Genomic DNA, 144,179 nt, shown 5'->3' on the forward strand with positions numbered 1-144,179 from the left:
AATCATCTATTACTCTTTGCTTTGAACTGACCATGCCTTAGTAGCATGATTGTCACCATCATATTAAAGTATTATATTTTTTGTGCATCTAATGTCTCCAATTTTGTGTTTATGAATACACCACATTATTTTGATCACATATCCTATTTGTACTTGCATGATCAAATGAATAACGTGCTGATTAAACGTGGTCCCTAGCTGTCCATTCTCAATTCAACTTTAAAGATCTAGTCTTCATCTAAATGAGTTGTCTTGCTCAGCTCTTTACATCTCTGGGAATCTTTCCCCATCTTTGTGGCATGCTTGCTGTACAAGCCATGGAAATATCAATCAACAATCTTTCATGAAAATAAGGACCTAAATCTATTTTGGCAGCCTCCTAAATCATGGTTGGCATGCAGCAGAGAGGAGTATGTGTTCAAAGCATGATCGGGTATATACATATCTGTGGCAATTAAGTTCAAATTGCATTGAACTGTTAAAGCCTCTTAACATTTATGTGCTTTAATATACAAGTCAAAATTAGCATACTGTAAATCTACTGTTAAAACAGCTTAGTTGTCTTCAACATCTAAGAAATAATCTTGTAAAATAAATTGTTAGATTTCTTATGAATATCATCTTTTGTAAACTTTGTTCTTGCCAGAGGTATAGTGCAATACCTCTCACGAACTGTCAAAGAGGCTGCATTCATCTTTGCAATGTGGGAAGAAAAACTACTTCAAACTGAGTGCGTGTTGTGAAAAAAGAAGAAAATATACGCAAACAAATCCAAGGCCTCTATTTCAAATGTGCCATTATGTATGAAAATGAAAGCAAATAAACAGGAGAAGTGAATATATCAATGCCTGTCCTGCTTTGGTGAACAAAAAAGTGAACAATAGCGGTGACAGATAAACAGCGCAGAATCTTACACTGAAATATATTTCTAATTTTATGTCCCAACACAACAGACAATAGTGAGTGAGGCCTCACTTTGCACTGCGTCCGTGTTGCTGTGGCAACAGCATTTGACAGACACTTGTCAAAAGCAAATGTTCGATATCTCCCTCAGAGTTGAAGGGTCTGTCGCTTTGATCCCTGAGCACACACGAGGTCAATAGTTAAAATTCGCTTGAAAACAAGAGAAAGTGTTTGGATTTAAAAAAAAAAAAAGCTCGGAGAAATCTTCGGGCATCAATAATGCTGCCTGCTTAACAGTTCCATCCCGTGCCTACCTGTCCATCCTGTGTCTTCCTCTCAGCCATTTGTTTCCCTTTTCAAAGGATCCACGGTGCTCTTGCCGAGATGCCGCTGAGTGCGCTCATTTGCATTTAACAAGAGATCAAGAGTAAGTGGCAGACACCTCTTGAAATTCATCTAATTTGCTCCATAAAACTATTGCAACCGTGTAATACATCCCATATTTCCATTGTAATATGAAGAGCTGTCTAAGATCGCTACATGAACTAATTCAGTACATTTCATTTCACATAATCAGTGAAATCATTTGATTATTGATCCCTCTGATGAATGTGCATCAGAGGAGGAATAAATTAAGTAGCTGCCCAATAAATTACCTTTTCCAGCAGTTAACTTTAAAGGCATTTTCAATCAAAGTCTAATGTCGTTTGTGGCATGATGAGGCAGCGTCTGGAAGGCAATTCAAATCAATACTAGCTGTTATACTATGTTAGGGCACTATTGCCTCCACAGTCCAAGTGTAATGATTGTTTTCTTTATTCTTTTTACTATAATTGATTCATTTGCTGATAAAACTATTGTCTTTTTATTACATATTGGATATCAGCCAAGCATGTCATCTCCAGATATTAGCAAGGTTCCTACAGCTTCAGATAAATGCCAAGTAAAACCTGTTGACTGTTCCACGTTTTATTTACTGATTCAATTTTCAGTTGTGCCACTTGTGAATCTGCATTTTGAAGTTGTAATCAATCACAGGACTTCCTGATGCAGATGGTCTGCTGCCTGTCATCCTGCAAAAATTCATTGAAGTAGTCATATGGTTAGGACTGTGACAGTATGGATTTTTTCTTACCTCAGTGACAAAGCAGCATATTCCTGTGGGATGACAGTTTACCGCGACTACTTTAATATTTGGGTTAAAAAAAAGTCTATTGAGGTTACTGGCACAGCCGTAGCATAGCTCCTTTAAGGAATAGGGCAGTGCATACGTGTGTGCTGTATGAGGGGCAACCAGTGAGCTATCACTATAAAGGTACTGATTAGGAACTAGGGTTATTAGTATACACCAGTGACACATTATAGTGTTGTGACATAATGAACTTGTATTTGTTTGCACAGACAAATTATTTGGTTTTCATTAGAAGTCTAATTCTTTACATATTTTCACATCACTTGGATCTTTGGTTGAGAGCGCTGAGATCTGTCCAAGCAGCGAGTCCCATCTGCAGCTCATATTAGAACACAGCTCCCAACCTGTCAGTACTGCTGACAGCTGCAGCGGCAATTAGCCCAAAAGTCTGAATTAGGTTTTTGGATGTGATATCATCAAGCTAAAACATTGGAAAGAAGTGAATAAACATCATATTAACTTGACTTGTCCTATGATTTGTCTTATCTAACAGGTTCTATGTAGAGCTGGGAAAGTATTCCTAAGTGAATTTTCAAAAAGTTAACTAGAGCAAATAGAAATCATTACATGTATCCATCAATTAGCGTAAAAGGCAAAAAGGGAATAAAAGGCACAACAAGATAATTAAATAATTAAGCAGCTCTAAATCAATAATTTTACAATAACAATGGGTTAAATGATGCTTGTAGTGAAGAACCCACAGGGAATAACCACCTGACACTGCAATTTCCCTCTGTTTTGCTATTGCATTTTTCACCCCATTGTTTTGGTTTTCCAGCCTGCAACTTTAATGTTTTGTTTCATGCTCACTGCACTCACAGTGTCATTTTTGGCTGCAGCAGGCAGCTGATTTTAGTGCAAAAGCTCTAAAAGCCCACTGCTCAGCACCAAACAGTATGCAGTGTTCACTGGTGGACATAATTTAGCATCTAATGAGGCAGACTTTTCCCACACAGGTTACTGGAGACCAAAAACAGAGCTAATATTGGACTTACCTGTCTCATGTGACCAGACACATGACTCCAAGAGGATGCTAATGTTGCTACATATTTGAATTATGTTTATGTAAACAAATTTGCCTTATCAGCTTAAAGGGTCAATTTTGTCTTTATATCTTGTTTCTACAGCCTCTAAGTGGCAAAAAGGGTTGTTTTGCAGATTTAAGTAAGCTCAACTAGATCATATGACGAGGTAATAAGTGGTCACACCATTAGCATTAGCATTAGCTTGGTTTGGTATCAGCCATGTTAATCAGTGTTGTGAGGTGCGGCTTATGACTGACATACTGTCCAATGTTCATGAACAATAAATACACCAGAGCAACTGACCAGCTGTGAACGACAGTTTAGCCTATTTAAGCTCTTTTTTGCACTGCCATGTTTCTATGGTGGCCCACAACAGACAAGTGAAACACTGGCTCTTGAGAGAACCTTTTGTGCTGTCTTGCGATATTTGCAGCCACCGTAGGTTCTACACTCTTGCAACATGGCACCCTCCATGGAGGAGGACCTGCGTCCTCTAGATATAAATTATGTACATTATCTACAATTATTTTTAAATGATTATACACTAATGAAAACATACTCATGAATATTATATTCCATTTCTGCCATATTCTGAAAATAGTTCCCTGTAAATCTTACACGCTGGACCTTTAAATTAGCTCAGTACAGTCGCATTACACAATACAACATGCAAACCAATAGATCTATATACGATATACTTTAAATAAATTAAGCAACAACAAAAAAATTCTTCATGAAAAGCATGATATCTGTGGGAGCAGGTCAAGCTCAAACCCTTCAGCGTATCTGGGGATGGTCAGTTTCCTCTGGGATACACTCATTCTGGGCTGGACATTTACATCCAGATGGTCAGGTCTTACAGCCATCTGTGGCTGCATGAACCAAACATAAAAAAAACACAAAACCATTTTATGATCACTGACCCTGTGCCTAACATACAGTACTTTAGGAGAAATGTTATTCTGGGACATTTGGAAGGTACCCACTGGTTTAATGTGTTCTGTCATTGTGCAACAAATGTTATAGCTGACTGTTTTAAGCTATAATGTAGAAGCAATTCTGAATGTAGTCATCAGATAAAACATATTCAACAACCTTCTTGTTTTATTTCTCAATGCCAAGCACAATGAAAATAAATTGAAGCCTGAAAAACAGCTCAAGAGGCAATCCAAACAGTGGTGCATTAACATGAATATCAAACAATCTTCTGTTTTGATGAAACAAACTGAAAAACAATCAAAACCTTTTTTTTTCAGTCTCCGAGTGATTATGGAGAAACTACTCAATATGCACCAGAGTTAAGAGCAGGGTCAACTGGCAGCTGATTTCTGTCTATGTTAAATGCAAATCTATTTTTTGTATTCTATAATAATAAAAACTCAATCTTGTAAATACTCATGAATGATTATGGAATAAAAACCATCAAGCAGACCCATTGTGTTCAGTTGAAATAGCTTGAAATTCACTAACACACAATTCGACAACACGATCATGTACTAGTTTCCAGAATTCACAGGGTTTGACGTGTGTGCGTGTGTGTGTGTGTGTGCGCGTGTGCGTGGGGGTGGGGGTAGTAAAGGGGGGTTAATCACCCTTGTGAAAAAAGGAAAACCTACAAACAAAAGCGTTCAAAGGCCCTTTCATATGTTTTCCATTGAATTTTGGTGAATATTCTGTCACCGTGCTTTTGAAGTGATTGCTGAGCATACAGTTCAGAGAAACGCTCATTTGGGCCACTGCCTCCCCAGTCTTTGTTGTCATCTTCATTGTGCTTTGCTGACCCTGTGCTTTTCTAAAGAGCAACATCCCACACCTCCGATTAATGCCTCATTAGGCCTGATACTGGCTGTGAGCAGGGGCGGCGAGTGCGTCTCACGTCTATTTAGGCACAACTCCCACACCCAAACTTTCAGCACCGAGGAGAAATTATTAAGAAGCCCCGAACCTGGGTACTGTTTGACTCCCCCTTTCTCACACCCTCCACTTTGTAGCGGGGCCAGAGTGCACCTTTGGGTCTTTTTATTTGTCGAGGCTTATCCTCGATCTCTTCATGTGATTGTCTAACAATTCTATACTGCTTTCAATCACGTCAGCCTCAATGAAAAAACAAATTGACTCCTACGTGACAAGTAAATGTGAGGTTTAACTTGGTGTATTATTCCGTGGCCATTAACATGCACAAAATATAGTGTAAACTCTGCTGAATAGGAAAATCTGCCATTGTGCAGAATAATCGTTTCTCAATGCAGGATGCTCGTAGGGATCACTACTTTGTTTCTTCTTCTTTGTTGTTGTTGTTCACTTGTATATTAAAAAAATGTCCACTGAAAACCTTGTATCTCCATTTTGTTTGGAATAAAATGAATGAAATGTTCCTTTAAGGGTTTACAAAATTCTCCTACTATTAAAAGTTAAATAAACCATGTAAAATCCAAAGAGGATGACCTGATAAATGTGTTGAAACAAAGCTGAAATCAGGGCTGATCTTCACAAGACAGTGACAAGGAAAAAATAATTAATACACTAATGTCTAGATGAAAATTGGGTTTTAAAGACATTTGAAAATTTGACATTGACTTTTTTTTTTAATTCTCTGCGCATAGTCAGCAACTCATTTGCACCCACCCCTCATTTTTCTCTTCACTTTCTATAACAACATGATTTTCTGCAAGAAGACCCCGAAGTCTTTTCAGTTCATTCAAGTCAATTCGTACATAGTAGAAGCAGTAACTGTGGTATGATATGTTTTGTTAGAATTTTGTGAAAACACATTCAGTTTTCAGCGTGTGTGGCCACACACAACTATCAAGGTATCCCTTTTTAATTGTAAAAGTCAATTTCTAATTTATTCTCCTTTTCTGTGCGCTTTGCTCTTTGGTGATTTATCATTACCCTTTTCTTTTTCCAAGCTCTCTGTCTTGTGTATTATTATGCTGTTTGATTGTGTGTATCAGTTTCATTTTTTAATAAACCAGAACAGAGTTCTCATTTATTCATCTCCCATGCTCCTCTGTTGTTGTGCGAATAGCTCAGAGAAACGGCTCTACCAAGAAAATATTCCTTTCTTACTTTCCAGATGATCTTTGAGAAGTCTCATTTAGTGGCATTACAAGTTAGTACAGCCCAATTTTCTGCTTGATCTGTGGGGAAAACTCAGTACGAGGACTGTACTGGTGTCTGCTGAAGGTGTGCAAGCATGTACGACAGTGAGTAATGAGTGCTGGTGAAAAACTGTCAATATGATAAAAACAAAAGTCTCAATTTGTATTATTACAGTGGATGTAACTGCGAGCTACACTAAAGTGTTATTTTCAGAAAATTGCACTGTGGGTTTGGTCACACTCCCCATCAAGTTAACAGAGAAGAGGAGAAGAGCAAATAAAATCTGCAATGAACTGACAACAACAGATTTACACACTGCTCGATACCATATATTATCTCCACTGATGTATATTGATTGGGCTGTGACAGGTGATTGGTTGGAGCAGCCATGTTGTTGTGTTGAGAGATGGCTGGCCTCAGCTTATGCAGCCGTCCTCAGGAGGACCATCTGCAGCCCGCAAACACACAAACTATCTGCTCCCTACATGTGCAGAGCTGGGAGAGCAGCACACACCATCACACAGGTTTTAATCATCAGCGCTGTGTTGTTTGGAAGTATGGTTGGCAATATGTTATTATCAGCTTCAAAAAGTATTGTCAAGAGATGCTATCTTCTTTAAATGGGTGATTAAAGAAGCAGTTCCCCCCAATATTAAAAATGCATATTTTTCATCTTACCTGTAGTGCTATTAATATGTCTAGATTGTTTTTATGTGGATTGAATTTGGGAGACGTCGGCTGTAGAGGTGTCTGCATTCTCTTGAATATAATGGGACTAGATGGAGTTATAGTGCTCCAAATGAATAAAGAAAGAAAAAAGAAAACAAAAGAAATATGAAAAAACCCCAGCAATGTCTATTTCCAGAAATCATGACAGGGTTCAGGCCTTTAAACACCAACAACAATGTGAATAAACATTAACAGCATGCAATTTGAAATAAATCAGAGGTGAATTTCAAAGTGCAAAATAAATGCTTATGCTTCTAAAAAAATTGTTCCAAGGCAGAAAAGATAGCGTATTTATGTAATGTAAGTATGTAAGTAAGATATGTATTACATAATCGTAAAGAATTCCTGCTGGGTGCATTTGGTTCATTCATATTTTTCCATGTGGAGGGAAGAATCCCACAAAAAATTTGAGTAAAATAAAGAAATGAATGAATTCAAAATACTGCTCTTGAAATAATTCACACACAAATGCAGCACCTTTGAAGGATCCTTTTAAGTAGCATGAACAGCATGTGTCATACCCTGTCATGGGGTGAAAACAAACTGTAGTGCTGGGCCAGTCAATACGTATACGTCTGTTGCAAACACTTAGTAACTGGTTAGCTAATGATGTTACTGAGAAAATGACATGTGCGCCAGTTGTTCCTCTAAGTTGAAGAAAAGACTCACTCACTCTACTGTGAAAAAATACGGCCATAAGACAGTTTAACAATCAGTCACTTGAAATTCCACTGAGAGAAGATAGTAAACTGAACTGACCTGGCTTCTAGTAATGAACCTTGCACTACAGGCCAGACAAAAATATGTATTTTTGATTTTGGTGGGAAATGTCCCTTTAAGAAAATAATCTTTATCACCGAAAACTGGGTACATTTCATAACTGCTGCTGCCATGGAAACAAGTCCAACAGAGTGTTTAGACCTCAAAGCAAACTTTTACATATTTGTGACTCATGTTAACAAGCTAAAGGTTGGGTTGATGATTAACTAAAGGAGGAAGCTGAATTTGTTTTGTATGAAGCTCAACATTCATCACAACAACACGTAACCAGTTGGCTGGTTACTCAACTGCTCTGTCATACTGCTCTCCTCCACTCAACATTTTGAGCAATAAATCTGCAAAAAAAAAGCTAAGAACAATGAATCCTAACAAGTGTTTTAAAGCAGCATACAACATCCAACAACCTCTGCACGAGCTTAACATCCAGCACGGTGCTGTTTGCAGGGGAAATGCTTGAGCAGTGCCAATCACCAGCAACTCTGGAGCATGTTAGAAAGGATTACAGAAGTCAAATGGCCTTTTCTCCCATTGTGACTGTTAAACTGATCTTGACAGCCAGTCATAGACGTTGAATCTGTGCTGCCTTCACCGCCCACCAAATCTATAAACTAAAGGAGGAAAATCTTTGAGGTGTTCGACTGAAAGTAGGGGCCCTGAATTTCCCCCTAATCCCGTACCCCCCCCCCTCCTATTCATAAGAATCATAAAAGCCATGCCTCAGTACTGCACTGCATTATCCCCTTCTTTTTTTTAGCCGTGGTGGTCATTTGTCGTGTGATTAGCGATGAAAAAACGAGCCGAATGTGAATTAAAGAGAAATAACAGCGTGGTGAATGACCTGGATGTCGGTCAGAGGGAGGAAGAGGGGGCCGGGTCTGTTCCAGGCAACCATGCTCACCAGGACCCAGACAATGGACCCCATCGGCCCTGATGCAGCTTGACAAGTGAATGACATGCTGAATGGTTGCCATGGGAACAAATGTGTTGAATTTTATGCATGCATATTCTGTTTTGATTTTTCCCCCTCCCCCCCCTCGTTCTTTTTTTCATGGCTGAGGAGATTTGACTAATGGTGTGCTGACTCTAAACAGGGCGCTGGATGGGGCTGCACAGGGAGCCCCTTTCTCCACAGCTCCACCGGACATTGTAGCCCAGCTTAATGTTAACGCCTCGGAGAGTATTAGCTTAGCGCAGCTAGAGCTCGGGAGGAGATGAGTCTGTGTGAATAGACAGCAGCACTTTAGCTCCAAGAGGAAGGGGGTTTCCAGTGCTAATGATCTGATGACAAATTCTCCAGTCCACTTTGTTGGAACTCATACCCTGTGGATCGCAGTGGATTTTTGCCACAAACAGCTGGGATGCCGCATGCATCATGAACAGCACTGTTGGGACTTTGTTAAACATTTAATCTATATGAAATATTGTGTTGTTCAACACACCTGCTAGTGCAGGTGTTGACTTTTCAGCCAGCACTTGTATGTTATTTTGCAAAGTCATCTTTTAGGAAATTTCAGCGCTGTATTTAAAGGAGAAACATGTAAGACCCCTGTGTTTAAAAATGAGTACTGCAGTCCAAAACAGTGAAATGGAGCCATAGATGGTATGTAAAATAGGTTGAAGCCCTATATAATTTACATTCTATGGATGGAGCGAGTTATTCCCCCACCTCCCCTCCTCCCAAGACACAAAGCTCAGGCAGGTTGCCTGCAGGCTGCAGGGCACTGAACATAAGTGCAAGATGAGCACAACATTATGTACATTATACATTACATACATACATAATTATATACTTTGACAATGTGAAAGACATTGATTCCTCCACTGTAATTTGATCCACTTTTTCTAGCTGTCAGTTGTCTGTCAATGTAAAGCTAAGACTGCTATGCTGAAAACTAAAACTACTCTGGAAATAAACACTCTAGAGTTCAGTGACTGCCTGCCAGATTTCATGAACACACTGCTCAATTTAACCATTAAATCTCTACACCTTCTAAAAGATTTTTAAGGATTTCTTATGACGCATGAACAGACATTTACTTGTTTAGTGAAAAGACAACATTCATTTTAATTCTGATACACATAAACCAAGCAGACAAAAACAGTTATTCTGGACCGGAATGGAAATTTCCAATGGAGAACATGCTTTCTTAATCTCTAAAGACATGGTGCGGTTTATGATTTCGTACAGCAAATATATTACATATTTCTCCTTTAATACAAATTAGGCACCGCTGTTGTGTTTTTGTACTGTATTTCCTGGGGCTCAGCAGCGAGGTTCCAGAAGTGAAAATCCCATTCATATTCTGAATAGAGGATTTTGATTATTAGCCATAATGTCGTAACCATCCAGCAATGCTGTATTTCCCTTTAGAAACTACAAGTTTTAAGAAAAACATGTTATTATTCATAATGTCATGTGTGTCAGAAGAAGTGAAAATCACTACCAGTCAGGCCATATACTGGAGTATGGTGTTTATGAGGACCAGCTTGTGGGTTCTGTCAGTATGAAAGACAGGACATAACAGGGCTGTGGTGAGTTTTGCAGGCTGGCTGGTTAGGTAGCTAACATACATACAACAAACATAATAATTATGAGTTTATGCCACAGTGGATACAATATAAACACAACACAAACTGAAATATATAACAACTCTGTTATTAACAATATAAACACTACAAAATGACAAAGGTTGAATTCATGAAAAAGCGGTGGTTTGTGGGATGCGCAGTTACACTTTGACATTTTTTTTTTTCCATTATCCAGACTATTTTCCGAATCAAATTTTTTATGGTCCTGATTCATCTGGTATTGGTTGGATTGTTTTCAAGCATAAAACTCTTCACATGAGGACTTTCACAGTTCTGAAATGAAAAGTGGAGTGTGTGAAAGGAAAATTTGCTTCTAGAATTAAAAAATGGGGTGGTCACTGTTGAGCTCTACTGAGTGCAGTGAACTCTTACTTTGTAATTTTAATTTTAATGGTGCTTCTGTTGTTGATGCTCATTTTTTCCCCACTGCTCTTTCATGATAAATACAACTTCTCATACTAACACAGTTCTTCTTCTGTTGTGTTTGCATAAAACTTAAGACACATTGCTTCCAGTGCACCAAACTTTTCCCCCCATAAAATGTCCCATAAAGCACTAAGTATACACAAGAGTAAATGTAAAACTTTACAGGTCCAGTGTGTAAGATTTACAGGGGTTTATAGGTGGAATAAGGCTGAAATAAAATATCATACTCATATGTATGTTTTCATTAGTGTACAATCAGCTGAAGATAATTAGTGTTACCTTAGAATCAGCCGTTTATAACTGCAGAGGACGGCAATCCTCTTCCACAGAGTCTGCCATGTTGCTCCTCCACGTGTAGCCCCGAATGGACAAACTTAACACTGGCTCTAGATGAGGCATTTAACGTTCAGCGAGTTTTGTGTTCTCCTACATGTTTGAAAGTGGAGAGTGACACAAGGTGTTTGCAATATGAAAACTTAACAATTTAAAAAAAAAATAAGGCCAGTGTTGTATTTGTTGCATTTTAATATATTGTGATTTTGTATGGGTGCTACCTTGGCCAGGTCTCTCTTGTAAAGCAGAATTTTGATCTTGATGGGACTTCCTGGTATAAATAAAGACAAAACAACTAAAATAAAAGCAAACAAAACTCATAAATAAAACATGTATTAGTCTATTTCTTATTATCTTCCTACCCTGTCTGTAGCACAATCCTATTGGTTTTTAATGAAAACAGTTCAAAACAGGCAAAAATTACCAAACTACCTAAAACACCTGGGCACTGTAGTTTGTCACACACATTCCTCAAACAGGAGTAGATTTAGATTTATTTATTGGGGACTATAATTGGTGACCATATTTATCACAACGATGATGTATACATAATACAAATGTTAATTGTTGATTTTGGTCTTTTTATAAAATTTTGTGAGAATAAGAAAAGTATAGAATCAGTCACTTATGTGTTAAAGATTGAGCAATACTGCATGGGAAGAGACATCTAACCTTCTTTTATTGAATGTTAAAGACCATTACAGCTTAAGTAAACTGAATAAACTCCTGATTTCCATCAGTAAGTGCTGAAGTATTTTGCATGAAATAAGAATGAACACACACGCGTTTTCTGAAATCAGGCCCGCTATTGTGTTGAAAATGATAGCTCCTGTGTAATCTTGTGCTGTACTTGTGGAAGTGTTGAAACCCCAGAGTGTGGATGTTGGTTAATATGTAATGTATTGTGCAGCCTGTTATCAGGAGCCAGATAACCTATCTTAATGCTGTGATATTTTTAGCCTCTGAGTTTGGTTTGTTTCCATTTTGCATCTCAGCACAAGGACAGCAGCTGAGTTTAGTGAATAAGAAGGTGTGTAGGGTTTGCAGAAAAGCAGAGATCCCCTGCCTGCCCTGACTGCGGGTTAACTCATCCTGAGAACAGATTATATGCTGTGTCGGCCCTCACAAAACCCCATTGATGAGAGGGGAGAATCATCACAATCTTCAACAATACTTCGATCAGACACCTAACACAATGAAACTGAGCATGTGAGGAAAATAGCCCCGCGATGAAACTGACATCAGAAACATTTTTCCCCCCTGCACCAATTTATCATTTTCACTCCCGGATAATAGAAAGCAATTTTCCAACCCATGATTACACTTCCCAAGAAACCATATTCCATGTAAGGTAAGACATGCTCTGTGGACAGGATGAATATCTAAAGTGCCAATCATGGAGTGTATACACTCAAAAGCCAATAATGCAAAAGGATACATGACAGTGCATCCTCTATCTCCACTGAGAAGGGAATAAATATTCTGTATCAGCAGCGAGAGTACACATATCACAACATGGCAGTGACCTGTGGAAAATACATTTCTATTGTTGCAGCGCACACTCCTCGCCACATTATGTTCAGCCCACTTCACAGACAGAGCTACAACAAGATCATTTCAGCATGCTTCAACAGCCGAAACTACACTCATTTACATGTTCAGTGTTTCAATCTAAGACCATCATTTGAAAAATATGACATCAGCTCTAATCTGTTATTAAATGTGTTTACAGACAAAATAGCAGCATTAGGATCTGTAACAATTAATGTCTTTTTAGATGTTGATAACTGAACATCAGGCAGCCACTTTATTATCTATAGGGCAGAACAATTTGTTGTTTTGACAAAAGCACTACTTGAAAGAATGCAGTTTATTGCAAAAGTAGCATCTGAATAACTTGGTGACGTCTTAACACAGTGCAGGATGCTGTTGTCAGACATTATGTAGCATCAGTTTGTATAACTGGCCAACATCTATTATCAATAAATTCAACAGCACTTTTGAACATCATGATTATTATTTGAATATCACTGCATTATGTGAAGAATATTGTGAAGTAATTCTAAGTAGGCATCACTATGGTTAGGATATTATTAATATGATACTGCTTATTGATACAGATACTTACAGATACTCTTATTGATATGACTAATTTAATGCAAAAAATAAAGTCAGTACATGAAAATACAGAAAAGATGCAACAGACTGGGATAACTGATAACTGGGGTAAGCGCTGTGGTCGTCTCTCTACAGTTGAACATATTAATAACCATAAGTAAAATGAGTTATCTCTGGTTGTCCAGACTGCTCAAGTTGAAACTTAGACTATCTAACAGTTAGTGATTCATGCTATGTTACCTTTAGACTACTGAGCAAACCGAAACCAACTCAACTCCACTGTCATATATGGCTGTAAATAAACTTTGCGACAGCTCCGCAACATTCTGTAGTTTTTTCCTGTCATTTCCCCTCATTTAGCAATGATCAGTTAGTTGGACTTCAGTGTCTGACTTCCGCTGGTCACTGATGATGCTGTGGCCGCTGCTTGAATGACACTATGAGATTATTTATGAACAAGTGGAATTAGTAGTGCTTAAAAATGATGCTAACAGTATCCTGAGTTAGTAACTGCAGATGTTTTTTTTTTGTTTCTATAATATATGTTATCTTGACTTGACAAGGCTGTGACAGTTGCATTTTTAGTTCAGCTAACTCCATTAGCATTAACATTAAGCTAGCTGCAGCAGCTGCTTTGCCAAAGCTGTCAAACACTGCAGGGCTTCATGAGGTTAAGGTGTTACTTTACATGCAACTACTTTTTTTTCTTTTCTTTTTTTTTACATTTAGCTTAAATTTAGTTAGATTTAGTAAAGTAAGCCCACACTTTTGAATGTTTAGCCATGTTAGCCATGACTGTAGAGCACAGAATGTCATTTACACAACATTTGCAGCTTTGTCATCATTAGGAGACAGGTAGGAATTTAGAAAATGACCGCGACTTTGGAGTAAATTACTGTAAAAATACTGACAGCAGCACTGTTTAGCCAGAAGCTCATAAATATTTCAGTACTGACCAATCAGGGATTAGTACCAATTTAGTACAGGCTCTCATTACCCATCTCTAATGTTATGTATGTAATATCTTAATAAATATAAGCTAATTTGTTTTTAAGTTTATGGTTCATATCTTGTTTAAGACTATGTAGACCACAAATACAGGCTTGAAGTTCCATTTATAGAAAATAATATACTACATGTTAATAATAATAACAATTTTGTCCAATATTGGTCGGAAAAATCAGAATTAGATATTTTCCTCAAATCATTCAGCCCTATTTTCAACCAAAATCAATATTTATTTAGCATTTAGCACAGTTATAACCCTTCAGATGCAAAAACAGTCTGCATGAAATAGATATTAGAATTAACCTACTCAGGGTTTCTTTGAAACAGCAATAATGATGTGCTTTCAGGCTTAGCAATTTCATACAATAGGTCAGTTTTGTTGTGCTTCACTGAAGCCCCATAAGATTTGCTGTTTAAATTTAGTTGCTGCGTATTTTGGTACATTTCAGCAAACAAACACTATTTATAACCTTATTCATTACAGCTGTGTGTTGTATTTATACGGACAGAGAGGAAGATAGAGGGAAAGAGAGATAGATAGAGAGAAATATGGGGGGAGGGGGAGGGGGAGGAGAGAACACGCCACTGAATGTCCCAAGCCATTAGAACAAGGGATATTTCTGGTTGACTGAGCAATTCATTCTCAACATGTCACATTGAATTTCTTCCATTATAAAACACTGCTGCCTTCTCCACTCCAAAGGCAGATTGCCTGCACCTATTTCACCCAGTGAAATATTGCTTCTCCCCTCAAACAATCTTTTTCATCCCAAAGTTGTGAAAAAAATTCTGAAACAGTGATTAGTCCATGCTCACGGTGCACAGGATATACTCAGGGTTTTTGCACTTTTGCCTGCTGCTAAAGCTCATACTTTATGATTCAACATTTGTGTCTTCAATACACTTATGGATATAAAGCGGGCACATCATCATCAATTCTGATGTGCCCCCATGTTCACTGTTGTATGCTCCCTGCATTTGCCATTTCATTTTAGGTGTTATTGATGTGATATTGGACATCGCAGAGACAACAAGAATCAATTTGTTACTGTCAGCCTATATGGGCCTTTGGTGCTGAAGTCAGTGTTTTACACTAAATCTATCTGGTGACATGCAATGTAAAGATGAGGACGGAGTCTTTTGGCTGAGCCAGTTGTGTGATCTCTCATCCTCAGCTGCATCTTGTGCTTAGCTCCAGCACTTCACAAAGCCCTGATACAGGGAGCCTGACTTTGCTCTGTGCCTCCGACAGTTCTGACAGACCAGCAACAGAGATTGATGTTGCCCAGATAGAAAATAGAGGAAGAATGGCAATTATGTCAGGCTAGGAGAAACATGTGTCTGCGCACTGCAATACAAAAGGCTCTTGCTGCATTGTTATCGTTCTCAATAACCCAAGGTGTGTTTGGGAGTAAATGGATTGTCTGCAGAGAGCATTTCATCCTTTATATCCCCTCCTTCTCTTCTCTTCTCTTCTCTTCTCTTCTCTTCTCTTCTCTTCTCTTCTCTTCTCTTCTCTTCTCTTCTCTTCTCTTCTCCTCTTCTCTTCTCTTCTGTTTTTCTTGTCTTGTCTTCTGTCTTGCAGACAATGCCGCTTTTTTGATTGCTTTTTAATGCCTTTTATTTCACATATAGAAAATTACATTTTCTGATTCAATTCTGTGCACCTATATAACCCAGTTACATAAGTTACATATATGATTTATATATATACACTCAACAAAAACACTTGTTTTTGCTAGCATTGTACATGAGCTGAAGTGAAATATCTAACACTTCCTCTGCTTTACAAATTTCTTGAAAGTCCATGTTCTTCAGCGCTCCTCCTTTGTCAAGACAATCCATCCACCTGACAGGTGGCATATAAAGAAGTTGACTGAACAACATGATTATTACACAGGTGTGCCCTGGACTAGTCACAATAAAAGGACACTCTAAAATGTGCAGCTTGATCTCGAAATGATTTAATTTATTAGGCAGAATTTTTTTTCCCAGGACAGCAAAGTCACGACCCACCCTACTCTGCCTCTGATTGGCTTACCCTGATATTCTTAAGGTCTGTTCACACCAGATGGAGGTTGTGACGGTGCATAGATTTACTTTCCTGTGTCAGGCGATGAATACATAGAATGTGAATATTCGTGTCGGACCTAATGTGAAAGGTAGGCCTAAGTAAAATGGCCATAGTTCAGTGCCTCTTTAATGATTTTTACAAGATAGAACACATTTACACATTTTAGAGTCTTTTATTGTGACCAGCTCAAGTCACACCTGTGCATAATAATGCTGTTTAATCAGCGTCTCTATATGTCACACCTGTCAGATGGATAGATCATCTTGGCAAAGAAGAAGTAAACAAGAACATGGAGTTCAGCAAATTTGTGGACAAAATTTGAGAGAAATAAACCTTTTGTGTGCACAGAAGAAGTCATATATTTTACTTCAACTTGTGAAAAATGGGAGCAAAACCAAAAAGTGTTGCATTTATATTTTTTGCATTTTCATGTCAAAATATATATTCTTGCTATTTGAACTGCGCTGAATATCATGAGCTGCAGGCAGGCTTGAAGCATGCAAGCACAATTAAACTAACTGCTCTTTCATAATCAGTCACATGCAGACTTTGTGGTCAACATGCTTCATATAGAAAACTATCTTAAAGCTATCATTATTGCAAATCCAAATTCCACCACGCAAGAACACGTATTGGATGAGCTCCAGGTTCCGCTCTCTTTAAGTCCTACTTCACATTCCAAAGAAAGGTGCAGCTTTATGTATAAGAACCTTCTCCAATATATACTGTATACTGATTTCATTTAGCAGCACTGTGCAGCTATTCATGCTTCAGAAAACACAACCATTTATGAAGAATTTAACGACACAGTCCAGTGCTTGTCCAATCGAATAGAGTTGGAAGGGATGAGAGAGTTTGTCAGGGCCCTGGTGAGTCTACACTAATGGAAATGACAGTTTTGGAGAGAGACAGTAGAAGGGTCATGGCTCAGATCCAGCCACCCCTCTGTTTCTCTCCTGTCCAAACTGGCTGCCCTCCTGAGCCTCGTCTCGCACAACTTAATACGGCGCTCCAGTGAAAACACTGCATTTGTCCTGACATAATTACACTGTGGAAATCAATTACACTGGAAAAATATCAGTGGTGGAAATCATTAAATTGGTTGTCACACGGCACTATCAGCAATTAGTTTTGACTAGTTAACTGACTGACTGCTCCCATTTATTTAAATGATGGTCTGAAGTTGTATGCTGTTTGCTTTAGTTTACATTAGCAAATGGCTTACTTTGAAAGGTTGCATGACATGTCATTTATTTGATGGCAGTGTATTTCTTTTTCCCCCCTCTCTGCATGGCAGTTTAGGAAGCAAGACGCTGTGAGAATTGAGCATGGAGGATTTGGATTGAAATTAACTGCTTGCTACAAATCAAAGATGTGTCACTCAAGCGCGGACAGCGCCTAGTTAATTTATGAGCACAGAGATGAGCCTCTTTCTCTTCCAGACTCATCTATATCAGCAAATGGCACATTTATATTCTGCAGAATATGAGGTTACATTTTGTTTTACACCTGTGTTGACATTTAATTCAAAAGACAACGGCCAAGAGGGCAAGGCTATTCTCAGACCCATTTTAATGTATTTCAACATTCAGCCATCATAAAAACGAGCCCCGATTTTATTGTGATAATGGAAAAGTAGACTGGAAAAGTGGATTTGGAATTGGTTTGCACATAATATCTTGTGCTATAAAAATGAGATTTGCAGCCATAGGGGAAAACAAATCAAGATCCTTTCTTCAGTTATTGGACCATGGAAGAGAAAATGCAGTTATTTTAATGTAGCTGGAAAATGATGCCGTGTTCATAGTGCCCATGCACTGTGTCCGTCTTGGTGCTCAGAGCATGGGGTGATTGTCAGGCAATAAACATGCATCTGTGAAAAAACAGTTTATGGAGAAATTGAGAAAATCAAAAAGCAAAAACATAAAATTGTAAAAGAAACAAAAAATGTGAAATCAAAAATAGAAGTGTGAAATAGAAAGAAAAACACCAAAAATATTGCCTAAGTTCACCTGACAGGAGAAACAATATATGTGCGTACCCAAATTAATTGGTATCTTCAAACCTGAGCAGACTAGTAGACTGCTGCAGGTTCAAGCCTGTAGTACCTCTATTTGTATGCAACGGGCAATATGTAGATTTAGATTTGTGTCTCAAGGCAAACAACCCTCAAGCAGCACAGTATTTCATTTCATGCTGAGCATTCAGTTGCAGTGCAGCATAAATATTCATGAAGATTCTTCCAAACCCATGATATAAACATAAGAATATGGCCAGTGACAGGCATTGGAGAGTGGTCACATTGGATCAAATAGAATAACCTGTCTTTGATGCTGCAGAGGTATCAGCATTATTACTGTGATTAGAGGACATGCATGAGACAGAATAGGACTTGTTAAAACACTTCACCCTCTGTAGCTCTTTCCTTAAGAGTCAGTTTTGCCATAAGCAAAGTAGAGTTCAAATGGGCTTGGATGATTAGAGGTGTCTGTAGTAACGTGGCCAAACCAGTCATGATCTGAGGTCAGTATCAATTGACTGGGGCTGTCAAACTTCTGCAAAAGACAGGTTCATGCATTCTGTATTTCTGAAAGTGAAGACCACTATTCCCATTACACCGTCTGTTCTATTTATGTGGCCACAGCGATGTAGTAATTACTAGTAAACTACCACTTGGCTGCACTTAGTCACAGTGGTGCTTTGATTGAAATGCTAATGTCAGAACATGCTCGCAGTAACAATGCTAACATGTTGATGCTAAACAGTTGTCATAATGTTGCCATGTTTAGATTAGCATGTTAGCATGACAACATTTGCTATTTAGCAGTGAACACAAAGTACAACTTTGGGAAAGTTATATTTATTCATAAACCAAACATAAAATGGATGGATGGTTTAATTAAAATTATGATAAATTGCATTTTAATAGCATCTTTCTAGTCTTCCAATCACTTAAAGTGCCAGTGTGCTCACCATGAGCTTACCTATGCAAAGCCATTCACACACCAATGGCATAGCCCTCTGGGGCAATTTGGGGTTCAGTGTTTTGCCCAAGAACACTTTAAAATGTAAGACTGGAGGAGCCAGGGATTGAACCATGGACTCTCTGATTACATGACCCACTTTACCTCCTGAGCCACAGCTACCTGATGATGGTGACTGATGGAAATCAAGTGATCACCAAAGTCATTACAATTCATCCTGAAGGAGACATGAATGCGTGTTCCAAAATGCCTTCCAATAGATGTTGAGATATTTCACTTAAAACCTCCTGGTGGCGCTAGAAAAAAAAGTCAGGGGATCACCAAAGTCATTACAAGTCATTGTCTGGGAATTAATGTTCAAAATTTGGTGCCAATTAATCTCATAGGTCTAGAGATATTTCACTGGATAAGTGAAAATATTAACCTGTTGGTGGTGCTAGAGGAAAAGTCCCCAAATTCTTCAGTCATCAGGTTCATCCTATCCATGGCAGCCTGGTGACACTGTAGTTAACACTGGGAGATCACCAAGGTCAGTAGGATTCATCCTCTGGGGTTCATGAATGTTTGCACAATGCTTCATTTCAGTGCAATCCAGAGTGGTTGTTGAGACATTTCAATCTGAACCAAAATGGTGGAGATAAAACTGGATCAGAATTTCTATCCCTCGACCCATGTTGCCAACATGGCTAAAAAATCCAGGGCTCCATTAGAACCTCTCTTAAAAAGAGTGAGTTCTGTCATCAAGTATTTATCGACAGGAGAGAGGACACCATACGTATTGAGAGATTCTGCACCTCATGGTTAAGGCCAATGCCAAAACTCAGTGCTAATGCAGTTTGTGTCCTGTTGAAGACCTGGAATCAACTTTGTCTTTTTAATAACTGAAACCGCAATCTTCTCCTAACATTGATTATTTCTTATTTGCCTGACATTTGCCTTCTTTGCTGTGATTGTAGAGAGTGAGAAGAGTAAACGCCGGCTCTGTTTGTAAAAAACATTTTTTCACTGAACTTATCCAATATTGACTGTTTTCAGTATGGTGAACTGGAGCTTGAGTTCAGAAACTGTGGCTTTGCATGTCATGTCAGACCAAAGGTGGGACAGTGTCAGACACATCAACCATGCTGAGAGGGAATCTAACATTTTCATGTAAAAAATAAAATCACATGTTCACATCTCTATGTTCTGCTCTCTGGTTGATTCAGTATCATCTAAGGATGATAACAATTAATCATCATTAGGACAGATTATTTTTATGAGCATGTTATCTGATATATGTGTGTAATATGTAAGCCTTTATGTCTTTGTATGTTTCAGAGGCTGTGTAATGCTGTCAGAGAATATGCAATCTGTTGTTAGGGGAGATAAAGCTGTAATTGATGATGAAAAAAACTCATTTGGTATTGTTTGGTATAAGCAAATTTTATGTTTTTTAAATGATGATTAATTGATCAATTTGCAACCTAAGTGGCAACAATAGACTATAGTTGTTTCTGAGCCACATTCCTTTTCTTTGTGGTATTTTCATGCACATTCTGTCCAAATCTGCATAGCCTCTGGTTCGCAATTTTCCTCGTTGGGCGTAGGGGCAGCAAAGACGGTGACAGTTAACCTGCATTTGACCTACATGTGCACAGTTAGATTGACATCAAACAGCCCTGTAATGACAGCCTTTCCTTCCTTCTTCACAGTCATTTGGTAAAATTTTAGAAGAGTCTGCCCTGCAGTGGTTTGACTTTTGAAAACTAGAGCCAATCAGAATATGGGGAATGGTCTCATGGTGTGGGGCATGGGACAAGGGATAAAAATGCTTTGCAGTCCCACATAAATTGGGACACCTGGTCACCCTACATGTCATCCCTCTTTTCTCTTCTCACTTGCTTCCTGTCACTTTTCTACTGGCAAAGCCAAAAAAGCCAAAAAAAATTATTCACTCTGCAAAAAGCACTTCCTGCAATGGAGGAAGTCTGTCTGACATTACAAAGCATTTTGCTTCAGGATAGTAAAAATATACCTTTGATGTTTTTGATGTTCCTGTTCACACTCATAATGCCCCAGAATCTGCTAATGGTACAGTAACAGGTCCAGCTCAAGTAGAAACAAGTGTTATTTTGTGCACTCCAAGATTCATGTGGACAATATTAAATAAATAATCAGAAAAGAATCAGAACCAGATAAAAACCTTAAGAACTGTAATCAAGAAGACTGAGCATTGGAATCAGGATTGATTAAAATGCAACCTACGATAATGTACCTTGATTTGATTTAATGGAAAAATCCTACAGCAATATATGAGCAAAATTCAGTGTACAAATCCTATTTGTCATTTCACATTATGTAGACTGCGTATTGAATCACACTGCATGCATTAACATGCCTGTCATTTTTTTATTCACTGCCTACCTTCACCGTGTTTTGACACTCACACTGTGCTGAGAATAGGTTATAATCTTTGTGACTGTGTTTTCTTTGTATGATAAGGTGACAATTACAGTGTGATCACTGTAATTTACATGTGAAGCAAAACAAAGACCTGCTTCTTCTCTGCTAAGACTGCGAGACAAACAGAAAAGAAGTTTGCCCTGACATGTTACTGAATAACTGAGTGCATTCTGCAAGAGCCCAGAACTATTAATCATCATATACTGGACGTTCATTACAAAAAAACTCATTATGCTGGACCATTTAGAATATGCACAGTGCTATGGGGCACATTTATAATATTTTTCATGAGCAAACCTTTCTGGAGTAACAGATGTTCTGTCAGAACACAAAGTAATTAATATTTTTTTTTGGCATACTGTTTGCATTGAAGTAAATATTTTAAAAGGCTGCAACACATTGAGGTTTGACTGCACATGTTTTCATTTAAGCCATGAAATGATGGTTAGGTAATTTTACCATTTAAAATGACTAAAACATGATTGAAGACCCAACAATATGTATTGAGAGTCATGAAATCGAAATCTACATCACACTCCACACTGCTGTTAACTGGTAACCATTTCATCCATAATGTCAGTTACTACTAAAATCATGTCTGATTACTGCACTTTGAAAAATTCACAGTAAATGCTGTCCAGCATCAACCAAAGTTAGCAACAGTCTTCCATAAGCAGGCACACGGGTGCAAGATGCAACGCAGTGCCAGTTCTCCTGTGCGTTTGTATTTTAGCATTTAGTGGTGAGGAAAACTTTATCAAAAACTTGATCGAAGATGGTCACCCTGTCTGCAGAACATGAAGAAAGAAAATTGCTGAAAGTAATTTCTGTGACTGCCAACAACTATTTTACAGTGAATGTAAGATAACTTTAGAGGTGAAATATGTAAAACCCTAGTGTTCAAAAAGGGGTACTACAGTGGACTAACTAATTTGGTGAACATTTGACATAGTTCAGTATAACTTTGATCTCCATGTAAAGTAAATAAATGTGACATGTGTAGAATCACACAGGCCAAAAAAAAAAAAACAGATGTGCAATATAACAGAAATTTCAAAGGAGAACATGCTGGTATGTTTGTTCAATCTCTTGTGACATATCATGGTCATTTTATGATTTAATACAGTAAATATATATTTCTCTTTAAGTTAACTGTATTCTCAATGCATGGTGGGTATATTCTGTATGGGGGAAACTATGGCTTAAATGTAAACTTGACTTTTCAGCATCACCTAAAACATGTTGTGTTGGCTGTCTGCAGACTCTATGCATTCACTGCACATGATAACATGTTATGTAATCTGGTTACCCAACATATGTATATACTGGGTTTATTTAAAATGCAGCAGTTGTCAAACTGGTTGTAAAAGTGTTGCAACAGGAGAAACACTTCAGACTGCTATGTAAGATGCTCAGTTTATGTCAACTGATGGCCTCAGTTACTGAGTTAATGTTAAAGCACATTTGATATGGTTTTCTTACTGGTTTTCCATAAAGTAGTGGCAATGTTATTATTTAAATGTTTATGCAAATAAAAAGTACACAAAGCTGCTAATCTTATTGGTTTACTGATATAAAACTGAAATGATTTAGTTTGTGTCTACTAGTAGTTTTCAGCACATTTAACAGCATGATAATACTGATAATCAGGATAGTTGTGGTCATAGTGATACAAAGATTTTCATACTGTTTCATTATTGACATAATAATGAAGTACATAACTGCAAATTTAAAGGGTCAGTTCACCCAGATCATAAAAATAAAGTTTATACATATACTTTCAAAACGTGAAAAACACAAATGGCCCTATCTAGAGCCTATGTCTGGTTTGTCTATTCTGGGCTACTGTAGAATCATTGCAGTCAAACATGGCTGACTATGTGGAAGAGGACCCACACCCTGTGTAGATAAAAACAACTCATTCAAAGGTAACAAATGAAAACATACTTATGAATATATTCCATTTCTGCTATATTCTGCCAATAAATCCCCATAAGTCATACATGCTGGTCCTTTAAGGAGATTCTGTTGTGATGCTTACTGCATTATTGGAAAACTCAACAGCAACACATCCTCCCTATCTTCAAAAATAGTTCCTAATGAAATCTGCTGACAGTGAGGAAGATGCAAATTCAGGCAGCTCATCTATGTGCTGTAGCTGCTCAGCATGAAGAGCCATTTATGCCTTTATGCAGCGTTAAATCAGCAAGTCAGTAAATTGAGAGAAGCATAGACTTTATCCTGTGCAAATGCATCACACAAAATACAGATGAGGTGTCCAAGTCACTGTAGTTCATTATGAGTAGTAACCAGTTTATTTTATTCATAATAAAGTTGGATTTTGGTTATCCATGAAAATTAGATCTCTGTGCAGTTTTTATGACTGTCTTCTAATTAAGTAATATTTTGCAAGTCATAGTGTAATGAAAGAGTGCACGAAGTGTGATTCACATTTATGCATTTACTTACTTACTATTAGCAAGTCCTTTACTCATTTATTAAGCCACTGTGCCAGGATGAGGTCTTGTTTCGATGCTGCTCTTTTCTTACCCTCTTTACAGAGTAGTGTTGTGGATAAATGTAAAGAAATAACACATAAAAAACTCAAAAAACCTGAGGAAATCTGAAAATATTAAAAGAAAACTGAAGCATATAATGTAATTACTTCCCGGATTTAAGGGGATGTCAATCAAGGGCGTATCTTGGAATCGCTTAATGGGATATTGAAATATCCTCTTCCAGCATGTGGCACTGAAGGCAAGCTCTAATTAGTATGAATGACGAGTGCTAAGATGACTAATGCTGCTGAGGACAGGTTTTAATTGAGAATAATATAATGAAGTGTCCTGCAGATTTGTCAGTATGCAGTCCTTGTTCCTTATTGGTCCACACAGGCCTAAGACTTGTAATAAAATAGCCAGCGGTATGTCCAGCAATAAAAAGGGTGGTTTTTTTTTTCTTAGTGTACAGGTGTCATTCATTACTGTTTCATTCGGGACACAAGCAAATCATTTAATTGTGTGTGCAACTCTTGAGGAGGGTAACCAAATTCAATTTAGAAACTAAACTGTCTTTGCTTATTAGTATGTTTCAATTCAGCACACCATAAGAATACTGAGTAGAAACAGAGGAACTACAATTCAGAACATCCTACTGTTAATGTTTTACAAATAGCAGTTGGCACAGTTTCCCTACCAGCATTCTCTGACTACAATAATATGTCCATGATTTCAAAGCAAACAGTAGCTTGGGGCATTAATTGTATTACACACGTTTATGTGAAAATGAAGCACAGATATGATTCAACAGTGAGAAAGTTACTGCAAGTCCAGTAGGAATAAAAATAAGCTTGTTTACCTTTAATGTCTAATCTCCCTCATTATTACTGAGAAGTGTAATATAGGCAATGGGCCCCAAGGGCTCAACATAAAATGCAAACCAAGAGGTTGTTGGAAGAAAGGAATAAGAGGGTGGAGGCTAAAACCACTGCAGAGTGAGTTATTACAAGATGCTTGCTGCTGTATGTAGCATGCAGCAGATTCAAGAATAAGTGATGAAGCCAAAAGGACACCCGATGCCATGCCTGATACCTGATTGAGCCATTCTGAGCTAGACTTAATTTGCTGTCTACTTTTCTTCTTTTAAAATAGTGAAAGTGAAATTTTGGCCACACAACCATCAGTGACAGCACAGCATTAGTTGGACTAATATTAGCGTCTGGGATCATGAAGTCAGACATTGCTAAGTTTTCATCAGACACAGTGCAGTGGGCCAGTTTCCTGTTAGCCGGTTAGTAACAATTTCCAGTAATATACTTTAGAGTTTTTTTGTCCACTTTAGTCATGTGTTACAATAAAAACACATTTTGTTCTGTCATCATCACCCATTAGAAACAGCAGTATTGCCCATATCGCAGCACAGCTGTTGACTGCTGTTTAACATATAATGAGCCACAAAAAAATCTCAAATCTTGTTCAGCTGTCTGACAACAGAAAACTTTTGACCCCAAAGCACAGAGATGCCGATTCACATGGGACTAATATTATCACAAGACTGCTGTGTTTGGTGGAAGATGGTTGATAATTTGCAGTGGAATTTTTACTGTGTTGAGGAGTGCTGTGAAAATTGACCAGATCATAAAGCTGCAGGCGGTAAAACCAAAACAACGTACTGAAAGATGCTAAACCAGATGGGAGCAACAGTTATCCCAGTTATACTAAATCTCTGTAGGTTTGTCACTAAGAGCGACATATTTCACTTTAAGCATAGCCATTTTATACATCACAATATAAAGTATTTATTAGCGCAATACAACATATGTGAAGTGTACACAATGGGTCTAATTCGGCCTGCTGTTGCCTGAACAATTTGATTGATCGGCATTTGTTTCATTCCTGTGAACTAATCAAGAATATCATTCAGCTTACAACCATTTAAAATGTAAGTTTTGTAAGTGAATGTCTTTTACCATAAAAACTACACTGTGTGTTAGACCTTATCTTTAAGCAAATCCCTCCGAACAAATAGCAGAGCTCCTCTTCATGATCATGTTGTAGCCATTATCATTATTTAAGGAATCTACCCATGAGGGTAACAGAAGGATGAAGATGATGTGTAATGACTTAAGGCCTAAAACACATTTTCTACAGACACATCTTCTCTGAGCTACTAAACAGATTATCACAGCTGAAACACCATTGATTAGGTTTTATTGCTTTTTTTTCCCCTTTCAGCCTCACAGCTTTTAAGATTTTTAATAAAATGTGGATAATAACTGAAGAGCATAATTATTATCATATTTTATACGGGACATATATTGTATTCAGAACAGTGATGGAAGTTGTGTAATGGCTTGCTGTGAGGTTTGGAGTGTGTTATCCCCTTATGTTTTCAGTGTCTAGCTGCAGGCCCCTGTCTATCTCTGAGAGGGTGTCAGACTTAAATTTGTCAGTGATGAGTGTGTGCCTGTGTGTGTGTGTGTGTGTGCTCACGTGTGTGTGTGTGTGTGTGTTTTAAGTCTCAGTGGAGTGGCTGTTCACTAACACTCCACAGAAACAGCCGTGCAGTTTTGTAACTATGCCCGTTTTTACTCCTCTAATGGCTTGTATGATGTTTGTCTGAGAAGAAAACACTTCATGCTCTGAATTCAGCAACATTTTTTTTTTCTCCACCTTGGTTGTGTCATGCCTCTTGAAAGAAAACCTGTCCATTCCTTCTTTAATAAAAAATAACTATAGCCTTCACAAGGAATAGACAGGAGCAATGTTTTTCTATGCAGCAAAACATTGTAGTGGTAGTTAATTAACCCTTGTACATGGTTCACTGAGTAACGATAATAAGCAAATTTGCAAGGCCACTACAAGTCAAGGTAAAATTAGAACTCCTAATGTTGTCAGTGTTGTTCAGATTTCTGATATACGAACTAAAACATAAAGTAAAAGTGACAGAAGCAGATGAGAAGCCAGTTCAGTGTCATTTACACTGATCAGAGTATTTGTCAACACTATTCATGTTCATGTCAAATTCATGTTTACACAATATTACTGGCATGCTTGTGTTCAGCGAAGCACAGCCTTAAACTTGCTTTGTTTAACAGTTTTAATCGTTTAAGCCATTAATGGTTCGACTGCTGTCATTGTTTATCCAACTGAAACCTCAGCTGCTCACAATACGAACAGTTTAAGAATATCTAACTTCCACTCGAACTGCTAATGAAACTTTAAAGACCCATTTCAAAACTGCCATTCATCTCCAAAATTCTTGAAAAAAAAATCAAACAGTATTTTTACTTCAAACTTTTGCCACAGACATTATAGAGACAGCACTAGTAAGAATGATAAATGAGATCCTCATGCCAATGGCAAACACACTGTCCTCGTCCTGCTGGACTGCATTCAGGAACCACTGATGACTCTATTTTAGTCGATCGTCTTAATAAATGGGTCGGCGTCTCAGGCTCTGCTCTCAACTGGCTCTCGTTCTATTTGACAAACAGAAAATTTCAGGTCGTCACACACAACTTTGTTTCCTCAGCCGCCCTTTCCTCGGTGGGACACCACAAGGTTCAATCCTCGGCTCCATCCTCTTCTCACTTTACACGCTACCTGTAGGTAACATGGTCAGTCAGTTCGGCTGTATCTCTCACTACCGCTCTGCTGATGACATGCAGCTGTTCAGTCAAAATAAAACACAGGTCAAAACACAGGTTTTCTCCTTATTGCTCAAAAAACATTTGCAAGCATTCTGGACACCAAGCTGTCTTACACTGTCATGCTGTCCACAAGTAATCTAGAACTACAAATCCATACCCTAATTTGCTAATGGCTAGACTCCTGTAACACTCTCTTCTCTTGTCTTAACCAAGCAGCCCTGTCCTGTTGGCAACTCGCACAAAGTGGTGCAGCCAGGCTGCCTACCGCAACTAGCTGCAGATCCCACATCACACCAGTCCTCATATCCCTTCACTGGCTCCCAGGTCAGATCCTACGTATCACTTACAAGGCCTCCCCACACATTTCCAAACCTTTGCGCCCTGATTCCACCTCCAGGCCGCTCAGGTTATCAAACCGACGTGCATTTGACTAACATTTGAACTGCCTTCAGCCTTAACTGACGAACTCATTTCTACCCTTAGCCCACGCTGCCATTTTAGTGGATGCTGCTGCTTACGTGCCGCTTACATGCTGTATGTTCAACTGACAGTGGTGTTTGGCTACTTCTAGCGGTTACACAGGTGAATTTCAATAGACGTTTCTCACAGCAGCCATTTTGACAGGAAACAGAAGGGTAAACACAGGTGGCAGCAATTATACTAATTAAGGTTCCATTCTATTCAGGTTAAACAGAGCAAATGGAAACGGGACGTCAGTTAGTATCATTAGTGATACTGGTATTTCATACCAATATGACTGCCAGGAAAAAGTGTCTTTTGCCTTCATTTTTTAGTGTTCAGCTGACATTTCACCTACTTTCATCTCTTATTATTCAACTGACATTTCAGTTTGCTTTCAGAGGTTACATGTCAAATTCATTTCAATCGTTTTCATTTCTTATTGTTCAACTGACATTTCAACTGCTGTCTTTTCAAAATTTTGTTGAGTTGCGTACCTACAAATGTTTCTAAGAATGTTTGAAATTAGAGATATCCACAGTTTGTTAAAGGTAGCGGTGTGTTTCCTGCTAGCAGACAGTGAGGAGGGAGGTCAGCGAAGGTGACTAAATGAAACGATAATAAGTCTTAACACATTACCTCGTCCATGAGCATGATTTCTGACTGAGTCATGTCAGATTTTCATCAGCTATGTTGGTTTTGTTTAAAAGTGAAGAAAAGAGACTCCTAGCAGCAGAACGTACATATCCTGCATTTAACAGAATTTCACTTTTGCTTCATTTTAGTGATTTTTTGGCTTGGAAAACAAAATTATTGCACAATAACCCACTGTTTATGTACTAATCAGTTCTTTTTTATATCATGCTACTGACAAGTGAATTCTATTTGATCTATGCATGTCCCTGTGTCGTTAAGTGTCTGCCTGTAAATTAAACACAACATTTAGCTGTATCATGCATATTTCTCCATGGTTGATGGTGATAGTAATCATAACAGCTCTGAGCATAACAAGCACCTGATTATCAAATCAAACATTATTTGAACAGACAAATGTGAGATGTCAAATTAGATTTTTACACTTTACAAAACTGTCTTCAGTAGAATTTCAGTGACAAACATCACACTGCCGTTTTTTGTGAAGATACCGCACACTGACAGCATCACACACTTAATATGAAGGGGCTCGTACAGTAAATAAAGATTATTAGGTTAATTAATTATTTTGCATTTATTACTCTTTTGTACCTCCATATAATTACTCTGCGCCGCTTTTATTGAATCTGAGCAGGAGCCAGCAGAAGATAATTTGTTTTCACGTTACCAAATGGTTCCAGTGTTGCCAGGCTGAGAGGAAATGACATATGGTAGAAAAGCATAATTCATCTGGCTGAGACACTGATACCCAACCATCAGAAAAGAAATTAATTCCGCTCCCCAGCTGCACAGCCAAACAACATTAAAAACAGGAATAAATAACAACAGCAGCCGACATACACACACCACACTCGTGTCGTATTGAAAACCAAACATCCAATAACCAGGCTGAATTGGGACTGTAGAGGAGCTTGCTTATCAGATATGTGGTGTGTGGGAGACTGCGTGGGGTTTTTTATGTGTCTGTATGTGCAAGAGTGAATGAGATTTGATTGGGTGGGCGTATCAGTGTGTGTAGTATGTGAAGGCATTGCTTCGTTATGCATGCAAGAGCTACTATCAAACAGGAACATGACGAAAAATGGTTTGCATATGCATCAATGTGTCCATAATTACAAAGTAGATTTCTTGGCGACTATCATGGATTGTTGACCATCTCTAAGCAAGCACTGGAGAGCGTTCAAATGAGGATTATCTCCTCCAGCACAGCACAGCAGAGTTTAGCACTGTATGTCATTGATTAAGCTTGCGTATATTACATGCCAGCACACATCCCACTTGCATAGTGTTCTCTTCTGTCTCATAACAAGTGCTTAAATGCACCCTCATCTAGGAAAGAGCAACATCCATACTATCTGGAAAAGTAAAACAATATTATATACACTCTATGTTATTGTCTTTATATTCACTTTTATAGTGTAGTCAGTTACTGAACACAAATTGCAATTGCAAAATGGCAATTTTTGAAATTAGTAACATAATCCATTGGATTCAAAAAATGTGATCTTATCTGAATACATTTGGATTCCCTCAAAATCAAACAATTAAAAAAAATGAAATATTGCATCACATACTGAAAAAAAGAAGATGCAGCCACAAAAAATGTTCCAATAATCTTTTACACATTTTTCAAGTGTAATATGGGCTTATTATAGTTAATTATTTTTTGTAATCTGCTTACATGTAATTCGTTACCACCCATCCCTGTTTATAAACATCAATTAAAGCAGACTGTAAGGATAAATACCTATTTAGTATTCAATCTATAGTTGAAGGAGTGGTTGCTCCACTGCAACCCCAAACACAGAATCTACTCAAGTGCATGATGACCAGAGCATTATTATCATTACATTGTAAGTGAATCGGCTGTTTACAAGTTTCTGTCAAAGTAAAAACCCACTGCTCTGAAAATACACACTCTGGAGTTGGAGTGCAGTGACTGTCTGCCAGGCTCAGTGTAACCGTTATAAATATCTACTCCTTCTAAAAGAATAATAATGATTTCTTACCACTCATAAATAAACACTTATTCATTCAGCGAACATTCTGCATTAATTTTAACTCCAATAAATAAGAAACAAGCAAACAATTCATTCTGGGCCAGAATGGAAATTTCTATGGAGAACATGCTGGCTGCGGCTTTGTTGTTGGAGAAGCCAGTATTTCAACTTAGCATGTTTCCTCGATCACTGGTCACATATTATGGTCATTTTATGATTTAGTGCAGTAAATAATTAGATATTTCTTCTGTAAGTATTAAGGAAATCACTGTGATTACCTTTAACTGTATCTGATTGAAAAGTATCTGTTATTTTAAACACTAGGACTCCCAACTGACAATGAATAAGAGATGACGCTGAAGCTGTAACATCAAATACTATGACAGATTATTAAATGGGAGAATGGTTATGATAAAAACCGAAAATAGCATCTTGGGATATAGAAAAAACACATTTTGACATATTTCAAAGCAGAGCTTAAATGGTAAATAAAGAAAATCTGACATTTGCAGACAAATATGACATAACAACAAAGCTTTGCTTTTGTACTCTCATGGCCGATAGCATTGATTTTCATGTTTATTCTGACCTGTTCTTTCCACTCTGGAGAGCTGAATGTGACAGGTGAATGAAAAGACTCTTTCTGTGTGCTTACCGCTCAACCAAGAGTATAGTGAGCATTATTTATTTCACCTCTTTATTTGTGGATTTACGGTCTCTGAACATTTTAAATTGACAGTTTGAGTTAGAAATTCATAATTCATATGGTTATAATAATTATAAAAATAGGCCTTTTTCATTACAGACATTTTGACATGTCGTAGCAAGAAAATAACAGGTGTAATTAATGGCATTAATTATGGCTATGTTCCATTCAGGTGTGCATGTTCCAAAGTGTTGGCACTGTGCGTGCTGTCTAATTGACATGCCTTACTGGGACACTTTATTGTAACACGGCCATCATCAGTGTTATTAATTACACCTGGGCTTTTCCCACTATGCCGAGTCAAAATGTCTGCAGTGAAAAAGGCTGTGCCATATATAGGTTTTGGATGGATTATCATTTTAATGTTCCACTAATGAAGTATTCATCTCGTCTGATATTCACACAATATAGCAAATGTCTTAATTACAACACAGTATAAACAGATATGCCATTTAATTTTAGCACAATTTCTATTAAAAAGTAACTTCCTGTTTCTTGGCTCTATTTCATTAAAAGTCTTCAGTAACTAGTAAGACATTAAACATAACACCATGTCGAAATTTTTCTACTGCACCCAGTTCTACTTACAGGGCTTTGCTTTCTATTTCGTAGTGACTTTCTTTTAACTCATACCTTTCAATTGTTTCAGCAGTAAACAATAAACTATTTTTACTTTTTTCCCCTCACATACAGTGCAGCTACCTATAAACCCGATCAGACATCTTACTGTAGGTGGGCTTCTATGGATCCCTGGTGTACATCTATTCTCCCCCAGTGCTGTGAAGTACTTCTCAAAAATAATACATCTGATCTGGTTGTCTGGAAATAACGGTTTTGCAGCAAGTACTAAAAGTAACACTTGCACAATCTTTTCTTCTTTCTGACTCAGAAGCTGAGAAGAAAACCGAGAAGAGTGTTGAGAGAATAGTACACAGATTGCATGCACATGGGACACATTTACAGTCAAACAACAAGAGTGGTGAATCGCATAGTTGTGTCAGGTGGCCAGGGATGCAGAAGTGCTATTCTCTATTTCCACAGAACCATTAGTTGGATTGTATGAAACCTGCCTGCTTGAATCATCACTACAACAATCAGCTGCAATAATAATGAAGTTCAGTTTCATTGATAAAAAATAAAAAATGTGATAAATTACGATGAGTGATTATGATCAGTTCTTGCTGCAGGTGTCAGTCAGGTAAGTCAGTTCTAAACGCAAAGCTCCAGTCAAAACCTGCGTGAATACAATACATCATGTCTGTGCAAGTGAGAGGTGGATAATGAAAACTATTTCAGCACCACGTTTCCTACATAACCAAGTACTTTGTTTGCCTGAAGTAAGTAATACATTAATAACAGGGCTGTCGAATCAGAAAACACTCACGTGTCCATTTTCTAAATGTCATGGGTTGTTTTGTGAGACACTGACAAACTCATTTTTGCATGAGTTCTCATTTAAAACGTGTTGTCACCTCATGAAATTTGAAAAAATACTTTCAAATATGACAGTTGAGATAACAACAGTAGGGTTTATTGTTTTCTCAGTAGCACCACCACCTCCGCCCTTCCCATTAGCTCTCGTACTTTCATGTATTTTTTCCCCTCATTTTTTCATAATTACCAAATAGACTGTTATTGTTGCCTCTGACCATTATTTTTATATGGGGTCTGAAGCAGGGCTGCAGCCAGGGCAAATTCCTAACTGATGTCTGTTTCATGGAGACGTTAAATTATTACATTTCAAATCCCTGCAATCTGAGCACAAGTTTGCCACAACTTCAAATTTTGAGCAATCTGTATTTCAAAAGAAGAGATTAATAAAGTGTATCTAGATGATTACATTGTCCTATAGTGTAGAAAAAAGAGCAGTGTGACTGAATGTAGCCTATATAAGGACTAGTTTAAGTGCAGATACCGTAAATAAAAGTTTAGCGGATATCGAGGCTAGATGGTGAGGTCAAATGGAAGACAGGACCTTGTTGAAGAACAAAATAAGATAGCAAGCAATTATCACACAGCATTAGCCAGACAAATGATAAAAACATACACAACTGATTAGCAATGATGCTGGTTTTACTAGCAACAGGGACACGTCCAGCCAGAGGCAAGCTTCAAAAATTCAGGAAAACAGTTCTGGACAGAAAGAAATACATGGATAGGAAGTGGAAAAGGCTATGGAGGTCTTTACTTTGAGAACCTCGTCTACAATCTGTGAACCCACTGGCTATCATCTGATGATGATTTAACCATAAAGGGCAATGGCCAATGTTTTTGGGGCTTCTGGTGTAGCAGGAGGACATCCAGGTAACTGTTAACAGATATCTGGTCAAAGACTATGGTAGAAAAGCATAATTTATCTAGACCTCCTCTGTGCACCTGTCATTGTTTACAGTCTGACGAGCAACTTTAGATGCAGGAATGGAGTTGGAGGCTAATCTCTATAAACAAATACCTGCATATAAAAATCGATTTAAAAAAGCCAATAAAAAGCTAAATTGTTGTCAGATGATGGCCAATGGGTTTGGAGACTGAATTCTGACCACTGCACTCTGCCTCCTTTGCTCCCCACATGGACTGTTTACCTGCATGCTACAAAGCACAAACGTGATTAGTCAATACTGCTCAGACAAATAGAAAACGTTTTCCACACCAAAATGTTGTTTCTTGTCTACAGATTCTGCACTTACATGCAGATATGTTTAAATAGAGCTTAATTCATCTATGGTGTTGTTCTGAAACTTAAAGTGAGAGAACATTAGGCTAATTTAAGCGGTGGTGCAAAGATGTGAACACTTGTGAGTTTGGCTTGAGGTGAAGATGCAAGAGGAAAGAAGTTGTTGGAGCTTTATGACGATTCATGAGCGTGCAAGCCGAGATGGACTGGAGGAAAACAACAGTCCATTGATATAGTTTGTTTTTGTTACACTTCAACTTAGTTATATGAAAAAACAACCTCAAGAAAAATGTAGTGAGCCAGTTTCCGCCATTAATGGGTGATCTGCAGTGTTGGGCAAGTTACTTAGGAAATGTAAAAAGTTACCTTTTACTTATTACTCTGTCAAAAAGTAATAATATGAGTTTTTTCTACACCTTAAACCCTGTATCAAAAGTAATAAGTTACATTGCTTGTTATATTACCATACTACTTTTGAGTTGAAGTGCTGATCCAGATCTATGAAAGCTTTTGTTGTTACCTGTCCAGATGCTGACGATGGTGGAAACAAAACTGATCTCTCTGAGTTTGTCCTTCAAATTAGAATCCATCACCACATATTGTGAAATAAATTCACATGATGACACTATGTCCATCTGTGGAAAGTATGCCTCTCTCCCACATCCTCCATCCTTCATTTAGCCATTTGGCTAACAGCTAAATTAGCATTAGCATTTGGCACTGCACTGCTGCTAACTGTGTTGTAGCTGTCAGTAGCTAGTTAGCCCAGTTAGTGGTCCTTTAGACTGGGACACAGCCTCAGAGACTAATGGACACTGGTTTGATGACTGGGAATACAGTAACATTAACATGATGGGATGATAAAGACACAAAGGGTTCAGGTGTGGTCAGCAGGCGTGAAGTGGTCGAGGAGTGACTTTGTAACTTAGCGAGTGAATTTGTAAGTATACATCATCCATGGTGTCGATATGGCTGCAAGTGAATGGCATGACGAGGCTTTAGAAAACTTGGATTATACTAGACAAGCAGTATTGATTTTCACCATTCAATTAAATTGTCTTTTGCGATTCTGCAACGCTGTTTTCCTGTGAAATGCCAGCAGCGTTTTGTGGACTAAAAAACTAAACCCAACCTTTATTTGGCATGAGGGTGAGTAGATGTTGACTGAATTTTCATTTTTGGGTTAACTGTCCCTTTAATTAATAGCATAAACATGCAAACACTAGTTCACTATTAGCTTTAACTAACATTAGGAAAATCTTTAGCCAGGGGCAGCCCTAATGATGTCATTACCCGTCCATGACATCCCATGAGCATCAATTTAAACTTCCTACTAAGGCAAAAAATAGTAAAGAATCATGTGGTAATAAAGGATTTATGTGGGCAAATATAATAAAACACATACATAACGTGCAAAAAGGCTCGTAATTGTAATTAATTATCATATGCCAACATATCACATGAACTTAAATGCAGTGTTTTCATGGGAGTGGCTTAGTGTGTTTGGGGAGTGGCTGGCTTGTTCACACATTTTGCCTTGTTCATCACTACGACAGGCAGGCAGGCAGAGCCGAAGGCTGGACTCGTATACTCAGTGTACTACATCACATTCACTAATTGCACCATCTGTGGAGAGTTGTTGTTTTGCTTGTTTTACAAACCCTCCAATCGCTGCGTTTAGCAGATGGGCGCGTGCGGCCAGCTTTAGACTCAAATTGCTTCACCAACAACTAGTTTTCTAAGTTGGAGACATAAACTTCTGAGAGACGCGGCGGTGGACACGGACACATTTTCTGAGTGCGCGGATTGTTTTGACGCGCGGACTAAGTTGGCGCGTATCAATACCACTTTATTACAGTTTTCATTTTTTGGCGTCGGTGCACGTGAAGGGGTAGGAAGAGGAGGTGGACCCACGCTCAGTCGCCGGTCTCGTGTCTCCTTCTTTGTATACAGCAGCAGCAGCAGCAGCAGCTGTGTGTAAATGCATGGACACACAACGTCTCCTCTGTGAGGGACAGCTTCTCCAACCTTCATGTAGGCTTCTTCCTCAGAAATGAAGCGGCTGAACCAGGCGTAGAAGAGGAATATCCAAAACTTTAGCCGAACGCAGCGCAGTGTCTCATTGAGCTGCCCAACAAAGCTTGGGTCAGTTTCACCGCCTCTCTGTCTCCGTCTCTCTCTGTGTGCGCTTGGATTGTAAACGGCAGAAACAAATTGATCTCCGTGCAGAGCAGGCTACAGCTACAGCTGCGCGGCTCCTTCTCTCACACACCATGGATGTAAGGTTTTATCCGTCTGCTGGTGGGAATTCTATTCCAGGAGAGCCACCCAACCTGGATTTTGCCCACTGTTTGGGCTACTACAACTTCAACAAGGTAAAGAGAAAGAAAGCCCGTGTGTTTCGTGCTGTAGTTTTGTGTTGTGCGAGCACGCTGCTGGTGCTGCCGTAACTCCGGGCTCATCCAGCTTTAATGGAAGAAAATCTGCCCGAAATGAAGTTGCATTAAAACTAATTACACGCTAATTCTCTTAGTTGTCTCTCTCAGACGTAAACCTGTAAACTCTTTGCTGCCTTTCTGGAGGAGCTCAATTAATACCCCCCCCCCTCCCTCTTGCCACAAACTTTGTTGTTGTTGTGTATTAGTAATGGAAATAAGAGCATGAGACAGGTGTAGTAGCACAGTGTTACTTTTGTCCGCCACGCTGCACTGCTAAACTCTTACCAGAGGGATGTGAGCCTCAGTCATGGGCGCTGTTGGCTGAACAGTTACATGTTCCTAAACATCAGGGATGGATCATTGCATCAGCAGCACCCTACATTACAGTGTATGCATTAGGATGTAGTGATAATAAGATCTTGCGTGTATCTGCTGGACTGCGATCCTGTTTCATGACCCATCACATGCATGATTTCTGCAAACCATTCACACTCATTAGAACTTTTAAACTTCATGTCTAGAAAACATACAGAGAGCACACTTTTCATCTGTTCAGTGTAGGGCTGGAGCAAATTATTATTTTCAGTTGATTAATCTGTTGATTATTTACTTGATTAATTGTTTACTTGCTTGGTCCATAAGATGTCTGAAAATGGTGAAAAATGTTGATCAGTGTCTTGTGTCTTTGCCCACAATCCAAAGACATTCAGTTTACTGTCATAAAGGAGTAAAGAAAGCAGAAAATATTCACATTTAAGCTGGAATCAGAGCATTTTGACATTGTTTTCCCAGAAAATGACCTGATTATTCAATTATCAAAATAGTTAGATTAATTTAATAGCTGACAACTAATCGATTAATCGTCAGCTCTTCAACAAACCATTCTCACCCGTAACAACCTTTCAACTTCACAGATAGAATCACACAGACACAGAAAGCACACTTTTTATGTTCAGTCTGAATACATTTATTGTCAGCCCTGCACTGCGTTGTGCGTTTATCTTTAACATGGCATCAGTAAACACTCAAACTGCCACGCTAACAGAGGCAGCCACATGATGTACAGCATTTCCTCTAGGTTAGATAGCCTATTTTCTGCTTTGTTTACAAGTTGTTTTATTCACTTGGCTACATCTGTGTTTCTGTGAGCTGTGAATAAGAGCATTGCTGAGGTATGACAAGTTTATTAGCTCTCAAACAAGAGGCAGAGGTTATGTAAAACACAGATGATAGTTTGTGATATTTTGTCAGTGATGTAACACTTGAACTATTCAGCCCCGTTATCCATCAGCAGCTTGACTCCCTCGCACCCCAACTAGAAGGAACATCACTATGACAGACTGATGACACAACTGCAGCATGCTGTTTTTATAAAGTTTAAACAATGGTGCCCCCTACATCCCCCCACCCCTCCTCACACAGACACACACACACACACACACCACCCCCTCCCAAATTATTCAGCCCTATAGTGTAGCTCTGTTTGCCCTTGCGATCTGATGCTGCTCAAAACAGTTACCAGGTTTGTCTCACTGTTTCATCAGCTCTTTGTCATGTGGCCAAGTTGTCATATGTGCCCAATTTCATCATGTCTTCATCAGCCTTGAGAAATTTTAACTACATTGCTTTGAATTGGTGTAAGAGTTTGAGTGCGATTTTATTCCTGCTCATAAATTCCCCAGGTCAAGTGAAATTTTCCATCTGTAACAGTAATTGGCCACAATGCAAAAGGAGGCAGTGAGAGGGAGGGTGTTGAGAAGGTGCTTATCCAGTATCTCCACCAGTTATATTGGAGAGACAGAGAGAAGGAGAGTACAAAGCATGCATTTCATGCTAATTACAATGCCTTTCCATGGCGAACAAATGGGCTCTTTTGCATGCATCTTTCAAATAATCCTCCAATTTATTTGAATCAGCTCGCTGAAAGGTAGCACAATGCAGAGCGGTTTGTCATCCAAAAGATGTGGCGTGCTCACAAGTCACACAGAACTGAAGCATTACTTCTTTAATCTATTTATAAGCTGTCACAGCACCTTTTGCAAACAGCAAAAACTTTCACGAGATTCACAGTTTTGATTTGAAAACAGGCAATACCCCTCTCAAAACGCTGGCACAGGAAATGTTCAATTTTAATGACAACAGAGACAGAATGGCCCAGAGGCACTTTGACACATCAGAGATTCTTTTAAATTTACAGAAAAATCCAAACGAGTGGCACAAACTTAATTAGGTGCTGCAGTCATGACTAATGAAGCTGCCTGTTTTTTGGCACTGAGATGAAGGAGAAACAGCGGTGCTGAAGAGAAACATGCCACAACTTCACACAGCTGAATAATGCTTGTAAAATAAATTTAGCAAGAGAAATCACTCTGGTAGAATTAAACCCAGATCCTATAACAAAACTCTCCTTGAAGCAAATGTAAAGGTTTATTTCTGTGAGTGTTCAGGTGGGTGACAGGGCTGTCACAGCAGGGTCCGCTTTTCTTAAACTACCTTGACTTAAGGTTGAACACGGATCAGCTAAGCTCAAGGGCATACCCGCCAAGGCCCCCGCTTTTACTGATTGGTTGTTACTTCAAGTTGTTTTGTTTTCAATTTATCTCTGATAATGACTCTTAGTTTTACTGGCTCTTGTGTTAAAAAACACCTGGTTGTAGTCAGTAAAATGTCTAAGAGCTGCCTTTTAAAGTTTGGCAAACTTTTTAAATGAATACATGTGCTTATATGTATTTACGCATTCTCATTTGTCCAATTTATTATTTTGGTGGTGTCAGTGATGCGAGACAGTTAAAGTTATGTGGTTTTTCTGGGCAAGTTCTTCAGTCATGCACAGCATCAACCAAAGACAAGCAGCAGTTTGGATTTGACTGGTTTTGGTATTTGTAAAAGTCAAATGTGATTGACTTTAATGGTTTCATGAAAGGGACCCACTGTTATTCCCACATTTATGACCATCTGGTCTATTTTTTTTTTTTCTTAAGGTTTAATAATGTTTCAGATACAGTATCCATTTAGTGTGGGCTTTCATTACCTCCAGGCACAGAGAGGCTGAAATTACCAACAGATGTTAATACAAACTCTTCACCTGCACTGGTGCTAACACTTGAGGTTTGTTTGCAAAACTAATACCAGCACCACTGAGACATCATAATTCTTTGTAGCTGGGCACTAACCATACATCTGAATATTGTAATGGCACTATTGCAGAACAATATAGACAAACATATGGACAAATGGCATGTTTTATGTGGAGAAATTGAAGCTAAAATCATCCTGTGTGACCTACTGTGTTATTGTTTGTGTTAAGTGCTGAAAGGGGACGTACGACTTTGGTGCTTAGTAAAATAATTTGGCAGGCATGAACGAATTATTATCAACTTTCAAAAAACAGCGTCTTTTGACTCAAGGGTTCAGTGTATAATATAGCAGGAGTGGAATATGATATAAATAAGAATTGTCATATTTCTGTTGCCATCATATCTACCGAGGGCATGGGTTCTCTTTTACAGAGGCTGCCATGTTGAAGCTCCTTGTTTCTACAGTAGCCCAGAATGGACAACCCCAAACACTGGCTCTAGATGCAGTCTTTGGTATTTTTGCAAGTTTCGCAGCCACTATAGTTCCTCTTACATGCTGGAAGGGGAGGGTGAGGCTTGCAGCATTCACTTAGCTGTAATCTGCAAAGTCAGCTGTAGATTCTACACACTAGTTCTTTAAAGTTATAATCCTTCCAATTTTTTATTACCATTTTTTATTTTTTGTACAATAGCCATTCAGTATATTTACATTCTGTAATTACCTCTCTATATAGATACTAGTGTTTAGCCGTAGCGGTGGAGCCATCATTCCTGAACTGGATTCAATATGTGTATATTAAAAAACAATAAACAAAACGATAGAACAATAACAATAAAAAAAAAATCCGAACAAACAAAAACAAACAAGTCAAGTCAGCCTGTCATTTTTGCCATTTTCTTTTTCATCAGCAATGTGCAGGGGACAGACTGCAGAGCACTAACCCTTCAGCAAGGAAACCAGCTTTGCTGTGCCGTGCTGTTGTGGTGAACTACTTGCGCCATGTTAACCATGGAATCAAATTGTGGTTGTAATTATTGACTGACATCTTTATGAAAACAGGGTTTAATAGTTTGGTTGGGTGCCTTGTAAACAAGTAACATCAGTGGCTCCTCTGTTGTATTTCTGCAGATGTAGTTGCTCAAGGTGTGTTTGGTGTCATATTACACCACACTTGCTGTTACCACAGTAACCATGGTTGTTACCAAATCAACCAGGTCTAAATTTGAAGGATTACAACTTTAAGCACTTCATAATATGACAAATCCTCTGTTTATTCTCATTCTACTGAAACTGAACATAGATAAAACACTCCTGAGAATTAATTTACTATTTATCATTTATCATCCACTCACCTATGATATGAAAGACTAACTGCACTGTAAAAACAATGATGAGGAAGTTGTTCAGACTGAAGATTTGACATGATAATGTAGGGCTGCAGCTGCAATTATCAGAGGATTTTATTGTTGCCTGTAAAATGCTCCGTAGGAGAAACAGAGGCCTGCTCATGGTTCATTTGGGCCCCACTGACCCATGCATATGCAAGAAAACTAAAAGCGACAAAGATTTAAAGAGCTGAGAGAAAAAACATTTAGTGAATTACTTTTACAGCAACAAACCTTGCAGAGCAGTAACCTCATCTTGTGTCCAAACCGCAGTGGACCAGGCCTCTTTTGTCTTTGCTGTCCTCTCTGCTTCATCAGGAAGGAAGGGGTTAATACTCTGCTCAACCAGGGGGCCTTGTGCATCTCTCCAGTGTACACAGCTGGTGCCATTTCATCACACACATTCTAAACATATCCAAACACAGCTTTAAATGTGTGTGTGTGCGCGCTGATGGTGTGTGTGTGTGTCTCTGTGCGTGTGTGTGTGTGTGTCTGTTGGGGGGGTGGGGTGTAACCTCAGAGGCTGTCTGCTTTGTCAAACTCAGCAGTTGATGGATATGACTTCAAGGTGCATGTTAAATGTTTAAATGTCCACGACGTGAATAGCTGATGTGTTTTGCTGAGTCTTTTAATTGTAGCTTGTCAGGAGATGTAGTTCAACAGATTTATTAAACACCTAATTTTCCCACTGAGATTAGAGGGTGTTATTTTTAGTCCGCCTGCTCGAAGACGCGCTGTACTTTGGAGTTCCTGCCTCTAAGAATGACTGCTCTGTCTGACAGACTGCACTACACATACTGTATGTCTACACAGGGCAGATGTTAACATTTTGTTAATGCACAGCTCTCCACTTCCTGCATGATGTCTTATCACTCATTACTGCTGAACAAAGCCGATGAAACTTGCAATGATCCTACACTGATGTTGTTGCGATAGAGATATATTGTGTAAACTCTAAAAATGTTCATGAAAACTGACTTTTAAAAGGGTTCATAGTGATTGCCTGATTGTCTAATTCCTGTGGCACCACATTATTGCAGCTGTCACTCGCTTCAATTTGTTGATCATGTTGAGATTTTGACATATGGCATGTACAATGCAAAAAAACCATACAGGACTTGATGCAATCAACACATCTTGTGCCATGAACTAATTATATATATATATACACATAATAGTTTATTCAAGTCAAATAAAGTTAAAGAACACTCAAGAACTACATGAGTTCTTCTAGCCTGAAGTCTTTGGACCTGAAATGTTGAGTTGAATGAATGTACTGTACAGAGTTCAGTCAACTCATTAAATTAAGTTTGTAAAGAAGCATGATCAGCATATTTAGTAGACTTCCCAACATGCATTGTTTGATTATCCAAGCTCTCCTGAGACCCTTGTTTTTAGTAGTTGTAGTTTACAGTGTATGTAGACACACACGCACCACTTAAATCTTCTTATATTTGTTTCTCTTCAAGTTCATCTTGTTTTAGCAGTATAATCTGATGATCTGGACCACCAGTCGTAACCTGTGGGAAACATAAGCCCAGGTTGTATGCTTATGTTTATGAGGTGGATGTGACAAAGGCTTGAAATCTTAGACAGACATGGACCATTAGCCAGATCAGCACTCATGAAGACCTTCTGTAATGCTGCCATCACTGCTCATAAATCCATTTCATTACATCTGCACGTACATTACTCAGCGTGGTTCATTTAGGCAGATGTCACACTCTAAAGTTGTTTCTCAACTTGTGGGTTGTGGACCCACCGGGTGTCACAGGTCCTTTCCAACATGGGTCTAGACAGAGAACAGCTTGCTGCACAACTAACGATTATTTTCATTATTGATAAGAGCGTCATGATTCTCCCAATCAATGATTCAACTAAATTTCTGATTTACATTTACATGTTTTTTAGTACTGAGAGTACCTATAGAGTCTTGACTTGTACAGATCAACACATCATTAGTTTTATGCCCCAACAACTATTTACATTTTTTATTTAAAACGATACGCCACATGGTATCAAGTGTGTAACGTGTCTCATGTATCAGGTTTATATGGTCAAATTTCAATAATTTGTTTAAAGTCTAATAATACTTGGAGAACTGATGGATTTTCGATTTAGAATTGAATCTCCCCTTAAAAAATTGTGATACCCCGAATGATCAAATAATCTCACAATTAATTTTATAACATTTTATAACAATTGACGTCTTCAGATTCCTTTGGTCCAACCAACAGTCCAAAATGAGCTAATCAGTTAAGTGACTAATAGTTGCAGCTCTATTGGCCTTAAGTTTGAGATCTCAAGATGATGGAGCTCCAATGTAAAATCAGTCAAGAATCCATGCTTACATGTTCAAAATATTTCCACGGTAGGCCTACAATGTGTGTATGATTTCATGTTCTTCCTTGAGGATTAACCCTGGCAGTGTTAGTCCCCACTGAACAAAAACAACCTTCTCTTTCTGGACTATTTGTAGCTACATGGCTGTTTGAAAAACATCTTTCAGTGTTACAAAGAGGATGAATCCACAAGAGAGCCACATTTGTTATTGGATTTTGATCATGTACACAACATCACTACACCATCCATCAAACCATGAAAGTGCCTGAGGAAAAATTGTTTATTTTGACATCCAAAGTCATGAAAGAGGAGTTTTTTTCTTAGTTGTAGTGCTTAAAGTGTTGTCTGGTTATTTAAATGTGCTGTAAAGGAACATTAATTCTGTTTCTGATCGCTTTAAAAACTATTTTATTGCTAATTACTGATCATCAGACACACAGCAGAGAGTTTAGATGCAGTGCAGTACAATACTCAGATGAAAATCGCTCCTTGCTTCATTATTACTTTTCTCCAAAATATGACATTATTTGATGCATCATTACAGTGCAAATGAAACATGACGCAGTTATAAGTCAAGTGTTTCATTTCTTTTGAAGGTGGCTGAACCATCCATAGCATAAAAGAAAAACCCACACTCACGTCTTGTGCAACACAACACAAACCTATTTAAACTGAAGTGTTTTTTGTGAGTGGATACAGAAATCTACAAAAGCGAAGCCCACTCCAAAAACATCTATAAGTCATAGTTCCACACAGAGACAGAATGCATCTATGGAAAAATTGTTAACCTTACCTGCAGCTCCGTATAAAAGATATCTTAATATAAGACTGAGAACATCTTGACTCGAGTATCAAAAGCATTTACTAGAGTTTTGTTAAATCGTATACGTGTCACGGACATGAACAATATAAAGCTGCTGTTTTGGTTAGTTTGTCAGTGTGAGGCCACAGGTAAAATTAACCTCCTGTCGGAGTTACAAGGAGTTTTCTCATGTATTTGTGAACACTGTGCCCCTTTGAATCAAAGCAGAGCCCCCCACAAGAGATATTTTTCCACCATGATGAACTGTTTTAATCTGGTTTTGGCTCACTACATCTTTGACAGCCTCAACCTTGCTGACTTATTAAAAGGAAGGGAAAAACTCCCCGTGCCCCAGAAAACTGCTTTTACCGTGAATTAAGCAGTTTTCAAAAGGACCAGTCAATCACTTCTGCTTGGCTGATTCAATAAGTGTTGTGTCCCTTTAGTGGTTAGCCTCACTGTTAAGACACATTCATTTTTAAAGCTTTCCAGAGAGGCAGCCGTTCCATGTTTCATAGATCTAATGTCCAATTCTCTTAATGGGCTCAGAGGCTGTATCAAAACATTCTGCTGTTTTCCTTTTAACTTCACTTGCTCGAGTTAAACCCCCTCTCCTAAGCTCTTTTCAAGGAGCAGAGGCCACTGACGAATGTCCCCCAACTTACACAGTTGTGGGTAATATTTTCTAGGCTGGACTAGTTGAATTCATTGCTGCTATCTCTGTATTTGACTTCTTTCCTCCAGCTGTTCCTGGTGTTTATTTTTAAGTCAGCTTCCATACATAGAATATCACATTTTCAAAATGCATATATTGTCCCTGTAACACATAAATTAGTCCCATCAGATCAACAAGAATAATTATTTACGCATAGGATTTCTATTTATATTCCAATTAACCTGTGACCATTCTAGCTAAAGCAGCTCATAGAAAATATTAGTCACTGCTCCGCGTTGTTCATGTATCAGGTTGAATGTGAATTTCTTTCTCATTAGACGTGTAAGGCTGCAGGTGTGTGTAGTATTACATGTTATGCAGTGTGATTAATCCACCCCTTTTTCACCCACCCCCCTCCCTACAACACACATTCCCATAATGCAGCGTGTTACCAGGTTGCACTAGAAGGCCTGACAATAGTAGCAGGTGTGCAAATATCCCTCAGACCCGTTGGGCAGAGAGCTTAAACAATGTGGGTAAATAAAACTTTTATTTGAATGGTCAAATAGATGGCATGTTGGAGCAAACTGATGCAGAGTTCAAGAAAGACTAGTTTTAAATATAACCTGTTAATAATTGTAATTTTCTATGTGCTTTAATTAGCCAGGAAGGTCCCATTGAGATGCTAGAGCTGTTCTTTCAGGGAGTCCTGGTCAAGACGGCAGCATGCAGTTTCACATAAAAGACAATTACATGGAAAATATTAAAATATACAGGCGATCACAGGTCAAGGATGATGCAGCATGTGGCATCACTTTAAAATACAGTATTTTCAAAAGGATTCAAAGACATTTATTATCATTATACAACACAGGGTTACAGTTCCTTCATAATACACACAAAATACAACATGGATGATGGATTAAATTCAGAGCGGAATATGACAATATAAAACAAAATAAATACATAGATGCTGGGTCTGAAATCACATAATATGCACTACATGCCCAAACTGTTCCCTGTTCAAGATACTTTTCGGACACACGTAACATAACGTCACTTCCTGAGAGCCTTGTCGCTGGTTGGAGACGTGTAACCATGGTAACTCATGCCAACAATGGCTTAATTAAAAAGAAATGTAACTATATTGTGCCTAGCAAAGCTGGTGCATTCAGTTGTGGTCATGCTTACAGTGTTTATTTGAACACTCGGCTCATGTTGTGTTCACGACACTGTGAACTGAAGTTATGTGTGAGCTTCACTATTTATGTGTTGTAATTACATTTTAACGCAGCAGGTCAAACCTTACTCGTCTTCAGATTTAAGTGTCATTGAATATATACAGCTGCCTTGATTGCAGTTTGTCTGTTATGTTGTTGCTGTTGTCATCACTACTGCATTGGATTGTGGGATATATAAAATGTCAATTGATTGTATACTGAAATATTTCCCCTAGAAATAGTTTGGACCTTGCACGCTGTTCATTTCATACTAAAGTTTGGACATACTAAAAAGTCTTACTGTTTTAGCATATGAAATACTAAGTTAGTTTGAAAAATAATAAGGTCAACAAGTTCTGTTAATGCTAGTACATACTTAGTATCTTCTATATAGAAGAACACTCCTCAAATGTAAAGTCTGTTTGTGGCAGTTGGATACAGTTAATGTCTATCTGAGCAGTTACTGCCATAGCAATAATACTGCAGCCTATAAACCTACTTCACCCTCTAAATGGGCTTTAATAGTCTCCTAGAATTGGAAAACTGCCATCTCACCCCGCCACAGTTTGATTGGATCTTTTATATACATGCATTAGACCGACAAGAATATCCTCTGGCATGAATACTTTGTTTTCTGCCATAATTCATGTTGAATGATTTGAATGATATCTAGATCTCAATACAGAGCACTGATGGAGGATTGTCTTGCTGTACCATGATGAATGAGGCAGCTGTTCTTAGAAGAATATGTTGCCCTTTATATCTTCCCTGTACTTGGTTCATCAGAAATGTCTTTGTATTCATCTTAGAGATCAAGTTAATGTATGAAGGCTGTTCTGCACAGCAATTAAACAGCAATCACTCTTTATTGATTTGTTTTTCTTAATATTTCTGCCTCGCTCTTCCTGATTCACTAATCTATTGTCAGTATTTACTATTTTTACAACCTTTTTACAATTTCTTACCGTAAAAGAACTTTTGTACTTTTGCAGACTGTGTAAACCAGACTTAAAGCTTGAGACAGGATGTAATATTTTTTCAATAGTGATCTAATATAACAATCTTCCCTTAACTCTTAACCAAGAGCTTTGAGTTGCCTAAAACATAACCATAAAAATGTTTTATTTTAATGCTTTAGTTGCCAGGACTGTAGGGAAGACAAATCAAAGATATTCTGCAGAGAACGCAATTATAGAAAACACTGTTGACTCATTACATCACTCTTACATCATTCTTTTGGCTGTAATTACCCGACAGTCGTCTTCAATTGAACGAGCAAAGCTCTCAACATGTTACTGAAATATCGCTGCTTTGAGGATTCTTTATGTCAGATTTGCAGTTAGATGAAAATTATGCAGTATTCATGAATCTGTCTCGTTTTTTTTTTAAGTTACATGATCAAAAGGAACAATGGACACGGCCGCAGTAAAAGCTCCAGCCACACAATGCAGGTCCAGTCCCTGAAACCTCGGCCGGGATCATGAATGGGGTCCATGAAATTCTTGAGCCGACTTCTGATATTTTGGGGAGTTGAAGTTGAGGCTCATTCACAGCATGTCCTTGTTTATTGTGATGTGTGTGTTTCTGCTGGCTCGTGGACTCTCACATGCGGTCATAGTGTGGTATGGCAGGAGTAGAAACAAGATCAAGGTCTGTGAGGCCTCAGCATTGGCAGGTTTTTCCCTCCCTGGACTGCCACTGACTGACGATTCTTTCAAATGACATTCCCTCCAAGGAAACTGATCTGGTTCCTCATCTTCAGGGTTCTGACTCGCAGTGTAACTTTTCAAATACCTGCACAGCCGAGGGAAAGGGATCTCTCTTCTTTTTTTAAATAGGCTCCGCTACATTTGTGTCTCTCCTGCTGATAAACAAGAAGAGAAGCTGAATGATTACACTGTTTCAAAGGCATTACAGGCAGCTGATTAAAGTGTTAGGTCGGAGTTAGCCAAGGTTAACCGTCCATAATGAAACACTTTGAAAATAATGATACGCTGCATGGTTTTATGAGGGCTTGTGGCTGCTCAGCTCAGCAGTGGTGACCTTCACCAGTTCCACGAGCTAACCGTAGCGATCCCGCAGCACCCCCGCGGTTTCGAGACTCCATTAGCTTCTGATATGCATCTAGGAGAGCAGACCTCGTACAGTGCCTGTCTCTGTGACCATCCGCGTGTCACTGAGGTGGCTGAGCATCTTCGCTTTCAACTCTCATCATGAGATATGTCTTCAGCTACTGCTTTGATTTGTCAGTGTGGATATGTGGCACAGCAGGCCAAGATAAAGTTGTCAGGAAAGAGTGATTTTACATCATGTTTCATTAGCCAATCAGCTGACACTCATCTAGAGAAACTTAAATGAAAAAAAAGTGAAAGAAACTTCTGACAGTCATGGGCTATTGTGATTTTGATACCAGATTGCGTATAGAAAGTATTGTCTGCATAATATTACAACACTTGTGAGTATTTGTCATCTGTTATCGCAGGGCAGGTGGTCTGTTATTAAAAACAGCTGCATATTGTACACCTGGGTAGTCTGGATTATACTCTTGCCAATACTTAAAGTTTCATATTGAAAACTGGCTGCTGTTCATGCGATATACGGTTCCTGAATAAATAATGCGTATCTAAAAAGAGAAGCAACAATATTATCTTTGGCTGAGAAGTATTTTATACTTTTAGGATGTTATAGTGGGATATGCTGTATGTTCATCTATGTGAAAGGTGTTCAGCCTTTTATTATCTTATTTTATCGGGCCTGTAATGTTCAGTGTTTTTGTCACCACCATACAGCATTTTTCATTAATATGAAGTTTTTCCTCTTAACTTGAAGTGCTTCTCCTTTCCTTCTTTAATAAAATGAAATGGAAGTACCAAACCATGACTTAAGCATGAGCAAAAAATGTCAAGAATTATCTTTGACAATGAATGTCTGATTAAGGGTCATGTACTTCAAAACTAAGATAATGCAGCAGTCAGAAGCATTCCTTTCATAAATATACAGTAAAAATGATCAAATAATATAATATATAGCCATATAATATCATGGCAGATTTTGTCACAGTCTGTTATGGTATCGAGAGTTTTCTTATTTTGATACTGTGATATTCAGTATATTGTCACGTTCCTACTAAGAAGCTGTGTTAATAAGATTGAGAGGCATATTGATAATCGTCAAATGTGTAAATTTCTGCTTTATTAATTCTGTTAAACTGCCACAGTGTTTTCTAATAATGATCAATTTAAGAGCCAGTAACCTGTCTTTGAATACAATCGTTATTGAAATGAGATTCAATAGTGTTCTGCAAATTAGTGCTGTATTTTAACTAATTTGCTGATTTGTGCTGTTTGCTGCTGTATGGCAGATGCATGTGTGCACAAATAGATGTATCATCCTGTTGGTGTGCTGAGCACACCGAGGCAAATTTCTCTTAGCTTTTATTGATTTAATAGTGAATTGTCACCAAATTTAGCTTAACAACATATAGATCTATCAACATCTACCCAGCTTACAGTAAGATTCCTCATTCTTGACATAGTCACTGCTTTATCTTTGATTATTGTGAGGCAGGGATGAACTGTTAAGAGACAGCTCATCTTCAGCTTCACTATTAGTATTGATATTTTCAGAATAATACATTCCTAACAGGAACTAATTAACAAATAAGAATTACTGCCCGGCTCTTTAATTCATCACCACAGTCTCTCATAACAGGCAAGCTTCAAGCAGGAACAACAAAGTAGTACATAAATCAAAGTAGTTTCCTTTGCCAAGCCACAACCCCCTGGGAGGTACCTTGGTGCTTAATTAAAATCCAGAAGGATCATGTTTTAAGTGTAGGTGAGCGAGCACTGAATAACAATGACAAATCATGCCCCAGAGCATTAGTGGTGTGTTTTGGAAAAGAATAACAGCATCTCTCTTTTTGTCTGTACAATATAAATGAGATTTAATGTGAAAGAAAGCTGTTTGCAGTGCATTGTGCCACAAGGACTGTAGTAAATATAGCCCTTCCTGGCTGCAGAACCTGCCAAAGCCAGCATTGACATATTAATCTCTTAATTACCCATACAGGATTATAATGAAACAGCTCATTATTAGACATTATTTGATGGCTTCCCCCTTTCAGTTTACTGTTTATTATCCTTTTTAAGCCTTGCAATCCCTCACTTGTATGTGCCAGCTACGACTGTAACCATTCTGTCAAATGTGACTCATCAATATATATCTGAGAAGTGTCTCGGGTCTAACAGGACTTGTGAAATGAAGGCAGTAATTATTATATTACTACAACCTATAATTCCAGAGAGATTTTCACTGAAATGTTACCTCAGCTATTTAAAGAAATCCTTTGTAACTTCTGTTAAACAGCAACACTTGTGGCAACTAGTGAAAATTACAAATCAGTGGTAAATGTTAAAATTTAGTATAATATTAGCAGGAGGGAAGAGTCATAAATTCAGCATTATGACTTAGTAATGTAAGTGAAATAACATTATCTATCAAAATCTCACAAACATCAGCCACCACAAGCTACTGGTCATATCAAACCAGACTGTTTCAGCTAAACCCGAGTGTATTAATTGTGCGAAGATATTTAACTTTTGATTTGTAAGATGGAGAATGTGGTATTTCATATTCTGATATTCCACAGTCTCACTTTAAAATTAGTTAGCTAGTACAAAATAAATGAGCTTTTAGATAGGGACTGACCAATACTGGATTTTTGGGGCAGATACATATACTAGGAAGTGTAAAAATTACTATATTGATATGTCGGCTGATCTTTATTTATATATATATAATCCAAAATGATCTTGCCACTGAAGCAATAAACTATCAAACTTTGGTATTTTTAACAATTATAAATGACTATTAATTAAAATAAAAAACATAAATAGAACAATAAAGAAAAAGGTTCAAGCATATGTAAAATGCTGCCCATAAAAAAGAGGAACTAAATATATTTAAAATTATATTTATCTGACAACATATATGCTGATACTGATATAGATGGGTATAGCTGTGTTTGATCAAAAATGGGCCAATAATATCGGTGAGCCGATACATTGGGTAAACTCTACTTAAGATAATGGGTTGCTCTGGTTGGCAAAATAACAAGTATAGTAATAACAAGTTCCCCCCCAAAGACATCAAGAAGATGACAAATTATGAAATCCATGTAATATTTTGGAGTACCTACAGTAGATATAATTTTTACAAGACATTTTCATCAACATTCTCTATATTGTGTGAATCCCATAGTGGTAGTCTTTTGGACGACTGTTGTCCCTAATCATTAAGTTTCTAGATCTGACATTTCTGCGGTGACCAGGCCAACTAACACTGACTGGTCTCTGGGCTGCAACCAGAGATACTTTGGTAATTCATCAGAGGAAACATGGTGTGGAATCAAATTTTCTAGGGACGGCAATTGCAATATAAACTGCCCTACATACTGCTGTTTCTGCAAGCGTCATAATTCTGATGTGCACTGGCTCTTAGGAGCGGCTAAAAAAAGAAAAGTACATTAAAAAAGAGGTAATGTGTGTAGTTATCAGCAGAAAAAAACCTCTCCCAAGTCAAATCCGCTCAATTACAGAGCTCTGGAGAGCTATCCCCAAGCAACCCTTCCATTGGCTAATCAGTCACAGCAAATTGCGGTGGTGAATATTTCAGACTCGACAGATTTGAATAAAGACATCATGATTATTTCACTGTTGTACAGTACCCTCGAATAATTTCAGAGGCCTTCAGCCAGAGCCGGCATACGCTGCATAACTCCTGATTTAAGAAGGGGAGAAAAGTCGAGGGAGAAAAGCAAACACAAGCACTGTCAGTCAATGTGGCAAGCTAATTGGGTCGATCTCTTTAGTGAAGATGAATGAAGAGATTAACTCTCCCTATGTGTCCAGTGAATCTCCCCCTCTGGCTCCAGGTAAATTAGCTGATGACAAGTTGACAGTGGGAATTCTGTTTCTCACCCTGACTTAAACCTGCGCTCAGTATCTCCAGCATGGCGCCCCCTGTTGAAATGTCTGATTTTGTCATTACAGGCTTTGTTTATATATTGATTAATTGGATTAGTGACATTTGTCTTTGAGGCTTTATTAACTGAATACACCTGGCAGACAGGGGAAACCTTTTCACGTGAGGCTGTAAAAGCTTAGTTGTGTTAGTTGCATGTTATCTACATTTTCTTGTTCCTGATGGCTGCATCTAAACAACAGTATGCCAGGAGATTTGGGCAACAGTATCACACGCTCCGATGAGCTCTGCAAACTATATACACTGGCAGAGAATGGGAGAAGCGGGTTAAACATGAGCCTAATGAAGACAAATGAAGAGTGATGGGAGAACATGTGCAGGGGAAGGTGCGAGTACAGAGCAGACTGTGCCCTGCTCTCATTTATTTTGGTGTAGAAACTCACAGCATGGTCCTAAAATAGAGGTCAAGGCTCAAATACAGAAAATGTCAGTGACCTCCTTTTCTTTTAACCGCCTGCACTGGAGAGATGGGATAAAAGTGCTCAGATGGAGCTGTGGTCAAAGGAGGAAATCAATACAACTGGGGGGGTAACAAATACAATGTATACGATTATTTTCAATTGTAAAAAGAGACCGATTCTTTCGATTTAATCTGTTTTTAAAGGAGAAATCTTTAAATCATAAAATGATTACGATATATCATCAGAGATAAAAGAAGCTTGCTAAGCTGAAATACTTCTCTAACAACACTACGGCTACAGTGTCCTTTGAAATTATTATTCCGGTCAGTGTTATTGTTTTCACGTTAATTCAAGTTCATGTTCAAATTAACTCTTGTCTCTTTATGAGTCCTAAGAAATCATTTATAATCTTTTTATAGGAGTACATGCCTGTAACGGTTAAATTTAGCAATATGTTAAATGGAGTCTGGTAGGCAGTTGGTGAACTCCAACGCCAGAGTGTATATTTTTGAAAGAGTGGAATTTCAAATGTTGCACTGGTCTTGCATTCCTGCAGTGTTCCTGCAGCCAGCCTGAGTTTCCTTGAGTCTGGGGAAGATGGTATATTAAATATGATTTCAACCTATTTAATATACCGTCTATGGCTCCAACTTGCTATCTGGACTGCAGTACTCATTTTTTGATGTTATATCCTGCTCCTTTCACTGTAGTGTATATACAAGATTTGTGTGTAAGAATTGTGTGACAGCAGGATTTTCATTAGTTTGACTAATGACATGACTAGGGAAATTCATCTTAGAAGAAATGGTTGCGTTTGATTGGTGACACACTGACAAATGTCATCAACAGAAGAGATTTTTGCATAGAGCTTTATACTTTCTTTCCCACGTGTAAACACTTTGCTAACTTACCTTGTTCTCTTAAAAAAAGCACCGCTTCAATAGACGGCAGACCTCCAGGTCTGCGTGCGCCTTTGATCTCCAACCTGTCATTTTACACAGAGGAAAGGAATCATTTTTTCATTATGACTAAAAGATGTGTAGTGTGTCTTTGTTCCCAATCTCTTGAAATGTCAGTGCAATGATATGGAATCAAAGTTGAAGCTTAGTGTTTGTAATTATTCAAAGCTGGTATCTTAATCTGGCAATGCTTTTGAAGTAGGAAATGCTAAAGTGACATTTTGAGTTTAAATACTGTTAAAAACATTAGTGAAGCACTTAGCCTGATGGTTGCTGTCACAAGAAAAACAATGTCTGCAACTCAACAGCCGTCAGGTTTGCTAATGATGTCCTGGTGTGCTGTCAATCTACCAGATGAATGGACAATAGTATGCCAAGGAGAAAATGCTTGAAATAGCTAATTGCTTCTAAGAGCCCGCTCAACCATTCTTTAACTACTATGTGTTCACAGATGTCTTTTCCAGCTGCTGTTTCATTATGGAACTAAAAGACATTACTGAGGCAATGCACTGGCTTTCTTTATGAGCCTTTGTTGTTGCACATCAAGTCATAATGATTATAGATACATTATTGCAACCACAGGGGGAGGGGAAAGAAGAAATGGCACGTGCAGGAAAAGCACAACATCTATATGTGTGCATTTTCATTATTCACCTAATATGCCCCAGTCGTTCCGTTAATCTCTGCCAACTTGTTGATTGTCAGTTTGGAGACACATTTCTGGAGAGGAGCCCGAGAGTATTTGCAGCCGGACCTCTGTCAGTAGCGCCAAGCAACACAGCCACAAATTGGAATGTGGTACAGCTCTGGGAAAGCAGCCAAGATTTAAATTAGACAATAACCTCTGCTCTCTCTATATTGCCTCTCTTTTCCAGCTGCAGGCCTAGCCATTTGTTTAATACAGTCAGCCCTGTAGTATATAATAGACTGATATATGAGTCACCGCTCAGCAGTTTGTGTTTTTCAGATTTATAGAGATTGAACAACTGGTCGGTTTGTGCTTACTGTTGGCTTACGGTTAAGAATAACAGAAAAGACACAGGTTGCACACCGACTTAGAAAGCGTTGTCACAGTAAACACAGGAAGGTTTTTCAAATCTGTAACTGGACTCAGTAAGTAACTGGAAGAGATGAGGAAACAAAATTGAAATGGCTGTTTTTTTTTTGTTTTTTTTTTTATAAAAGTTTCTTGAGAAGTTTTGATAGTTTCATCTTAATTTCATTCATTTTTTTTAAATGTAATAGCGCCTAAAAAGAATATCTTTCATTTAGCAGACATTTGTTCCCCCAGGAAGTTGCAAAGTTGCGATTGCAACAGTTAATGCAAAGTCAACCAGTTCCTTTCGATTCTGCACAACCTTGCAATTTTGTCCAATCACTGCCACTTTTCTGCAAATATGGCCAATAATCATAGCTTTCTGCAAATTCCACCAATCATAGTGGTCCACTGCGCAAATGTCATACATGTACTGTACATCCAGTGATGACAGAATGTGTTTTTTTTATCACAGGTACAAAAAACAACACAAGGTTTGTCATTGTTGTTGACATTTGAACTCCTGAGTTCCCCCCATGTTCACTTCTTCATTTACAAAGAAAGCATATTTCACTAGAATTTGTGTAATCTGAGCCTTTTTGGGAGGGTTTCTTAAAACACTCAGAACATAGTATTTTTTATTAATTACCCCCCCCCAAAAAAAAATAAAGATCATTGGAATTTCATTGCAAAAAAACGCCTAAAAACATTGCCCGCATCACAGTTTTTGAGAAAAGCTGCCATGAAATCTGGCATTTTAGGCAGCCAACAATCCCAGAAAAAGCTTGTGAAATTGTAGAGGGACCGATTAGTATCAGATATCACTGAACTTGAAAATAAATGGAATAAAAGCAAGCAATCCACTAGGCCAAGTTGTCCAAAAGGATTCTTTAAACAAAAGTGGCCTTTACTGCTTTCAGTATCTTGATGTCGTTGCTTTCAATACTTTGATTTAAATGCATGTTATCTTCCCAGTTCCAAAACCAAAATATTTCCCTTCTCTGCCATTACTAGATAAGGCATAGAGAATTGTGTTGAGTCCATCACTAAAAGCTCTTGACTGTGCACATTCCCAAAGCCGGTTATAATGAGTGTATTAGCCAGTAACGGCGCACAGGGAATAGAAAAATGCATCTGTGCTGCTAGAGCAATAAGAGAGGACTCAACTCCCAGAAGCTTTCAATGGAGCTTTATGTGAATCCAAGTACCAGAGCTCATAGCCGACCGACCAACCAAGAGAAGCAGTACAAGCATCACCATTAGCGCCACCAAAAACAAACCCATTTCCAGTGTCAGAAAGCTGTTATTCTCCTGTATGACATTTAACCGTGTCGTTTTTAGTTATTAGCTTCCTTAACCCTGCTGCAACCTCATGGTCTGTAGGGGGAGAACAGCAGAGCAGAGTAAGCTTGCTTAAAATCCACACCTCTGATACCATCTTGAGTTGGAGTTGCTTCAAAGCTGCGGAGAGTAAACAGCCTTGAGACATGGCTTAGCAGTAAAAGCAAGACAACACCAGCAAGCCAAGCCTTTCTCATGTTGCTTCCTCAAGAGCTGTGTGTCCATGCAACAGCAGCCATTGTGAGAAAGCTACACCATGTTTCTGAGGCCCTCTCCATCGCCTAAGCTCCTTTGTGGGCTGTGGGCCAATGGCTTTGCACCCCGCCAGATCAAAGATGGAACCCCATTTAGCTTGCGCTTTCTTTTAGGATTTGCTCTCGAGAGTACAGAACAGACTCAACAGCTAGGAAAGAAACGGGATGTTGGATGTTGACCTGCGTAGTATTGAGACTTCAGGGCTCAGGCTACGGGTCCATTATGACAAATGCTGAGACCATCTTTGTTTTGGCAGCATTTGCAAGTGTTAGGCCTTAGAGAAAACATAGCTACGGTGAACCTCAGTGTATTTTAGCTCCATTGTGTAACGTGGTTGGATGTGGCTACAGAATTATGGTGTTAATGTGTTACTGTATGTCACTATGTTTACTCTTAAAATCAACATTTAAGTATGAAACCTGATGACAGAGAAGCTTTGGGATCGCCGTATTGGTCTGTTGGTCTGTCAGTCAGTCCCCCACTCTGGTCCAGGCTGAAATGGCTCTGTTGGATAGATTGCCATGAAATTTTGTGCAGACATTTTACAGTGCTCAGTGTTTAGTGCTTAGTGTTGGTGGTTACCTGACTTTCATCTACCTCCAACACAAGGTTAACTTTTGTGGTTGTGAGTAGAGCTGCATGATATGGTAAAAGAAAATCATATTTCGAAGTTTGATTCACAATTAGTGGTAAAGGTCATTTTTGCATCACTTCATTTCATTGAAAAAAAAAATCAAAATCGTGGTAATGCTAAGTAGTTGTTGTGTAGCCATAGTTTTGAGTGAAATGTACTTAAGTAATCCTGTTATCTTTAATCTAGCACCATCAACTCAAAGTTTTGATTTGTCTAATACTTTGATTTATGACAAAATTCCTAAATAACCCAAGACATTTCCATTAGCCACAGCTGTACTTTGTGTTTAGTGCTAATTATTAAATGTTAGCAAGCCAGTATGCTAAATTAAGATTGTAAAAGACTAGTACTGTAAAAATGACCTGCTAAGAATCCGTGTATATTTCTGTGATGAGCATGTTAGCATGATTGCACTAGTATTTAGTTCAAAGCACAGATGTGCCTCAATGAGCTGCTAACCTGGCTGTAATTGTGCTTATAAATAATATGTACCTTTTGCTACTAGGGGTCTCGCTCACATTAAGACAGTGTGGGATCATGGGTGCTGCTGTCTTCATTTTATCAAATTAAACAAATACTTATGAATCATGTTCATGGATGAAGTGATACAAAGTTTTATTTTTGTCACATTGATTTGTGTCAAGTTTACCAACTTCCTCCCTCATTCTCAAATGTATCCACTGTGTCCTGCATTTTCCCGTAAGTAACAGCAGCTAGCAGCCACTAGGAAACACATCTATTCACTGAATAGATTACAGATTTCTCTCGGTTTGACCATTGTTAATAAGATTTGAGATAATGTAAGTACACAGCTCAACAAAATATAAAACAGGTCTAGTGTTTTTACACATCTTAACAGAGAAATGTGACACATTATACCTTTAAATTGGGAAAGCCTTTATTAAATTAAAATGTATTGCTTAAGGTCCAAACATGTCTTTGGTATTGTGTTCTCACTCATTCAATGCAACAGCCAAAGTTATATTATATTACAAAGTAACATTAGTGTGGTCAAACAAGGGTGATATTGTGTTTAAATTTTATAGCATGTTTTAACTTGTTGCAAAAGATGAGTGGATTCCGACAATACATTGTGTGCCAAGTTTACTTTTCTGTGATTGACAGCTTTTCTGCCTGAACCAACGCACTGATGCGGTAAACTCAAATAATCTCAGTCTCAGACTACTTTAAAAGAAATGCAAAGATATTACAAATGCTGTTTCACCCTGGTCTGTTTGTGTCTCCATGTTATCACTCTTGTACACTGCATCTGTGCTGAATATAAATGTAGCCCCAAGGAATATGCTGAACGCACCAACTATAGCTCGCCTTTTACTGTCTTTCAACACTGCCATAATGACTGGGAAGCTTGAAAAAACATAATACATATTTGCTGAGCTGTGAAATCGCTTAAAGTTTTTCCTTTATTTTGATAGTTAAGCTTGTCATTTTGGTTGGATATGCAAACTTAGTTTTATGCCCCGTGACAGAGTTTGAGGAACAGTGGCTCGGCTTTTGGGTTTGCTCGTGGCAGCCTCAATCTATAATGTCTTACTCTTACTGTCTTACTGTCTTAATCTATAATGTTTCCCCATGGAAACATCATACATGTCTCTATGAACCGTCTAGTGGTTTTATTGTAGTTTTTTTTTTTTTTTTTTTTTTTTTTGGTCACAAGTTGTGAAAAGACCACAAGGTTATCATTATCAGTCACATTTATCAATGGTCTCTTTTATAATTTCAAATTTTGTGCTATTTTGACTGAGGCTGAGCTCCAAAATGATTGTGCCTCTTGTGGGATACCCCAAGGGTGCACTTCTCCCTATAAATAAGGCATATTTTGTTAGATTTTTTGTAATCTTGGACCTTTCTGGTAAGGTTACTTAAAACTCTCAAAACAAGAGTGTCAATAAGTTTACTTTATTTTATTTTTAATGAATTGAATTGATTTAGGTATCAACAATCCCAAGAAAGCCCACAAAATCCTGGAGGGACTGAACACGGTGCTTTGTGGCAGGTTAGATATCTCTGCAAGGGTTTACACTGTTCCTCCAGGTCTTTGTTTACTAAAGCACGCTGTGATGACACTAGTTCAGGCCACAGTGGTCAGCGTGGTGTGAGAGAGGAGATAATCAGCGCACAGCCTGAACAAAACTGTCATCAGCTTGATTCAGATCCCAGATAAGACCTGGACTTTTTCTCACGCTGGATCCTCTGCACTGCTGTGGTGGTACTCACACTGAGAGGCAGAGGAAGAGTGAGATGCTTACAATGAACTTCCCCTCAATTCTATCTTATGCAGTTGAGGACTCGCAGTCCTAATGGTGGAAGACAGTGCTGGGCTAGGGGAGTAATGATTTTAGCTTTAAACTGAATTACCGATCGATTCGGCCTGCAGATCAGAACACAGGTTGCAAGCCGACTGTGTGGACATGCTGTGTTGTGGAGTCGCTTTACAAATTGACTGCTGCACACATAGGAGGAAATATATCTATATATGTCAGCTCGGCGCTGCTTGCATGGCGGCCTGCTGGGTGTGAATAGGCCTTGTGATAACTGGAGAGGCAGCTGCAGAGTGTTTATGCTGAATTGGGTTGTAAATGAGCATGTTTTCGTTGAGGAGGACCTTGGAAATCAGAAGATAACTTTTCCAGAGACTATGATAGGGCCGGACCAGGATTTCGGGAAAGGAAACAGTGCTTTTGAGTCTCCAAAACCCCCCTTCACTGAACGAGAGGCTTGAACCTGGTGGTAGGCCGAGCGTTAGAGGAAATTGCATAAAATAATACATAGCAAATTACCGCGGGTTTCTCTAGATTGGAGGTTGAGCTTTAACCGTGGTGTTTTTGCTGTCTTTTATGGAGACCACTGGAGAACATATTAGCACAAGTGTCATGTTCCAGAGAACACATGCTAGGCTGTGATTACTGAGCTCAAGCTGAACTGTAAAATCGCTTGTCAGCAGTTGATGTGTTTCTGGAAAAGCCTGGGCTCTTGATTGAATTAGTTTGGTGGTTTTCAGTGGAGAGAAAGAATGTGTCCAATTTGGTTACCTGCTGACAGACGGCGCGGATATTGTGACTTTTTGATCGTGCTGTAAAATCGAGCAACAGTCTGTTAAAGGTGGGTTGAAAATGCAGGTTTAATTTTTTATGTTATGTTAATTCTTATGCTAAATGCAATGACACCTTGCACTTTCCCGGTCATGCTTAATCATTTAATTGACCAAGCAGAATTCATTGCTCAGATGAGAAGGTATACGTTAGTGCATGTTTATTTTCCATTTGTATGCATGCAGAGATGCAGCTGTGCTATCAGAGGCTCTTCAGGCGTGTATTCTGTGGATCTTGGTTGTCCGGTTCATGTTTGCTGATAGGATCTGTGTGGTTACTCCATCATATGGGGGGTGAGATGGGGTCATGTTGGTGCAATATTGTGTTCGCCCTGAGGTTGAAATAATTTTGTTTGCCATAATAGCTGTAAAACACCTTATTTCCCACTGGACATTCTTTCATACAAATATTCCTGTGCTGGGATTTAAGAGGTGCAGAAAAAAAAATCAAGCATCAAAATTATACTGGCTTCAGTCAGAAAAAAAAAAAAAATGGGCAGCATGCAAGCTGATGTTTGTTTTTTAAAATCTGATTGTAACTGTTTTGTCTGATAATGAAAAACTGAAGCTTTCGCAACAATTTAGTTTGGAATAACCTTGAAGCATAGAATACAAAGAAATGCAGTGCTGTGACAGAAAAACCTAGAATTTCACATTCATCCCATTCACTGTGAGGCTGCTTGGTTCTCTGTCTGCCTGCAATCATGCAGACAGTGGAGTCTTTTCACGTTAGGATCAGGGTCCATGTAAGCTCTTAATTCTCTCCTGTTAAACAGTTATTGAAGAAATGTGCTGGTGGTGCAGAAGGAGAAATAAAAACACTGAGTGCCCAGTGTTTGCTCTGCCATGTAGCCATGTCTGGCTCTCAGAGCGACTCATATTACAGAGCACCTTTAACCATGAATCCACTCTGTTAATAAAAGCCTCCTACCCACAGCTATTTTAAATCACTCTTTTCTATGGCTTCCATTTGGGTCCCTTCTAGAAGTACATGGCTGTGCTTTGGAAATGTGAAGAAGTGAGATGCTGGTTTCTTGGATGCATGTAACATCAGTCCCTGAGCTGTTGCTGTAGTGCTGTACATGTCAGACATTTAAGGACATTTATTGTTTTATTTTGCTAAAATCAAGTGATTTCACTCCTCAGATTTCCCCAACTTTTCATTTGTGGTACGTCTCTGATTCCCATTGCTCTTATGTGCACACACATGGTTTGTTTGGCCCCTCACATGGCCGCCCCAGCTCTCGTCTAGCTCGTCACATCATTTTAATTACAGAGCCTTCATTGTCTGCGCTGACCCATTTTAGTGCGATCCCTTACCGTCAGCTGCGTGGTCCCTCCAATCACACTTAATTTCATCTGGCATTTGACTCAATCGGCACTGCCGCAAACATGAGCGCCCAGTACCCCTCCCCAACCCCCCCCCCCCCCCCCCCCAAAAAAAAAATGAATTGGGAATAACAATAATAATCTCCAGTCCCTGCTTCGGTTGTCCACCGAGGCCTCCAGCCCGAGCTGCGCCGCCACATGGTCCAGCTTTTAATGGTGAAGATTGATACCGGTGGCTGGGGACATTTCTTGGGATGTTAGTCACAGTTCTCGGAGGAGATGTGAAACTGCTCTTAAAGGGCTCTGGAAACACAATAAAACATGACTCACAGAGACAGAGCCCAGGGAGTTTCACACCACTAATTAGCACTTCGACTTAACTTGATTTTGTTTTCACTAATGAAGCTAATGTCCGTGCCTACGGTATGTAATCCAGCCGTACCTCTCAGTGTAGTGTTTCAGTGTGGTGTTTGTATTAATAACACATAGCTTTTTGGTTTATAAGCGCTATAAGCATGCTTGTGATGCTTGTCATCCACATTAACCAACGATGTGGAACATGGAAAGTAATTGCGTTGAAAATGTGCGACTGTGGAGTTTGCACAGACACATAGCTACTCTGCTTACACACACTTCTCAGCTTGTTTTCTTCCACGCAACAGGCAGAAAAGTATACAAGCATCTATATTAGAAGGAGCATACACATTTCAGATCTGTCTATATTCCTCTGGGATCCTCTGTGAACTATTTACAACAATTGTCTGCTCACTTGAAAACCTTATTCACATCCAGAGAGAGACAGAGATAGAAAAAACAGAGACAGCAGTGCACGAAGCCCTATCTCTCCCCACAATCAGAACAATGTTCCTAGTGCTTGAATAGAAAAGGATATCTCTTAGACTTCAATTTGTTATCTAAAAGAAGAAGGGGGGACGGAGTAACACTTCCGAGATAAGCCCAGCGTAAGGTTAATTACCAGCCGAGTGGCTGACGTAACCCAGCCATGTCATGTCCCAAAGTTACACACAGCTGGGAAATGAAGGGATGCTAGCTATTGACAGATGTTCCTCATTCGAGGTGTGTGCGTGTCTTTATACGTTTGTGTGTGCATTTGTGCAAACATGTAAACCCCCAGCGCTCGAGTCAGATATAGTTTAGTGGGGCAGCTCCAGGTAAGATGGCACCGGAGGCCCTGACTGAACAAACCACCTGCTTCAGCAACTGCCAGCAGGGCTTGTGGCTCTCCCTTCTCATTGGTGCGTAACACTGTTAACATTGCTGCTGATTCCCCACTCGCTCTCCAGGGCATAGACTAATTAATGGATACCATTCGCAGTTGATTAGCAGCAGTTCTTTCGGTAATTACATTCGCATACTAACCACTCAGAAGAAAAGGAGAAGGGAAAAAAAACACAAAGGGCTAGAAAATATATTAATGCACTTCTCAGTTCGCTCTGATCTTAATTTGTTTCCACTATTGTTTGGCTTCTGCTTAGATAAGAAGCCATTTCATTTTTTTTCTCCTTCTCTCTCCATCTATTGGAGTTCTTCTCATAATGTTTTAAGAGAGTGACTTTGTAATAAACACACAAAAGAGATTACTGCAGAGCTTTGTTGAAAGTGTGTTCTCAGTGGAACCTCATGAAGACGCGAACGCGCTGTGATTCTTTCTCCTCCCGTGCCGTGTAGGCTGGGTTTTTGCACTCCTCACTCACAGAGAGGTGCATTGTGCTCCTGGGCCCAGCTGCTAGCCCATAATTCTTCATTCTATGCCCCATTGTTCCTACCTGTCAGCATGGTTGTGTCTCCAAAGAAAGGAAGTGGCTGCCATTTTGCCAGCAGGCTATGTGTGGGTTGTGGGGGGGCGGGGTATGTTGTGAAAACATGTTATTTCTTACAAAAAGTACAGGGTTTTAATAGCTTATCACTGTCTTAATGTGTCTTTACGGTGTGGTTTTATCACCACTGCTTACTATGTTATTACCTCTGATATCAACTCTGATATTAGATGGTAAATGCTGGAGTAGAATACACTTTTATTTTTAAAATAAGATGGCTCCAAAGTGCTTTTTTAAAAATAAAAAAAATCAGTTTCTTTATAAGAAAGGGTGGATGTCAGACTCCTCGTGGAGACAAATAAATTGTAAAACCCAGCTCCCATCAACCAAAAATGTCCTCCACCCATATTAAAAACACTCTCCACCTCCTTATTTCCCCTCAGTATCACTTCTCTCCCTTAGATTATTTGAAGTTAATAACCTGCCACTGCATCTTGATACTTGGCTTTGTGATGCAAACATGTCCTTAATTGCCATCCCATAAGAGCTGAATAGCCAGACCAGATTCTCATTACCCTGGTTTGAATTGGCCTGGGCCTCTCACATGCCTCTCGTCATGTCACAATAATGGCAGAGTGGCAGAATGCGCCCGTACACGTAGAGAAAGGGGTTAACTCAGTGTGTAAACATTTGGAGCCAAGTGTGACAATCTGTTTGAGTGACAGGTGTCCATTATGAAAGGGGAGAGAGCTCGAGTTGCACTGGATATTATCTGGACACTGGTAGGCTTATTGTGCTTTTTTTTTGTCTCCATTTGCAGTTCCAGAACAACAACAACTACATGAACATGGCGGAGGCAAATGGTGCCCTGCTCGCTGCTGGTGATGTGAGTATACTTTACTTCTTTCCATATTAAATTTCACTTTTGAACATGGGAAATTATACTAATGCAAACGCACTTCCCATTAAAATGCAACCAAATACAATGGAGTAAATATGACTTTCTTGTTAGGTTTGTCTTCCAAATCAACACTGTAACAATACTTGGGTGTTGATTCAAAATATATTGCAATTCTTGAATATTGCAATTCTATTGCAATTCAATATTAGAGCTGTGATGGTATGTATTTTTTCTTACTGTGGTGACAAAGCAACATATTTGCGAGGGATTATGTGACCTAAGCAGGAAAGGCTAACATTAAGCTAATGCTAACACTAGCGTTCTACTTTTACAACGTTAGTTGTGGTGTGATTGTATCCTTCCAGCCAGCCTTGACCTGCCGTCTTTTTAGTGGCTTTGTAAAATAAATCCTTAATGGTAAATCCAACACTGAATGTCTGCTGTGATAATTTGTCCCTTCTCCTGTGTTGAAAAGAGTTGATGTTGGTAGCTGCCTATTGGTAATCCCAAGGTGCCTTGGGTTGAGTCAGTCCACCTATCAGAGGCCGTGTTCCTGACTTGTATATTAATAGATTCATACAGTGAATCTTAAAAAAATAAGGGCACACCATGGAAAAAGTTGAACACTTTTAGAGCATGTATATCATGATTCATATTGCATGTCAGTCAGTATTTTTGAGTTTTATTTCAGCAGCATCATAGCCATACTGTATATAAAAGTAGCAGATAAAATACTTTTTGAAATAAACTGCTACATGTAGCTGCTCCTGGTCAAAAATTTTAATAAAACAAGATGTCAGAAAATAGTAGAATTTTTTATTTTTTTTATTTTGTTAGGCCCTTTCATAGGTGTCCTGTATATAAATGATATTGCTCTTTTTAAAATATTTTTCTGTGGCTCATGATTCACCTAAGGGAAATGTAGATTGGTAAAGTTGGCAACAGTTAAAGTCAGAATCATAAAGTATAAGCACTATATTTCACACAGTAAAGCCCTCTAAAACATCCATAATGAATAATTCCAGTTTGAATGTCTCCATCTTTGTCATAGGCAACATTATTATTGCCTGAAATGCTGCCTGTCCTGAGACCCACACAAGACAATAAGCTTACAGAAAGATGAACTTGGCTCAGCCTATATTGCCTTATAGTAACTTCTGAGGGCTGACGCTGATGTGATCTGACTGCCTTGACTGCACTCTGCAAGATAAAGTGATATCCCAGAAAGCTGAGGATATAAACACCTGTTTTCTTCCTCTTTTCAAAGATATAATGAAGGAGCCCAAAGAGATTCTATACTTCTGTCACTCCCAGAGCAACTCTATCTGCTGGCACTTACAAAAAGTGAAATGTCACCAACAATCTGAGTCTGCAGAGCTGCTGAAAAAACTCTGTGTACTGTACCGTTGCATTAAAAGAAAGAAGGGACTAGTTGTTTCTCTGGAGGTATATAACCGCCACTCTGAGCCATAGTAGTCCTAACAGTGTGCTAAATTTACCCGTTCTATTCCCCCTCCACCCACTCCGCTGCCCTGTCATTAGAGACAAGTGCACCAAAAATACCCATCATCCTCTGTGGTTCAAACGGGCCAATCTCATCCAGTTTAGCAGGGGAGATTGATCTGGCTTCAAAACCCACAGAAAAGCAACACTACACAGCTCTAAAATAAAGAGATACACGTCATCGTTAACCTCATTGTTTTCATTCGCCTCACGTGGGCATTTGCAATGCAACTGTGACACACAAGCTCAGGCAGCTCCACAGAGGTGTTGTGAGTATGTGACCTCATGTTCATAAAGTGGCAGCTTCACAGAGTGTTATGGAAGAAGTTTAATTTTCCCCTACATTTACGCTGAGTGGGCGCATCCTCTGTATCCACTGGCTGCTGAGGCCCACTGCAGCGGGGACCACGCCGGCACAAGCTGCTTGGAGAGCGTTCAGCCCCCAGCTGTGAGGGCCCACTATGACAGTCAGGGAAAAGGGGGGGATGGGTTTGGTGGTGGGGGTGCCCCTTGAAAAAAAAAAAACAGCTCAGCTCATTTGCATTTTATCAAAAGGAACAACTGTTTCCAGTGTTAGGGCACAGATGGTATTGTGCTTAGGAGAGAGGAGGAGAAGCAGAAGAAGTAGTCTTAAGCATAGATTTTTCTTTTCAAGCAGTGGAGTGTCCAACGTATTGTTTGTTGCAACCTGAAGTAAAGTAAGATAAATACAATTTCCACTCAAAGTTGTGATGTTTCACTGTACTATCCGCACTGTAATGCTATATTAATCTACTTAATGTGTCTAACGTGAGCTGAGGGTACAGTGGAAGGGCTCCATGATGAACAGCTAACTTTGCTAACCTTTGGTTAGCTGTTGTTTTCAAATCAAACTAGACGGATATTGCATAAAAATACTGTATGCACCCTTTATGTAGGCTTATTTTGTGAAGATTTACTTCTGCTTTCCACATGGCTAAGCCTCTTTCACAGATTAAGTCTGGAAAGACTATGATTTGAGTTTTTAATTGGACTCATGTATAAAAGGTCCATGTAGACATGTCCAAGTGTCCAAAGCTATAAAGCCAGTTTGCATATGCATTGTCACACATTAATTCTCTATTTAAACCTTAAAATGCATCTCTCAGAGACACATCACTTATTGTAACATTGTTTCCCTGCAATAGTGTTGTCACCATCAGACAGAATCAGGTGTTATGGTGATTAGCTGCAGGGGTCGTGTGATGGTGGGGTGGGGGGTTGGGATTGTGATTAGAATAAAACAACTAAAAAAACTCTGATTCATCTTCATCTTTTTTTTTTTTTTGGCTACCAGTGTTACCTCTCCTCATTCAGTCTTCTACCATAGATCCACTCTCTCTTACTTAAAATAATTGACACTATCCAAAGGAATCTTCTTGGTAACTGAAGACATATTACATCTGTAGAGTAATAATCGTTTAGTCCATGAACTCAGGATCTCTGGATCAGTGACATGTCAGGCTCATCAGTTTACATTATTGGCCACCTTGAGTCGCGTTTTCCCAAAAGTTGAGTCTGTTTCAACTTTTCTGCCACAGGACACTACATTTTTTTGGGGGGGCATTCTCTGTGGGTGAGAAATCATGAAGTATTTGAATGAAATAATTTGGACTAACTTCCATGCTGATAAAGTCCTAAGATAAAGTCTGTGAACTTGTCATACAGCAATTTTGCTAACATCTGCCAACGTTAGCAACCATAAGCCACCAATAAAAGGTGAGTCTGTAGCAGCAAAACCTCAAATGTTTTATTGTTTATGAAATAAACTTTTCATCTATAAGAGGAAGTGTGTCTTATTCCTTTCTTCAAAAGTAAGAATAATAATTTTTCATTTTAGTATAAAGTATTATATTTTCTTGTCTTGGTGAGATTTTTTTTACCACTTGTTGTCAGGGCTATGACTGTTAGGTCAAAGCAGATGGTTGTTGTTCACAGTGTTTGTGCTATAAGCATTACCACAGATGCCCTTAAGCTAAATATAAACCTGTTTACATTCAGCTACTGCACAATACAAAGTCTATAAAAAATGTGTACAGTGTGTATTGTGCATGAGGCAGATTGTTTCTACATTAGAAGAGCAGACCCGTGTTTTCTGTTTGGATGGCCGATGTATCATTTACCTTATGCACTTAGAGGATGAGATAAGATGACCTTGGTGTGCCTGGTAAAGCATACATCCTAGCAGGGAAAGCTTGACTGCTTCCCTCAGGGAAGAGGATACTGTATACTGAGATTGTGTTCCACTCAGATGTATCACTTTACTTTCTCAATCAAATTAGAGACCTGTAATGAACTATAAATATGTAGAAATGGACTACAAATGATCCAAATTTGAAATAATGTTGATTAGGGGTGCCATGGTTGATGTTGTCATTTGAGTAGCTGCACTCTGCCTGTCTAGATATTTGAAACTGGATCCTTGATCCTGCCTCTATTGATTCTGAGGCCTATTATATGCAGTAATTGCATGCTGCTGCCTTTAACAAGTCTTGGTTATTGCATCTGTGAATTGCATTACTACATTTATTGAAGGACTGGGAATATTGCCTGAAAAGCTTTTTCTTGCTCTTTGTCATGATATTGAAAGAGCACCATGGCAGCACACGGATAAAACACTGTAAGAGAAAATTCACTGATGCACATCTCCTAGCCGGCTACCTGTATGTTTCTATTGTTGTAAACATTGCTTAATCTGTTATATAGGATTAAAACAATGTATACATGCTTTATATAAAGTAACATTTATCGTTAAATGCAATATTGTATAGACCCTTTGCACTAAAGTCAGTTTTAGTTATGCTAATTGTCTGGCTCTAGGGTTAGGGTCCACCACTTTGATCCAGACTGAAATATCTCAACTATTGGATGACAATTTTGCACAGACATTAATGTCTCCAGAGGAGGAAGCCTACTGACTTCATCCACTGACTTTTCTCCTAGTGCCACATTGAGGTTGGCAATTTTGGTTTTCAGTGACATCATGTTTTGACAATTAAATTTACCATGAAATTTGGTACCGAATATTTAATCCCAGACTCATGACTTTGGTCATACCCTGACTTTTCATCTAGTGCTTCAATCCAGGATATTTCAGATTCATTTTCACTTATCCCCTTGTCGCAACATCTGCTGGATGGATTGGCACAACATTTTGTGCAGACATTTATGGTTCCCAGGTGATGTATGACTTTGGTGATTCCTCCAGCAACACCATGAAGTTCGCTTTTGTGGTTTAAAGTGAAATGTTTCAACTGTTGGTTGGATTGTACAGACATGTTCATGACTTGACTGTCTGTCTGGTTAACTTTGATGCTGACCATGACTGAATTAATAAGTAATAATAACTTTGATGATGCCCTGACTTTTCATCAAATCAATATTTTAATTTCTCCACTATTTTGGTTTAGGATTAAAAACCTAAAAACTACTGACATTCCCATAAGGATCAGCTGTACTCCTTTTAGTGCTAATTATTAAGATTTCTAACACATTAACTAACTAACTAGCACTGCTGTACCTAAGTACAATCTCACAGAGCCGCTTGTGTGGCTGTGTGTTGTTTTTTCAGGCAGAATATAGTAACTCTTGAGAAAAATTTGCAGTACAGTACAGTTTGGTCCAAGTTTACCACCTCCAGTAGGCACTGAGGGTGAGAGATTTCCCACACACCTGCTCAGGATGATCATGTTGAGTACATCAGGCCTCTCTCTTACAAGCTCTGCTCTGCCCTTATAACACTGGACCCTGTGGCTGCCAGTGGAAGGACATACACACACACACACACACACACACACACTACTCCCTCTTTCTGTTGTGCCCAGCCTTGCCCACCCTTTAACATCTACATGCCTGCACATCCCAAGCCAGCATCTGGCTTGGCACTTGGCTCTGCTGAGCCTTTCAGAACAATTTAAATGGATAATCAGGCTGGTGATGCAAAGAAAGTGGATTGTGCATCTCTTAATCTCCGATCAGAGCCCCCTAAGCTGCTCCTGGTGCAGAATTAGATTGGCTTTATGTGAAATGACACTAGACAGTGTGCAACACTGTAACACTCTGTGGGTTCCAGTAAAATCTGGCACCTCTTCCCCGGGGAGAGGGCCTTTTCTTCGCAGACAGCTGACATCTTCCATACCCCCCCAAATGAGACACAAACGCCATGTCTCCATTATCAGTGCCCCTGGTGCAGATGTTAATTTGTATCATCATTAACAAAGAGAAGCGATGCACACAAGCACAGTCTTTGATAGTGATCTTGCCCTATCTTCCCTCCCCCACAGTAATTTCATTCTTTCATCAACTACTTCCACTCTGTTTAGCAGGCACTAAACACTAGCATTCTTCTGCTCCACGTACAGGTCTGTGTTTTGCTTAAAGGTCACAGTCATGCTTGTGCTGCTCTTGTACAAAAGTGGAGCTCACCTCAGCCAACCCTCTTCTTTGACATCTCAAATCTCTAGGTTGGTAATTCAGGCCACAGTGCACCAGTCTATAGGATCCGTTGGCCTATATAGTTCTGGCCTGATTTACCTCACAGTGTAACACCACAGGAAACCTACTTACATCAGCAAATAGTGATAGTAGAGCAAGAGCAAAAACATGTAAGTGATGTTTCCTTCCTCAGAAGCATTCCTGCAAGGGCTTATGTGGATAAATGTGGCCAAAGTATCACAGTCTGTTCAGTGTATCTGACTCTACTGGACAAGGCAAGACCACGACAGGGCTGATACTTTTCTGTCAGAGAGATTATAATAGTGTTTTCAGACTGCTACATGATATGATCCAGATGAGACTGGGACCATAGATCTCAAGGCTGGCGTGGAGGTTGACCCTGCTCCACAGGAGACGTTGAAAAAGATGAATGAAGACTGTGATGACGAACAATCTCCGATCCTTTTCATGTGCTACTAGAACTTTTTGTCCATGACTCGCGACAGTTTGGTTTTATATTTTCATAAACACTCACTTCACATGCTGCTGAACAGGCGTTATTGTGAATTAAGTTCCAGAGGTTTTTGAGTGGACTGAAGCATAATATGACAGCTGAGGACTGAGAGTAAGTGGTTCCTACCGAAGGTGCTCGTGATTTATTCTGCACTCTGCGAGCCAGAGGCCAGGACTGTGATGAATATGACCTTAGCTCCCTCTGAAAGGAGAACTGATTCTCTAGCTGTGAAACAAGCACTGAAAAGTGAAACAGTGGTAGGGAGCAGGAAGAGAGAAAGAAAAGGGGGGAATGAAAACTCTATTAGCTGCCTCTGCTGCTGGAATTCATCAGTGCTTGTCAAGACAGCTGCCCTGAGTAGGCAATGAATTAGTTTCAAGTGTCTGTGTGCTAAAGCAAGCAAGGGGAACATTAATACTCCCTAATCAAGGGCTGTGTTGGCATATTCCCTCCGTTGTCTCCCTTCTGTTATTCTATCCCTTACCGGAGACAGAAAGACAGGGAAGACATGCCTGGTTAGCTTTGTTGTTGACCATAGTTAGCTCTGCTGGCCAGTTGTGCAATTGTTTGGGCGGGTTTACACTCGAAGGTCTGGTTCCTGAATTGGTCCAATGCAAGGATGATTCATTGTTTCAATTTTCCAGCTGGTCCAGTTTGCAAAAGTAAAACTCGGTATCATATCGCCAGATTCTTGCCAAAACACAGCCCTAGTCGTCAAATGAAAAGACAACAAACTCATCTCAGGTTCTACATGGATATCATACATTGTGGAGCACCATCAGGTTCTGTTCATGTTGGTGTTGATCTGGAGCTCATATCAGCAGATTTTAGAGGACTTGACAGCAGGGGATTAAAAGACCTAAGAATTCGGGCATTTCTCACTGTGTTGTGAGGATAGGATTGTCCCCTGCCAGTTGACATTTTGGTAGCAAATGCACTACTAGTTCACCAGTCACTAAAACAGGAAGACAAACATACGCTTCTGTGATTCATTTGAATGGTCACATCAGAAATGAACATGGGAGTTTAATTCCTTTAGGACAAGCCAGGTGATGATGCTTTACATGAGACTAAATGCTGTAAAGTTGTCACATTTGGTTAAGAGTGAGCCAACAGAGAGGGTGAGAAAAAAACAGCTCCCCCTACAAAGGAAACAGGTTGATTTCAAAAAGTGAGGCATGATCATCTCCAGGAGTCACAGTTCCGATGAAAATGAAACGCAGGTGTGTGAAAAGGTGAAACCAGCCTGCAGGAGACTCATCGGTGCCTGTTCGAATTGGTATAAATGCCTGTTTACTCCCATTTTGGCCTCCAAACCAATTATTTTCATGCTGCCAGGATTGTCTGAAATTTCAAATAGTTGATGAGGTCACCAGAGGCAGGTTTCAAACAGTGCTTTAAAAGTGATCCAAGGCCAAGACCAGTAGTGTTTGAGATCAACCTGAAACACTTCATTTTTGTGTTTCCCAGAAGCTTCGGGATGCAGAACTGGCTTCTTTTTTTCTCTCGTTTCACATGCTGTTCAACACATGCAATAATGCTGTGAGTTTAACCTGATTGTAGCGTCATGCCACTATGTTTTCAAGCAGCATGCCAAGTGCTAACAGTTGAAATCATGTCACTTTTAGTGGGAGACCCGTGCTTTGAAGAGGTTTTCAGTAACTTAGCAGCAGCAGCTCCAGACAGCATGCTGTTTGGCCCTGTGTTCAGCTGCATGTATGTGGACCCGCAGTGTGGTCATTGTGAGGATATGAATATACTGGCTTTCCAGAGAGTAGCTTAATGCAATGTGCAGATGAAAACAAGACCCAAGTAGGTGAACAGTCCCATCTCCAAGAAGGCGCATAAGCAAATTAAGTGTGACCAAAAGCTTTAATTCGAAAGGCAGAAGGATTAGGCTGTTTGATGAGCAGATTTAAGGGTGCAGGCAAGGGGAACAAAAAGAAACACTTCTGGCCAAGCGTAATAATCTTTGAAAATGTTCTTTAAACCCATCTCCCTGTGACGTGTATTTTCACTGCACTTCAACCCAACATCTTCCATCCTCAAGATTAAGGGCTTTTATCATGTATCCTCTCTCTCTCCCATGATTGCTGCTTGATATTTTTGCTTTTGACGTCTCCCTCCACACTCTGCTTTTTTCCTTCTTTTTCCTCAAAGTGGACTTTAATAGGTTTAGGAAATGTTACATCTTAGTGCACTTATAGACAAGTGTATTACCACTCTACTAAAAAACTCCCTCTCTTAAACAAAGTTGTCTGATTTAATCCCTGAAGGTTTTCTTCCGGCATGTAAGATAAGGCCCACCTCAGCGAATGCTTGCTGGCTGTTTTGTGTTGCTGGATTTCATGACTTTCCCTCTTCCTTCCTCCTTCCTTTTCAGACTTTTCACACACCCAGCTTGGGAGACGAGGAGTTTGAGATTCCTCCCATCACGCCTCCACCCGAGACGGAGTCTGGACTGGGTCTGTCAGAAGTGGATTCACCTTACCCAGCAATGCCAGAGCCCCCGGTCCCGCACAGGGGTCCCTTAATCCCTCAGTTTCCCCCTCAGAGCCTGGATCTGCCCTCTATTACCATCTCACGCAACATGATGGACCAGGAAGGGATGCCTGTCAACAACGGCCAACCTGTGGTGAGCACTGCTATGCATATACACTACTAGTAAATCAAGAAGTCTATTTATTTTCTGCAACCAGAAAAATCCTCGTTTGTCAACACACACAAATCCTGCAGTAACTCTGCTCCAGTACGTATCCTACTTGTAGCTGCTGCTCCAGATGTGGCTTTTGATGGTGCATCCAAGCTAAAAGACATGGTTTATAAATATATAATACTGGACACCCCTGATATCAGAAGCATACAGTCCTTAAATGAGCCCTTTTACTGAACCGTAATGTCACCTTCACCGTTTTTGTACGCCTCCTGTTGTCAGTGCATCTGGCACAGCATCTGGCCTTGTTTACAACACAGGAGGTATATGATCACATTGAGTAAATGTCATGATATTGTGTTACTTACTGTGAGGATTTTTTTAAAGAGCACACAGAATGTGGATGATCCCCCCTCTGTAAGGTGAGCAGATGTGAATAGATCACAGGTGTTAGAGCACAAAGCGTATTCAGCCCCAGAAGGACAGTGAAAATGGGACCCAAAAGTGCCACAGTTTCAATGCTCATATTTAATTCATGTTGCCTCCAGAAGCCTTTTTTTCGTGCTGTAAATGCTGAGGCATGCTTCTGTCCAATGTCACACGAGGTCCTCAGGAAAGAGACATGCTTTGTTTGGCATTCAGGATCAGCTTTGTGTTTGTGTTGTAGAGAATTATCCACAAAGAAAAGGCTGGATGAATATATTTTTAGCTTAATCCTCCTTTCCTCTGATACGAATTAGGGGTGGGAGAAAAAAACGGTTCCCTTAAGTATTGTGATTCCTTTTTTTTTTTTTTTTTTTTTACAATTCCTGAATCGATTTTTGATTGTTTTATATATTTAACTAGTGCCTAGTCTGTTAGCTCAATGCTAATATATAAAGGAAATTCCCATTAACATGCTAACAAAAATTAGCATCACACTCATATTAGTAGTAGTTTCAGGCATATATTACCTCTGATCTGTGGGAACAAACTAATAGCTGCTTACTTCATATTGTTAACTCAGTCTGCTACTGTGGCTTCAACTCTACAGACTGACCAGCTACAGCAACCTCAGAGTATCATCTTATTTATTATTTTGTCATGGGACTAAATGGAACAACTAAATGTAGCATTTTACTTCAAAAAGTATTTTATTTATACTACATTTACCTGCAGTACATCAATGGTGCTGCTGAATTAAAACTCAGAAAGAATGAGTTTATGAAAATATGACTCAACTCATTGACCCAACTGATGATTCAACTTTTTTACATGGTCAAGTGTTAAAAGAGCAAACAAAAATTGCAATAAACCATAATATCAAATCACAATAAATATTGAATCGGCACGCAAGTATTGCAATAGTATCAAGTCAGGAGAGAAGTGTGTTGTCCCAAATCTAATATGAATGGCCAAACATGAAACAGCAGACCAAGTAATCACTCTCTTTATGTTGATACTGTTATGTGCTATAGATTGTAAGATTGTTGTCTTGGGCAGGAAAGGCATTTTCAAATGCCACAATCATAGAAGCATTGAGGAGGAAAAATGGAAATGTCACTGGCTGACTAGTTGTCTTACAGACCTATTACAAAAAATGGAAGATTCATTTAGGAGAGAAGAAATGAAAGGACAAAGGCATGAGCGGAGAGATGATGATATTGGTGCTGAATTTTGCTTCGTGAACCACAAAACACATCGAGAAGAGGTGCCATAATCATTATAACTGTGTGAATAAATGAAATGTGTTTTAGACCCCCTCACTTCTCTGCAACACATTTGTTGAATCACACTGATATTACAGATATTTATTTACATTCCATATGAGGAAGGGGGTATAAAATTTTACAGCTCTTTTTTCCTGCTTCCATGCTTCTGGCATGTAAAATAATTGCAGCTTTTAAAATATCTCTGCTGCATACAGTAAGTGAGCCCCAGAAGGCTTTTGCCTAAAGAATTTTCATTTCATGGTCAGTTAAGCTTTCTACATCTGGAAGAAACGGAACCTTGACACAATTACATTCCTGACTGTTCTCACGACTTGCTGGAGGATTAGATTTGATTCTCAAACATTATTCCTCTTTAACACCATTTGCATGGCTCATGTCTCTGATTGTGCAGAGACTCTATTAAAAACTGAGGGGAGAATGTGGGTTTCTGCTCCCTGCCTCGTGGCATTGTCGTCGGCACACTACTCACTCGTTATCAGTCATCACACATTGTGGTGCAGGAAGGCTCGCGGTGGCCCTTCATTTTTCCTGTAAATGGGATTGATCCCCAAAAGTCTTGCGCCTATAGAAATTCTATTCATCTGCGGTTTTAGATGAACGCAACTTTTAAACGAGATAAGTAGCAGCGTTGTTCGCAGTGCTTTCTATATACACAGACAATGATTTACGAAGGCCCTAAGAGAGGTGTTTTGTCATTTTGTCAGTGCACTGATAAAGGAATGACAACCTTATATACATGATTACATTCTGTGTTATTTGTTATGGCTGCAGGGGCAAACAAATAAACCGTGCACTATTGCAATTACATTTTTCATCAAGCCACCACGCTCATATTTCCCAAACACTCGTCTTGGTTTTCTTTTCTGTATACGAGCCTACTGGTGGAGAATATTTAGTGCGTGTGAAAGCCTGTCTCTTATCAGAACTTAATGAGAAACCCAACCAGTGAATATACCTGGGCTATTTTCAAAAGCTTCTTCCATGTCACTGCATTGCCAAGTGTTCTGCTAATTCCTCTCCCCATAATGTTCAGCGTATGTCTCACAAATTGGCCACAGATGCCGGGCTTCTACAAAGAGAAATACATTTTCTCAGCTGCAATGTGCCTGGCAAGCCCTGAATCTGAAGTCATTATTTATTTAATCTGCTCTCCTAACAAGCTTCTGACTCTCATTTTTGTCTCCCAGCATGTGTCCTCCTGATTTGTGATTGAATCTCAATAGTGCCAAATAGTACTGGAGTTAGAGCTGCCAGTATTGCTTTATTCACAATTTCTTCTCGATTTTCTCCTCGCCGCACAGCAAGGGTCTCTGGGTTCTATTTCAAAAAACACCTGGTGCCTTCACCACATTTTGGCTTTTTTCTTGACACATGTAAGCATGCACCGAAATGTCCTCAATGATTGGATTCGAAACATACAGGAGTCAACTAGTTGTATTAGATGTTAAAATCAATATTTAGGAGATATGAGTCCTGCTGTCCTATCACATTTACCATGACGTGGTGATGCATTATATATTTTTCATTATCAGCTAACAGCTAGCTGTTCCACATGCCATTAGCTTTACAGCAGCAAAAACGTGCTGATATCTAATACAAAATAGTCTGTTTGGACCGCATGCATCATGCAAGATGAAAGCAAGGCTGAAAAAAGCCATTTGTAGTTTGTTGTTCACATGATTTGATATGCTTTGATACTGTGCAGATTGCCAGTGAGTATAATACCCTCAGTTTTGACTGGTCAAAAAACCACTATATCCTGAATTAAATGGAAAATGTGAGCACTGTTGCAGAAAGCATGTTTTTCTACACTTCCCTCTTATCTCCCTTCCAAGCCAAGAAGCACTGACATGAGTTGTACATCAATTTAAGAGAGTGGATTTTTTTTTTCGCTCGGTTTCTTTTTTTCTCCTCTCCCCCAACAGACAGCTATTGTGACATATTGGGTCAGTCAGAAATGAAAGATATTCATGCAGGCATGCAATACTTGTAATGAAGTCTCAGCTTGACCTTCTGCATGATTGATTCTGTAATTTACTTTTCTCAGGCAGCTCTCAAAATGAAATGATGTCATGTTGGACAAGTTTTAAATACCCATAATGCATCAGGAGGAATGGTGGAAAGGGGGTATGGGTCAGTGGCTGTACCAGACCGAGGGGACGGAACCTTACTGGCCTTACAGTCTGAGGGGCCGAGGGGGAGAGCGGTGGGGAGGACGGGAAAGAGATTTGTTTTTAAGTGGGGGTTAGAGGTTGGGGAGATAGATAGACTGAGTTTGCACACCACAGAGAGAGAGAAAGACAGAGAAGTGTGTTTGACTGAGACAGGGCAGGGGAAAGAAAAACAATTTATCTTCATGCTATTATAGCCTTTACCGGCATTCAAAATTCCATTTTTCTCATTTGGCTTAAGCACAGACTTCAGCAGGTTGCAGAAAATGGATGAAAAAAAATAAAATGATGTACCCGTTTAGAAGCCGAGTAAAGGAATATGTGCAGAGCACTGATAAACTATCTTTAATAGGACTGACCTTTCATGCTGGCGAAAGTTACTGGGGGATTCATCCTTATAATTACCATATAGATGATTTTACCCCTCTCCTGCCATGGAACATTTCCAAGAGCTCTGGCATTGATTGAATGGAAATTGAACTTGTTAACATTCTTTTCAGCCTGTTACAGCTCAGTACATGGTACCACTGTTCACACATTCTCCCCCAAATTCTGATTTCCAATATCTTTAAGAACAGACTGGAGCCTGCTTTCCTTGACATCAGTGCTGAGATTTTTATCACTTAGCAAATGCATAATGTTGCATTTTGAGTCCAGCTGCTGTGTTTATTGGCCTGCGTTTATTGTGGAAAGGGTTTCACACATTGTCAATAGTGTGTTTTTCTCATCTGCTAGTTTTCAGCGAGCGTTACGTGGTTCTGTGTGGAGTGTTTGCCATTTTGAGTGTGGATGAGGCCAACAATAATGTACAAAACAAGCTTTTGTTTTTTTCTTCTCTTTGCAGCATATTGTTGACAGCATTATGTTGTCGCCAGCTTTTTCAGCTTTCACATTAAAAGCAACACAGTGGGGAATATTACAAAATGAATTAACATAAAAAGAAGCTTTATTGATTTTAGAGTAGATATCAGCTTGTTTATATGTGATTTTAGAACAGAGACAGACAGCACTCTTAGAAATAAAGATGGCAACTAGAACCATAATAGGTTCTTCAGCTTGTTCCCATAGGAGAGGTTTTTATATAGGTTCCACTTGGGACCCTTTAAAATGGTTCTACCTAGAACCCAATATAAAGGGTTATAGCTTTGTGTATGGAAAAGGGTCAAGAGGTTCTGGAAGGCAACCCCTCTATAGTATAATGGTTCCACCCAGAACCCTCTCTTCTATCTAGAATCTTTCTACCTTCTAAGGGTACTGACAATAATCCATCCAGGGAGTTCCACCAAGAACCCTCTTATTTTCCAAGTGTTTTATCTAGACCCCACAGTGGAGGGTCTACCTAGAACCCTTTTATACTATGGTGCAAAGTACCCTTGACAAAAAGTTCTTCAAGATATTCATTAACCAAGAATCCTTCTATATTCCAAAGGTTTCATTTACAACTCAAACAGGGGCTTTCCAGAGAACACTTAAAATCACTTGCTTTGTTCCAAAAACGGTTCTTTGAATGAAAATGGTTCTAATTGAACCCTTAGTCTTACAAAGAATCCTGACCAACTCTTCCTTCAAAAACAGGACTCCTCAGAAGCAAATGGTTCTGGGTAGAACCTTAGCCCATCAAGAAGAACCCTTTTGAAACCGTTATTTCTAAGAGTGTAGACACACAGACCTGACTAAGGAGGGCACATCTGGCCACTGTTTACTCAAGATAAGGACTTATTTGCAGATTTACGATGACTATCAAAATATCTGGCTAGATGTCTGCTGTGACTGCTGACAATACTGCAATCAAAATGCAAATGCGAAGGCAGAGGGACATAAATAAACATCCTAGTACCAGATTCATATTCACAATCAAGGCGACTGTTACTTAAGATGATTTCTTTCACTAGTGTGTTATTAGCTGTTATCTTTTCATTCAATCAGACGTGTGCTAATGCTGCCGTTTCACTGACACAAGTGTCATCACTCTTTTGTTATATGGAGTGAAAAGCAAAATTGCTGCTACTCCAGTTACTGCAATAATGTGTGATAAAATAAGACATTTAGCAGGCTGTTGAATGTGATATGATCAAGTGTTTAACTGTGGTCATCAGTGCATATTTCTTTAAAAAGTGCACAACATTCAGAGGCCATTTAGAAGAAATCACCATATTCCAAACAAATGGCAGAATGGCCCATTGCTCTAAGTCAAAACTGCATCATTGGGATTGGGCAAAAGTGTTATTATACAGATGGCCACGACTAATGAGCTCAGTGTGTGCGTCTTTGATGTTCACAGTGAGAGGAGCGCAAACTGCGAGCCATCGTGTTCTCAGTAATGAAGATGACAATAGCACTTGGAACATGGAGGGTTGCAGATATGTAAATCACAGCCGTTTGGTCACAGGCTTGTTTATTGCAGCTTTTATTTGCGAGAAAACTGAAAAGCTCCCATATTTGAAGAATCGCAACAATATGTTTTCAATTTCTTCCCCATCTTTGCGGAATCTCCCTCGCACATGTAAATATAAATCCGCTCTCACTTCATAGATTGTATTTATGATTAGCAGTAGACATGGCATATGAGAAAGAAATGGATTGTAGATCCAATATGTTTCTGCCTGAAATGGTGTTACAATATTGTTTTTGAAGACGGGCATTCATAAGGTTCTTTCAATAAAGCCAGGTGTGTGGGTTTATGATGTGTTGATGTTGGGAGAGATTGGGTTTGTGCTGCTGAATACCAGATGGATGTACCCAGGGAGAACAAATCACCTTTTCTGTTGTGTTCACGTCCCCTCCTCTGTTCCATGTCAGCTCTGCTGGCTCTCTGATCAGTCTTCCCTCTGGGGAGCTGGCAGTTCTCGTAATTTCATCCTCGCCACAATCAATGCAAACATGTTGCCTGCACCTTCTCTGAGACTCTTTCAAGAAACAAATGTTTTACCAGGAAAAAAGTGAAAGAGATTTTGAAAATGTTATTACAATATAGCCTCAATGGTAGAAGGGAGGGGACCTGTCCAAAGCTCTTACGGTTCATACCTTCAGTCAGTTGATTTATGGAGTTGATTATATAGATGTTTTTCCACTATTTGGCAGTCAAACATGATCTATGAAAGGTGCCTCTTTTTATAAGTAACATTGCACCAAAGCATATAGGCTTGTGGCCACGTCAAACTGAACTGACATGTAGCAGCATGCATACAAACGGCGACTCAAACAGTCTTTTTATTGTGGTATTTGAAGCTATGTACCACAGCGTGGGGAACTGAGTCCACTGTTCCCCTCCAGGGACTGGCCAGTCAAAAGCTGTGTCACAGATTTCCATACAATAGAGTTTTGAAATGAATCAACTGAGCTGTGTAGCCATTTATTACTGGCTTATAAAGTTGACTCCTCGGGTGTCAAGATAATTTATCATGGCCTGTAACAGAGACATTTAAGACTCAGGACATTGTGACATGTGATCTGCCACATAACAATCCACAGAATCCAATGACCCGATTTCCTCTGCGGTAAATAGATACAGCTTCTTGAGCTTGGTGCACTGGGCAGTTGGGTGTCACAGTGAGTACAGAGATATCTTTGAGCTGGAGAAATGCAATGCAAGTCTATGCAGAAAGAGCAGTGAAAGCAGAAGGAAAGAGATCAATTAAATATTACATTTGATTATTATTTTCTTATAGAGCTGGAACCGATCTGATCCAGTATCACTATGGGGGCCGATATTGATGCGCAGCGTACGTTGGGTATTGCACTCACAATACCATTCAGCATTCCGATCAAATTTCCAAAACACCTAGTGTTTGCCACTTGTTTTTTTATTTGAAAGCACAATCCTAGGTAATGCAAATAGGACCTGAATAGTGCTTTTCAATGCTACTCTGCATTTGCATGTAATAGAAGGGAAACATGTTAGAAATTGTAATGGTGCAATACAACTGTAGTGAAGAAAAGTACTTGTGACCTCACTCATAGTGTAAAAATGAACCAGCACAAAAATGAGCACCAAAATGTAACATCATAAGCCACCATGTTGTGAACCACATTACATTACATTACAAACACAAAGATGTTACAGATACTAATAGTAACATTTGCTTTTTGGAACATAAAATAGTGATGCATCATGGCAAATTATGCAAATGAGGGCTGTCTCTCAGCCTGTCATTTGCACATGTAAATTTCACAAGTCAGAATCCCACAGCGCTCCACAGTGTTCACAAAGTGATGCCATTACATAAGTTACATTACACAAATTACATAAGCTTTCCAGACTTAAGTTCAGTTTCAGCCTCATGTAATGTTACTACTACTACTACTACTACTACTACTTCTAATGTTAATTAATAACATTAATAATAATAATGATCATCATGAAAAAAAGAACGCTGGTATTGCTACAGGATCATATTGCCAGAATCATGTCTGAACTTAAAAAAATGGATCAGTACATTATTATTTTCTTAACAAGTCCCCTTTTGCTTTTGTTTCATTTGCAGAATGTACCAGGACCAGGCCATCTTCGCCAGTACCCACCCAACCCAGCCATGGTGATGAAGTCCATCATCAGCATGAACAGCCCCAATGGGATGATATCACGGAATCAGCTGACCACCATCAACCAATCCCAACTCAATGCACAGCTGAGCCTAAACATGGCAGGGCCCAACATCACCCATACTTCCCCATCACCACCTGCCAGCAAGTCCGCCACACCGTCTCCCTCCAGCTCCATCAACGAAGATGACCAAGATGAAGGCAACAGGGTGAGCAAAGTTAGAGATCATTTAGAATACTCTTAACCTGCTAATGTAGAAGGCTTTTTTCTAAATTTCTTTATCTCAATCATTGCAATCATTGCAGGTCATTGGGGAGAAGCGACCAGCCCCCATAGATCCCACAAAGAAGCCCAAGACTCCAAAGAAGAAGAAGAAGAAGGATCCTAACGAGCCTCAGAAGCCGGTGTCAGCTTATGCTCTGTTCTTCAGAGATACCCAGGCTGCTATTAAGGGTCAGAATCCCAATGCCACTTTTGGAGAGGTGTCCAAGATCGTGGCCTCCATGTGGGATGGTCTGGGAGAGGAACAGAAGCAGGTACAACAAAGTTTGATTATTCAGACTGGTAAAAATGTCCTCTGGAGTGGAAAGAAAGTTCCAAAAAGTTTGATCATCAGATCTGTAAATTCAGGCAGGAAACAAGTATATACACAGCATGTGTCTTTGTAATGCACTCTATATTGCCATGGGTAATAGAAATTATTGCTAATTAAAAAGAAGCTTTATTTGTCCATTCACACATACCTTTGTGTCATCACAGGTTTACAAAAGCAAAACAGAAGCTGCCAAGAAAGAATATTTAAAAGCCCTTGCCGCATACCGTGCTAGCCTGGTTTCCAAGGTGAGAAACTGTTTCTTCTTTTCACCTGACAAATGTGTGAATTTGCCTGAAAAGTAAATTAAATTTCTCAGATTTTGTTCTATTACATTGTGCACTATGAAGTTGTAGAGGGCTATTTTGTAGTGACAGAAACAACTGAAGCAATTTGAAGTCTAGAAACTACCAGTAGACATAAAGATAAATGAAACTGAATTGTCAGAGATGAATACTGTGTGGATAAGTTTTGATATTTTCTCCATTCAGGCTGCAGCAGAATCAGCTGAGGCCCAGACTATCCGCTCAGTACAGCAGACCCTGGCCTCCACCAGTCTGTCCCCTGGTCTGGTGCTTCCTTCACCCCTCAACCAGCACCCCTCAATGTCATCAGCTTCACAGGCCCTCCAACAAGCTCTACCACGGGCCATTGCCCCTAAACCTCTGCAGATGAGACTAGGGGGCAGTCAGATCGTAACCTCGGTTACAGTCTCCCACCAGAACATGCCCTCCGGGATGCCGCCACAGATGCTCGGCCAGATGGGTGCCGGAGGGGCCATGGTGGCAGGTGCCCAGTCCACGGCAGTGTCTCAGATGAGCCCGCCCATGCAACCGGTGCAGCAGCATGCAATGCAGCAACTCCAGCAGCAGCAGCAGATGCAGCAGCACCTCCAGCACCATCAGATGCAGCAGCAGCAGATGCATCACCAGCAGATCCAGCAGCAGATGCAGCATCAGCATTTCCAGCACCACCTCCAGCAGCAGCTGCAGCAGCACCACATGCAGCAGCAGCAGCAGCAACAGCAGCAGCAACAACAGCAGCAGCAGCAGCAGCAACAGCATATGCAGCTGCAGCACATGCAGATGCAGCATCAGCTGCACCAGCAGCAGATTCAACATCTCCAGCAGCAGCAACAACAACAACAGCAGCAGCAGCAGCACCAGTCCCAGTGTTCCCCACCCCAGCACTCGCCTGGTACACCCCATTCAGTGGGAGGCTCTGCATCGCTCGGCAGCCCCCAGCCAGCCCCGCAGCAGCAACCACACCCCTCCCAAATCCAGGCCCACGCCCAGGTCCTGTCCCAGGTCAGCATTTACTGAGCCAAATGGAAATCCTATCTCAAAGAACAGGAATAGAATAAAAGCATCATTCCACGTTGCTTTTCTAAGTTGCACTTAAGAAGTGTGTAAGATTTAGAATGTTATACAAAGAACTTGTCCATTGTTATAGACGGATATGCACACGCGTGTACAGGGGGTTAACATGTTAACTGGGTTATTCCTGTCATAGGCTTAGCTATGACAGAAGCCTGTTAGGGCAAGCGCCCAGTGATTGTTTATTTGTTTGTTTGTGAGGTCTTTCAGTTGTCAATTTAAACTGACTGGGCACACAATATGTTGAAAGACGTGTGTCTTTTGCTGTTTTATTTAACAATAAAGCTTTATTTATGAGACCTGAGTTGTCAGTTCAGTGCATCAGAAGGACATTTTGAATGCATTTCAACAAAAGGATTTCTATCAGCTCTTGCCTGGACTGAATGACTCACAGGATCCTTGCTGGAAACCAGTAACCCACACATCAGTCTTTGTTCCCACACCGGCCAGTATATAGCGAGACTTTCTTTACTCCAGCCTTTCCCTCTCACCCATCATTCTCACAGATGTAACTCTTCAACGATGGCATGGAGGAAATGGTTGATCAAATCATCACACTGAGGCCCAGTGATATTTGAACACATTAAGACCATGTCACATATGCAGACAATGTCTTGAGGAATAAGGGGAACTGAAAATAAAAGGTCTTGGGACGCAGATCTCTGGATGAACAGACTGAGACAGAAACTGCCATAAATCATTTATGTCATCACATCATGAAACTGTAGCTGTAATCTGCTGTACATGTTTTGTAGAGTGGGGAGTAACAAGACCTCCTTATCCAGTAATCGACCCTCCAGATGATTTGCTCAAAAGATGCCCCAAAAAAATCTTCTTTAATCTATTTGTTCTTACTTCAGATGTTTAACAATTAAATTATGTTTTTATTTTGTGTAACAAAGGGGATATTTTATGGTAAATACAAATTTCTGGATCAAGGCAGATGGTTTGGGGATTGATGTATTTTTACTCTGCTCCTTGATACCGTCATTGTTTTAAAAAAAAAGGAGAAAAGAAAACTAGCAGAGCCAGTTTGTTGCACTGCCAAAGCCAACTGAAAAGGCATCGGAGGTATTTTTGCCAGCTGTACAGAAGTCCCTGAAAGAAAAAAACAAGAAAATGTTGTACATTTTTCATATCACCTGTTGTAAAGTTTTAATATGTGAGGCTTTAATTAAAACATTGTTAAACGACCTGTGGATTGCTATATCACATAGTGCATTTCTGCTCTTTTATACTTTTTTATGAGTTACAATAGCAACAATTTAATTTTGTTTGTATTTTGCTTACAAATCAACTGCTTTTGAAAAACTGTCCATAGAATAAATGCATATCGGTATGGAGTTCTTGAAAACTTGTTTTCCAGCTCACGATAGGAAAAGTAATTTAATGTTTGAGTTTTTTGCTCGGCCATGAAGATGAACCCAGAGACATTCCATCACTAATATGATAGTAGCCATAATTTTGTATGAAGTATTATATATTTCTTTGTGTCTCTGTTCAAAAATTAAACTATCAATCACAAATATTTATTTGAAGGAATCAGTTTATTTCAAAAGTTCTATTAGACATCATTTCAATGAGGTATTTCTTCACGTCTCCTTGTTAGCTATTGAAATGAAATACACTGATTAATATTCATAGCACCCGGTTCTTTATGAGATATTGAGAAATAAATTTGTATGTTTTCTATGGAGTAATTCTATAAGAGAAAAAACACTTTGCAGGGGTATATGAGCATTCGTGTTGGCGTTATTATAGTGTGTGCTGTTTCTCAGTGATTTGAATGGAAGTCCATTGTAACTGTGTGTAAAAAAAAACAAAAAAAAACAGTGTTGATACTGGACAAGGTCAGCATGTAACTGGTACTTGTCTCAATAACAGTCCCCTTCTCACACACCAGTGCATTGGATTCTGCCTCTTTCTTACTCCCTTCAAAATCGCTTCATTTCCAAGACATCCCCAGGGGTTTGCTGAGCTCCCTTGAATAATATGGTGAGCGGGGGAGGGAAGGCAGGCAAACAATAATTATCATATCTTCACAATAGCCGGTGAATCCACTGGCCCAGAGAAAGGGCCTTTTTTATTCCGAAGGCAGCTGAGACATTTTAAACACGAGTTAATGTTTGTTACAAATTAGGAGAGAGAATCTGCTCCTGTGCTTCTGTGATAGCAGCTTGATAGAATTTTCAAATTTCTGGTTTGTTTTCAATTAGTTAGTTTTAGGAAAGCGTTTGTAATTTGGGCCGAGGCCCTGCCGTCGTCGCTGCTGCTGCTGCCGCCGCCGCCGCGGTGATCCGGCTCTTCAGCTTGGAATGGAAACGATGCCCATTTCTCTGCCGTGATTAATTGCAGCATCTGTCCTGTCAGAAGCCAGAGTGAAGAGGTCTGCAGCAAAACTGCAAATAAGCGCTGGCAACAGTCTTAAAGTGCTTATGATGAAATGAAAATTAAAAACAGCAAGTGCCGTGCATGACCTGAATCTTAACACAGGGGGAGAAGAGGAGAATGTGAGAGCGGGTGTCCATGGATACCAAACACATGCTTTAAAAACACACAGTAATGAGGCTCTGGGAAATCGCCGTTATTATTCTGAACAGATTCACAGCAGAGCCCATTAATAATGCATGGAGCTCCTTGTTATTCCATAACCCCTCAGTACTGCGGTCACTGTGTGTACAAATATCTCACAGCCAGGGTTGGAGTTATGGGACTCTGCAATAAAAAGGTTACAGATATTTTCAAAACACTGCTATACACACACACACACACACACACACACACATAATTTACAATGATAATACACCGCTCCTATAATGGGGATTGGTTTAATTTGAATAGGTGGATAAATACTATTCACCTGCTTTATGCTGTAGACTGTGTCTGTTGTATCTGCAAGATAAATATTCTTTTTTCAGAGTGCAATATGATGCAATCATAGAAGCATGAAGCAATCAATATGAGCCATGCTCCTGTGTCATTTTGTCCTCATCATTAACTAACGCTGATGAAATGCATGAAGGGCACTATGACATTAATATGTCATTTGAGTAATGCAATCATGAGGTGACCTAATTGTCCTCCTCCTTCCCACTGAGGTCAGTTGCTCGGCGCTGTGCCGAGGATGACTAAGGAGTCAGATGTGGAAGCTAAGGGATTCTGTATTTTAATTATTTATTTGGCTCTTTTGTTGTTTTCCCGTTCATCGCACACATACAATGTGAGCATAACAAAAGCCCTGCTGACACTGACCATCTGACCGTCAGACCCACGCTGCGGCCAATCTCACAGTCTGGACTCAGGTCGCAGATGAAGGACCTGCCACTCTCTGCTTCTTTGACACTAAACTCTGTTGCTGTAAGAACAAAATTAAGAAAAAAACAGGCCTTTTTTTTAATATAAGACATGGTCTGGAGAAGTGCAGAGACAGTTGACCCTACAAGTCCAATGCCAAGCCATGTTTACAAGGAGGAACCAGGCCTCCAGTCAAATGGCTGACCATGTTTAAGGAATTCTTGACCTTGCGACGATGAGCTTCGCGGAGAGAACTATTGACCTCTGAGATGAATAGTGACCTTTGTTTGGGGGGCTGTTGGCTGCTCTGTTGGCTGGCTGGACTGTTGAGATCTTTGACCAATGGTAACGTTTGTTTAGAGAACTTTTGACCTGCCAGACTAAAGGAGCGCCATAGATGATGCCTCAGAGCAAAGTTGATAGTATATTCAGGGGTGCTAGTGCTAATATTATGATACCCTTGCACAACCTTTCTCATAATCTTATCTAAATCTTTGACTTAGATTCTATTTATCATTGTTTTGGTCAGTTGATTTTGCAAATTATTTCTAATTAAACACAAAATTATGACAGTGCTCCTTTGTTTTAATGAATTATCATGAAAAAGATGTTACAATAAATTTTGGCTGGAACTATATTGATATTATATCAACTAGATATCATCTTAGATTTTGTATATCATTATATGGTGATATGGCCACCAACACAACTGCGATTAATATAGTCTAAGATTAGTTCTAATCAGTGTTTGTGTGGCAAAACCAGATTCAAAATGAATAAATCCAGATTTAAGATTAGGTAGAGCTCTGTTGAGCAGTTAAAATGTAATCTCAGTCTAGTCAATCCAGGTTTAGTGACGCAAGCCAAAATTTAATTGGTGTGCGGTCAGGACCTAGTAAGTATAAAAGAGGAGGGAAAACTATTAGTAGTTATCCCTGCAATATCTTTACAACATCAATATTGATGTATTCATTAAAAACATTATGATATATAATTTTGTCCATATTGTCCAGCCCTATTACATACTGTTGAGTTATTGAATAAACAGCAATGCAACATATAGTCTCCAAGAACATCATATGTTTGAACTATTTAAGAATTTATGGTATGTTATTTTAAAACATATATATCAAGATACATATTGTTTATCGCAGAATAGCCTAAAAATATCAAGATATTTAATGGCCATATCACCCAGTCTTAATAAATACAACATGCTGGTCTGCAGAAAATATGAGTCTAAACACAAATAATCACATATTCACTCTCTCTTGTTACCAACCATCGTTCACAGCCACATGCATGCACATGTATGCAAACTCACACATACACACCTTTTCCATCCTTCTGACCAATTCTGAGTAATGATGTTGCCTTGGTGATGCAGTGATTCATCCATTAGGTCGATCCCCCTCTTTTGTTGAAGTCTCTTATGGTAAGTCTTATCTGCCAGTCTTTTGACCTCTGTCAGCCTGTGAGCCACTCTATCACAACACTGATACAAGTTTTCACTCATAAAAGAAAACCAGCCATATACTGCAAGGATTAATACTCCAGTTATATGTTTAATGTTGCCAGAGGAAGTGGTGGAGCTGTGAATTACTATAAATAACCTTTTTTTCCTGTAAATGATTAACAGCATGTCATTATAATCAGATTGATAATAGATATGCTGCTGTTACTCGGTGTTAAAGGAGAAATGTGTGATATATTTAGTGTTCTAATTCATAAAATGACCATTATAGGTCATCAGAGATTAAAGAAACATGCTACATTGAAATACTGGCTTCTCCATCAACAGGCATAAATTTCTATTACATTCTAGAAAGTCTGGTTTGTTTGCCCATTTCACATTTATTAAAGTTAAAATTATTGCTGAATGTTTGCCAAGTGAGTAAGTATCTGTAAATCATTAATAATCTTTCAGAAGGACTAGGTGTTTATAAAAGTTAAATCGAGCTATAATTTAATGGAGTCTGGCAGGCAGTGAGACAGGCAGTCACTGATCTCCAACTCCAGAGTGTGTATTTTTGGAGCAATGGGCTTTTGTTTCCACAATAATGGTCGTAACTTTACACTGACAGACAATTGGCAGAGTTATAACAACTGATCAACTTATTGTGTAGGACTCATCATTTCTGTAGTATAATGTTGTGCTCCTCTTGTGCTTGTCTTGTGTTCCTGCAGCCTGCAGGTAACCTGCCTGAGTGTTGAGTCTTGGGAAGAGTAGGTGAGGAAACAACTCAACTTTAACCCATTTCATATATGCTCTATGACTCCAACTTGCTATTTGGCCTGCAGTGACAATTTTTGAACAAGGTCTCCTTTAAAACACTGCATCTGAATTTTGCAGTACACTCAGTCAATGAAGAAAGTGCTTTAGATTTGATGTTAGTGAAGACAAGATAAAACTACCTGCCCTGCATTGTTTTGAAATGCCTCAACAGATACTCAAATACTCTGATTTTTCATGCCAATGCCACTGCCTTTTATATATATTTGAGTCTGCATTGTGCAGCTGAGTGCAAGCTAGCATTAGGGCCAATAAGCTAACCACCATTATCCTGCTGTCAACGTCATAAAGGTCATGGAATAAACATCGAAAGCCCAAAGAAAAACTGTTTATTGGAAGCAGTTGTCACCATAACAATAACAGCAGTGAGCATATGAGAAGCTGGTTTGTTTCAGATTATTATGGTTTACTCTGTGTGTTATTGTGCATTGTCAGTATTTAGCCGACCAAATGCATCTGGAGCATTTATTCTCTGTTGAGTTATACAGTCGCTCTAAAAAAAAAAAATGCACAGCAAGCTGTCAGTGATTTGAGAAAGCTTTCTTTATTGTGACAGATCATCATGCCCCAGAGGTTGACAGATGTCCCTGCATTGCATGGAAACGATAGCAGTCTCTTTTTATTTGGACTTTGTTTGGTTTAAGAATGTAAAAATCCAGCTCGCTGTCCCCCCGCTGCCACTTTCCGATTTATTTCATCAGTATTTTATAGGCTTTGTGTTCAGCAGAGGATCCCAACTCTGAAATTGCCTTTTATTGCAACTTACTTAGCCTGTTAATATAGGCTATTACAGAGCCAACATGTTTCTATGGCAACAAAACTGATAAAGTGTACCAGGAGACTAGAGTGATAGATTACACATGCACGCTGTGTCACATCCAATTAACTCAAACTGACTGTACACCACATTATGCCACGACTTGCAGGAAAATCAATAAATATGGACGGTACCCAACAAGGTTCCCCCTCTGTTTCTTTCTTTCATCCCTTACGACGGCAGCGAAGCCAAGACAGATCATGCCACTAGGATGTCCCTGCTGCTACAAGAGGCAGGTGCTGTGTAGACACCATTCAAAACTTGGCCTATTCAGTCCAACTCCTCTAACGCTCCATTCATGCATAGCAAAACACCATCTGCTCCTGTTTTGCCCGGAGCAATCACAGCTGACCAAAAAAAAAAGAAAAGAAAAAAAAAAAAGAAATCCATGATAACAGCTGTTGCCAAACAAAAGCCAAACAAAAGGGGGTAGGAAAAGGTTAGAGACAAGTTAGACACCAAAAATTACTCACTGGAGAGGGCGAAGGAAAACATTTACTCATGGTAATAGTCAGGGAAATGGGATGCCATCCAGCAGAGAGAGACAGGGAAAGGGTTAAACATGAGGCGTTCGGTCTGTGGGTCCGGCACAGCTGAAACAGTACAGGATCAGGTGATAATAGATTCAAGCTGAAGATGATTCTTTTACACAGTCAGTTCTCAGGGTGCAGGAGCAGCGGCAAATGAGCCATAGAGTTTCCTCACACTGTATGAAGTGCAGGCAGATGCAAGTGTAGATACACACTGGCCACCCAGGAGCAACATTACTGCTCTTTATACTGTTTATACTGTACATACCTGTTGGCTGCAACTGACTTTTATTTTAAATTAATCTGCCAATGGTTTTCTCAGTTAATAGCCTGGTCTTTAATTATCAGAAAATAATAAGGAAATGCCCATCACAATTTCTCAGAACCATGTTTAACTTAACTTAAATTGCTAAAGATATTCAGGTTCTTACAGAGGTAGAAGCTGCTGTTTTCTACAGTGGATCAAAACAGACAAACCAAACAGTAGCTTTAGGTAAGAACTTTGGCAAAGTGCTTGTAATCTTTAAAATCACCACCAGATGCCAAAAAATCCCACATGCTGGTCCTTTAACATGTAACAGTGTGTTATGGTAAGGATCATAAGAAAGCATGATATTTTATTCATTTTACATTCTAAGTAAAAATATTAATATGCAAAGTCATAAGTATCTGAACTGAAGTAACACATCCTGGTACCTAAATGACAGAATAGGTTGATTGCCAGTTACTCCCAAAACAACATACGTATATTACTGGTAAAGGGTACACGCAGTCACAGGTTTACCAGACCTTAACTATGGCATGTAGGCCACGTGAAATAATTCATATGACATTACATACGTGGTTCATGTTGTAAAACAGTTGCAGTTTGGTTAGATTTAGGGACTAAAACTGCTTAGTTTAGGAAAAGGTGGTTTGGGTTTTAAAAAACGAACTTAGGTAAATGATCTTGGTGTCTGGTTTCCTGTCACAGTAGACAATGAAAGCAAGGGAAAAAACGATCTGTTAAAGGACCAATGTGTAGGATTTAGTGGTATCTAGTAGTGAGCTTGTACATTGCCAACACGTCACCCCCCCACACACCCGCCGATGAAAACGTTCTTATTAATATTGTATTCCATTTCTGCCATATTCTGCCAGAAGATGCCCTAAATCTAACAAACTGGACCTTTAATGAACTAATTATTTCAGCCATGCTGCTTTTTATGCTCCAGTCTGTTGAGAGCAGTTTAATTTAGTCCACAATCACATGCCAGCAAAAATACAAAGGAGGTAAGATTTCGTTTCCCATCCAGAACTGCAGTGTGTAGCAGTATGTTGTATACTTTGCTAATAGTAGATTTTCGGTGCGTATAAGTAATTAAATTACAGCTGCTTATACAGAAAATCAGAGATAATCATTCACAAACAGGAAAACTTTAATCGTGATAATTACAGATGCATGCTGTAAATAATAACAACAATTAACAACAGTAATAAAAAGAAACATGCACTGGAATAAATGATAAAAATACAATGCACCATTGCTCCAGCAAGGCCTATAGTTTTCACCCACCCCTGCTTTATGCTGCATTGTGGTGTGATTGGCACCGGCTCCTCAACCCTGTGAGGCCTAGCTTGATCTAATGTATGGCCGCTGACCTGGGGGAGGGGCTGCGAGCGAAGGTGAAAGAGCGAACAGCTTGCATGCCTCCAGACCTCAGCTGCCCATACAGACAGCGAGCTGTAAAACCACCGTTTGAGCCATACAGAAGTGTCACGACAGTCATACACACAGCCAGGACAGGAAATATACAATACGGCAATGAAACAGCGGTCTGAGAAGGAACAAAGTTAAGAAGAAGAAGAGGAGGGAGGGATCAGTAAATGATGATGATCTTACCCATTGTCCCCATGGGGATAATTAAGTTTTATCTTATCATACCTTATGCTGACTATGAACAGACCTGGATCTAATTGCATTTTGGCATAATTCATAACATTAAAACGATTCCTTAACCTCACAGTAGCAGATGGTGTGCTTTGCAGCTATAAAGCAAAAGAATTTGAACAAGAAGCTTCAGACAATCACAAGACAGCAGTGGAAAATAAATTCTTTATGTAGCTGTGATGTGATTTATAACCTATGAGTGACACAACCTGCATTTCCAGATGCCGTGAAACTCCAGGAAGGAGCAGCATAATAAGAGCTGGAGATGATTTGCAAACGTATTTTTAACCTATTTGACTATGAAACATGCAAATCTCTGGGCTGGACCTTGATGCTGCGAGAGATTTCATAGGCAGAGTTGTTATTTATAAACAGAGGCTCCTGTGGCAGTTGATCAGTTGATTTGCCTAACAAATAACTCTCCAACACATTTTCAGTTGGCTGCACACGACAGCGTCTTTGTGTGTGACACCATTTGAGGCAACCTTGAGCCGAAACAGAAAATGAAATAAATGTAAAAATGAGTACAGACAGCTGCTCTTTAAGGTCACGTCCTGTGCTATGAACTCTGCCGAGCGGCTTAACATGGCCGTGTGGATGCCTGGACAGTGTACAGTAGACTTGTAATGAAGAGGGGAGAGACAGGACAGAAGACAGGCTCCAGCCTCACGCCATTAGAGGTGATTTGTCTGCCAAACTGATTCCAGTCCCAGTAGTTTTATCAGTTTAATGCCCAGGCAGCGTTCATTATTTCTTTGCCGGGAGGGTCAGCCTCTCTTCAGCAGAACAAGTGTGGGTTGTGTTTCTGTCAAAGAGGGAGGGGGGTTAGTGCTTGACCCGCAAAGCCATTCAGCTCTCAGAGTGATCCATTGTTTGGGTCCTCTCTTTGTTCAGCGCCTGCAGAGAGAGAAGGGGCCAGCTAAAGGGGAGGGACGGAACAGAGCTGGGGTCTCGCTGGGTGCCAGGGGTCTGCACTTACCCTCGACACATTCTCACCTACAGTCCTTTTAGTCCTAAAAGGCCACACAACCCTAATGTTTATGATGTGCACCACCAGTGTTTTGGCACACACACACACTTGCACACACACACACACACACACACACTGTGACAATGCTGCACTTCACACTTACACTACAGGTCAAAATTCTCTATATGCAGTGAAATATTTAAAATATGGACATTTTCTCAGCATCCAGGCAGCGAGATAGAAAACAGCAGGTCAGGTATTTGTTGGTTTTTCTGTTGTGAGCCTCCTTAAAAAGTAGCTAACACTTTATCATAACCATCATTAATAAATGTTATTAATAAATTGTAAATTGGTAATTACTTAATTCAGCATTCAAATAATGTTTATACAGGCTTTATAAACATTAATTGGCAATCATAAAGTTTCATAAACATGACTTGCAACTTTACAGTAGTCATTCCCAGGAAATGATAGTCACAAGAGTCATTCAAATAATGTTTACTAATGCACTATGCGCAATTTATCAATGATTTAAAAAGTATTAAAACGTCAGTTGCAGTCTTATAATAAGAAAAGCTATGCAAAGCTATGCAATCAACACAAAGCCATGCAATGCAAAACAAACGCAATGCAGAGGAAAGCAATGCAACACAATTTAAATCGACAAAAAGAAACAAGAACAATGCAAAGTAAAAGTACATCAGTTATGTGATGTATTACAATCATGAGTTGCAACTTTATAATAGCCATCCAAGCAGTATTTATTAACAAATTGTTACAAATGTCTGGTACATCTCTCTATGAAATGATTTATGAAAGGTTTACATATCATTTGGTAATAAATAAATACTTGATATAGCATATGAAATGTTGAATTAAACTGTTGGTTTAGTCATTTAATCAGAATGTAATTGTGATCTTTTTTATCAGCTACAGTATAGAATTTATAATTTAATTATTTTATATTACACAAAGTAAAGATAAAATAACAAACATTTTAGCATTTAAATAATAATTAATTAAAATTAAATTAAATGGTAATTTACCATTTATTACTGATGGTCAATATAACCAAGGAGTAGGCAGGCTGGTCTCACTAATGTGTATGTTTCATATGAAAAGCTGGAAAGCAACACAGAGTGAAGAATATTAGAATCTGTTTAGAACAAATTGCAATAACATCAGCATGGAAGAGGGTCAGCCCTGCAGAGCAGTCTCTGTTTGGCTGGAGAGCGGACAGATACAAACCAACTGTAGCAGAGTAAAAGTGATCCCAACAGTTTGATTCAGTAGTTTACTGCCATGTTGGCAATTATAGTTGATTGGAATTTGCCTACAGCCTTTAATAATGATGCAAAACATAAGTTCTCACCTAGAAATGATAATTAAGGCATTTTCCATATAAAAGAGATGGGATGTTCACAAGGTTTTGGGAGTTTGTGTATTGTACAATATGCTGTGAATCACTGAGAGGCTGTTTTCAAAGAGTCACATGTTTCTGAGTGGCGGTGGCATGTATTCCTCATGTTTATGGAGGTTTGCTCCTACATACAGCTGTCTCTTGTTTACCCTTTCAGTATCTGTCCAGTCTTTAACCTCCGCTGTCAGCGTGGAAACCAGATTATCCGTGAACATGAAAGGATGTCCTTTTCTGTCCATCTGCTTTGATGCACATTTTCTATTTAAGCACCTGAGAGGAAACACTGAAATATTGCACACTTAGCAAAATTGGTGTATTGATAAAAAACTAAATGAGACAAAGCACAATTTAGACTACTGCATTATTCAAATGAATACACAAAACAAACAATGATGTCATATTTATGTTTTTTCTATTCTTTTTTTGAGGTTTGATTGGTGCTCTCTTCATTACTTTATCTTGTTGTGCTCTCTTCTTCTGTAGTTGTTTAATGGAACCCAACTGTTTCAACAATTAGCACCATCAACTGTTTATCTTGGTGTGCGTAATTCTAATTGTCACATATCAGCAGATTGGATTTTCTGAACGTGTAGTTAAAATTCATGCTTGGATGGAAACTTCGCTAATGAAAGCAAATTATGGTGCTGTGCTGTTTAGTGTTCTTTTGTTTCACTTTTGCACACATTTGATTATTTTTGCAGATATCTTAGGAGCTGACTATTTGACAAAGGGGCAAATTAATAGGGAGAGATGAATAGCAAATAAATTGTAATTAAAGTCATTAGCTTGCTATGATGGGACTGAACATCCACCTACTTGAAGGCACCTTTTGCAAATTGTGCTTTGCGGGCAGTGAAAGAAAACTGTGGCAGGTGGTCAATTTTCCGGCTTCACCGCTGTCCTTACCTGTTTTTAAATTCTTACAAATTAAAGAGACCTTTGTCTTCATTGTTGCAGCATAAACATGAGACAATCACTTTAAGTCAGACAGTGGCAAAGTTAGGCAAAAGCCATCAGCTCAGTCACGGTGGTCAAGGCATGGGCGAAGGTATCAGCTACACACCATTAGTAGTTTCATTACATTATTTGGAAAAAATGTGTTATTGTTATTATTTATAGTAGTATTAAGAATTTTAAATCTCCAAATCAATTCTCATCTACAGTTTATCACTGATTAATGACTTATGCCAGCCAGCAGCTTAACAAGTTTCCTATTTCTAGCCTCATCTCAACCAGTATCAGTGTCAGATGTGGGCGTGTAGCCAATTATCCTCATTTTGCACACTGAGGTAGTGCTATCTCCTCTACATCTGTGTGAGCTCTGCGTGTCTTTGTAAAGTTTACTGCCGCAATATTGTCGACAACAGACCAGACAGAACAGTGAGGCTAATCTCATCGTGTCAGACAAACCTCAGTAGTTGTGAGCCATCAACTCATGGATGTTAACAGTGGCTACACACAGCTGCATCACTGTGCAGCTTTATTGCACTGAACAAAATAAATGCTGAAATGTTGATTCAGACATGTTGGGAAATACATACACAGGCTAAAATAAAAAAAAAGGGAATCTGATACTTTTTTATTCTTTTTAAATAAAATCTAAGTCCCTTTTCTCTCACACAGATGTTTTCAGTTATTCTGACTGATTACACCTGTTTTTGGGTTAAAGTTGGGTGGAGTAACGCTAAGAATTACCTGGGGTCACGAAACTCCATGTAGGAAACAATAGATGTTTTAATGGAAGTCATATTGACATGCAATAGTAGGGTAAACACAGGTGTTGCCAATTATACTAATTAAGGTCCTGTTCCATTTAGTGTAGCAGAGTCTTTCCACTGAGCCAACATGTACAATAACAGCACTCTGACTGTTTGACTGGAATGGAATGGAACATTAATTAGTACCACTGGTAACACCTGTGTTTACGCTACCATTTCACGTCCAAACGGCTGCTGTGAGAAACGTTCATCAAGAATGATAAAGGTGTTTGCTGTCCCTCCCTGACAGGTGCAACAAAACTGTCGAATGAATGAGGGAGATGTCAATCAAACCAGTGCAGTAAAGACCCACAGAGTCCTGAGAAAAGGTCTATCCAGGCAAATAAGGGAAAAGTGTGTGCCTGGGTCATAACAGTGCAAGGACTTTGAGCTAAGTTACCAGCAAGTTGGTTAAAACAGTGTAAAATTAATTTGGGGACATGGCTTAAAAATTGTTAGAACATTGCTAAAGGCTTGCTTGCAAATTAGCAAACTCGTTCTGTCATTTGCTAACTGGAAGTTCACGTTTTATTCAAAAAACATATTTGTTCCATCACCTTCTGTCTTTAAATCATTCTTCTCTTGTGGAGAAATTTATAGTCCTACAGAAGGAGGAGGGGTTATTTAAAAACGGACAGCAACAAAGCTAACAAACTAGTTTTCTCCATTTTGAAATCTCTAGTTGCTCTTTACAAAATTAGTACTGTCAAGATGACTTACTTAGGGACACCATGTTATGCAGGACTGTACAACATTTTTATCTCTTGTCCCGTGTCCCACAATTGAGATGATATCCCGTATTTTGATCGCCTCTGGTTTTCAAAAGTGAAACCACTGAAATCACCATAAAATACGGCTCCAATGTTCTATGCAGAAAAGCAGTGAAGGACATTATCACAGGGCCACGTTAGATGTCAAACTGCACACATGTGGTTCAAGTGACGGTGTCACCATCTTTGCTGCTTGGTTCACCCAATAGGGAAAATTGCGAGCCACCACAAAGTCACAAGCAATGCAGATTTACGCAGAATATAATGGAACCTACCACAAGGAAAATGAAATGCAGCTACAACAAACACTGGATGAAACCAGTGGAAAGAGATTTTCTGGAAGATTTTTCTTTTTAGCAAAACTGTCAAGATCAACCAAAAGAATAAGCGAAGAATAAAAATGTTACCACAATGAGTTTTCAACTGGTTATGAAATAGTTTCAATTTATTACTCATGCCTCTTTATGTGACTTACATAAGTTAACAAGACCATGAGCAAGAAAAGTGGTTGTTTCTATAGTTATTCTGAATGTCTGCCACTGGGGCAGATTCTCCTTGAAACCAGATAAAATGAGCCTGTGTTTACATTTTCCTGGACAAAGTTTCAGTGAGCAGTATGTTCAGTTCAGAAGCATTAGGAAATAATTTGATAACTTTATATTTGAGTTCATATTTTGTGATTCTTACACCAGAAACAGTTCCACTTCTGTCCACAGGGGCCACCAAAATCAACAAAATATGAAAGTTCCCTGTAGTAGCTTTAAGTTAGATGAACATTATATTAAAATTTGAAATTACCTCTCAGAATGTGTAACGGTCCCATTTTGTCCCACACAAACATTCTTACATGTTGGTTTGTTGGTCACCCTATTTGCTATTAGTAAACAGCACAAATTGACTTTGTCCCTGTGAGTGAATAAGCAAATTAAATTATTTTAATGCAAAATGTAGCCACTGAGAGCAGCCCTTTACAGTAATACCAGTAATATTGCATGCAGTTAGGACAGTCTTAACCTTTGGGCCCAGTGTGGCCAAACATGACACTGTGGACAGTTGGGTAATCCTGAAGAGCTGAGCTATGCAAACACATGCTGGCTTGCTGAAATCAGCTGGTGCAGTCAAACCGCCTGATAGCAGCTCTTTGAGGTGATTTGGGGACTGGCTAGTGGTTGGTCTATTTATCATACAAGTCCTAATGTGCTAATTCTGTGTTCATAATCTGAGGCAGCACCATCGATCAACATGGCTTTGACAGGCCCCACCCCCCGCCTCCTCTCTCAGAGCCTGTTCTCATGCATAAAGGGGTCATTTCTTCACAATGTCCTAAATTCAGAATTTCGCTCCGGAACAATACAAATGAGCTTGCTCTGCCATTGTTGATTAATGGAAAATCACATTCCCTCTTTTTTTTTTTTTTTTTTATACGAACGTCAGTGTTTTGGATAAATGGAGTTTGTTGAAGAGATGCACCTCATGCAGCTCTTTTATGTCTATTTTACCCACTGAAAGAGGTGTAGACTGACTATATTTGGTGCCCACTAATTGCAAAGATAATATCTGTGAGCTTTTATCACATCACAGCTTAAACTGAATGGAAGATCGTCTGTAAGTATTATATTAAAATAGTTTGGTTTATTATTGCCACCATACTTTCATATTCATATATACAACACAATCACTGCTTTTAATACAGCATCTATACTGAACACACATTATAATCAGATGAGAGCCGGCAGTGTGTTGAGGTCTGATTCTGGAGAAATTAAATGTGACACAGCTAATTCAGCAGGCAGACATTAGACATGAGTGCTTGCTTTGACCTTTTCTATGACTATGAGAACAGAGTAACTCACAAGGGGAACTGTATTAGAAAATAAATGAAAGGTCTTGGTGGAAAGGTCAGGACACATGTTTCTGTGATGTGGAATAAAGTCTGTTTATAGCAAAGGTTTGGCTCACTGCACCTCAATACAAGGAATCCCCAGCAAATCAAGCCTTACACAGTCTCAGTGAAATACTTTGTGCATACTGTACAGTCATGCTTTAGGAATGTGTAAAAATCCTGTGGTTGACAAGTTAAGGCTGAAAAATATTAACTTACTTAGCTGAAATATCTGAAGCATCGACTGCTGACTTAATTTTATATTTAATCAGACATGACCAACATCGGTAGATTTGTAATCATCAGAGTTAGCAGAAAGGCTGTGATCCTGCACGTTTTTTATACCTGTGGGGTTTGCATTTCACTTACCACTGGTTGTTTGGTTGATGAGATGAGGGGAAAAAAAATCAAGCTGGGATGTATCCCCGTCGACAACAATTAGAGCAGACCAGCTAAGACCAGATGTTAGCCTAATGTGAGTATAACTTGTGCTTTGCTTCAGTAAGGCTGCACTGCACAGAAAAACACTATGAGGCAATAGGCAGCACAGATGGGCAAGTAAGTTTTTACAGGGGTGTCTGAAAAACACATACTGTGCAGTGACATGTTGAGAACAGTTTAAGCTTTCTGGACAGTCATGCAGCACAACAATCAGGGCATATCATGGTAATGCTAATATCACCCATACAAAAAATGTGTGGTAAGAGTTAATTTTAAAGGGTGTGTGTAAGACTCTCATTACTTGGTCATAACAATGTCATGACACCTATCATGAACATGAAGGAGTCTTTCTGAATGTTTATGGCTGTTGTCAGTAAGTGACATTTGGTCATTTATCACATTTTAATGCAAAGTTGACATTTTCAGTTTCAGATTTCCATGTTAACTTGACATTATCAAACATAAATAAAGCTGGCTAGCTTTATCATTATTACATTAAATTATACTGTCATGTGTTGTTGGGTTTGACACTGGCTGGCATGAGACCATTATAAGTGTGTCATTAATGTTTTCCTTGACCTCAAGAGACACTTTGTTACATTTTCAATTGGACTTGTCATAAAAATGACAAAAATGACAAATGCTTTTGCAGCAGTGTTATGAATAATTTCCTGGACTTCAACCAAAGTTGAAGCAAAGATGTCATGAAATGTTATAAGGCCAGTTTGACAACAGAGTACAATACCAAGGTGACTTAGCGAACAGAATTAGCTGACTGACTGACAGAGGCTAGCTAGTTTGCTTGTTGCTAAAGTAAGCTAACTGACCTCTGCTGTTATCTGTAGCTGGTGTTAGCTAGTTAGCTTGGTTAGCTGTGGAGCTGGCAGCAGAATCAGCTGACTCAGCCCCTGGGTGCCTGGTGTCAAACCCTGCAAGAAACCACCTTGGTACTGTATTCCCTGTCATCAAACTGGTCACAGATGACCAGTGTCAAAACCAATCACATGTAGCATGTACTGTGAAGACATAAAATTAAACTTTTCTCTTTTAAAGTGTGATAATGTCAAATTGTATTTGACAGTTTATATTATCTTGGTTAATGTCAAGTTGTCATAATAAAGACATTATTGGCTTGATTAATGTCCAGACATTTCAAACAATGTCAACTTTGCTTTAAAAAAGTACACAACTGGCCAAATTACACTGATGACAACAGCCATGAACATTCATGAAGACTCCTTCATGTTCATGTCAGGTGTCATTATCATAGTGAAAAATGTCTTTTACACACCTATTCGAATAAAGGGTTACCAAATGTATTATGTCAAATACATTAGCAGTAAATGTAAATGTAACAATTTCTAAAGGTTATATTTGTTCAATAATGGCAGCATTACCTGAAGCATTGTTCATAGCAGAAGTTATTTGTTGATAAGTGGCCTCAGGTGTGATAATTATAGAGGCATTGTAACAGACAACACTGTCTGACTGACCTGAGTTGGCATAAGGAAACTGAACTATCAATAATGACTGCTGTTCATCAGCCCACACTACATTCTCAGGAGGACAGTGCAGACACGTCCCTCAGTGGAGACAACCCTGATTCTTTTAACCACTGAAACTCAGACAGAACTAAATTGATTCAAGACCAGTTCATTTGATTCATCTTTGTATAAATGACAATTTCCAGCCTCCAGCTAGTGCTAAGAGCAATGTCAACAGAGAATAAGATGAATAACAGTGTAGTCCAATGTTTTGTCAGTTTGAATGCAGTAACAGCATTGGTTAAATCATTTTCAGCTTTCCTTTGTAGAATAGTTATGTGGTCTGGTATTATTTTTTATAACCACGCGTAAAAGTACACATGTACATTGTGTTTTGGTCAGATAAACCTTGTTAAAACATGAATACTGTGAATAATCAATCCCCATGGGAAGAACACATGGTTTCGTCTTTATTTAATCATGTCAAAATTATTTGGGAGGCTTGAGGTGCCTGGAGTTGAACCTTACATCAACATTAACTGTATCCAAAAGAAAGGGAAAAAAAGCTGAGATCCATAAAAGAAGACACCATATGCCTGTCGAATGTGGGTCTATGTTGAAACTGTTGCAGTAGTTCACACCACTGCGGCACACTGTTTGGCATAAATGGAAACTGGAGCCTGTCTTATGTACTGAGATCCAAGGGGAGGGGATAAAAATACCAGCCAGTGTTTGCTGCCTTTGGTGAATCAATGAAGAGTAGAGATTCAATATTATACATGCACAATTTTTTAAATAGGAGAAACCTATTTTTACACTTTTTTGAGTTGTAAGTTGTAAACACAACAGTAAAATATTATAACTTGGGAGAACTTGTTAGCAATGTAGCAAACCCCAGACAGACAATGGCAAAGTATACTGATGTTTCCAGAATAATTTATTAATGATCAACTGTCAGTTGTATTTTGAACACAAATTTACTTCCCTCACTTTCACACCTTTTCTTCAGAAAACACAGTAGAACAGATAAATGATATGACATAAATGAGCTCTTACAAACAGGCAGACATGACCTGAATGCCATTTTAACTATAAATATGACATATCATATTACAATGCACATTATCACATTAATTAAAAGCAAAGAAGGCAGACAAAAGCCCTGATACTCGATTGTAATGCTGCTTCAAGGTGGGTTTTGTTGGGGAAATTAAAATGATGAGGACACCAAATGATACTCTGGTTGAATGTGGATATTTTTATTTTTATAACATTATAAGAGACAGTTTGTAGAACAAAAGGCTTAGTTACACAGAATATTTGAAAGATGTTAAATATTTAACTGATGAGCAACATTAATCAATATAGTACAAATAATACAGTACTCAATACAGTATATAATTTAAGGATGGATTTTATCCAAATCCAACATAATCCAAAATACCAGACACAAAATGACAAACTCAAATCCAGGTTTTGATGCAGAAAGATTTGAGCAGATTGCTTCAGTTCTTTCTGTGCATTGTAGGGATCCATTTACTAAAGCTCAATCAGACCATCCTAAGAGTCATTTACAAGCAAATAGTTACTAATTTACTCATTGAGCTGACACAAAGAAAGATAAGTATCAGTTTGAAGTTGTTTTTGTGGCCATATGATGAATTTAAGATTAATGTTCAGTTTGTTTTTTGTTCTGTTTTGGTCTCCACCAGCGCCTGTTGAAATCAGCTGGCTCTTTAGCTTCTAAATGTTGCTGCTAAATGCTCTCCTACAGTATGTTCAGTGTCTAGACACCGAGTTTGTCAGTATACAGGGGGTTTAACCAACATTTTTCACTGACTTCACAGTGAGAGTGATTGAAGAAAGTAAAGTTTCAGGCTGTTAAAATCAAAACAATAAGCTGAGATGCTAAAACACTCTGTAGAGCTGAGCAGAAATGCAGAGCCGTGATAATTCTCTGTGGGTTTGTCACCATAAGAGACCCCTACACGTTACATGTAATTATTATTTGATCTATTGTTAATATAAAAATATTAATTAAAGCTGCTTTTTTGAAAATTCTTGCATTGAATTTCTCTTCCTTTCCTGGTATTGATCATATTTGTACAACTGTAATTAAATGTCTATTGGCCTTGCTTTGGGATTTATAAATGTTTTTTTTTTTTTTCCTGTAATGTGTCTTCTGACAATACGCTACAGTTACACAGAGCTGGTCTGGTTGTGTTTATAATGGCTAAAACAAGGTGTTATGATGAATTATGATAATGCACAAACATTAAATTGCATTTGTCTTCAAGAGAATGGTCATACTCTGTTATAAATTCATCATTAAAACCCATTCATTAACATGCCAAAATATCGCCATCTTAATGGAAACTATTCGCTAACCTACTGTACCTTATTCCAAATTAGAAACATGATGGACGACTGCATAGCAACAAATCTCCAGAGAGGTAAAGGTCATGTGGGCAATAAATCCACCGCCTCAGTAAAATGAGATGGGTTCCTTCAATTGTTGTCCAGTCTTTAATATTTTTTCCTCCCTCTCTCTCCCTCTCTCTCTCAGTCATAAATAGTGATTCACAGCTCTGATTCTGACCAAGCTGATGATTTTAATTTTCTGTTTTCAGAGTAATAAACACTGACATGAGAATGAGCCTCAGGCAGAGACTTCTAATGAGAAAATGAAATTAGTTTTTCAGCTGACTGATCAGAAACATTTCATACATTATAATCAAGCATTTATTTGACGTGATTTGCTCTATGTGTGCGTGTGCACATGTGTGCACTCTGCTGCATGTGTGCGTGAGGGGCATGTGTGCGTACATGTAAATACATTATTCATGCCTCTGTTTGCGCTATGCTACTGCTTGTTATTGCTACACCAAGACGCAGCTTATGACATTTTCCAACCTTTTGTACCAGAACTAGCTGGCTGGCTGGCTGGCTGTCTCAGTATAGGTAATTTTATGCCTCATCTTTCACTGTTGCATCCATCACAGTCCATCACAGATAAACTGTGCTGGTCAAATAACCAATTACACCTGACTCTCCTGTTACAGGGACTGGGGTGGGAGGCAGGGATGGTCAGTTCACTATAATGATGGACAAAACTCTGACACTTGACATCATACTGGAAAAACAAGGTGGATAAATAACAGAATAACAGATAACAGTCTTTCCTTATGCCATATACTGATAAAAGACTTTCTTTTACACATCCAAAATTGACTTGATATTGCTACAACTGGAAATTTGCTGTGGAAAAGGTCATAGACAGAGTGCTTGAAACTTATAGAGACTTTAATTTTAATTTAGTTTGTATCCACTGATTGACCTCAAAAGCTTTCTTGCAGAAATATGCCGTGTTTGCTGAAATTCAAATTCTGTGAGGAATCTCTAAAAATAACACTTGAACTAGATCACTGTGATATTAAAATTGTTCCACTGCTCATGAAAACAGTTAATAAGGAAAATCATTTTCTTGGTAATACTAACCAGGCCAAGTCTGAATCATCACCAGCGTAGTATTTTCAGTGCTCACCGCTGCTCATGTGGATATCTTCTCTCCCCTACTTCCCTTTAAATTGTTTTAATCCTGTTGCCAGAGGCCTGTACTAGAACATCATGTTCATTAGCATCTGTTTGCTGTTCCTGCTGAGTTCAAAGTGTTTCCTTTTCCCCTCCTTATTTGTGGATAAGAGCTTGAATTACTGCAACACTACCTCTGGTCTCCCTCGGTACCATTTGACAAAAGTAGGGCAGCAAGAAAAACAAAGGGTGGGCAATGTCTTTATTGTCATGTTACATCACTCATTTGATCCTTCGCAAGAATGTTCTGTTGTGATCTGGTTAGTTTGATGAAGGCTGAGCTCGGCTCTGCAGGCCTGTAGAGAGGCGTTCAATTAACAAAGACAAATAAGATGCCAATTTACACACAGACAGTATTATATTGGGGCATCCTGGAATGTTGATAAAACAGCCGCTTTGCGACAACATTAGATAATCCCTTGATTAGTTCTGTTACCTGCTCATCTACACATGAAAATGCTGATAACTGATTCAAACATTTTCATTTCATGTTTGATTAAATTACAATTTATAATCCCTCAGATTTTCATGAAGTCAAGCATAGTTTTTTGACATTATTTATGTTATTTTTTCTACAATAGCTATTTATTACATACATTTTGTAGTTACCTCTCTGAATAGTATTTTCCATTATTAGTGTCAGGTTCCTGTGCTAGATTCATCTTGTCTACATATGCACAATGAATTCACAGGAAATGATGCATGTATGTGATGTGGCGTTATTGTTTTAAAGGTCTGTTTTCATGAGTGTATAATCACCAGAAAATAAGAATCATTGTGTTTCTATTACCTCAGAATGAGCCATAAAAATGTACAACAGGAGTGGGTCCTTTTCCACAGAAGCTACCATATTGCACCGCCATGTTTCTACAGTGGCTCAAAACGGACAAACAAAACACTGGCTCTAAGTACAGCCTTTCACTCTGTTTGGCTCCTATTGGACTCCACAGACAGGTATTACTAACAGCTGGACATTTCTGCACCTCCAGTGGTGCCATGGGTTCAGCTGCGGGGTCGTCAGCTGATGACCACTGCTCATTGATGTTTTGCTCCTTTAACCCTGGTATGTGTCCTGGTGGTAGAACATTGGCAAGAACATTACCCACAGTGCAGCTCAATCTCTGACAGGATCAGGTGTGTAATGCTAGAAGTGGCAAACGTAGCCTCAAGCCACAAGCAGAGATGAGAAGAGGGCTACAGAGGTCTGGTTAGATCACCTCTTTCTAACTAAATACACCTAGATTTTTTCATTTTCAAACTTCTAGTCTTTAAACGCAACTGATGCTGACTCATGTGACATCACTAGAGGGAACAGTTCCCTCTGGAATCACAAAAGATTTTACAGTTTTCACATCTGCAGTAGTATTCTCCAAGACCTGTAAACAGACTTTGATGTGTGAAATCGATGTTTCACCAGATCAACTAGGACTGAAATCTTCAGGATTATTACTCTAAAATACAACTACTCAAATCTGAACAAAAGAAGAAAAAAATGGTTGTACATTGCAACCTTTTATCTATTAACATTGCCCAGAGATCTCTCACATGGATATACTGAACATGATGACTCTTATCTCATTTTACATGACTTCATCTCATCTCATCTAGCTTAATCTTGTCAAATTTAACTTTATCTCATTTTATGTCATGCAGTCTAATCGCGCTGCATCTCACATGACTTCATCTCATCTAATCTTACTTCATCTCTCTGCATATTATTTTGCATGTCCAAACTGAGGACTTTCTCTAGTTGCAGAACTGTCAGGTCAACATGCTTTAACATGGAAAAGTTGGCACAAGACGGGACGAAAGCTAAAGGTCACAAATGTAGTCTTGCATAGTAAAGAAAACAAACTCCAGACCTACATGAAATGAAAGGTCTGGAAAAAACAGACAGAGAGAAAATGTAAACAGTCAAAAATACAGTAATAAATGCATGAATAGTTGCCTCATGAGCCGAGCTTCCATTATGAGCTGAACTGTGGAGATAAACAGACTTTTTTTTGTGTTGAGAACAAATGGAAGCCTTGTTGTTCTAACACAGAGGCTTTAGGTAAAATGCTGAAAGAGCAAGACTGCACATCTGGAGCAGAGAATAGCAGAACACGTGCTGAACCTGAGCCCTCTTTGTTCGCTCTCTGCTCCTCTTTCTCGCTGCTGCATGTTCTACTGTATCATGAGGCCTGCCTCCTGCATGCTTCACCGGCTCTCTGTGGGCTCACTGTCCATCTGCTGTGGGGAAAAGGCAGAACTTAGGAGACGAGACAGGTTACTGTTGATTTCAAAGAACAGCGGGACATGAGCTGATTGAGAATTTTATACACAAAAAGTGGCACTGTTAAGGGTAAACAGCTGATGGTGTAGGAACGGCCAGATAAACTGACATCTGACTCCCTCTGGGTCTGACATGTAAACAACGATTGTGAGCATGTCATTACATTATTAGTTGTTTCGGTTGTTTCACAGCTGTGCAACTCATCTGTTTCTTGACAGATGACATGGTATTTACAGGACTAGTTCACAGAGTACACCTCTAAACACCACGTTCATACCTTCCTTCTTAGCCATTTACATAGCTGACTGTAACCAGTGTTTATGGAAAAGTTTATTTCCATTGCTTCACTGGCCCCTGTTTTTTCTCTTCATTGCACTTCAGATAAATAAATGTTTTCTTCATAAATGATAAATTCTCTGTTTTTGAAGATTAAAGCCCAGTGAATACAGACTGCACTCAATTATGGAACTGCAGTGTTCTTTTTAAATTGAAGGCTGATTTTGAGCTTAACTAAAGTGATATTTTGCTGCTCTAGTCAACTTAAAAGTCTAAAATCATATGTTTAGACTGCTGTCAAAAAGTGACAGATCAATTATCCTGAGAGGCAGTTTGTTTTTACTCACCCTATCTCCAAGAAATTCTATTTCTATATGAATAACACATGAATATTACAGCAAATACATTTTCAGGGAAATGTAATGACTTTATTACTTTTTAATTTGCATAACAGGGAAGTGTTTTCTACTGAAAATATGTGTCACATTGAAAAATGTATGAAAACAATCAGCAACCAGTTGCACTTGGTTAAAGTACAAGTGGTTGCTGCAAAATAAACAAGGGGCAGTGTGTCACAAGAAAGTTGGGGTGTCCACCTCTATGGTAATAAACAAGGAAACACACAGTCCATCCAACAGGTCTGTCCTCCTGTTAACAAACAGCTTACTTAGCAAACATATTAACACTGTTAGTATCATTATACAATTAGCTACCTTTAAAAGCTATCACTAATTAGCCATTGTTAGCATTAGCCGCTGTTTCGTAATAACTCCTTCCCTTTAGTTGCAAAAAGCTTTCTCCAGCAGTAGGAGGTAACGTGCAGGTTAACTCTTACTTTCCTCTATTTCTGTCACTTCCTTCTTTGCCACTGAAAGTGGTTTCGTGCTTTCAGGCCAGCGCTTCGTCATCCTCACAAGTGCCATATGTAGTTTTATTTTTAATATTATACTTATGTGCTAACTAATAGACCTTTAAGTAATACAGACTAGAAATTCACTGTACATGGTAAGTGCGAGTGTAATTCTGTGCATTGTCTTGTACTGGTATAACAAGGAATGGTTTTGGAATTGCATATCACACCTGTTCCAGGTAATATATAATTTGGGGTTCACTTTCCACTTGAATTCATCCACATAGTAATTATTCAGCTTCATGTGCTTTGGAACCCTATTTGGTGGTAACAATATACTGCAGATTATAACTCATGGTTTTATCCAGATTTCCCCTTGTGTGGAGGTACGTGCATCAGCACACTGTGAGACAGGATGTTTCTCCTGGCTTGGGTTATTTTAAGCTGCAGGTCCTCTGCAATTATGTAAAATTCTGGCAAATTATAACTTGATCCAATCTGACAACAGAAGCCCAAAATGTAGCAGTATTATTATGTTGGAAATATACTCAATGTGTGTATATTAATTATTCCAGATAAAATGTTACTGAAATATAAAGCAGCATAATGTCAGATTCATATCATATGTGACAGAAAACAATGTGTTTCTATAAGTCTTTCGGAGAGAAAAGAGGAGAGAAAAACTCATTCATTCATTCAGCCTTTCTGCCCATATTGGCTTTCTGCAAAACTTTTAAACCGCATTGCGTGTTTAATGTCACAACACTGTGTTTCTAACCTCTCGGCCAGACTTTTGCTTCAGTAATCTAACTGAAGTCTTCACAGCATGAAAAAGCAGAATGAACTTATATGTTTTGCACAGAGTGTATCAGTTTGTTATTTAGATGTTAAATTATGTCTGGAGTGGGAAATGCCATTACAAATCATTTTCACTGGGTCCTGACCCTGCCTCTGACTTTTTCATGAGTCTCTGTAACAATCACAGTTGGTCAAATTAGATTTACTGGGACAAGTGAAGAAAGGAACAGGAGCACTTAATGAAAGCATAGCACATAACTTCAGAGGACAAAAGCATTGTGACCATTCTTCCACATAGGTCACTGAGTTTTTAGCTTAACACATGCAAATCATTTCAGTACCTTATATTACCTTACACATCTATTACAATGTATTGGTTTGCAAAACTGGAGTGAGTGAACATGTTTACTGCACTGGCACACTAAAAGCAAATGTTGTGTTGCCTGAGGTGTAAACAGAGAGATGAGCACACTACATAACACCCTATTTGCAATACATTTTGCTCTGCCTGCTCTGCTTAAGGAAAGAACTTAAGGAAACAGCACTGGGAACCGTCGTGACTGAGCTGATGTCATGCCAAACAAGTCCCTCCATTTATAATAGTGTGTCTGGGTATGCTTAAATCCATTGATACATTTGTCTGTTGCCTGGCAACACAGACCATGTTTGTTAAGATTTTAGGACCAGAGTTGATGCTCTTTAACAGTTAGAAAAGCTTAAAGCCGCAGCAACCCAGCCACTAAAAAGCACAGTAATAATACAGTGCCTACAAAATAATTAGATAGTTCACATCCTTACTGCAGCACATCATTAACATGTAGGATAAACTAAAATATATGTTTGTATGTAAAAGCATTTAAGATTCTGGAAGAATTATTAAGCGGAGGACCAAGAGTCTGTACCAGAATGAAAAATGAAAAGGTTTCGATCCTGAGAAGTAATTATCAAAGCAATCTGCCTGTTAGATTTGGATATTTCATGTTTGCAAGTGGAACCTTTGGCCTAGTGATGTCAGGGTCTCTATGATAATGATTAGGATTCAGTCTTTAAATCATGAATATCCACAACACTTTTGTGTGAAAATCCAGCCTAGTTTTTTTAGCGTTAGCCAAAGGGAAATTTTGACCTGGGAGTGGCTCTAAAGGTCAGAGTGGACACTGAAAACATTCATAATTATCCTCTGGAGGACATGAGTATCCACACTGATTTGGTGAATATTCTGACTGGAAATCCCAGGATACCTTGCTTTGACCATCAGACCAACCAATTTTTTGTCAACGTCACCAAACTCTGCACGATGCATAAAATATTTTGAGTAGATAAAATAAAATACTTCAGTTTTAACATCTTCACTTCAGCCCGTCTCTATTGACTTGTCACTGGTTGTGTATGCATTTGTTACATTTCTAAATTGTGCATCATGTTGTAGCTTATAGGGACAGTTCACCCCCAAATTAAAAATACATATTTTTTCTCTGTGACGAAAACAGATAATTCTTCTGATTCTACCTGAAGCAGCTTGTTAATTATAGAAGACGTGTGACGGTAGAGACAATTTCAAGTCAAACCAATGGTAGCTTCAGTATTTTTCAACCTGGAACCTGGAGGGTTGCTATCTTGGAGGTTGCCGTTGTTCCCCAGGGACTTTGAAAATGCAGATCACAGATGTTGTGATGCTGACTGAAAGAAGTCCTCCAGTGGCAGACTTATATCCACAGTGTACATCTGGTGAGTCAGACTATAAAACTGTAAAAAAAAAAATTCAAACACTGAAAAAGATAAAGTGCTGATAAGTAAATGTCCATGATAACAGCACTGCCACACTGAGGTTTATTATTCTGCCCTTTATCTTTTGTTTCAGCCAGAACAATAATTGTGTGGTGTGGAATTGTACTTTATCTTTAGCCTGTTGAAAGGCATAACCACAAAAGCCATTTCTTGACATTTAGTGCCAAGCACAGAGAGTACAGAGTATATCTCAGCTGGGATCGAATCGAACATACCAGAGTTAGAGCAGACAAACAGAAGGCCGCTGAACCCCCTGCTCTCTGGTAATTCCACCCTACAAAGAGATAGTGTACATGCACAGAGATGTATTATATTGTACTATACGTGTGTGTTACAGTGTTTCAGCCAACAAGACCATTTTTTGCGCCTGATCAAGATAGAGCCATGAAACAAAATCTCCTGTGGTGTTTGGCGGGTGGGTTGCAAAAGTGTACCTGTGACCCTGCCCAAGACAAAAGTAACTTTAATATGCACACACTGAGGGCCATGTCACAAGATGTTCAGTGGAAAATTTAATCCATTGAAAAAACTTGGTTGCATATGAATGAACAGTAATTTGTAGCATTTGTGTGCTTCTGTGGAGATACGAGTATAACAATTAGTAACTGCACTTACTTACAGTAGCAGAGATAATGTGTGGGGGAACTTGGATAATGTGTCCATTATTTATTGTGTGAGAAAGTGTACATGACAGTGTGCTATAGGCATTTGTGGACCCAAAAGGGGGAGGGGGCTGTGTTAAAAAAAATGCTGCAAAAGTGCCCCTCCAGTGAAGAGAGGTCCTCTCCATGTGGATAAAGTGCAACGCAATGCCATATCAGCTGCCCTACATGTTTGAAAATGAGTTGGTCTTTACATGCTTGTAAATGATTAAATTATTCATTTTTTTTTTCTAAACCAGGGATTGAAACTGTTGCACCATAAATGCATCACTACTTTTAGCACATTAGTGCCCCACTGCATACACCTCGTGCCCTTTTTATCTACTGTCTGAGTCTGCCTCGAGCTATTCAAGTAAAAGTAAAAACTACATATAATTTATCATCACAAAATTGTGTTAAGATCATGCAAAGCAAGTACTGCTTCATATGTGACATCTTCCAAATACATCTGAAACAAACCAACAACATTTATTATTATAAATCCCTATTGCAAATGCCAACTGCCGCTTCACCAACGACAACAAATCAACTGAAAGTTTGCAACCCAAAGAGCATTTTGTTTCCACATTCCTTAAACCGTTTTAAAAACAAGAACTCACCTGCTTTCCAAACCCAGCCATGTTGTTTCCAGCCTGTCTCCTTCACTACCGAGGGGAGAGTGATTGAATTTTGTCTTCTTAACAGAGGCAGCCTGGACTGAATAAAGATCTGTGGTGCTCGAGGTTATAGCAGTGGTGAATGACGCCCCATAATGGCACTTAAAAGAGAAACTTGCATCATTAATCATCCCTTCCTTTCATACCCTTGACACGTGAGACAAGGAAATCCATGTCTATCTGAGCACAGACAATAAATATGAATGCTTCCCAGATTAGTCCCCAAAGAACAGAATGGATACTCTTTAAGGGCACATTTTCCAGTCATCACTCAACTGACTAAAATGAGCCAATTATTTCTTATACAACAGCATGCCAATTAGAGAAATGTCTGCTCTGCTCCATTCATGATATTGCCATGTGGCTTGTTTAAGGTGGTGCCAGACAACATCTTTTTTCAATCCAAAGCCATTTACACAAGATTTTGGAGAGCATGAGCATAGTCTGTCATTGTTTGACACTGGTGACCAGAAAAGGAGGGTTTGAGACCATTTGAACCTATCTTTTGTATCTGAAATGAGCTGTGGCACACTGTAAAGTAGGATTTTCTGAAATAATCTATTATTATTTCACAGTGTTCAATTTGAAGTAAAATATAGCATTAAGTTTTCAAATTAATATTAATAAGCCTGTGATTTCATCATGATTTGTTTTCATATTTAACCTGTAATGTCTTTGCCTCTAGATTTTTCTGAATATGACATTTCAAAGGGTTTTTACAGTAACTTACTAGCAACACTGTCGTCTTACAAGAATATTTATCGTCAAAACAAGTGCTTTTGCTGTTCTTTTTTGGCTACTAAAGGAAACCTTCTCAACATGGATTGGTGCCATGCTATTATTTTGTTAGCCCATTATTCCGAAACCTCAACAGTCCAAAAATTGTCCCACTGGACTGAAAGCCCATTTGTTCAACAGCCTGTTATCCTGAATCAGACGCCAATTGTTCCAAAGGCCCATTGCTAACCCTATCCCATCTAACTACTTGGGTGACAGAGAAGCACACCAACTCAGCTAACATTCCCATGATTGTATTCTGGCATTGGAAATTTGTCTGCAACAGTAAAATTGCATGAAATGTTGCGGGGTCGAGGCCTGAAAGAAGCCTATTAAGGGCAAAGGCCCCAACGATTCAGCACCATAGACATGGCTAACAGCTAACAACTGCAGGGAACGTGTGTATTTTTGGTTGACATGGTTTTTGGACTGTGGGGCTTTTGGAACAAGGGGCAGACCCCCATGGATCAGGGTATTTGCTACAGCTTAAGTGAAACCTCTTGTTTTAACAAATGATCAACTATCTTACATCTCAGTAATAAAATAACATTTTTATGGTCCGGCTAGGTTGTGAAATCTCACTTTAAAATGTTACATTTACAGTTTAACAAATAAGTGGTCACTTAATCAATTAATTGTGCTGCACAATAAAATGCTTAACCCATTTTAGGTAACTCAAATTAGTCTTAGCTAATTACCAATACTTACCCAACTAGCTAGCATTAGCTAGATGCCTTGCCAGAGAAAATGTTGTTAGCTGGGCCTGATATTAGTTAAGGTAAACATTTCTTTTGATGACTAAATTTGAGTCAAGACTTTCATGAATTTTAGTTTTGGTACAACATGGCCTTAATGCTATTTTTAATGAGCTGTCAGTGCTTTAATGTCAGCTAAAGTTTAATTAATGTGCTTTCAAACTCGTTTGCTTGCGAAGGTTGGTGGACATTTGATATGACAATGGTGACTAATGGTGATATAATGGTAATTTTAAAGTATTACCTTTTACAAAAGCTTCCTCCCACACCAGTTGTACTGGTTCCTTATCTAAACCATTTTGGCAAAATGTATCAGTTCATAGCAGTCAAAAGAAAATAAAAAGGCTAGTGGTCTAAATGAAAAAAAAAAACTGCCTGTAATTTAAAAAAGAAAATACAGTAAATTTCTGTTTCTGTTTGTTGACATCTTCAAGTTGAGTCAATAGAAAGTGACAGAAAGTATATTTTATGTGCCACTCCAGTTTATTCAGAAGGCAGCAGCTGCTGAATTTTCTCTCTTGAAAATGACTCAGCATGGGCATAATTACCCAGGACCATTTTCTTATCTCTACCCCTTGTGTAACTAAGACACTACTAGCCATCTTTTACTTGGTCCTATTTTTGTTCTGAGCTGAGCAGAGTACTAAAAAGCAGCTCAGTGGGATTGGGTGCATTTTGTCAGAGAGCTTCTATTGTTTCATTTCTATGAAACACTGCTCAATGATTTTCCTCAGTTAACATGTGGTTAACAAAGAATCGTGTAAATACATAATCTATGCTCAGATTTAAATGAGCACAGAGAGTCAACTCACTACACTGTTATTTAGAAACCTGGTCAGATGGTATCTTGGAGAATACATGTGTTTGAGGACTACTGTATATGGCCAAGAGCCTAAAACATTTCTGTGGTTCTCATTTTACCACACAGTCCTCATTTTTAGTTCTGCCAGACAATATGTTTCCCATTTCCATGCAGCTTTTTATGAGATCTGGAGAAAAACGCCAGGGGAGAATGTGCTCTATCACCATCTGACACCCATGGCTAGAGAAGAAGCACCTAAAAATGTCTGTTTTATTTGAACTGAATCTATTTTGTGGATTTCCATTCACTACAGTAAATTCACTGATGCAATGCCCCAGCTGGCCCCAGGTTGTACACACTGTCTGCCTGAGAATCTTTGGGTAATGTCAGCAGGTCAGCCTGGTCAGTCACTTGAAACAACTTCAGCCTGGATAGATGTAAAAAGCAGCACAGCCTCTAGAGGCCACCAGAGAGGTGTTACGTTTCTTAGTCTTGTTTTGTTATAAATTTTTTGTTGAGAAATACTTTGGCATGTCTTTCCAACCAAGGGCACATTTAAATGTAAGTTTTACAATCCATCTTGAAACCACATTGTGCGATTCCTTACTTTCGCATCATCTGGCCATAGCGTGACAGTAATGCGACTTTTATTTCCACGCATTGTAATAAAATCACTTGCACGTTTCACTTCTTGAACCAGGAGATCTATCTCCTTGCATAAGAATTCTTTCTCTTTGTTTCCTCCCTGTAAATTCGCTGTCATGCTGCCACTGCTTGCACTCCTGGCGCACCTGCTTCTTAAAGGTGATGACAGCCGAGTTTCTGATTGGTTTATTGCATGCTTGGCCTAAACTCGCGTGTGAATTAATCAAGGTAGTTGAGCACAGTTGATAGGTGTATCCGTCTGTGCGCTGCTGGTGCAAGGGCCAGGACAAAGCAGAATGCCCTTGCGCCCCTTACGCAAGCTGGCAAAGGTGGATTTGGACACACCTTGAATAAATTAAATCCACTGTGCCTCACACTTTCCAGTTTTAGATCAGCTTAAGATAGAGCCCATTAACTTATTCTTAAGAGAGGGTTTTTTATTTTTACTTTTCATTATTTAATCATGTCTTTCTAAAGAATCCTAAAGAATGTAAAAGGGCATCAGAATAAAAAAGTCATGATGGCCTCCCCAATACAAAGGGCTATTCCATATCTTATTGTGCGTCTGTTGACATTATCCTGGAAGACAGCACACAACTCATGTAAACAAATGCCTCGACAGATTTTTTTAAAATGATGTGAAGCTACCCCAGCAGGAAAATAGAGGAAGCGGGAGGATACTAAAAGACAATACCTAACCCAGCCACAGCCTGTTCACCCAGCTGCCATCTAATAAGACATACAGAAATATCCACTGCTGTAACACCAGACTATAGACCAGCTTCTTTCCTGAGGCTGTGAGACTGCTAAATTCATCCTCAGTGCTCTAAAATTTTGTTTTTATGGCTTCATTTATTCAAGGATTCGAAAAGGGAAGAACAAGGTAAGTATAGGACCACATACCAGTATTTGTCTTAGATTGCCAAAATGTTGCAAACAATTAGGAGACAGGAGTCTACAGTAAAAGTACATCTTTTGTACAAACTGTGTGAACCTGTTAGACTGAGCTGATGAGCTTGGTAACTATAGTCTGCTAACAGTTTTCACCAGAAATAGAATTGGCAAAGTACAAACATATTAGAAATTACCTCTGAGAGCTATTAAGATTGCTCTCTAGTGTGTTTGCCATTCACTTGCCAGCTACTAGCCCTTCTAGCGGTGACTATGTCACTAGGCTGTTAGCACCACCTTTTTGGCAAGGTAGAGCTGCGCACCTGCATGAAGGATTGCTGCCACCTCATTCATTTCACACTGCACAGTAGGAATCTTGACGCAGCGGACTCTGGCAAAAAAAAATGAACCTGGCCCAGTTTTTGCCACAAAGCAGTGCAACTTCATCCAGCAACAAACTACAGTGGCAAATCAAATGCAGAAAATTACACATTTCTGTGTATTATAAAGCCAAAAGACCGTTTTGGGTAAAGGAGCAGTGAAAACGCTATTTCCCCTTTAAATGACAATGTTGAATTGACATGTGTTTCTCAGCATGTTCAGAGTGAACAGAAGTAGCGGGTTCGTTCTTACCCTGATGAGGAACAGTCTGAGCTCAAGGCTGCAGCTGCACTCTCGGGGTATTTTCAAAAGCGTTTAGGCAGCTGCTTGCGAACCAGCAGCTCAGTTCAGTGTGATAAACAGGTTTTCTCTCTGTGTTGTCTCTCTGCTTTTAAAAACAAACTCTGTGATTTTTACCTTTTCGTAGACCAAACATCACAGACTCCGTGTTTATCATTACGAGTCTCCCTTTGAAACAGTAATCCGTGGTTCTGAGAACATGATTGACAGCTCAAAAATTAAAGCAAACACATGGATTTCTTTCAGCCTCTCTTTAACAAAACACTAAAACATGTGGAATTTACAGATAGAGGTAGATAAACAGAGCAGATGATTTGTTATAAACAGTATGTTTGAAGAAAGCACTTGTGCTACCCACTCGACCCTAATGTAAGGATAAGGTCTGTTAACTAGCGCAGCACAAAACAAACCATCAAAAGAAGAGAGAGGCACAGCCAGTCTGACAATGCAGTTGACTAATGGCGTCTGTGAAGAATGGGATTCTAATGATGTGATCTCTGCGAGCGTCGAGTGGAGGGCAAACAAAAGGATGAAGGGTTTTCCCTGTAAGACCTGTAACTGATGCCATGTTAGGAACCATCTGCCTCATACTTGTCCTGGCTGTCATCTCTGATTCTAATCCAGCGTAACTCAACACAACTGGAGCCAGCTCTGGGACACACTGCTGCAGGCTGTCCACAGCTCACTGGTCAGACCTACAAACTACTTAACAGAAAAGGAAAAAAAGGGGACACCTGCTGAATTACAGGAGCTGAATGGTGATACCAGTTGTTGTGCTTATGTCTCGGGGACGGTGTTTTTATTATTTTATCTTATTTTGTATCTAGCTGTAATTTCTGTCACAACAAGGGTTACCCCACAACTGGAACACTTGTGTAATATCATGCAATGTAAGGAGATATCATGACTGTGAGGTGTGCATTTTATTTTATCCATCATCTGTACAGTTAGCACCATCTGAAAAACTTTTAAAATTAACAAGAACTCTTAAAGGTCCAGTTTGTAAGATTTAGGATGTTCTATTGGCTGAATTTACAATACAATATTCATAAGTATGTTTTCATTCGTGTATAATGTCATAAAAATAAGGACAGCTGCATTTTTGTTACCATAGAATAAGCACTTTATATCTACAGAGGGTATGGGTCCTCTTCTAGAGCGTCTGCCATTTTGTACGGCTGCCTAAAACAAACAAACAATAAACAAACAAGCAAACAAACAAAAAAAAAAACACTAGCTGGGTCTTTGTTTTTCGAGAGTTTCACAACTACTGTAAGTTCTCCCACATGCTCAGAAGGGAAGCTAACTGCTAACTGCTGCTGCTCACTAAATCCTGCACACTGCTCCTTTAAATTCAGCTTATTGTTGTTGCATTTTTGCATTGTTGTACTGTTGTTGTGCATTGTTTTATGGACTGCAACTTTACAGTTCTGGATTACTGTCATGGCTCTCATCAGTGTTGTCTCCAGATAAGAGATGCCGGCAAACACAGTTAGCTACTATCTCTGGGGCGGCCAAACAACCTTATTTAAATGGCCTGTGGTGAATTTTTAAAAATAAAAAATTACACTGTGGCTTAACCACATTTCTAATAAATAGCATAGTATACTGTAGGTACCCTACATACATCAATGCCTAATAACTTTTTCTAGCTAACAATATCTTGCAAATAAATAGTCTGAAAAATTAACAGATATCCATGCTAGTGGGTGCGTGTGCATGCCGCAACAGTTGAATTTGACTCTTAAAAAATCTCGCAATGACAAGTGAGTAACCCATCATAAAAAGGTGAGCAGAGGTGCTCTTATAGCTCAGTTGGCGTGTTCACCCCATGTACTGAGGCTGTGAGTCCTCTGCAGCGGCTGTGGGCTCAGTTCCAACATGCCGCCTTTTGCCATGTTAAAATATATTGAATTAAAATTTAAATAAAACTAAAAAGTGAGTCAAAACTATTTTGTATTTAAAAAATATGTAAATGGGATTTACATATGTTTATCCTACCCTATAGCCTTGATTGTTTGGCCTGGCCTGTTTTTCTGTATATCACCAACATTCAACACTCAACATTTGGTAACACAGTGGAACCTTCAGCTGCTGAAGAGCCAGGCATTTCCTTCAGGAGGTGGAGGAGACCAACCCAGAGCTAAAAGCAGAACCAGAGTGTCAGCCGACATGTAAATATTAGGTTTATATTGGACTTACAGACATGACCAGAAACATGAAAATATTGCTTGAATAAATAAACTATTGTTTAGCAAGATGTTCTCCCTATCAGCTCAAAGGGTTACTGCTGTGTTTACATACTGAGGCTGACACATCAGTAGAGCAGATTTCCCAATAGGTGGAGCTCAGAGTGGAAAAACAAGTTTATGGGAGCTGGTTATAGCTGCAGAGGAGCAAAGGCCAAATATATAACTTTTATAAAAAATAGCCCTCGGCTCATTTGTGTTAATAAACACTTGCCTTGACTAAAACCCAGCTAAGCATGATCGGTTCACCCACCACAAACCCACTGCGCTCTAATTCAGGCAAGGTAAGGTGGGTAATTAGGTTATAATTGGCTTGCTTACAATCAAATTAGTTCTTTTGGCACATGCCTGTTCCTTGCAGCTTCTATTAGACAGTAATTAGTCCCAAACTTACACTCGGAATGACAAAATGGCTGTTTATTTAAATAAGTTTTGTTTTTCACCTGTCCTAGAAGAGCGTAACAGCATCATGCATTGAAATTATAAGAAATTAGAATTCAATAGACATTTATCTGCCACAGTCTGTTGTCTTTGCAGTCTTGATGGCACAAGACAAGGTTGTTTACATGACTGAGCTCCATCCCCTGGAGACAAATAGACAGTGGTGATGTGGTGATTCAGAGCTCTTTTTTTCTCTTCTTTTACTCCGTATGTGTCATGTAAGTGTACAAGACTACAATGACTACAGTAACAAAAAAAAGTTTTAAAAAGAAAGCAAGGACCTTTGTTTTAAGTGTCCACAGACAAAGTGGGTCATGTTGTGACATTTCCAAAAATGAGGACACGACTGTTTGTGAACGTTCAATTAAAAAAAGACAAAAACACAATTACGCTATGCTACAGCTGCATTAATAGAACAAGAGAATCAGAAGAAATCTTCATAATAAGGCTGTAAAAAAACTGCTTTCTCTCATGTTATTTTCTACAGAGACAGAAAACAAGAAAAAAAAAACAAGAAACTTTCATCATCAGTCCCAGATGAACGCTGAGGACGAGTTTCACAAGTCTTGAAACACTTATTTCTTAGTGCATTTGGACACATGTTTAAAAGTAATTAATGTATTCATTTTAACAGCGTACCATCTGCACTGCTAAGAAAATACTCGAGAGCTTATGATCAGCAACATTGCTACAACTTCATCTGCTCTTATTTGCTATCTCAATAACAACATGTATTTTGAAAGATATTAAAGTATTCAAGGGTTTGAGGAGCATAAACTCTCGTTAAAACTCAGTCTCATTTATGTGCTGCACTTCTGTTTGACCTGGTTCACCATGGAGCTACAGCCATGCCACCGAGCAGCATCTCAGCGGACTAACAGTAACAATAAAGCATTGTCTCCATGCCAAATTGCTCATTAGCAGTAAAAAAATATCATTTTGTGATATATAAAATGCAGGACTATTTTCCCCCGTGCATTAATTTTCTCTAGATAAGTACACAACCACGTATTTTTATGGAGATGGAGAAGCTTAGAAGTGATGCCCTCAAGCCACTGCCAGGCGATTTAATGTCAGCCCTTCAGTGTGTGATTTACTTGAACAAGAAATGTTACCAAGTCACAACAGCTAAGCTTGGTCTGGTCTGACAACACTGGCTTTGAAGGCAGGTGTGACTGCATGTCGGGAGGAGGGGTAAAGATTGAGATCTCTCTTAAAGGTGCAATATACAACATGTACAACATTCAGCGTCACCAGCCTCACTTATCAGCAAACAACTATTAGCTATGTAAGGATATCAGCCCGCCTTCACCAGAAACATGTGTGTTGGTCAACAGTGCAAACAGCTCATTCCAACTGATGAGTTTGTTTATTGCTAGGTGGCACCCCAAGTGGAAGTAGTACGTATGACATATGAATGTGCATGTAAGTCCCTATCTGTCCTTCCCGTGTCTGTTTTCAAAATAGTGACCTAGCAAGTAAGTTTCTCATATTATATCTAAACAGTTCACTAAAAGTGTTTGTGAAAACATTTTAGGCAAGAATGTCGTAACATAATCTTGATCCATATTTGATCATCTGCCTAGTTTGACATCTTGATCATTTCGGGAGCCTCCGTTGGAAACTGGACCCAAAATGGCAGCCTTGATCTGAGTTTCTGGAGCTAACCCTCCTAACCCTAACCCTTTCCAAGCAGGACACAAAATGCTTTTTTCGCACTGCAGCTAAAGGGTACACTAAACTCTGTTTCTGCATTTTGGGTGAGAAATAGGCGCTGCCTCATTTAACAGTTTGATCTCAGTTTTGTGAGCAGTGTGTGTTCAGATCACTCACTTTAAATAAAGATGGATGACACATCTCCACTTCTTCCTCCCACTGTACAGAAGTCTGCGCAGTAGTGGGTTGGAGACACATAGTATCATACAGCTGACTGACTCAGTTGTGAGCCCTTCAGTATACATCACAGATATACAGAACTACCAAAATGTAATTACTGTGTACTTTGATTTTTTTTAGTTTGGCCCATGCCCCCCCTGCTAAAATAGAGGGGGTGAGATTTATGACCTATACTGCAGCCAGCCACCAGGGGGAGATCAAGATGTTTTGGCTCCACTTTTGAGGAGCTCTCATGTTGTCCATCTTTATATATGTCAGCAGTTCAGATGCTGGTGTCTTTCTTTCTTTTTTTCTTACCTTACTGGGTGAACGAAGCATGCATTTGTTTTCGTCTAGGATGCTGCACCTTCAAGTGGTACTGAATATTGTATACAGCACCTTTAGGTGAACTGACCTGGAAAAAGGTTTGCCTACTATAACTCCGGCACATTTTACCTCCTGATTAACATGTTGAATTTCTCAGCATCTGGGCAGTCATGCGTCCCCGTCCTTGTCTCTTATTATGAGCCTAAAACAGTTTCTATTCTCCAGATACAGCAAACACACACCTGGACTTCACTAAAAATAACATTTCTCATTCTGTTTGCACCGCCTGTGACTATATTAGCCCAAAAGATTGTGTGCCTGTAAATTATAATATAAACAACATCCTCCTGTGTGCATGCAATCCCAAATCCATATACCTGAATATGGGAGATAAATAAATACTAAAACAGTATATTTCTTTCGATGATCACGTTGTAGTCGTGGTCACAGGGAAAGTCTGTGAACCATCTAAACAGTTTGCCATTCATCACTAATGCTTTCAATCACTGAGTGCAGCTGAAAACAATCCCCTCTGTGAAGAGTATTGGGTAAGTGGATGCATTGTTGATTACCTGTAACCACTCATAATACAAAGGCACAGCTGTTTACTCTTGGTTCTGCCCATGGAGACATTATTCTCTCCCCAGGAAAAAGAGATGGGTGATCAAAATGAATAGAAAATGTGCAGGATCAGAAAATGCTGCGTGCAGCACATCAAAATTGTATTTTAGTTGTTTGCAAAGAAATTGCTTATTCAAGTTCAGCTCTGATAATTCATGTTAAAAAAATAAAAAGAATTTTTCATTGGAAAATGTAACGCTTTCTCTTTTTATTTGCATTGTCATTTCTCTTCATTTTCTCCACAATGGTATATTTTTCATGTGTGTTAAACAACTGGCTCAGGATGAGCCGAACATGGTTCCTGCATAGCCTGAAGCCGCAGGTTAAGAATTAACTTTCCCAGAAGAGCCTATGAAAGTGTTCTTCATGGTTGTTTTGCTTGTGGAGAGATTCATTTTCCCTGAGCAGTATTCAAACATGAGTAACCGTTCTCTCTGGGGAGCTGATGTTTATCCTTGGATCTCAAATTCCAACCTTCCCAAACAGGGCATGACTGACCTGGAAGAGTACAGATGCCTTCTTTATTCTGCAGCTCCAATCTCTCAGGACGGGGCCGAAGCAGCTGAAGAGAAAATGTTTTTTTTTTTGTTTTTTTTTTATTCAGGGGAGGTGTTGGAGATGCTGTTTGCATTTTAACAACATGTCTGCTTTATTCGTTATACTGTATCAAATTCACTTTAATTGATTTCTTTTTCAGTATTTTGCCCCTTTAAATCAGTAGATGGCTTTGTATAAAAATGGTAATGGCCTTGGCAGAATGCCTAATTTATCTCTTTTGTATTTGCACGCTAGCATGTGAATGTGTAAGTGCATAAATGTGTGTTTGTATTTAAAAAGGCAAAAAAAGAAAGGAGAGAAAAGCAGGAGTGGACATTATTCTGTTACAATTCTTCTCTATAGCTCAACCTGCTGGTTAATTCCACTCATTTAACATAAATATAACTGTAAGTGTGAATGAGATGTGGAATAAACTGCTCAGTCATTGTCAGAGGCTGTGTGCTTTACAGACTGAAATTTGTCACTGTACTCCACTGTGCTTTGGTACAAACACAAAGATCCCCCTCAGGGAAGAGAACAAAGGGGCAGGTGCAACTTCCTACTCTCATTCACTTCTATGTAAAACTGACACTGTGCCAGCCACAAATATATGAGCTCCAATACAAGCAACAGGGTGCCAGCTTGTGTTTCATCAGTTTATGCAGCAAGATGGAGGTTGATTTTGCAAAAAAAAAAAAAAAAAAAAAAAGGTGTCCTCCATACAGCAGTAGAATAATGTAAGTATAATGCTAACAATGTTGCACATTTGCACAACAAATGGCAGCAAAAAGTAATTATATCCAGTCATCACTGATGGTAAATCTAGTCAATTGAAGCAATAAATTCTGCAGTGCCTGTTGTATTGATGGAGACAGTTGAGTTTGCCCACTGTAACATCTGTTGTTCTTCCTGCATCCAGTGAAGTCACAGCCATGTAGTTGGCAATGAAAAAGAACTATAGGCTGCTTCACCATGGGTTTCTGTTCAAGCCATCTTGACATTTGGTTAGATTCAGGTTTTGATTTTTTTCAGGTTGTTGTTAGCATAGTCTCAGACCTCTGAATTACTGCAAAAAGGCCTAGAGCTCTGCCCAGTGACAGTTTCTGATTTGAGAAACAGAGCTTTACAGATTAAGAATGCGGGCGTCATCCTCCTACATAGCTCACTAAATAGCTACATTCATAAAAACATCTTATCTTATTTGTTTTTTGCGCCTGTCATTGTCGCCCCCTGCTGGTACTGCACCTTCATACATGCATGCACTTTTCACACATAAGCAAAACTTGACACTGACATGGTATCCTCTAATGGATTGGTGAGTCTATTACACACTTTGGCATGAGACTGGGCTAAAATAGAAGTCACAGTAACTGCTCCTACCAAAGGTTACTGCGGGATTCATGTCACCTGAAAATGACACTGGCCCCCAACACATAACAGGCCATTAACACCATGCCAGGCCGACTAATAAGGTGAAACATAATGGTCATAATTGTCTGGGTAGGTTATAGCTGTTATTGCTGACAACCTGAAGCTGCCTGTAAAATTTGTTGTCTCTGTGCTGCTTGCCACACCTCAATCCATCTCCATTTAGCTCTTTACCTTTGTATGAGTTCTGTTCATTATAAAATGTGCAAAATGAATTATCAGACAGAAGGAGCATCCAGTGAGAGGAATAAATAAATATATATCTATATAGATGTTTTCTTTTGTCTCTCTTTTCTGAGGAGTTGGTCTGGTCCTAGACATTATGGGCTATCAGTGTCATGAGGAGACATGCTTCTTTAAGATCCTGGGTCCACACCTACTCATTCACACATACCAGCTGTCTTGTCATATGTTTTCTTTCTGCCCCCGGGTGATAGATGATTTCTGACTTTCCTAAGCTGACTCTAAGTCTGTGCACCTTCATCATGCAGGGTTCTGAGCAGCTGAGGCCTGTACAGTGAATGGGGCATTGATATTTAGGATCATGTTTCCCATCACTGCAGACTGAAATAGCACACATTATGTAAAGCTGTGTTATGACAGCAGCAGAGAGCACATCTAATGTGGGCTATGGTCGACAATACCCAACTCTGCTATTGGAAGTGAGTGCTGCACTGCATTTCAACGATCCAAACAAATTATCCTCCAGTTGTTTGGCTCCAAATTTGTTTTATAGGACAGACAAAACAGCTCATTTTCAACACACGTTGGGTTTTGTTTTGAAAAATATTGTTTTTGTGTTTAAAATGTGCTTTGACATTGCAATAAAAAACTAAAACCAGTCAAGTCAAGCAGAAAAGTGATGGATCACACAACGCCCTGTTTGACTTGACTTTCTCCTACAACACAGCTGGTTGCCCCTGAAAAGACCAGTGACCAGCTAGTCATTTAATAAAAACCTTGTGATTATGACTCACCATCAATTATTGATGGCATGGGGCTGCCTTTGTCTGGATCAATGCTAATGTAGCGCTGGCTGGTCAACAGTGCTCCTGAGGAGTAGCTGTGCGACCGGCAGTGGGTGGCTGTTGTTTTGTTTGAGCAGCAGCAGGTGGCTTGCGTCCTTGGGTTTTTGTTGCTTGTGAACTTGAGCCTTTTTGGCACATCAGCAGATTCCCAGGAGACTTGAATGATCAGGTTCAGCTTTCTGTGTTTAGATCTAGTTGCACCATGAACTTAGGTGTGTGTGTGTCTGTGACCAACAGCACTTCACGGCACACATCGCTCCAGGGTGCACAAGAAAAACAAAACTGGTCTTTATTCATGCTGTTACAAAGTTTAGTGAGCAGCAAGTATGTTTTTGAAAGAAAACATATTTCTTTTTATGATGTTACATTTTTATAAAAACTGATTTTTCAACTGTAACTTCTAGAGTCATTTTTCTGTAAATAAATAAATCATAGTCACAAACACTTTTTGTTTTTACTCCCATTCTTCATGAGCTGAGGTAAAACTTCTGTTCACACAAAAGGTTCTGTCTCTCAAGCTTTGTTCACAAATTCGTTAAAATCTGTGCCCCATAGAACGAATGGTTAATAAAGTTTTTGCTTAAACTTTTCACTAATTAAGCATGACTTTTAATAATCCATATGCTAAAATGTCATCAGAACGCTTAATTCATGTGTGTCTCACTAAAACAGACTATTCCTTAATCTTACTACGCATCTGCAGAAATGATTCAGGAAGTAGCCAACCCGTCTAAACAAACAGCTCAGTGTGGCGTACAGACTGCTGAAAAATGAGGCAAAGCTACCCCAACGGTGCTGAAAAAAGGAGGTAGCAGGAGGATAAAGGCAATACTAGACAACACTCACCCCAGCCACAGTCTCTTCACCCTGCTGCTTTTTTCCCAGGAGGTCAAAGTCTTGACTCATGGCCCTACTCTGCCTCTGATTGGCTTACCAATCATTCCTCATGCCTAAACCCAACTGACACAACCAGTGAAAGCAATGAGCAGTAGCCAATCTGAGGCAGAGTATAGGGGGACATGACTTCGCCCTCCTGGGGGAAAAAATGGTATCTGTAGCCCTGTTTGAAATAGCCATAGTTTAGTGCCTGATAAATGTCTTTTTCAAGATAAAATTGCAAATTTTAGAGTTTTCTTTTATTGTGACCAGTCAAAGGCACGCCTGTGAAATAATCACGCATCAGCAGATGTGCAAAGAAGAAGTCTTTGATTTGTTAAATTCAGCTCATGAAAAATGAGAGCAAAAATAAAAGTGCTGCATTTATATTTTTGTTGAGTGTAGTTACTTTGTAAATAAATAAAAATACAGACATTTATTGAGTCATCCCTGTTCCTTCACCAGGTATTTTTTCCACCACCTTTCTCTCTCCTTTTGGTCCATCTGCAGTGGGAGCCTGAGCGCGGCCATGACAGAAGAGTTCAGATACGGTGTGATGAAGGATGGCTAGCCTGCCCGATAGCACCGTACAGCTCAGGGCTCCGTGACAAAGTTCAAATTATTTCCAGGTTGCCGGGAAGTTCTACAACCCTTATCAATAAATCCCGCCAGTTGCAGGAGCAGTTTGTTATGACAGATGTATTTTTTCACTTGACAAGCAGAACTACCTCTCAATTACAACAAGTATGCATGTTATGAGGCTGCCAGCACCCAGCCATGACAGCTGCTGTTAAAATGCAAACATCTGCTCATTCAAGAGTTATTTCTGAACCTTTAAAACTGGGGCAGGTAGTTTAATTATAGGTTTAGAAAGGAAATTTAAACTAAATATATGCTCCAAAGCTAAGGCTATAAATATATTTTCCATACAGTTGAGATTTCTCTGCAGAGGACACACCACCCTGCTTCTAAATGCATCATTGTATACTCATTATAAAGACAGTGGCACTGCATTATTATTCACTACTGGAGTGTCTGCCAGGAGGATGTGGGTGGGTGGGTTACTGTTGCTCAGAGGAATATTGCAATGTTGATTCACCCCCACTCCCAATAATTTGCATAGTTGTGTACAGTACTTTTTTTTATTCATGAAAGACTTGACATGACAACAATATAACAACAAATGATACATCAAATGAATGAATAAAATGTCCTTGACAGTTTTTTTTTTTTAAAGCTTCTCTAATTTTTTTTTTTTTTTTACATCAACAAATGACCTCATGTAAAGTGAAAATCTTGCTTGTAGCAGACAGAATTATCATCTGACTCTGCAGCTTCCCTCAGCTCTACCAAGCAGTTTAGCATCTTTCAGCTCATTGTTTTGGTTTTAGCAAACTAGCTGGTGAATTTAGAATTTAGCAGCTAAAGAGAAATACCTCAGGAGGTGGTGGAGACCAAAACAGAGCTAATGTGCAAATATGCAATGTCTGCCAGTGATACTGGACACATTATAAACCATTTCTAAAGCCTCTTGGCTCAGGGAATCACAATGTCAGACCCTCTCTATAGCTATTGAGTGGGTTGCTATTAAATTTGGCACAGATATTCATGGCACCCTGAGGATGAATCCAAATGTCTTTGGTTATCCCTTGACTTTTCATATCTTTCACTTATTCAGTGAAATTTAACATCTACTCAATAGATTGGCACAATGTTTCAGAAACATTGATAGCTATGACTCAGTGGATGTATCTCAATGATGACATAATCATTTTCATTCTGGCAGAACCATGATTTGACATTTACGATTTTAGCTTATGACAACATGCATTCCTGTCAGCCACAGCTGTAGTTTATATGTAATGCTCATAAGCAAACGTTAGCATGTTAACACCATAAACAAAGTGAGCAGACATTGTACCTGCCAAACATCCAACCCGTCCTCACCAGAAAAACAGGTGTGTTATTGTGCAAGCAGCTTATTACAACCCATATTTTTATTTATTGTTGGCAGCAACCTCTAGTGGCCACAGTAATTAACACAGAAGTATATAGAACGAGAAAGCCTGCAGATGCAGGAGGTGGGGTGGATGAATCATAAAAACCAGTCTTTTCCTGAACCTAACTAAGTAGTTTTTGTGTCAAAAACTGACCAAACTGGGACTGTGTTAATGTCACATGACTTATCGAACCTACTTAAGATCCTCTAAGCCTGTTGCTACTCTCCACCAGTCATGTATGTCGTTTTCGGAGTCACAGACAATCAGCTGATTCTGTTGTGTGACTGAAACATCAGCATGTTACATTGTCATTGTAAGCGTGCTGGTTAGGGCTGGATATCAATTGAAAAGTTACAATACCAATACCAGTACCCTTATAGTGATAATCATACCAACAGAGTATTTCTTTTGGAACGCTGAACTGCCAACTCCATCAAATACACCTCACTTAGTGTCAGCACCACAGACTGTTACAGAGGTGGTAGCTGCTAGCTGTACCTGCAGCAGTGAGCCAATCACACATTGCATTAAATCAAAGAATGTTTGCAGTGATTGGCTGCAAAAGATTTGGGTACAAAAAGAATAGAATGCAGGTATTGTTTATCAATATTACAAGTTACTGTGTTATTTCAACTGACATGTTAAAGGTACTGAATATCGAGACCCAGCTGTAATGCTGACATTAGGTTCAACACACTGCTGCAGAGTAACAGAGCTACTACTGTGGCTTTAGATTCTTAGTCTTCCTTATTTTTGCTGTCTAGTGTATTTCATGATTGTAAATCTCTTATACTTTCACACCAAGCACATATTCCACTAATAACCCACTTTAAATAGTAGCTAGTTGAATATTTTACAGACAAATAAATATTCTCATAATAACAAAGGAAAAATAAATGTCTCGCTGTTAAAACACTAATCCTATCTGTTCATCCCAGCTATTGTACATTACCATTAGTGTCATCTCACAGCAGGATCCTTAAAGGGAGGGTTTAGTAACTTCACATGTCCTCATCTGTTTGTTCATAACGAAAAGAATCCATTCTTTTCACTGGTGAAAATGTATCTTTGAACTGTCTACTTAAACTACAATAATGTGCCTCTCTCCAGCAGAGGCAGTTCTACGGCTGCTCCCTGAGCTCAAAGGGATTTTTCATCCTCAATTGGGTATGGGGGGAAAAAGTGGGTCACAACAAACACTGTCCTTGTTAACAGAACATGTAAATAAATAGACACATACCCACGCTGAACTAATCAGGAAAACAATTACACCCCCATTTAAAATGTTCCAGTGCACTGCTGTGAGGATGACAAGTAATTTCCCACTCTTTCATTTTATGTCCCACGGCATCCAGATGAGAAGATTAATGATGCCTTTCAATGGGATTTACAAACGCTACCTATCAAATACATCGCCTCAACCTGTCATCTTTGACAACAACAGACGCTTTATTAAGCGAACCAGTTATTAATTCAATTCCTATTCCAAATCATTGCAGTGCATAATCTCCCGGCTCCTCCCAGATGAATGTAAATTTTATGGACTGGAGACTTTACAGAGAAAATAGGAGCCTTGTAGTGCCTTTATAACTTTGAAAAGACATGACATACATTTATTGTGACATTTTGAAGTGGAAATAGAGATCTGTAGTCACTTTGTGGGCTCTATAATATTCCTGTATTCGATTGTTTATTGTCAGACATAGGACCAGCTGCTTGTGTTCTTTGAGCACCATCAAATCTGACTCCGCGACATCAAATGTAATTGAAGAGTGCAAAAAATTCAGCACATCATATTCTCACTGCCATCAAAAATAAAAATCAGAGCAGGCTTCAGAAGCAAAAGGAAATCACAGCATGCTAAATCAATTTCTGCATTGTGATGAGGTCATGAATTTCAGCGTATATGAAATTGTCAGGCAGTGAGGACGCGGTACATTGTGGTGATAAAGAGAGAAGGAATGATGATCATGCGTTTTGACTGGAGGCTGCCGAGACAGGAGAGACCCTGGCGAGAATGGAGGCAATGTTACCTCTTTGCCCTCCTCCAAGCAGGGCAATGAAAAATCCATCTGCATTGCAGCACATCACAGTTTGGTCGCTTTGGAGCTGTGCAGTTTTCACTGGAGGAGATGAGCAGAGAGACTATTACCAGCAGACTGAGACTGATGAAAGTGTTTTGGTTTAATAAGTACCACTGTATACACATTACAAGTTTGATTTAATGTGCCACTGTTTCTTCTGTTTGCATATGTACATAAAAACTTTAACTCTATCTGAATTCTTACTTTACTGTAACCTTTCCTAATGGCCTTTGTATTTCTAGCATTGCTTCAAATACACAGTGTGTTGCTACTATTAAATTAAAGTTGCCATTATAAATCATAAAAAGGGCATCTAAAATCAAAGTGAGAAAAGAAGTGTTTCTTGTTATAACCTTTTTTTCAGTCCCACCTAAAACACAGTAACTTTCTTAACTATTTTTACTGCCGTCATGGCTACATATTGTGTGATCCCAGAGGTAACCGCAATCAGCATAGCCGTAACAACCAGTTGTCTGCAAAATGGCAAACTGTCACATATGTGAAGGCCCCATTTATGCTGAAAGGTACATACAGGTGTTGGTGCAACACATGCTTCCATCCAGACAACGTCTTTTTCAGAGATGTCCTCGCTGAGAGTTTGGGTACTAGACTGGCCTGTTCACAGTCCAGACCTGTCTCTAACTGAAAAAGTGTGGTGTGCAAAAATATTTTGACAACAGAGACCCAGGACTAATGAGCACTTGAAGTTGTGTATCAAGCAGGAATGGGAAAGAATTTCACCTTCACAACTTCAACTATTAGTGTTGTTAAAAGAAATGGTCAGTGGTAAGCATGCATCCATTCAAACTTTTATGACACATGTTGGAGGCATCAAATGCAGAATGAGTGTATATTTACAAAAAACATTTAAGTTACATTAAACATCCTGTCTTTTTACTGTATTCAATTTCAATTCAAGTTTTTAGAAATCAGCTCAAAAAACATGTTTAAGTAAGCAGTACCTCTTTAATGTTACTCCTATAATTGTCTATTTCAATAGATTTGATCAAAAAGCAAATATTTCTGATATTTTTTCATGCTCTTGCTTCTCAATGGACTCTTTGGAGTCTTTGAGTCTCAGGTGTGCCTGAGACCAGATGCACTTCTTGTTATCAGAGAAACTCTTGATTACACACTTCGTGTTTGTCAGATTTAATTTGCCAGCATGACTTCAGAGCAGAGTTCACTGGCATCTGGCCGAACAGCTGCATGTATATAATTGCTACTCCAATTAATTAGTAGCAAAGACAAGACTTAAACATTATGCATGCACTTTCAGAGGGCTGAGATAGAAGGGAAGGGCTTTATTGTCCAGACATGTGGGCCTGTGATCCTTTGTAATGGATTATGTCTACAGTGCTATGCTTTGATCATTAGCTGCAGACAAAATTAACATGTCATCCAAAGAAATCCACTGAATACATAAATATACACATATTTATACATTTATGTACATAAATATAAAGCCTATAATGCCCCAACAGGAGGAGATTTTAAAATAGCCTCTTTCTGCTGTTTTTCAAGTGAGAAACCCTCAAATGAGATCAGAGGTGTGAAGTCCAGTGTGGTAGATAGTGAATTGTAATTGGTAAGTACATAATTTTTCTAAATTATAATTTTAGGTCATTTTGCATCCAGAATAAGACAAAGGCTTTACTTCTAACAAATGCTACATGTCCCTTTTCACACAAATTTAAACACCATAACTCTGTGACACTTTTCACCACAACTGTCCGTTATAAACATCTGTTCAGCTTACAGTCTAGGACTCATCTTTACTTGTCATTGTCAGCCTGCATGTGCTTTACTTATTTCTCCTTTAAATGTGAGCAAATCCATCAATGCAAAGAAGAATCCTGAATATTTTAAATCCTCCAATTATATTGTGTTGTCATAATAATCAAATGTGTCAAAATGTTGTCACATCACTTTGTTGTTGTAAAATAAATTAATTTGACTTTGGCATTCTTGGTGCATAGCAGCTCTCTTTACAAACTGCAGTTACTGCAAAAACATAACCTATTATATTTTAAACACAATCAACAACCTTGCAAAATGACACCTAGGCTGAAAATAAAAAATAATTATCCTCTAAGGCGTATGAGAAAGCTGTCGACATTATCAGTTGCATGTACATTACTCCTGGTTTTTAATTAGTATTCTGATCAACACTGAAAAGAGAAGTTAGACACTGTTTTTAATTAACCTATGCAAATGAAATGATGTTTCATGTTCACAGTTTGTATTATTTAAAAGAGCAAAGCAGAGCCAGACTGAAAAATGAAAAAAAGTTACTTACTACACAAACTCTGTGTGTGTTTTAAATCTGACTATTCAAATCTCTGCACCACAGTTATAAAACAGGGTAATATAGATTTTTACTAGAAGATAATGAGGAAAACCATACAGAACACTGTCTGCGTCTGCATTTATGTCATAGTGGTTAAACATTACGGTCTTTTGAATTGATTAAAGAAAGTTTATTAGTTAAGGCAAAATAAAACTGAACTGTAATTAAATTACAGTTTGTACTGAATCAAAAGTTTAATTGGAGAAAATATTTTGGTATTGGTATTAAATCAAAAGTTTAAAACCAAATCATAAATATAATTTGATAAATTAATAAATTCAGGTGTAACAAACTGGAGTAATCTTCTTTAAATTGGTACAGTTATACCAGACAGTTAAATACATTTTCACCACAGAGACAGTAATGAGGAAAACCAAACATTGTCTATCTACACATTTATGGTTGAATTTTAATCAACCACTCAGGGATTTGTCTTCATGGATCAATAAATATCAACTGACCAGACTATCTAGTGCCAGTATTTTCCTGATTATCTCAAACAGAATTGTTTTATAAGGAGTCTGCAATCCACAATAATAATGGCTGACATCTCAAAAATGAAAGGTCTTTACCAATTTCTCCAGTGGAGACGATTCTGTCACCTTGTAATATTCAGAGGTTATTGTAGAGCAACAGCCATTTCTGTAACCTTAAATTGCCTGCTGATACTGCAACAAATGTGGAGATTATAGGCAGAAAATGATCCCCTATTCTTTTGATTATGAAACATGCAATCACACACGGCACGCTCACCTGAGAGAAAAGCATTACATGGCTGCCCATTAGTCCCGTCTTTCCTACTGAAGCTTTCACACAAATGAATATCTTGGGCCCGAGCAGCCACGGGAAACCGCAGTTTTGTCGTGCAAATCTCTCTTGTTGTGTGGCCTCCTGCGGGACCTCAATAACAGGCTTGCATTGTATGTGCGGTGTGTGTGTTTTATTCACTTTTATGCTTTCTAAAACACTGCAGTACTCAGGTTGATGCAATGCTTTGTTGAACAAAGGCGTTTTTGTATGCTGTGGCAGGTCTAGATGTGGTTGTTTTGAATGATCGGCTGCAGTAAAGCAGAGGTCACCTTACTGAGACACAATCTACAGTCCGTGTGGATTGGATCGCTCTGTCAGAAACAGCTGAATAATTATGAGGCCTTTCTCATCCCAGATCATAGTCAGGCAACAGTGTGCATCGTTCTAACCTGATGCTAAAGACAGTGACAATCGCCTCATTTGAAGGAAATTAACAAATATATTTGAATGCTGTTGCTCTCAGCCCTCAGAGGAGGAAAATTATTCCATTGTAAAGAAATCAAATGGAAGATTATATTGATGTTGAAGTTTTGTTCTTAGAGGCAGAAGAGTGTTTATGTTGTGTAGCTGCTCTGTGGGCAGGATTTCTCTCATTCTGTCTCTGCTCAGCTTAGCTCTCTGTAGCATCTGTCACACTCACACTTAACTCTATAAATGTTCTGGCAATTTAAAATGTTGATATGATGTTTGAAAAAGATGGTTTTAATAATAGCAACAGCTGCAGTTTGTTAATTCAGGAACTAATTGCATTCATCATCATCAGCCATGTTACACGAAATGGTGAACTTTTGTTCATACCAACTGTTTTAGGATAGAAATTCTGCAAAACTATTTATCTTTTAAAAAGTAGCAGCATGTGGGCAGCATATGAATTAAACAAGAGACAAAAATTAAAAGGTAGCTTAACACTCAATCCACTGTTTTGAGTTAGTAAATTACAGCACAGTCACTTTATTACTCTATCTAACTGATTCTGGTCCTATTTAATAGTGTTTATTGTAAACTTCCAAAAATCTGTAAAAAAAAAAAAAAAAATCCATGATGCAAACCATAAAATTACCATATGTCATCTGAGATTATGAAAACATGATAAATTGAAACACTGGCTTCCCCCCAATGGCATGACAGCCAATAACCTTTTAAAATTACCGTTCCAGTATGGAATGTCTGTTTTCACATTTATTCACTTTATATGGAGGTAAAATTAATGCCAAATGTTTATGAGTCCTTAGAAATCAATAATAATCTTTTAGAAGGACAAGACGTTTATAACGGTTAAATTGAACAATGTGTTAGCAGAATCTGGCAGGCAGTAAGGCAGGCACAGTGCTGCCAGATGCAAAATTCAGCAATATCATACAGTGACTTTTAAATGATCAGATTTTAATAACAATTATTGTACATACCAAATCAACTTGCAAAGGGGCCAGGATACTACACTGAATGGCAAAAGTATGTCATGTGCACCATATTACAAGGAGGCTCCGTCATCTGAGCAAGACAGCAACCGTTTATCGCTACAATCACAGCTCATCACTCACTGTTTCTGTTTTTACCCATCAAAATAAAAGCCCCAGAGTGTGTCACAGCTCTACCAGCTGCTTGATCAGTGTGATACTGATGTGATTGGTTGCTGTCAAACAAGGTTTCATTGTGGGTTTATGGAAATGTGAAAATTATCATACATATGGCCATTTTGGGAATTAATGATCATATATTGTACGGTTGTCCAAATTTTGGTGCAAACACATCTGGCAACACTGAGCCTTTATTATATATATATATATCTATCTATGGCTCAGCTCACTTTTTGAACACTAGTGTCTTACATATGGCTTCTTTAAACCGAATGAAACAAAATGATGCGAGCAGAGTGAAGCAAAGTGATTTGTTATTTACACCTCTAATTCTGTATTCTGACAGACACCTTCCCCATCTGCTCAGTTCAGTACGTTCTGTCTGTTGCCATTTCAAGCTGTCTCTTCCAGTTCAGTACAAAACTAGGCATGCAGATAAGGTTAATAGCTCAGGAGCCAGTTATTTGCGACAGTTATCATGCTATTGTTTCTGTGGCTTTTTCTGTCTTTTAATATGCTTTTAACAAGGAAGTAACATACTGTGTGTCTCAACTGAGTTCTCTCAATCACCTGTGAGGGTAGCTGCAACGCTTAAAGCTACTGATTCAGTCACTGACAGTAGAACTGTTTGGTAGCAGCCACTTTCACATGAAATATTAAAGGAAACACAGGTGTTACTAATGATACCAATTAAGGTCCCATTCCATTCAGGTCAAACAGAGTCGGGGTGCTGCTACTGTGCATGTTGGCACACTGGAAAGGCTCTGCTACACTTTATGAAGTGGGACCTTAATTAGTATTATTGGTAACACCTGTGTTTAACATTCTATTTCATATCAACGTGGCTGTTGAGAGCCAGTATCCTCATTTCACTTGAATATTTGTTTGAGTGCTGAACATCTATATTCAGAATGCATCTTTTAAATTTTAGCTAAGCTCAAACAGGGTGCAAATTTTCTTCTCTCTTCTTTAATTTTGACATCTTGTCCATTTTATGCATGTAATTGCTCGGGCACTGTTGAACTGTGAAAAATTGTATAATTCTTTTGTCACATCTTATAAATGACGGAGTTGATAAGAAAAAAAAAATGATGATGGTGGCCACAGATGACTGTCAATAATCAAGCCATGATGATAAATTGTTCTTCAGCTGCTCACTATCTTGTTTTTGCATGTATCCTGTTATTGAAGTTCTTATCTTGCTGTAGTGAGTGCGCGCTCAGGGTGTGGTGAGCACACGGTGACACTGTTTCATTGTTTGATGTGGTTATAGTTGCACCCTGGCACACATGTGACCACAATCATCAGTGCGCCAGTGTGGTCAGATGTGTAACACACTCAAAACTTTCTACCAGAAGAGATAAGTGAAAAAAAAGGTTTACAGCCTGATGTTAAGTTAGTCTTTAAAATTCAGCCTGAGGCAGCTGGTGAGAGAACTGACAACCCTTTTTTTCCTTGGTGTCATTTTTACCTAATTTACCACTGTTCACCAGCAGTTCTGTCACCATGGTGAGGAGGAAACAAAGGTTTCAGTTCATGTCTTTGTGCCACACACCAATTGCAGCTCTATCCCCTATCCATTTGAGAGAGGAGTCAATATGGAATTTTTCAGTAACAGAGAAAAAATCCACTACTTTAACACATAAATCAACTCAGTAATGTTACAGATTCATGTCTAAAAGGCATCTTATCAAAAAGACTCCCTCAAATGTAGAGCAGGAAATGGCACGAAAAGGCCTTGAAGCAGACGTAGATCAATATAATTGCTGGCATTTAAATCATCGTGCTCTTCAAACCCAGTATGATGTTTAAAATACATGGTCACCTGCAGGAGGATGTACACTTCAGGTGATAAATGTGTATATATGTCACATGGAAAGTGAGTGTCCATCACATTTCACACTGTTACATTGACTACAACTATACTTCAAATATGTACTGTGTGTTCTCTTTTTCTTTTCCTGTATAGCAAGTAATCAAAGAGGACTTAATGAAATAAATTACAGATTGTAGGGGAGACTGGGGAATGTTGTAACACCAGGTTAGTTGTAAAAGTGTCAGATTGACCAAGTAGAAAAGTGCTGTTGTTATGTACTCAATGTGGAACACTCCCAATTCATTTTTGAGCACACACTGGAGCAACATTGTGAATTTTACACCAGAAAAACTGATTTTAGGGTAAGAAAGTAGCATTTTTTTGTCAAGATAATATTTTGTTATTTTGTGTTTATTGTATTATAGATAAAAAATGGTTTGATTTAGATAACCTAAGGCAGCCATTTATGTATCTTCTTTAATCTGATGCTTTGCATTCATGCCACCTTCAAGCCCACATACTACAACAGTTAGCTACAGTACATACTGCCTGCTTGGAGTGGGGACAGTTGTAGTTGTGGGTCTAATATGTACGTTGTCAGTTCTGGGGCAGCCATCTCCATTTGCCACAACTGTGACTGAACAGACAGACAGACAGACACACACACACACACACACACACACACACACACACACACACACACACACACACACACACACACACATTTTTTATTCTTCTGTTCGTTTTTTTTTTTTTTCAGAAAGTGTCTTTAAGCTTTGAGTACTCTGAAAAGCACTCTACAAATAAAATGTATTATTATAATCATTATTATTAGATCTAGTACAGCTATAGATGTCTAATGCAATGTACAGATGTGTCTTTTTTTCTATTTTTGATGGTTCATCTATATCAAAAGGTTTTTTAAGTGTGTACTGTGGCACACTGGTGTGCCCTGAGGCAAGGTCAGATGTCTCAGTGGGTATAACTCATATTCTCTGATCAGAGGGGATGAATAATTATTATCCATCACATTTACAGTTTAGACTTACTAGCTAGTGACAACTGGCACTAGCTGAGAAAAAAGTATAGAAAATCTTTATCCTCTCATCACCAGCAGAGAATGAAACAATCGTTTCTCACCTTTGACTATACTGCAGTATGACACACACACACACACACACACACACACACACACACACACACACACACACACACACACACACTGTGCTTGTGTGTAGAGAGAAATGATAAATGAGCTCCTCGTTCCCTGTTGCTAGGTTGGTTTTCCAGTTAGTGGCCTGTCTGCTTTGACTATTTCACCAATAAAAAGGCTTGAGTTAGCAAATATGCCTGCTATGTTTAGCAGCACATAAAATGCCACAGATGCTGTTAATTATACTCTTTCACAGTCCCTTTACAAGCAAACTTTATTTGTTGGCACGCATCAGTGGTATTTGTTCTGGTGTAGAAATTGCACTTTTTCTAAATTCTACATAAATACACACATGCAGAATTAATTTGACCAGTCCTCTAAATTGAGAGAGAGATCTGGACACAGAATCGTTATAAACCTAATGTTGGTTTTGGCTGCTAGCTGTTGTTGTCTGTCTGACAGACTACTGGCTCAATAACATCTCAGAGGAGCCTACTTAATATTCCACAGCAGTGCCAATTTTAATAGCTCCGACATTTGTTAAACAATACCATCAGACAGGGAAATGCAGTTTTGATCACACTGTATCTTTGAGCGGTGCAACACTGTTAATTGTTCTCTGAGCAATTGGAATGGTATTTAAGACTTATTTAATGACTGTCTGCTACACAGTTTCTCAGTATTTTCTTGCCACTGACCCCATTTTTTTAGGCCTTTAAAATCTCAAAACCCCTGTTGTCAAGTTGTCATGTGAATATGAGCGTGTCGTACATTTGTAATCTGTTTTTAAGAGCACAAAGAAAGCTCCCAAAGGGCTGCACAGACAGGATGCCATATTCCACACCTATTCAATTTATTTTCCAATTGGAAATAGAACAAACAAATATCAGCATTTCAGTCTTAGGAATATCCTGTGTCCCTGCATATTAAGTGACAGCATGCAGGGTACTTGTGCTTGACAACTAGGCAATCAAGATGCACTCTGTCATCCAGAATTTAAAAAATTTCTTTTGAACATTTTAAAGTTATATCCCTTCCATATCACACCAGGCAAAGGGCTTTGTGCCTCCATCCCTGGAAAGCTGGACTGGTGTGATGTGAGAACATCTGTCTCTCGTTGCCTGCTGCTAGACAAACAACCCAGTAATATTTTGTTGCTCCATCTGTGTCACAATGACCATAAGCTAAGACTGCTCTGACACGCTCTCAAATAAACAGATCATATATAGATAAATTGATGCATCACAAAGATAGTATTCATTGCGGCACTATTGTACTGGTTTGTGGTACACTGGTCAATGTGTGTGAGCCACAAGGCAAAGAAGTATGTCATACTTTTTTATAATCTATGCCAGCTGACTTTGACTTGCAGTTTCTAACACATTTCAGCCTCAAATATTTACACATAGCCTCAGTGTACATATCCGAAAGGCTAAGGTGGAATACAGGATGAACAGCTTAAAACTGGGTGAAGACCATTGCTACTTCACACAGTTTGAGTCTAACCCTCACTTACTGTAAAAAAATAAAAAATAAATAGTGTGTAGGATTTAGTAGCATCTAACAATGAACTTGCAGATTGCAACAAACAAATTTTGGGCTACTGAAAAAAACATGGCAGCCTCCCACTCCCTCTATAGATATAAAGAGCTCATTCAGAGGTAATAGAAACACAACAATTCTTATTTTCAGTTGACTATATGCTAATGAAATCATACTTATGAATATTATATTTTTGCCATATTCTTCTATTACATGCTGGACCTTCAAAGGGTTACAAAAGTATCAGATACAATGGAAAACACATGGAAGAAAGTGCACACAATGCTAGCCAAATTTTAGCTGGGACTTGAATTTGGTTGAATTAGGGGTGTAAACATAGACTGTAGAATGAGTAGATGCAGATTCTGAAAGTACAGCCAATGCAGAAATGCTGTAAACCTTGCTGGTCAGCAGGGGGGTGAAAAATTAGGTCAAACAGTATGTACTCCTATGGCAAAATGACCCTACTTGATTTATGACCTCAGCCAACAGTTTCTTAATGAGTTTATGGTTTAATCTGGATGATAAATTTAAGTATGCTTTAGGGCTGAACTACCATTTGATTGATAAATCATTCTCAGCAAGTGTATCCAGTACAACGCACAGGGTTCACAAAACAGATCAAGTTAGACAGTGCTGATCAAATATGGGTCAAGATTATGTTACTACATTGCCTTGTTCTCACTTTAAATGTATTCAGATATACATTTTAATGTAACATTTAGCTGTAATACAAGAAAGATTGTGACCCAGGAGGCGCCATTATTTTGTGCTGAACAGACGAGCCAAAATAGCTGCTGTATGTCACCCACCAGCTCCAGGTTCACGGCACTGTGCACGCTGCGGTTGCAAACAAAAACAAGATGGCAAACCCAATAATGCCAAAGTTGAGTCTTCAGAATAGTCATCAACAAACTAATGGGTGGCCTAACGTTGGCTCTTTCCACTTATTCTTCTGGCGATGATTACAAAGCATGAGTGTCGGTGGGCTTAAATTTGACTGGATTTGTGTTTAGCAGGCAGTCACTTCTTATTGTCACCATCATCTTTACAAGTCTTCATCATTTGCTGATCGATCCCAGCTGCCGTGCTCAGCTGACTGAGAGGACGTATTTCAGATTAATATTTTTAACATCTGCTAATGAGATTTATGTCAGTTTCTGTGAGGCTAAATGTTTTTAACACAAACCCTCTCTGCTGTGTTGGTTTCACATGTTACATGTTTGTTAGCTCATTTCCTGTGAGCAGGATAATACCCTGTAATGTATTTGACTGCCACTGGCATTTTTCACTGCTTTACATTTTGCTCATGCGTAAATATGATAAACCATTTAACAGAATGATTTTTTCATGCAAAATAGTTGCCAGTGCAAACATTAGCTTTCATCTGCTACTTAGCAGACTGCTGAGGCATTTTGCTTAACAAATTAGGGAGGAAAACTAGACCCATATTTCAATATCACCAAGTTATTTTTTGCAATGACCCAATTTTACTTTCCTCAACTCAGCAGATGGAGCAGACCTCAGCAACAATTAATTAACAGGAATTAGTAGCATTAATTAGAACAAAAAACGTCTAGGAAATCATTAGTGTGATATGGATAACATTTCCACCAAGAGTCAACCAATTGAACTTTGAATGATAAACAGCGGTTTATGATGAGAGAAGGAAGAAAACGTTCTCCATTTGACTTAATTGAACAAGCAGAGGACACTGTAACAATTCATAATTAGCAAAGTGCCTTTCATCATTTGGCTCTTTTCAGTTTTGAACTTTATAATTCACATAAATGTATGTATGACAGCTGATGGCATCAGCTGTGCCAAACTGGAAGGTGCCCCTACTAATTACATTTTACCACCAGAGGTATTTTATCTTTAGAGGCCGCACTTACATTAAGTCACGTAATTATAAATTTACATTTTATGATTACAAGTCCATTACTGCACCCTTATATAGATGTTATATAGAGAATTGTTTAGATGAGGATTTTTATAATTACTATCTATATTTGCATCCTGTATGCCACTCCTCAATCTCTGCAGGGAATTGTGAGCTAAAGAATGGAAGCATCATTGAATATAGAGTGTGTCGGGAGGGAAATGATTGGCAAGGCTATAAAGCACAAAGTCAGTAATTATGCATAAGATTGTGTGTAAATGTAAAGAAAAGTTTCAAATTGTGTGGTACTGTTCTGGCCACCTCTCCTGTGGATTTAATGTTAGTACAATTAGGTAGTGAAGGTGTTGTTGTTTTTGGAGCAACTGTGTTAAGAGATTTCTCCTGTTGTTTATCTCTCACGTTGTTTTCCCAATTTTGGGTGCTAGAGGTTAGTTGTTAAGTTAACTGTTGATTTCGTCTCATTCCCAGCTGTGAGTGACAGCTGATGCCTCTTAGTCAAAAAATGCAACATCTCTTTTGAGTAAAAGTTGACTTGAATAAAGTTGGTGAATTCATGGAAAGAAAAGAACTCCTTTAATTTGACAGCAGTCAAATCAAATTCTGAGGTCTTTGCCATTTTAAGTGCATAAAGTTAAAAAGACTCATTTGTTTAGCTATTAGAGGAGCCCAAATCCTATGGCCAGTCAGGTGAGCAATTATGCTATGTCTTCGGCATTGTTACACGCAGAAATAGGTGTCCTTTAAAGTGTACAAACTTGGGATACAAGCACCTTACTGAATTTTCAAGTAACGTATTTCAGACATCTGAGTTTTATGGTAGGCCCATATTTTTTCACAGTAAAAATTTTCGATTCATTTTGATACACAGACACAATCGGCATACGTTATTTACTCTGTAACATCATTTACTAACCTTTGATGAAATGTTTGCCACAGACACACATACTCACTGGCTGCTTTTACAGTGCTTGTTTTTATCCATATATACGGTTGCTTTCATCCATACTCTGAAAACCACGCCCACTGGAAGGGAAAACAATCTGCGTCAAAACAAAATTCAAAACCATGCAAGCCTTTCATAGCTTACTTCTTAGTTAGCTTCAGTTTGTGCAGTTTGTCAGGACAGATTAGCACATAGCAACTGTACCTATGTGACGTGACTGGGTGTCAAGATATCACAGTTTTCCCAGTCATCCTCTCCTACGTCTGTATGCAATTTTGTCTTCTTCATTTTGGGAGCTTACAAAAACTTAGTTCTGGGGTATTTATCCTGTTAGTAGTAGATTAGTAGAGACACGTTCACACAATACAAAGTCAATAGAAAATGATGAATTGTTTTCCCCTCCAGTGTGGGGAGGATATAATTGTGCTGATGGATTAATTTGTTAATGATAGTCATGGTAGCCAAATGATTAATCCCAGTAAATATGTGTAGCTCTTAACTCTTCAGCCAGTGTAACGACCAGGTCAAAGTTTTCACTTGCCCATGTTCAAGATCATCATCTACTGGATGGATTGGCACACAATTTTGAAAGATATTCATGGTTCCCAGAGGATATATCCTTATGACACTCCTTTTTGTCTAGTGCCACCATGAGGTTTTTTTTTTAATTTTTTTATTTTGTAGTTTGGAGTGAAAAGTCTTGACAACTATTGGATTGCCATAACATTTTTGCTGAGTCATTCATGTTCCCATCAGTATGAACTGTAATCTTTGGTGATACTCATCTAGCACTGCCATCACTTCAAAATTTTCCAACCTTTGGTTTATGACCAAATATGTACAAAACTAGTTGTCTGTGATTCTGTAGAAGGTTAGGTGATTGCTAAGTCATCAAATACTGATGCTTTGGATTTGGACAATCACCTATTGCTCTACATAATTGCCTTTAACTGTACCATTGTGTTTAGTGCTAATAAAAAAAAGTTAGCAAGCTAACACACTTAACTAAGATGTTACGTAACGAACGTAAACGTAATACACGAAAAACACCATCATGTTGGCACTGTCATTGTGAGCATGTTAGCTTGCTGACTAAATCATTTAGTACAGCCTCAGAGAGCTGCTGGCATGACTGTAAAACAGTTAAGAGGAGAATTTCAGCCTTAGCATTATGTAACTAAATATAAATGAAAGACAGTTTGACTTGCTAACATGCTTAGCAGACGACTGTGACTTGTCCAGTTCTGTCCCCGGGGAGGCTGCAGAGAAGACTCTCTGTGGCCTGAGGTGTCCCTGAACAACGACACTTCTCTCTCCACTTTTTTTTTTTTTTTTGTGAATATTTGACAAGACCTGTCTTCCCCACTTAGCGTATTTGGTCAAGGGTTGCAGCTCTTCCTGTACAGTATCAGGTCAAACCATGATGATGTCTAGGAGGACAGTAACCACCTATAACACATGTAGTGTCAGGTTGCAGCACCATGTCTTTTCTCAGGTTTTACTCTGAGGAAGATCAGTCTGCAGTGTTGATGAAGATTTTATACTGTATATACAGTATGATGTGAAATTTCAAATGCTTAAATGTTTGATTATTTTGGTTACCAGCATTCTTTGCACACATAAACTTTGCACATACAAACACTCACTGCAGTGTACACATTCACAGACATTTACATTCATGCTGGTCAGTGTATATAGCATGTATATTTGAGACTGTATATTCTCTCTGGATATCTTTATTTATGTCTCTTGTGTTTTGATATTTTTATATTTCTATTTTCAAATTGTATTTTTGTGCATTTTTTTTGGTTACTTATTTCTTATTTTATTTTGTAGCCCTTGTCCTCTCCCATGTGTCTTGGCTTTACTTCCTGTCTTTGTATTTTTTTTTCCTGTTTTTTTTTTTATTACCATTTGTTTCACCTGTGTCTGATTAGTTGCACCTGTATTTAATTAGTTGTTTGTCTATTTAGTCCTTGTGTTTCGTTGTGTCAGTTTGTTGTTGTC

The 144,179-nt window shown here is 38.9% G+C and overlaps 1 protein-coding gene across 1 annotated transcript; it reads left to right on the forward strand.

Moving 5' to 3' along the window:
- The first annotated feature begins 35,886 nt into the window (after nucleotides 1–35,886).
- Nucleotides 35,887–85,105, forward strand: tox3 (TOX high mobility group box family member 3). The gene is made up of 7 exons (XM_084720764.1): nucleotides 35,887–36,724; nucleotides 63,981–64,046; nucleotides 72,914–73,165; nucleotides 81,551–81,817; nucleotides 81,915–82,145; nucleotides 82,369–82,449; nucleotides 82,693–85,105. The coding sequence occupies exons 1-7, from the start codon at nucleotides 36,623–36,625 to the stop codon at nucleotides 83,521–83,523; spliced, it is 1,830 nt and encodes a 609-aa protein (XP_084576890.1). The 5' UTR covers nucleotides 35,887–36,622; the 3' UTR covers nucleotides 83,524–85,105.
- Nucleotides 85,106–144,179: the final 59,074 nt, after the last annotated feature.

Source organism: Lutjanus erythropterus, chromosome 1, assembly GCF_056507025.1.
Source record: "Lutjanus erythropterus isolate fLutEry1 chromosome 1, fLutEry1.hap2, whole genome shotgun sequence".
NCBI classification, from domain to species: Eukaryota; Metazoa; Chordata; class Actinopteri; order Lutjaniformes; family Lutjanidae; genus Lutjanus; species Lutjanus erythropterus.

Bases quoted from the DNA above. Each gene is read 5' to 3' on its own strand.
- tox3 (XM_084720764.1), top strand. From the start codon at position 36,623: ATGGATGTAAGGTTTTATCCGTCTGCTGGTGGGAATTCTATTCCAGGA. The intron at 73,166-81,550 runs GTGAGCACTGCT...TTTCATTTGCAG, and splicing joins TCAACAACGGCCAACCTGTG to AATGTACCAGGACCAGGCCA. The intron at 82,450-82,692 runs GTGAGAAACTGT...TTCTCCATTCAG, and splicing joins GTGCTAGCCTGGTTTCCAAG to GCTGCAGCAGAATCAGCTGA.